The sequence below is a fragment of the Pseudoliparis swirei genome, chromosome 1 (genome assembly GCF_029220125.1).
Source record: "Pseudoliparis swirei isolate HS2019 ecotype Mariana Trench chromosome 1, NWPU_hadal_v1, whole genome shotgun sequence".
NCBI classification, from domain to species: domain Eukaryota; kingdom Metazoa; phylum Chordata; class Actinopteri; order Perciformes; family Liparidae; genus Pseudoliparis; species Pseudoliparis swirei.
The window spans coordinates 21,539,242-21,678,371 of record NC_079388.1 but is presented as its reverse complement, the minus strand read 5'-3'; the positions used below and the strand labels follow the sequence as shown (position 1 = coordinate 21,678,371).

General features: G+C 46.0%; 9 protein-coding genes, 1 long non-coding RNA gene and 1 pseudogene across 18 annotated transcripts; 3 read left to right on the top strand and 8 right to left on the bottom strand.

Annotated features, from left to right (window-relative positions):
• Positions 1-1,676: 1,676 nt before the first annotated feature.
• On the bottom strand, positions 1,677-10,567 carry LOC130198507 (semaphorin-6C-like). Its single transcript, XM_056421679.1, has 4 exons — positions 10,251-10,567; positions 7,545-7,743; positions 4,076-4,190; positions 1,677-1,755 (listed from the first exon to the last, which is right to left on the bottom strand). The coding sequence occupies exons 2-4, from the start codon at positions 7,684-7,686 to the stop codon at positions 1,677-1,679; spliced, it is 336 nt and encodes a 111-aa protein (XP_056277654.1). The 5' UTR covers positions 7,687-7,743; positions 10,251-10,567.
• A 7,595-nt stretch (positions 10,568-18,162) lies between these two features.
• Positions 18,163-32,619, bottom strand: LOC130189189 (zinc finger protein with KRAB and SCAN domains 8-like). 2 transcript variants are annotated; one of them, XM_056408030.1, is made up of 4 exons: positions 32,347-32,619; positions 21,108-22,308; positions 20,520-20,694; positions 18,163-20,424 (listed from the first exon to the last, which is right to left on the bottom strand). In XM_056408030.1, exons 1-2 carry the CDS (start codon positions 32,537-32,539, stop codon positions 21,245-21,247), a joined length of 1,257 nt encoding a protein of 418 aa, XP_056264005.1. In that variant the 5' UTR covers positions 32,540-32,619; the 3' UTR covers positions 18,163-20,424; positions 20,520-20,694; positions 21,108-21,244. The 2 variants fall into 2 exon arrangements, with proteins under 2 accessions (XP_056264005.1, XP_056263921.1); XM_056407946.1 differs by lacking the exon at positions 32,347-32,619 and adding an exon at positions 23,692-24,191.
• A 1,052-nt stretch (positions 32,620-33,671) lies between these two features.
• LOC130188655 (zinc finger protein 501-like) lies at positions 33,672-43,389 on the bottom strand. Its single transcript, XM_056407112.1, has 2 exons — positions 42,920-43,389; positions 33,672-36,050 (listed from the first exon to the last, which is right to left on the bottom strand). Exons 1-2 carry the CDS (start codon positions 43,110-43,112, stop codon positions 34,741-34,743), a joined length of 1,503 nt encoding a protein of 500 aa, XP_056263087.1. The 5' UTR covers positions 43,113-43,389; the 3' UTR covers positions 33,672-34,740.
• LOC130190086 (zinc finger protein 599-like) lies at positions 41,491-73,616 on the bottom strand. 3 transcript variants are annotated; one of them, XR_008830921.1, is made up of 3 exons: positions 73,100-73,616; positions 68,783-70,634; positions 41,491-41,504 (listed from the first exon to the last, which is right to left on the bottom strand). XR_008830921.1 is itself a non-coding variant. In XM_056409314.1 (2 exons), the coding sequence occupies exons 1-2, from the start codon at positions 73,290-73,292 to the stop codon at positions 69,757-69,759; spliced, it is 1,071 nt and encodes a 356-aa protein (XP_056265289.1). In that variant the 5' UTR covers positions 73,293-73,616; the 3' UTR covers positions 68,620-69,756. The 3 variants fall into 3 exon arrangements, 1 of the variants encoding a protein (XP_056265289.1); XR_008830918.1 differs by lacking the exon at positions 41,491-41,504 and adding an exon at positions 44,944-45,454 and having other exon boundaries at positions 68,738-70,634; XM_056409314.1 differs by lacking the exon at positions 41,491-41,504 and having other exon boundaries at positions 68,620-70,634.
• LOC130191854 (uncharacterized) lies at positions 59,124-59,734 on the top strand. Its single transcript, XR_008831269.1, has 2 exons — positions 59,124-59,566; positions 59,699-59,734. It is a non-coding gene; the product is annotated as an uncharacterized LOC130191854 (long non-coding RNA).
• Positions 73,617-76,780: 3,164 nt separating the features above from the next.
• On the bottom strand, positions 76,781-82,079 carry LOC130189487 (gastrula zinc finger protein XlCGF17.1-like). 3 transcript variants are annotated; one of them, XM_056408490.1, is made up of 3 exons: positions 81,615-81,703; positions 78,983-79,333; positions 76,781-78,595 (listed from the first exon to the last, which is right to left on the bottom strand). In XM_056408490.1, exons 2-3 carry the CDS (start codon positions 79,044-79,046, stop codon positions 77,553-77,555), a joined length of 1,107 nt encoding a protein of 368 aa, XP_056264465.1. In that variant the 5' UTR covers positions 79,047-79,333; positions 81,615-81,703; the 3' UTR covers positions 76,781-77,552. The 3 variants fall into 3 exon arrangements, with proteins under 3 accessions (XP_056264465.1, XP_056264318.1, XP_056264397.1); XM_056408343.1 differs by lacking the exon at positions 78,983-79,333 and having other exon boundaries at positions 81,615-82,079; XM_056408422.1 differs by lacking the exon at positions 81,615-81,703 and having other exon boundaries at positions 78,983-79,796.
• A 9,887-nt stretch (positions 82,080-91,966) lies between these two features.
• LOC130189314 (zinc finger protein 32-like) lies at positions 91,967-98,563 on the bottom strand. The gene is made up of 2 exons (XM_056408131.1): positions 98,034-98,563; positions 91,967-93,353 (listed from the first exon to the last, which is right to left on the bottom strand). Exons 1-2 carry the CDS (start codon positions 98,224-98,226, stop codon positions 92,293-92,295), a joined length of 1,254 nt encoding a protein of 417 aa, XP_056264106.1. The 5' UTR covers positions 98,227-98,563; the 3' UTR covers positions 91,967-92,292.
• A 4,377-nt stretch (positions 98,564-102,940) lies between these two features.
• On the bottom strand, positions 102,941-106,891 carry LOC130190467 (zinc finger and SCAN domain-containing protein 12-like). The gene is made up of 2 exons (XM_056409930.1): positions 106,434-106,891; positions 102,941-103,713 (listed from the first exon to the last, which is right to left on the bottom strand). The coding sequence occupies exons 1-2, from the start codon at positions 106,624-106,626 to the stop codon at positions 103,013-103,015; spliced, it is 894 nt and encodes a 297-aa protein (XP_056265905.1). The 5' UTR covers positions 106,627-106,891; the 3' UTR covers positions 102,941-103,012.
• Positions 106,892-108,939: 2,048 nt separating this feature from the next.
• Positions 108,940-139,130, bottom strand: part of LOC130198499 (zinc finger protein 260-like) — a 36,319-nt pseudogene continuing 6,128 nt past the window's right edge.
• Positions 114,085-123,300, top strand: LOC130188805 (H-2 class I histocompatibility antigen, L-D alpha chain-like). The gene is made up of 7 exons (XM_056407349.1): positions 114,085-114,220; positions 116,367-116,648; positions 116,788-117,078; positions 119,442-119,726; positions 121,097-121,204; positions 121,894-121,926; positions 122,116-123,300. Exons 1-7 carry the CDS (start codon positions 114,169-114,171, stop codon positions 122,379-122,381), a joined length of 1,317 nt encoding a protein of 438 aa, XP_056263324.1. The 5' UTR covers positions 114,085-114,168; the 3' UTR covers positions 122,382-123,300.
• On the top strand, positions 123,481-138,687 carry LOC130191441 (glutamic acid-rich protein-like). Of its 4 annotated transcripts, none has more exons than XM_056411179.1 (3): positions 123,481-124,062; positions 124,497-124,724; positions 137,069-138,687. In XM_056411179.1, exons 1-3 carry the CDS (start codon positions 123,870-123,872, stop codon positions 137,146-137,148), a joined length of 501 nt encoding a protein of 166 aa, XP_056267154.1. In that variant the 5' UTR covers positions 123,481-123,869; the 3' UTR covers positions 137,149-138,687. The 4 variants fall into 4 exon arrangements, 3 of the variants coding, with proteins under 3 accessions (XP_056267154.1, XP_056267232.1, XP_056267080.1); XM_056411257.1 differs by lacking the exon at positions 137,069-138,687 and adding an exon at positions 125,323-125,423; XM_056411105.1 differs by lacking the exon at positions 137,069-138,687 and adding an exon at positions 125,305-125,423.

Below are 139,130 nucleotides of genomic sequence, written 5' to 3'. Positions count from 1 at the left end.
AGTGAGACACGTGAGAGTGAGACACGTGAGAGTGAGACATGTGAGAGTGAGACACGTGAGAGTGAGACACGTGAGAGTGAGACATGTGAGAGTGGAGCTGCAGTGAGGAGTGAGACATGTGAGAGTGAGACATGTGAGAGTGAGACACGTGAGAGTGAGACACGTGAGGAGTGAGACATGTGAGAGTGAGACACGTGAGAGTGAGACACGTGAGAGTCAAACACGTGAGAGTGAGACACGTGAGAGTGAGACACGTGAGAGTGAGACAGGGTAAGGACCGTGAAGTGAGACCATGCGTGAAATTGCAGACACCGCATTGTGAGAGTCAAACACGTGAGAGTGAGACCAGCGGGGAGTGAGTTTGCTGATGAGGTGGGACAAACGATTGAGGTGAGACACGTGAGGTGAGACACACGTGAGTGAGACTGCGTGAGGTGAGATTTCCGCGTGAGGGTCAGGCATTGTGAGGTGAGACACGTGAGGTGGTTCGTGAGACACGTGAGGTCAAGCTGCATTGAGGTGGGAACCGTGAGGTGAGACCACGTGGGCTGCATTGAGTGGGTGAGAGTGAGGACATGGCGAGGACACGTTGAGGAGTGAGACCGTGGGGTGAGACTGCGTGAGGTGGAGACTGCATCAAGTGAGGACATGTGAGACACGTGAGAGTGAGACACGTGAGAGTGAGACATGTGAGACACGTGAGAGTGAGACACGTGAGAGTGAGACACGTGAGAGTGAGACATGTGAGACACGTGAGAGTGAGACGAGTGAGACACGAGAGTGAGTGGTTTTGTTTTTTTCTGTGAACAGTGAACTTTATTTTGAAAGGTTCACGCAACAGCGCGTGTTGCTGGACGCAGGAAAGCGTTGAGTTAGCGCGACGCACTGCTTAGCTAACGGTTAGCTCTGGAGACTCCGCCACCGCGGCTAACCGTCGCCATGTTGAGAGCCGTGTGGAGGCAATCCCTTAAGGTTCCCTGTGTCCGCACGAGGAGGGAAAACGTGTGGAAACATCTGGACACTTGCAGCGCTTTTATTTTGAAGGCACAGCCCCGGGTACCTTGTAGTTCCTGCAGGTGGGGTTGAAGGCGTTGGTCCATGGTGGCGAGACAAGCGTCTACAAATCGTTCGCAACACCAGAACCTTGACGTAGTTGTAGCACTCGTCCTGAAACGACAGACAAGCTCCTCCTTTATCGCTGACTCCTCCCCCTCCCTTTATCGCTGACTCCTCCCCCTCCGCGCTCACAGACAGGTTTCATGCGACTCACGCTGTTCTTCCCTCGGACCGTACACTTGCTGACGTCTTCGGATCGCCACGTCAGCTTCTGGAACAGGAAGTGGAAACAAATGTCATTCAGTCTAGTCCATAGAACACGGGACGCTCTTCAGGAGGAGCGACGGATCGCTGGTCACGAGAGTAACGTCCCACAATGCACCTGGAGGCCAGCAGGAAGCTGCTGTGTGTTCGGCCTTCAGGTCTCTGAGGGGACACGCCGCGGGGCGCTACCGGCGTAGCATGTAGCATGGTGGAATTAATTAAATATATATATATATATATAAATATATATATAAATATAGAAAATAAATAAATATATATATAAATAAATATATATAAATATATACATATATACATATATATGTATATATATATTTATATATAAATATATAAATAAATCATTTTGACTCATGGCGAGAGACTGAAGTCCTCTGGCCTTGATGGTGAGGTTCTAGCTGAAGCGGGCTCACGTGATCCCTGAGGATCAGAATGTCTCAGCGTGTTATTGATCACGCCTGTAACACACGTGACTTCTCTTAAAACAACTAATCAGATCTAATCAGATATATAATCAAGTTACTTGAAAGGACGTCAATGGTCAATGTTCATTTAATTTGCACGATTCATTATAGTAATAATTGTGTGGTGTGTGTGTGTGTAGTGTGTGTGACTTTGTGTATGGTGTGTGTGTCTGCGTGTATGGTGTGTGTGTAGTGTGTGTGTGTGTGAGACTGTGTATGGTGTGTGAGACTGTGTGTATGGTGTGTGTGTGTATAGTGTGTACATGAGACTATTATAATTATTATAGTGTATGTGTATAGTGTGTGTGTGTGTGTGTGTGTATGTGGGAGCTGTGACTGTGCTATGTGTGTGTGTGTGTGTGTATATGTGGTGTGTATGTGTGTATATAAGTATGTGTAAGACTAATATATGTATAAGTATATATATAGTGTGTATGTGTATATGAGACCTGTGTGTGTATATGAGACCTGTGTATAGTATATTATATAGTATATGAGAATATATTATATAGATATATATGATATGTGTATGTGTGTAGAGACTATGTGTATAAGGTATATATATAGTATATATATAGTATATATATATATAGAGACTATATATAATTATATTATATAAATATATATATATATATATATATATGAAGACTATATATATAGTGTATGTATGTATGGGGCTATATATATATTAATATATAGTATGTATATATATATGTATATATATGAGACTATGTGTATAGTATATGTGTATAGTATGTGTAGAGACTATATATATAATTATATTATATATAGTATGTATGTGTAGAGACTATTAATAATATAGTATATTAATATATGTATATATGTAAGACTATATATATAATATATATATATAATGTATGAAATAATATATATAGATATAATATATAGTATATATGTGTATGTATATATGTATGAGACTGTAATATAATATATATATAGTATATATATATATAGGAACTATATGTATATATAGTATATATAAATATATATGATAATATATATATATTATATATATAAATATATATATATATGTAGAACTATTAATATATAGTATATATATATATGATAATATATATATATAGTATATATATAAATATATATATAGTATATATATATATGTATATATATGTAAGACTATATATATATAAATTATATATAAATATGTATATATATATGAACTATATATATAAATTATATATATATATATATATATGTAGAGACTATATATAGTATAAGTATATAGTATATATATATTATAGGAACTATAATATATAATATATATATAGTATATGTATATGTGTAGAGACTATATATATAGTATATATATATAGTATATGTGTAATATAATGTGTGTGTGTAAAACTGTATTATTATTAGTTATTATTAGTATGGTGTATGTATTATTGTGAAATGTGGACTATTATTATTGTGGTTATTATTGTGTGTGGTATTAGGGACTATTATTATTATTAATTATATATTATTATTAGTTATATATTATATATATGGGAAACTATATTATATAATATATATATATATAAATGTATATAAGTATATATATATATATAATATATATATATATATATATATATATATAGATATATATATATATGAACTATATATATAAGTATATATATAAATATGTATATATATATGAACTATATATATAAATATATATATATATATATATATATGTAAGACTATATATAAATATATATATAATATATATATATGTATATATATATATATATATAGAACTATATATATAGTATATATATAATATATATATATATATATGTAAAACTATATATATAAATATATATAATATATGTATATATATATATGAACTATATGTATAAATATATATATATAATATATATATATATATATATATGAACTATATATATAGTATATATATATATATATATAGGAACTATATATATATAGTATATATATATTAATATATATATATATATATATATATAGGAACTATAATATATAATATTAGTTATATGTTATTAATGATTATTATTATTATTGTGTGTGTGTATATGTGTGGGACTATATATATATAGGAACTATATGTATAGTATATATATAGTATATAATAATATATAAAGAACCTTGAGGCACTACGATAATGTACAACATATAGTTGATGCGTAACAATCTCTGGAAGTCAGGCAGACACAATGTCCTAATCCTGGAGCAGACAGCAAATATTATGGTGTATTATTATTATTATTGGGACTGACCGGGCTGCGATGTACAACATGTGGTTGATGCGTAACAATCTCTGGAAGTCCAGACCCAGACGCACAGTGTCCTTGTCCTGGAGCAGACCTTGAAAAACTGGAAATTGGTAGGACTCTGGAGGGAGGAGGAGGGAGGAGGGAGGGTGAGGAGGGTGAGGTGGGAGGAAGAGAGGGAGGAAGAGAGAGGGAGGAAGAGAGGGAGGGAGGGAGAGAGAGAGTGAGGGTGAGAGGGAGGGAGAGAGAGGGAGGGTGAGAGGGAGGAAGAGAGAGGGAGGAAGAGAGGGAGGGAGGGAGAGAGAGAGGAGAGAGGAGAGAGGGAGGGAGAGAGGGAGGAGGAGAGAGGGAGGAGGAGGGAGGAGGAGAGAGGGAGGGAGGAGAGAGAGAGGGAGGAAGAGAGGGAGGGAGGGTGAGAGGGAGGAAGAGAGGAGAGAGAGGGGAGGAGAGAGGAGGTGAGAGGGAGGGAAGAGAGAGGAGGAGGGTGAGAGGGAGGGAGAGAGGAGAGAGAGTGAGGAAGAGGGAGGAGAGAGAGTGAGGTGAGAGGGAGGGAGAGGAGAGAGAGAGGAGAGGAGAGAGGGAGGGAGGAGGAGAGAGGGAGAGAGGAAGAGAGGGGGAGGGAGAGAGGAGGAGCAGGAGGAGGGAGGGAGAGAGGGAGAGAGAGAGAGAGGACTGAGAGGAGGGAGAGAGAGGAGAGGAGGGAGAGAGAGGAGGTGAGAGAGGGAGGAGGAGGGAGAGGGGAGGGTGAGAGGAGGAGAGGAGAGGGAGGGGAGAGGAGAGGAGGAGGAGAGAGAGAGAGGGAGAGACGAGGAGGAGAGACGAGGAGGAGAGACGAGGAGGAGAGACGAGGAGGGAGGAAGGGAGGGAGGGGAGGAGGAGAGAGGAGGAAGAGAGAGGGAGAGGTGAGGGTGAGGAGGAAGGAGAGAGAGGGAGGTGAGAGGAGGAAGAGAGAGGAGGAAGAGGGGAGGAAGAGGAAGAGAGGGGGAGGGAGAGAGGGAGGAGGAGGAGGGAGAGTGAGAGAGAGGGAGAAGAGAAGGAGGGGAGGAAGAGAGGGAGGTGAGAGGAGGAAGAGAGGAGAGAGAGAGGGTGAGGGTGAGGAGGGAGGCAGAGAGGAGGGTGGGGGAGGAAGAGAGGGAGGGAAGAGAGGAGGGAGGGAGAGAGGAGGGAGAGGGAGGAGTGGAGGAGAGAGGAGGGGGGAGGGAGGAGGAGAGAGGGAGGAGAGGAGAGAGGAGGGGGGAGAGAGGAGGAAGAGAGGGAGGGAGGGAGAGAGAGAGTAAGTAAGTAAGTAAGTAATTTATTTTCCATAAGTACATACATAACATGTACATACTGGCAGACATTAACAGCAAAAAAAATGTACGAATGGAGGACCGTCCAAAGACCGAGGTCTGTAGGCTCCTCTGAGATGAGGAGTTGGACGGCCCCTCCTAATCCCTAACCCTTTCACCCCCTCCCAACTATCACAGGCACACAGACAGTACACACACATATGGATGAAAACATAAAATGTCGTACAAGCAACAAACAAAAAAACAAAAAAACCAGAACAGGAAAAAGAAAAAGTCATAGTAAAAATAATAATAGAAGACAAATGTGAACTAATGATAACTTAGAAGAAATAAAGAAAAATAATATCACGAACATCAAATTCTGGATATACATTTTATTTTAAATATTTTTCCTCTATTGTACTGTGCCGCCAGGCTGTAAATCAATATTAAAAACTTTCAAGATGAAGTGAGATGGCGTTTAAGTCGAGAAGCAAATGCCTTGATGCTGGATGCCGATTTGACCTCGTCCGGAATTTGTCTCCAGAGCTTTGGACCTCTACAGATGAAGCTTTTAAATACAATGTCGACTGTATGTTTATTTATATGAATGCCACCACGCAGCCGCGTGTTGTGGTCGTAGACATTTGTGTTCCTTGTGAACATACGTAACAGATTATGTGGCAGATTATTATTCATAAATCTGTACATAAAAATTCCTGTCTGACACAAATGTAGATCTGTAAATCTCAGAATGCCCAATCTCTTAAAAAGCGGCTCAGTGTGTTCATTATTCTTCACGTTGCAGATGATCCGCACAGCCCTTTTTTGTAAAATCTCGAGACATTTGACCTGAGTTTTAGCTGCGGATCCCCAGAGCAGATTGCAGTACAAGAGGTGCGGATGGACAAGGCTGTGGTACAACAGACGCACATTTTCTGTTGAGAGTATATTTTCTGCGGAGCGCAGGGCAAATGTGCCGCTTCGTATACGCTTCCGACAACTGTCAATATGTTGATGCCAGCGCAGATTGTCGTCAATATAGACACCAAGGAACTTGGTGCACTGGACTTTTGAGACATTAGCCCCGTCAATCTCAAGCCTAAAATCTTGATCTAGGAGATTATTTGATTTATTTATGAGCATATAATTAGTTTTCTGTGCATTTAGAGATAACTTGTTCGCTTTGAACCAATCAGATACAATTTTTAGCTCTTCATTTGCAGTTTGATATAAGTGAGAGGGTGAGAGGGAGGGAGAGAGAGAGGGAGGGAGAGAGAGAGGGAGGGAGAGAGAGAGGGAGGGAGAGAGAGAGATGGTCGTATGTAGTAGTGGGTGTAGTAGTGGGTGTAGTAGCGGGTGTAGTAGTGGGTGTAGCAGCGGGTGTAGCAGCGGGTGTAGTAGTGGGTGGAGCAGTGGGTGTAGTAGTGGGTGTAGTAGCGGGTGTAGTAGTGGGTGTAGCAGCGGGTGTAGTAGCGGGTGTAGTAGTGGGTGTAGTAGTGGGTGTAGTAGTGGGTGGAGCAGTGGGTGGAGCAGTGGGTGTAGTAGCGGGTGTAGTAGTGGGTGGAGCAGTGGGTGGAGCAGTGGGTGTAGCAGTGGGTGTAGTAGTGGGTGGAATAGTGGGTGTAGCAGCGGGTGTAGTAGTGGGTGGAGCAGTGGGTGTAGTAGTGGGTGGAGCAGTGGGTGGAATAGTGGGTGTAGTAGCGGGTGTAGCAGCGGGTGTAGTAGTGGGTGGAGCAGCGGGTGTAGCAGCGGGTGTAGCAGTGGGTGGAGCAATGGGTGTAGTAGTGGGTGGAGCAGTGGGTGTAGTAGCGGGTGTAGCAGCGGGTGTAGTAGTGGGTGTAGTAGTGGGTGGAGCAGTGGGTGTAGTAGCGGGTGTAGCAGCGGGTGTAGTAGTGGGTGTAGTAGTGGGTGGAGCAGTGGGTGTAGTAGTGGGTGGAGCAGTGGGTGTAGTAGCGGGTGTAGCAGCGGGTGTAGTAGTGGGTGTAGTAGTGGGTGGAGCAGTGGGTGTAGTAGTGGGTGGAGCAGTGGGTGTAGTAGCGGGTGTAGCAGCGGGTGTAGTAGTGGGTGGAGCAGTGGGTGGAGCAGTGGGTGTAGCAGTGGGTGGAATAGTGGGTGGAGCAGTGGGTGGAGCAGTGGGTGAAGCAGTGGGTGTAGTAGTGGGTGGAGCAGTGGGTGGAGCAGTGGGTGAAGCAGCGGATCCTTACGCTCTGAGGCGACCACGCTGATTGGCTCCAGGTCTTTGGGGAATGGCGTGATCGACTCGGACAGGAAACAGGAAGTGAGGACGAGCAGCGGCACTGACCACGGGGGCGGTCGCCACGGCGACGACCAATAGGTCGAGACCATTGTGAAGAGGGGGGGGGGGGGCTTGATGATGTCAGTAGGTCATGGTGGGCGTCGGCTCTGAGAAGACAGAGAGGCGGAGTTAGAGACACAAAGGTGTGAGGGAACAAGGGAAGGACTAGGGAACAAGGGAGTGAGGGAGGGACTCGGGAACAAGGGACTGAGGGAAGGACTAGGGAACAAGGGAGTGAGGGAGGGACTAGGGAACAAGGGAGGGAAGGACGAGGGAACAAGGGAAGGACTAGGGAACAAGGGAGTGAGGGAGGGACTAGGGAACAAGGGAGGGAAGGACGAGGGAACAAGGGAAGGACTAGGGAACAAGGGAGTGAGGGAGGGACTCGGGTACAAGGGACTGAGGGAAGGACTAGGGAACAAGGCAGGGAGGGAGGGACTAGGGAACAAGGGACTGAGGGAAGGACTAGGGAACAAGGCAGGGAGGGAGGGACTAGGGAACAAGGGAGGGAAGGATGAGGGAACAAGGGAAGGACTAGGGAACAAGGGAGTGAGGGAGGGACTAGGGAACAAGGCAGGGAGGGAGGGACTAGGGAACAACGGAGGGAAGGACTAGGGAACAAGGAAGTGAGGGAGGGACTCTGGAACAAGGGAGTGAGGGAAGGACTAGGGAACGAGGGATTGATGGAGGGACTAGGGAACAAGGTAGTGATGGAGGGACTAGGGAACAAGGGAGTGAGGGAGGGACTAGGGAACGAGAGGGACGAGGGAGTGAGGGACTAGGGAACGAGGGAGTGAGGGAGGGACTAGGGAACGAGGGAGTGATGGAGGGACTAGGGAACGAGGGAGGGACGAGGGAGTGAGGGACTAGGGAACGTAGTCTGATGGGGGTCTGATGGAGGTCTGATGGAGGTCTGATGGAGGTCTGATGGAGGTCTGATGGGGGTCTGATGGGGGTCTGATGGAGGTCTGATGGAGGTCTGATGGAGGTCTGATGGGGGTCTGATGGAGGTCTGATGGAGGTCTGATGGGGGTCTGATGGAGGTCTGATGGAGGTCTGATGGGGGTCTGATGGGGGTCTGATGGGGGTCTGATGGAGGTCTGATGGAGGTCTGATGGGGGTCTGATGGAGGTCTGATGGAGGTCTGATGGGGGTCTGATCCTGGTCTGATGCTGATCCTGGTCTGATGGAGGTCTGATGGGGGTCTGATGGAGGTCTGATGGAGGTCTGATGGGGGTCTGATGGAGGTCTGATGGAGGTCTGATGGAGGTCTGATGGGGGTCTGATGGAGGTCTGATCCTGGTCTGATGGGGGTCTGATGGAGGTCTGATGGGGTCTGATGGGGGTCTGATGGAGGTCTGATGGGGGTCTGATGGAGGTCTGATGGAGGTCTGATGGGGGTCTGATGGAGGTCTGATGGAGGTCTGATGGAGGTCTGATGGAGGTCTGATGGAGGTCTGATGGGGGTCTGATGGAGGTCTGATGGAGGTCTGATGGGGGTCTGATGGAGGTCTGATGGGGTCAGATGGAGGTCTGATGGAGGTCTGATGGAGGTCTGATGGAGGTCTGATGGGGGTCTGATGGAGGTCTGATGGAGGTCTGATGGAGGTCTGATGGGGTCTGATCCTGGTCTGATGGAGGTCTGATGGGGGTCTGATGGGGTCTGATGGAGGTCTGATGGAGGTCTGATGGGGTCTGATGGAGGTCTGATGGAGGTCTGATGGGGTCTGATGGGGGTCTGATGGAGGTCTGATGGAGGTCTGATGGAGGTCTGATGGGGGTCTGATGGAGGTCTGATGGAGGTCTGATGGAGGTCTGATGGGGTCTGATGGGGTCTGATGGAGGTCTGATGGAGGTCTGATGGAGGTCTGATGGAGGTCTGATGGAGGCCTGATGGAGGCCTGATGGGGTCTGATGGGTTCTGTTGGGGTCTGATGTGGCCTGATGGGGTCTGATGGGGTCTGATGGGGTCTGATGGGGTCTGATGGGGTCTGATGGGGTCTGATGTGGTCTGATGGGGTCTGATGGGGTCTGATGGGGTCTGATGGAGGTCTGATGGAGGTCTGATGGAGGTCTGATGGGGGTCTGATGGAGGTCTGATGGGGGTCTGATGGAGGTCTGATGGAGGTCTGATGGGGGTCTGATGGGGGTCTGATGGAGGTCTGATGGAGGTCTGATGGAGGTCTGATGGGGGTCTGATGGAGGTCTGATGGGGGTCTGATGGAGGTCTGATGGAGGTCTGATGGAGGTCTGAACCATAACTATCATCGTTCTGCACGAAGAAGAAAAGACTTGTGAACCGATGGGGGGCGAGAACAAGTCCTGCACTCCGATGAGTCCAGCAGCCCCCAGTGAATCTCACAGACCCCCATCAGTCCTCAGACCCCCCAGACCCCCCAGAGTCCTCAGACTCCATCAGTCCTCAGACCCCCCAGAGTCCTCAGACCCCCAGTAGAGCTTCCGGCTGCAGAGAGGATGAGGAGGAGGAAGGTGACTGGAGTTAATAAGGCTTCTCTCGCATGCACGCGCACGGGCGCGCTCCTGCCTCTTCGGCTGATTGGCAGCCATCAATCAATGGTGCACGCGCTCATACCCCCCCCACACACACACACACATTTCATCCCGTGATGCGCGCGTCCCGCTCCCCGCGCAGCAATACACACTTCAGAGACACGCACGCGCACCAAACCTGCGGAGCACCCGGCACGCATGCATGCACGCGCACACACACAGTCGGTCACCGGGCTTTCCTGCAGGAAAACGAAGAAGAAGAAATTCACATCCGTGTCCGCTGATGCGCGGGAAAACAGAGTCCGCGCGGTGCACGCGCGGGGTAATCCACACCGGCTCCGGTTAGTCCACCAAGAAGACCTGATCCGGTACGAGCCGCTTCCGGTAGAATCCACCGACCGGTCCGGGTCCACACAATGAGGCGGCGGCGCAGCGTCTCCGCTGCAGGCCACGCCCTCCTCATTAACATAACACCCCCCCCACAGCCAATCAGAGGGCGGCACCGGCGCCGCGTGACTCCGCCCCTCTGCGATGGAATAATAATAAACACGAACATTCATATTATATCGAGATTATATTCACTAAGAAATGAAATAATTATGAAACCTTTTCTTGTAAATGATTAGTCACAATAAAAAATAAAAAATATATAATATATATAATATATGGGTCTACAGGTCTCAAAGGGGTCTACAGGTCTCAAAGGGGTCTACAGGTCACTAAGGGGTCTACAGGTCACTAAGGGGCCTACAGGTCACTAAGGGGTCTACAGGTCACTAAGGGGTCTACAGGTCACTAAGGGGTCTACAGGTCTCAAAGGGGTCTACAGGTCACTAAGGGGTCTACAGGTCACTAAGGGGTCTACAGGTCACTAAGGGGTCTACAGGTCTCAAAGGGGTCTACAGGTCTCAAAGGGGTCTACAGGTCACTAAGGGGTCTACAGGTCTCAAAGGGGTCTACAGGTCACTAAGGGGTCTACAGGTCACTAAGGGGTCTACAGGTCACTAAGGGGTCTACAGGTCACTAAGGGGTCTACAGGTCTCAAAGGGGTCTACAGGTCACTAAGGGGTCTACAGGTCACTAAGGGGTCTACAGGTCACTAAGGGGTCTACAGGTCTCAAAGGGGTCTACAGGTCACTAAGGGGTCTACAGGTCTCAAAGGGGTCTACAGGTCACTAAGGGGTCTACAGGTCACTAAGGGGTCTACAGGTCTCAAAGGGGCCTACAGGTCTCAAAGGGGTCTACAGGTCACTAAGGGGTCTACAGGTCTCAAAGGGGTCTACAGGTCACTAAGGGGTCTACAGGTCTCAAAGGGGTCTACAGGTCACTAAGGGGTCTACAGGTCACTGAGGGGTCTACAGGTCACTAAGAGGTCTACAGGTCTCAAAGGGGTCTACAGGTCACTAAGGGGTCTACAGGTCACTAAGGGGTCTACAGGTCTCAAAGGGGTCTACAGGTCACTAAGGGGTCTACAGGTCTCAAAGGGGTCTACAGGTCACTAAGATGTCTACAGGTCACAAAGGGGTCTACAGGTCACAAAGGGGCCTACAGGTCACTAAGGGTCTACAGGTCTCTAAGGGGTCTACAGGTCTCAAAGGAGTCTACAGGTCTCTAAGGGGCCTACAGGTCACTAAGGGTCTACAGGTCTCTAAGGGGTCTACAGGTCACTAAGGGGTCTACAGGTCACTAAGGGGCCTACAGGTCACTAAGATGTCTACAGGTCACAAAGGGGTCTACAGGTCACAAAGGGGCCTACAGGTCTCTAAGGGGTCTACAGGTCTCAAAGGAGTCTACAGGTCTCTAAGGGGCCTACAGGTCACTAAGGGTCTACAGGTCACTAAGATGTCTACAGGTCACAAAGGGGTCTACAGGTCACAAAGGGGCCTACAGGTCTCTAAGGGGTCTACAGGTCTCAAAGGAGTCTACAGGTCTCTAAGGGGCCTACAGGTCACTAAGGGGTCTACAGGTCACTAAGATGTCTACAGGTCACAAAGGGGTCTACAGGTCACAAAGGGGCCTACAGGTCTCTAAGGGGTCTACAGGTCTCAAAGGAGTCTACAGGTCTCTAAGGGGCCTACAGGTCACTAAGGGTCTACAGGTCTCTAAGGGGTCTACAGGTCACTAAGGGGTCTACAGGTCACTAAGGGGCCTACAGGTCACTAAGGGTCTACAGGTCACTAAGGGGTCTACAGGTCACTAAGGGGTCTACAGGTCACTAAGGGGTCTACAGGTCACTAAGGGGCCTACAGGTCACTAAGGGGTCTACAGGTCACTAAGGGGTCTACAGGTCTCTAAGGGGTCTACAGGTCACTAAGGGGTCTACAGGTCACTAAGGGGTCTACAGGTCACTAAGAGGCCTACAGGTCACTAAGGGGTCTACAGGTCACTAAGGGGTCTACAGGTCTCTAAGGGGCCTACAGGTCACTAAGGGGCCTACAGGTCACTAAGGGGTCTACAGGTCTCTAAGGGGCCTACAGGTCACTAAGGGTCTACAGGTCACTAAGGGGTCTACAGGTCACTAAGGGGTCTACAGGTCTCAAAGGGGTCTACAGGTCACTAAGGGGTCTACAGGTCACTAAGAGGTCTACAGGTCACTAAGGGGTCTAAAGGTCACTAAGGGGTCTACAGGTCTCTAAGGGGTCTACAGGTCTCAAAGGGGTCTACAGGTCACTAAGAGGTCTACAGGTCACTAAGGGGTCTACAGGTCTCTAAGGGGTCTACAGGTCACTAAGAGGTCTACAGGTCACTAAGGGGTCTACAGGTCACTAAGAGGTCTACAGGTCACTAAGGGGTCTAAAGGTCACTAAGGGGTCTACAGGTCTCAAAGGGGTCTACAGGTCACTAAGGGGTCTACAGGTCTCAAAGGGGTCTACAGGTCACTAAGGGGTCTACAGGTCTCAAAGGGGTCTAAAGGTCACTAAGGGGTCTACAGGTCACTAAGGGGTCTAAAGGTCACTAAGGGGTCTACAGGTCTCTAAGGGGCCTACAGGTCACTAAGGGTCTACAGGTCACTAAGGGGTCTACAGGTCACTAAGGGGTCTACAGGTCACTAAGAGGTCTACAGGTCACTAAGGGGTCTACAGGTCACTAAGGGGTCTACAGGTCACTAAGGGGTCTACAGGTCACTAAGGGGTCTACAGGTCTCAAAGGGGCCTACAGGTCACTAAGGGGTCTACAGGTCACTAAGGGTCTACAGGTCACTAAGGGGTCTACAGGTCTCAAAGGGGCCTACAGGTCTCAAAGGGGTCTACAGGTCACTAAGGGTCTACAGGTCACTAAGGGTCTACAGGTCACTAAGGGGTCTACAGGTCACTAAGGGGTCTACAGGTCTCAAAGGGGCCTACAGGTCTCAAAGGGGTCTACAGGTCACTAAGGGGTCTACAGGTCAATAAGGGGTCTACAGGTCACTAAGGGGTCTACAGGTCACTAAGGGGTCTACAGGTCACTAAGGGGTCTACAGGTCTCTAAGGGGTCTACAGGTCTCAAAGGGGTCTACAGGTCACTAAGGGGTCTACAGGTCTCTAAGGGGCCTACAGGTCACTAAGGGTCTACAGGTCACTAAGGGGTCTACAGGTCTCTAAGGGGCCTACAGGTCACTAAGGGTCTACAGGTCACTAAGGGGTCTACAGGTCACTAAGAGGTCTACAGGTCACTAAGGGGCCTACAGGTCACTAAGGGGTCTACAGGTCACTAAGGGGTCTACAGGTCTCCAAGGGGTCTACAGGTCACTAAGGGGTCTACAGGTCTCAAAGGGGTCTACAGGTCACTAAGGGGTCTACAGGTCTCTAAGGGGTCTACAGGTCTCTAAGGGGCCTACAGGTCACTAAGGGTCTACAGGTCTCTAAGGGGTCTACAGGTCACTAAGGGGTCTACAGGTCACTAAGGGGTCTACAGGTCTCTAAGGGGTCTACAGGTCACTAAGGGTCTACAGGTCACTAAGGGGTCTACAGGTCTCTAAGGGGCCTACAGGTCACTAAGGGTCTACAGGTCACTAAGGGGTCTACAGGTCACTAAGGGGTCTACAGGTCACTAAGGGGCCTACAGGTCACTAAGGGGTCTACAGGTCTCTAAGGGGTCTACAGGTCTCAAAGGGGTCTAAAGGTCACTAAGGGGTCTACAGGTCTCTAAGGGGCCTACAGGTCACTAAGGGGTCTACAGGTCACTAAGGGTCTACAGGTCACTAAGGGGTCTACAGGTCTCAAAGGGGCCTACAGGTCTCAAAGGGGTCTACAGGTCACTAAGGGGTCTACAGGTCACTAAGGGTCTACAGGTCACTAAGGGGTCTACAGGTCACTAAGGGGTCTACAGGTCTCAAAGGGGCCTACAGGTCTCAAAGGGGTCTACAGGTCACTAAGGGGTCTACAGGTCTCTAAGGGGTCTACAGGTCTCAAAGGGGTCTACAGGTCACTAAGGGGTCTACAGGTCACTAAGGGGTCTACAGGTCACTAAGGGGTCTACAGGTCTCAAAGGGGTCTACAGGTCACTAAGGGGTCTACAGGTCTCTAAGGGGCCTACAGGTCACTAAGGGTCTACAGGTCACTAAGGGGTCTACAGGTCTCTAAGGGGCCTACAGGTCACTAAGGGTCTACAGGTCACTAAGGGGTCTACAGGTCACTAAGAGGTCTACAGGTCACTAAGGGGCCTACAGGTCACTAAGGGGTCTACAGGTCACTAAGGGGTCTACAGGTCTCCAAGGGGCCTACAGGTCACTAAGGGTCTACAGGTCACTAAGGGGTCTACAGGTCTCAAAGGGGCCTACAGGTCTCAAAGGGGTCTACAGGTCACTAAGGGGTCTACAGGTCACTAAGGGGCCTACAGGTCACTAAGGGTCTACAGGTCACTAAGGGGTCTACAGGTCTCAAAGGGGCCTACAGGTCACTAAGGGGTCTACAGGTCACTAAGGGGTCTACAGGTCTCTAAGGGGCCTACAGGTCACTAAGGGTCTACAGGTCACTAAGGGGTCTACAGGTCACTAAGGGGTCTACAGGTCACTAAGGGGTCTACAGGTCTCAAAGGGGTCTACAGGTCACTAAGGGGTCTACAGGTCTCTAAGGGGTCTACAGGTCTCTAAGGGGCCTACAGGTCACTAAGGGTCTACAGGTCTCTAAGGGGCCTACAGGTCACTAAGGGTCTACAGGTCACTAAGGGGTCTACAGGTCACTAAGGGGTCTACAGGTCACTAAGGGTCTACAGGTCACTAAGGGGTCTACAGGTCACTAAGGGGTCTACAGGTCACTAAGGGGTCTACAGGTCACTAAGGGGCCTACAGGTCACTAAGGGTCTACAGGTCACTAAGGGGTCTACAGGTCACTAAGGGGTCTACAGGTCACTAAGGGGTCTACAGGTCACTAAGGGGTCTACAGGTCTCAAAGGGGCCTACAGGTCACTAAGGGGTCTACAGGTCACTAAGGGTCTACAGGTCACTAAGGGGTCTACAGGTCACTAAGGGGTCTACAGGTCACTAAGGGGTCTACAGGTCTCAAAGGGGTCTACAGGTCACTAAGGGGTCTACAGGTCACTAAGGGGTCTACAGGTCACTAAGGGTCTACAGGTCACTAAGGGGTCTACAGGTCTCAAAGGGGTCTACAGGTCACTAAGGGGTCTACAGGTCACTAAGGGGTCTACAGGTCACTAAGGGTCTACAGGTCACTAAGGGGTCTACAGGTCACTAAGGGGTCTACAGGTCACTAAGGGGTCTACAGGTCTCAAAGGGGTCTAAAGGTCACTAAGGGTCTACAGGTCACTAAGGGGTCTACAGGTCACTAAGGGGTCTACAGGTCTCAAAGGGGTCTACAGGTCACTAAGGGGTCTACAGGTCTCAAAGGGGTCTACAGGTCACTAAGGGGTCTACAGGTCTCTAAGGGGTCTAAAGGTCACTAAGGGGTCTACAGGTCTCTAAGGGGTCTACAGGTCTCTAAGGGGTCTACAGGTCACTAAGGGGTCTACAGGTCTCAAAGGGGTCTACAGGTCACTAAGGGGTCTACAGGTCTCAAAGGGGTCTACAGGTCACTAAGGGTCTACAGGTCTCAAAGGGGTCTACAGGTCACTAAGGGGTCTACAGGTCTCAAAGGGGTCTACAGGTCACTAAGGGGTCTACAGGTCACTAAGGGGTCTACAGGTCTCAAAGGGGTCTACAGGTCACTAAGGGTCTACAGGTCTCAAAGGGGTCTACAGGTCACTAAGGGGTCTACAGGTCACTAAGGGGTCTACAGGTCACTAAGGGGTCTACAGGTCTCAAAGGGGTCTACAGGTCTCTAAGGGGTCTACAGGTCACTAAGGGGTCTACAGGTCACTAAGGGGTCTACAGGTCTCTAAGGGGTCTACAGGTCACTAAGGGGTCTACAGGTCACTAAGGGGTCTACAGGTCTCTAAGGGGTCTACAGGTCACTAAGGGGTCTACAGGTCTCAAAGGGGTCTACAGGTCACTAAGGGGTCTACAGGTCACTAAGGGGTCTACAGGTCACTAAGGGGCCTACAGGTCTCAAAGGGGTCTACAGGTCACTAAGGGGTCTACAGGTCACTAAGGGGTCTACAGGTCTCAAAGGGGTCTACAGGTCACTAAGGGGTCTACAGGTCTCAAAGGGGTCTACAGGTCTCAAAGGGGTCTACAGGTCTCAAAGGGGTCTACAGGTCACTAAGGGGCCTACAGGTCTCAAAGGGGTCTACAGGTCACTAAGGGGCCTACAGGTCACTAAGGGGTCTACAGGTCACTAAGGGGTCTACAGGTCACTAAGGGGTCTACAGGTCTCAAAGGGGTCTACAGGTCACTAAGGGGTCTACAGGTCTCAAAGGGGTCACATAGGCCACCGTGACCTTCACAGAGGTTACCGTGACCTTCACAGAGGCCACCGTGACCTTCACAGAGGTTACCGTGACCTTCACAGAGGCCACCGTGACCTTCACAGAGGTTACCGTGACCTTCACAGAGGCCACCGTGACCTTCACAGAGGCCACCGTGACCTTCACAGAGGTTACCGTGACCTTCACAGAGGCCACCGTGACCTTCACAGAGGTTACCGTGACCTTCACAGAGGCCACCGTGACCTTCACAGAGGTTACCGTGACCTTCACAGAGGCCACCGTGACCTTCACAGAGGCCACCGTGACCTTCACAGAGGCCACCGTGACCTTCACAGAGGTTACCGTGACCTTCACAGAGGCCACCGTGACCTTCACAGAGGCCACCGTGACCTTCACAGAGGTTACCGTGACCTTCAGAGGCCACCGTGACCTTCACAGAGGCCACCGTGACCTTCACAGAGGCCACCGTGACCTTCACAGAGGTTACCGTGACCTTCACAGAGGCCACCGTGACCTTCACAGAGGTTACCGTGACCTTCAGAGGCCACCGTGACCTTCACAGAGGCCACCGTGACCTTCACAGAGGCCACCGTGACCTTCACAGAGGCCACCGTGACCTTCACAGAGGTTACCGTGACCTTCACAGAGGCCACCGTGACCTTCACAGAGGTTACCGTGACCCCACTACGTGTTATAGATGAGAATATGTGTGTCCCATTAGAAGCTCCTCCTCTTGTTGACATATTAACTTCCGATCCCGTCTCTAGCGTGACGTAGTCACCGTGGCGACGGAGACTCGACGAGCGTCTTCAAGGGAACGTTTCTCACGGTCTGGGGTTTTGGGGGAAGCTCTGACCTCTGAGAGAAGAACTCGACTCATCAGGACGTTAGCGGTGTCACACACACACACCATTGATTACTCTCCTAAAGGGTTCTCCGTCATGTTCTCCTCCTCTAAAGGGTTCTCCTTTTGTTCCATTAATTATTTTGTTCCTATTTTAGTATTTCTCTGGAGTTGTTCCTGGTCCGATGTGAGGTCAGAGGTCAGAGGTCAGGTATGTCTGTGTACAGACTGTAAAGGGGAGTTGGTGATTTTGGGCTCTACAAAATAAACTGCGCTGTGGAATCAGTGACGTAAAGCTCTCCTGGAGGCTCCTCCCCCATTCACAGGGTAAGGGCTCCACCTACTGGTCACAGAGAGGTACTGCACCCAGCTCATCAGAATCAGTTTTATTGGCCAAGTAGTTTGCACAACAAGGAATTTGTCTTGGTAAAGTGTCTCTGTGCTTACACAAAATGTACATTACAACACAGAACAAACAAAACAAGTAGTGCAGAACAGAACAAACAGAACAAACAGTGCAACGGTCTAAGAAGTAAAGTGACTTCAGTATATACAAGAAGAAGTGGAGAGTGCGAGAAGAGAAGGGATAAATATATATGCTCCAGTGGGTTATTGTTTAGTAGTGAGACGGCGAGGGGGAAGAAACTGTTTTTGTGTCTGGAGGTTTTGGCGAGCAGTGATCTGTAGCGTCTACCAGAGGGGAGGAGTTTGAATAGTTAGTGTCCGTGTGGGAGGAGTCTGCCGTGATTTTTCCTGCCCGTTTCCTGACTGGAGGTGTACAGGTCTTGGATGGTGGGCAGGTTGGCACCGATGATCTTCTCTGCAGACCTGACTGTCCGTTGGAGTCGGTTCTGATCCAGTTTGGTGGCCGATCCAAACCAGACAGTGATTGAAGTGCTCAGAACAGACTCTATAACAGCGGTGTAGAACATGGTCAGCAGCTGCTGAGGCAGGTTGTACTTCCTAAGCTGGAGCAGGAAGTAGATCCTCTGCTGGGCCTTCTTGATGATTGTGTTGACGTTAGGTTCCCACTTCAGGTTCCGGGAGATTGTGGATCCCAGAAACCTGAAGGATTCCACAGCCAACACAGTGTTATTGAGTACGGTGAGGGGGGGCTGGGGATGATGGTGTTGAACGCTGAGCTGAAGTCCACAGCATCCTCATCGGTCCCTGGGGAGTGGAGGTGTTGCAGGATGGAGTGCAGCCCCATGTTGACTGCATCATCCACTGACCTGTTTGCCCGGGAGGCAAACTGCAGAGGGTCCAGCAGGGGGCCTGTGATGCCCTTCAGATGGGTCAAGACCAGTCTCTCCAAGGACTTCATGACCACAGACGTCAGGGCGACGGGCCTGTAGTCATTCAGCCCAGGGATGGAGGATGTTTTGGGAACCGGGATGATGGTGGAGCGTTTGAAGCAGGAGGGACTTCACAGCTCCAGAGACCTGTTGAAGATCCGTGTGAAGATGATCAGACAGGAGGGTGACACACCGTCTGGGCCTGCTGCCTTCCTCGTCTTCTGTCTCACATCCTCTTCACAGACCGTCAGTGGGGGGTCAGGGGGAGGTGATAACAGGGGATGCAGATGACTGTGTGAGGTCTGATTGGAGCGGGTGAGGGGTGTGAATGTGGGGTGATCAAACCTGCAGTAAAACACATTCAGATCGTCTCTCCATGGAGTGGGGGGAGGGTTTCCTATAGTTGGTGATGTCCCGCAGGCCTCTCCACACTGACGCTGGGTCGTTTCAGAGTAGCTTCTCTTTGCTCCTCTGATCTCCTGAGTCAATGTGTTTCTGGCCTGGTTGTACACCTGTCCCCACTCATGAAGGCCTCCTCTTTGTCTTGACGAAGCCGCCTGAGCCCTGCTGTGAACCACGGTTTATTGTTATTAAAGATGCAGTACGTTTTGGTGGGTACACACATGTCTTCACAAAAACTGATATATGACGTCACAGTTTCAGTGAGTTCGTCAAGTGATGTGGATGCAGCCTCAAAGGCACTCCAGTCAGTGCAGTCACAGCAGGCCTGTAGCTCCAGCTTCGACTCGTTGGTCCATTTCTTCGCGGTTTTCACCACAGGCTTTGCAGATTTAAGTTTCTGCCTGTAGCTTGGGAGGAGATGAACCAGGCAGTGATCAGAGAGTCCCAAAGCTGCACGGGAAACAGAGCGGTATCCGTTCTTCAGGATCGTGTAGCAGTGGTCGAGTGTGTTTTTGTCCCTGGTGGGACACTTAATGTGCTGCCTGTATTTCGGAAGTTCGCGGCTGAGTTTTGCTTGGTTGAAATCCCCAAGGATAATCAGAAGAGAGTCTGGGTGTTTCCGCTCCGTGCTGGTTATCTGGTCAGCGAGGTGCCGGAGTGCCTCGCTGACGCAGGCTTGAGGTGGTATGGAGACACCGACAAGAATAAAGGAGGAAAACTCCCGCGGTGAATAAAATGGCTTGCAGTTTATGGATATGGATTCTAGATGAGTGCATATTTTCCATAGCGCTGTGGCATCTGTACACCAACTTTCGTTGATATAAAAGCAGACTCCTCCTCCCCTTGTTTTCCCCGCTAATTCCTTAACGCGGTCCGCGCGGTGGAGTTGGAAGCCCGGCAGGTGGAGGATGCTGTCTGGGATGTACTCACAGAGACTTGAAAATAAGATGGATGATTTAAACAGATCCACGGATGTGTGTGCTTGGATCCTGACCTCAGGCAGCTGAGGAAATTTAAAGCACACACACACCTTGTTTCAGTGAAACACAGGGCAGAAGATCCTGATAAATCCCTGTTTATTTTGTTGAGGAGCAGCAGTTCGTCCATTTTGTTGGGCAGAGAGCGGACATTTGCCAGGTGTAACGAGGGGAGCGGAGTTCGGAACCCCCGCTCTCGCATCGGCTCATCGGCTCCCTCCCAGCCGGCTGCCAACAACAAAACACAATAATAATACAAACAATATTACTCACAGTAATAATGTGGAAGTCTAGACTTGCTTCACTTTGTAATGTTTTTCATTACATATTTTATTTATTGTATGTAATTAAATAGTATAATACTCTGTACCACCGCATTCAATTTAGAAAAAAACCATTTAGCAGAAAAAAGGTAAAAGCTCATGTGATATTAAAGTATGCTAGAAAAATATAAATTTATATTATACATATATATTTGATAGTTTTATATAATATACATATATATATTTTTTTAAATATATAAATGTATATTATTTATATATATACATATTTTAAATATATATCAAAAAATATATATATGTATATTTTAAAAGAAGAAAAAACATATATATATAATATATATTTATACATTGTATAATTACCTCCATAATGATGAAACTGAAGGAACATTTTCAATGCAGGACTTTTACCGGCTAAACGCTAACGGACTCGAGTGTTTCTCCCTTGATGAATGTTCCGGAACATTTCTAGTGAAGTGAAAACAGAGTGAACGGCGACGTCACCAGAACTGTCCAATGAATGAGCTTGATAGCAGTGCATGTGACTCCAGACTCTCTGGCTCAGAGTTCCTGGTCGGTCCTCCACAGTCCTCTCTGTGTCTCAGATGAAGCCGTGAGGACTGAGGAACCTCTTCATCATCTTCGCTCTTCGGAGGCTCGGTGGTGCGAGAACACCCCGGGCCCTGAAGCCCCTCCCCTCCCTGTCCGGTCCACAGTTCACGACACTTGTGGCTTTTCAGCTGACCGAGCCACGTGAACCTTTTGTCACAGATGGTGCAGCCGAACGGTTTCTCCCCCGTGTGCGTCCTCATGTGCAGCTGCAAGTGTTCACTGCGTGAAAAACATTTACTGCAGCAGGAGCAGCCGTAGGGTTTCTCCCCCGTGTGACACTTCAGGTGATTCTGCAGGTGAGCCTTCTGGCCGAAGCGCTTGCCACACGTGGCGCAGCTGAAGGGTTTCTCCCCCGTGTGAGTCCTCATGTGCGTCTTAAGGTTTGAGTTTTGGTTGAATCGCTTCCCGCATGTAGAGCAGCGATACGGTTTCACGTAATTATTCTCATTATTTTTCATTAAGTTTAAATCTGGCGGAGGTTCACTGCCCTGAGTCCAGCCAACACTCACCTCAGTTACCTGCTCGTAACGTTGAGAGGCCATGTCCCAACTGTAGAGCTGGAGAGGCGACATCCTTCTACCTGGAGCCGACTTCCTGTCTGGTCCTGACTTCCTGTCAGGTTCTGGTCCTCCACAGTCCTCTCCATCCTCTAATGTTTCCATGTGTTCAGTTAGTCTTTGATGAAGATGAGAGGACTGAGCTTCCTCTTCATCATCTTCACTCTTCAGGGCCTCCAGACCTTGAAGCTGCTCTCCCTCCCGATTGGTCCAGAGGTCCTCCTGGTCCTCTTTAATGAGTGGGGGCTCTGGGTCCTGCTGGTCCTCCTTAAGATGTGGAGGCTCTGGGTCCTGCTGGTCCTCCTTAATGTGTGGGGGCTCTGGGTCCTGCTGGTCCAGACTGGAGCTCCAGTCCTGCTCAGGGGGAACCTCATCTTTCACCACCTGCTGGACGTCTGAGGACAGAAATACGTTGAGACATCAAACGATCAGAAGAAGAAATTAAGATAAAATAAGATAATCCTTTATTAGTCCCACAGTCGGGAAATTTCAGGATCACAGCAGCGGTGCACGTTAGAGCATTAATAAAAATAAAACACAATAACAATACTAAATACGAAACTAAAATACTCAATATACAGAGGAAACTAAATATACAGGGGGAAAAGTAAAGTGCTGAGTAAAGTGTTGAGTTTGCCAGGATCTACTGCAGTTTGTTGTGCAGCCTGACAGCAGCAGGAAGGACTTGAGGCTCCTCCCCTCAGACACGGGGAGGAGCCAGCCGGTGGCTGAAGGAGCTGCCAGAGCGTCCTGCATGGGGGGGAGGTTCATCAGGGACGAGAGCTTTGCCTTCACCCTCCCGTCCCCCACCACCTCCACGGCATCCACAGGACACCCAGCACGCTGCTGGCCTTCTTCATCAGCTGGTTCAGCTGCTGCTGCTCCAGAAGACCACTGGAGATCACTGACACCGTGCGGTAAACGCGGAGCAGGAGGCGGCCCATCGCAGAGGGGTAACGGCATTCTGTCAGCGCAGCCATCCCGACGCGGCGCTGCGGGGCTCCGCCCCCTCCCGCCTCCTCCAAGCTGGACGAGTTCCTCCAGTAAAGCAGTGAGGTGCAGAGCTCGGCACTATAGTGGCCGTCTCCCGACTGGTTGGTTTTGCTGCCTCCGCCTCCAGCTGTCCTTCCTCGGGCAGCAGCACCGCCGCGTCTCGAAAAGCCACCAGTTGGTCCTTGAGTAAACAAACACGGTCTCCATGGCTACGTGCCGGGTCCCCAGACACAGTGGTGAAAATAGATAAAAAACAGCATAAAGACCATGACAACTTGACGTGTCCAGCTGTCATAGTGCGCTGATTACTCCGATAGTCAGGGGAGGGGAAAAAATAGCAACAGAGTAACATAAAATACAAATAATATCAGAAAAGCTCTAAGTGCATGGGAGCTGCTGTGAAAGGCAGCCACTCGTGCGGCGCCTAGCAACCAGCTAAATCATATTAATCATGTGATCGTGTTCCTGGAAGCTCAGCTGACGTCAAACAAACTACACCCAGAACACCAGAAGAAGAAGAATGAGGAGACAGTTACTACAGATCAGAAGCGTTGAAGATGATGAAAACAGGAAATGGAGGTGTGAGCCATTTTCAACCATGAAGTGCAGATTTTAATAGTTTAGTAATAAATGTTTCAAAGTGCAAAAATATTATTAAGATAACAGATTAAAACACATTGAAGTTTCAGATACTCTTTGAGGTAATATACTCATAATCCCTGTAACCAGAAAATAAGAATAACAGTTTCATCTGAGGAGTTCTACAGAACCAGCTGTTAACCAACCTGCTCGGTGTATCCGGACTTCCGGGTTGAACACGGCGTCCAGCAGTTTCTTTTGTCGCTCGTTCTCCTCTTGAGAACTACAAAGTTCCTCCTCGTACTCTGCTATCGTTCTTTCAAACAGCCCACATATCTCCTGCGCAGCCGCAGTGAGTCGCTGGTTGACGAAACATCTCAGCATTTGGACTTTAGACATTTCCCCCCAACGACAGAAACGTTTTCTCCACACAAAGTCCGTCACAAAGCCCGTTCCTCTCCTTTAAACTGGGACTAGCGCTGTTAGCATGCTAAGCTAACTTCAATGTCTTTGTAGCGGGAGATGAGTCCGAGGAACAACATCCAGAACCAAAGGAGAACCTCTAGAAGTCCATTCAGAGGTTTATCCAGACATACAGAGACTCTGCTGGGTCAGGACTGAAGGAGCTAACTGACACTTTACCACCGCAGTGACGAAGAGACGCTGCTGCTGCCGACGGGAGGCGCCATCTTGTGAGTGGAGAACAGAACTTCCGGGCAGATGAGCTTCAGAATAAAGGTCCGGGAAGATAAATGACAAAAGAAATACACAAGTTAAAGAATGACATTCATTGAAGATGCGCGTATAAAGAGTTCATATCAAAGTATAATAATAATAATAATAATAATAATAATAATAATACTTATTAATAATAATAAAAAGTATGTTGCCTCTTCCCGTTGTGGTAATTTAATCCACTAACTGTTGAACTGTATCGGAACATTTTCACGAGTTGTTTTATTCTATATTCACAATCCCCTCGAGCTCAGAATAAATATGTCCTTTGGTTTTATTGTGTGGGCTGCACGGTGGTGTAGTGGCTAGCACTGTCGCCTCACAGCAAGAGGGCCGTGGGTTCAATTCCCGGTCGAGGCGGTCCTTCTGTGTGGAGTTTGCATGTTCTCCCCGTGGCAGCGTGGGTTTCTTCCGGGTTCTCCGGCTTCCTCCCACAGTCCAAAGACATGCCGTCAGGTTAATTGATCTGTAAATGTCCCATAGGTGTGAATGTGAGAGTGAATGGTTGTATGTCTCTATATGTGCCCTCGATGGACTGGCGGCCTGTCCAGGGTGTGCCCTGCCTTCGCCCTGTCAGCTGGGATCGGCTCCAGCGCCCCCGCGACCCTAATGAGGATAAGCGGTATTGATAATGGATGGATGGATGGTTTTATTGTTTTTAGTTTTTAATGTCATGAACATTTAAATACATGTATTTATTTTATTTAGATTTATTTATATATGTATATATACACACATATATATATATATATATGAGCAGGAGTCTTCTTGTATGTCAATAAAATAAATAAAATAAATAAAATAAATAAAGTAAATAAAATGAATGAAATAAATAAATAAAATAAATAAAATAAATAAAATAAATAAAATAAATAAAATAAATAAAATAAAATCTAAATTGGACCTCTACCGGATCAATGATTATAACTCTACCGGACATCACCAGTTTAACTCTACCAGAACTCTACCGGACCTCTACCAGAACTCTACCGGACCTCTACCAGAACTCTACCAAAACTCTACCGGACCTCTACCAGAACTCTGGGACATCTGCAGAACTCTACCAAAGCGCCACGGACCTCTACCAAAACTCTACCAGAACTCTACCGGACCTTTATCAGACCTCTTCCGGACCTCTACCAGAACTCTACCAAAACTCTACCGGACCTCTACCAGAACTCTACCGGACCTCTACCAGAACTCTACCAAAACTCTACCGGACCTCTACCAGAACTCTACCAAAACTCTACCGGACCTCTACCAGAACTCTACCAAAACTCTACCGGACCTCTACCAGAACTCTACCAAAACTCTACCGGACCTCTACCAGAACTCTACCAAAACTCTACCGGACCTCTACCAGAACTCTACCGGACCTCTACCAGAACTCTACCAAAACTCTACCGGACCTCTACCAGAACTCTACCGGACATCTACCAGAACTCTACTGGACCTCAACCAAAACTCTACCAGAACTCTACCGGACCTTTATCAGACCTCTACCGGACCTCTACTAGAACTCTACCGGACCTCTACCAGAACTCTACCAAAACTCTACCGGACCTCTACCATAACTCTACCGGACCTCTACCAGAACTCTACCAAAACTCTACCGGACCTCTACCGGACATCTACCAGAACTCTACCAAAACTCTACCGGACCTCTACCAGAACTCTACCGGACCTCTACCAGAACTCTACCAAAACTCTACCGGACCTCTACCAGAACTCTACCGGACCTCTACCAGAACTCTACCAAAACTCTACCGGACCTCTACCAGAACTCTACCAAAACGCTACCGGACCTCTACCAAAACTCTACCAGACCTCTACCGGACCTCTACCAGAACTCTACCGGACCTCTACCGGAACTCTACCGGACCTCTACCAGAACTCTACCAAAACTCTACCGGACCTGAACCGGAACTCTACCAGAACTCTACCGGACCTCTACTAAAACTCTACCGGACCTCGACCGGACCTCTACCAAAACTCTGCAAAACTCTACCAAACCTCTACCAGAACTCTACGGACCTCTACCAGAACTCTACTAAAACTCTACCGGACCACTCTACCAGAACTCTACGGACCTCTACCAAAAACTCTACCGACCTCTACCAGAACTCTACAAAACTCTACCGGACCTCTACCAGAACTCTACCAAAACTCTCGGACCTACCAGAACTCTACCAAACTCTACCGGAACTCACCGGACCTCTACCAGAACTCCCACCGGACCTCTACCAGACCTCTCAACTCTACGGACCTCTACCAGAACTCTACCAAACTCTACCGGACCTCTACCAGAACTCTACCAAAACTCTACCGGACCTCTACCAGAACTCTACAACTCTACCGGACCTCACCAGAACTCTACGAACTCTACCAAAACTCTACCGACCTCACCAGACTCTCTCTACCAGAACTCTACCGGACCTCTACCAGAACTCTACCAAAACTCTACAGGACCTCTACCAGAACTCTACCAAAACTCTACCGGACCTCTACCGGACCTCTCCCATAACTCTACCGGAACTCTACCAAAACTCTACCGGACCTCTACCATAACTCTACCGGACCTCTACCAGAACTCTACCAAAACTCTACCGGACCTCGACCAGAACTCTACCGGACATCTACCAGAACTCTACCGGACTTCTACCAGACCTTTACCAGAACTCTACCGGACCTCTACCAGAACTCTACCAAAACTCTACCGGACCTCTACCGGACCTCTACCAGAACTCTACCGGACCTCTACCAGAACTCTACCGGACCTCTACCAGAACTCTACCGGACCTCTACCAGAACTCTACGGACCTCTACCAGAACTCTCTACCAGAACTCTACGAACCTAACTCTACCAAACTCTACGGACCTCTACCAGAACTCTACGGACCTCTACAAACTCTACAGACCTCCAAACTCAACCGGACCTCTACCAGAACTCTACCAAAACTCTACTGGACCTCAACCGGACCTCTACCAGAACTCTACCGGACCTCTACTAAAACTCTACCGGACCTCGACCGGAACTCTACCGGACCTCTACCGGACCTCTACCAAAACTCTACAGGACCTCTACCAGAACTCTACCAAAACTCTACCGGACCTCTACCAGAACTCTACCAAAACTCTACCGGACCTCTCCCAGAACTCTACCGGACCTCTACCAGAACTCTACCAAAACTCTACCGGACCTCTACCAAAACTCTACCGGACCTCTACCAGAACTCTACTGGACCTCAACCAAAACTCTACCGGACCTTTATCAGACCTCTACCGGACCTACCGGACCTCTACCAGAACTCTACCAAAACTCTACCGGACCTCTACCAGAACTCTACCAAAACTCTACCGGACCTCGACCAGAACTCTACCGGACATCTACCAGAACTCTACCGGACTTCTACCAGACCTTTACCAGAACTCTACCGGACCTCTACCAGAACTCTACCAAAACTCTACCGGACCTCTACCAGAACTCTACCGGACCTCTACCCGGACCTCTACTAGAACTCTACCGGACCTCTACCAGAACTCTACCAAAACTCTACCGGACCTGAACCGGAACTCTACCAGAACTCTACCGGACCTCTACTAAAACTCTACCGAAACCTCTACCAGACTCTACGACCTCTACCAAAACTCTACGGACCTCTACCAGAACTCTACAAAACTCTACCGGACCTCTACCAAACTCTACCGGACCTCTACCAGAACTCTACCAAAACTCTACGGACCTCACCAGAACTCTGCCAAAACTCTACCGGACCTCGACCAGAACTCTACAAAACTCTACGGACTCTACCGACCTCTACCAGAACTCTACCGGACCTCTACCAGAACTCTACCAAAACTCTACCGGACCTCTGCACCGGACCTCTACCAAACTCTACCAAAAGAACTCTACGGACCTCTACCGACCTCTACCAGAACTCTACGGACCTCTACTCTACAGAACTCTACCAAAACTCTACGGACCTCCGGACTCTACCATAACTCTACCGGACCTCTACCAGAACTCTACAAAACTCTACCGGACCTCTACCAAAACTCTACAGGACCTCTACCAGAACTCTACCAAAACTCTACCGGACCTCTACCGGACCTCTCCCATAACTCTACCGGACCTCTACCAGAACTCTACCAAAACTCTACCGGACCTCTACCAGAACTCTACCGGACCTCTACCAGAACTCTACCAAAACTCTACCGGACCTCTACCAGAACTCTACCGGACCTCAACCAAAACTCTACCAGAACTCTACCGGACCTTTATCAGACCTCTACCGGACCTCTACCAGAACTCTACCGGACCTCTACCAGAACTCTACCGGACCATTATCAGACCTCTTCCGGACCTCTACCGGACCTCAACCAAAACTCTACCGGACCTTTATCAGAACTCTACCGGACCTCAACCAAAACTCTACCGGACCTCTACCGGAACTCTACCGGACCTCTACCGGACCTCTACCAAAACTCTACCAGAACTCTACCGGACCTCTACCGGACCTCTACCAAAACTCTACCAGAACTCTACCGGACCTCTACCAGACCTTTACCAGAACTCTACCGGACCTCTACCAAAACTCTACAGGACCTCTACCAGAACTCTACCAAAACTCTACCGGACCTCTACCAGAACTCTACCGGACCTCTACCAGAACTCTACCAGACCTCAACCAAAACTCAACCGGACCTTTATCAGACCTCTACCGGACCTCTACCAGAACTCTACCGGACCTCTACCAGAACTCTACCGGACCTCTACCAGAACTCTACCAAAACGCTACCGGACCTCTACCAGAACTCTACCCAAACTCTACCGGACCTCTACTGGAACTCTACCGGACCTCTACCAGAACTCTACCGGACCTCTACCAAAACGCTACCAGACCTCAACCAAAACTCAACCGGACCTCTACCAGAACTCTACTGGACGGACCTCTACCAGAACTCTACGGACCTCTACCGGACCGAACTCTACGGACCACCGACCTCTACCAAAACTCTACGGACCTCTACCAGAACTCTACCGGACCTCCCAAACTCTACGGACCTCTACCAGAACTCTACCAAAACTCTACCGGACCTCTACCAAAACTCTACCGGACCTCTACCAGAACTCTATCAAAACTCTACCGGACCTCTACCAGAACTCTACCAAAATGCTACCGGACCTCTACCAGAACTCTACCAAAACTCTACCGGACCTCTACCAGAACTCTACCGGACCTCAACCAAAACTCTACCGGACCTTTATCAGACCTCTACCAAAACTCTACCGGACCTGAACCGGAACTCTACCAGAACTCTACCGGACCTCTACTAAAACTCTACCGGAACTCTACCGGACCTCTACCGGACCTCTACCAAAACTCTACCAGAACTCTACCGGACCTCTACCAGACCTTTACCAGAACTCTACCGGACCTCTACCAGAACTCTACCAAAACTCTACAGGACCTCTACCAGAACTCTACCAAAACTCTACCGGACCTCTACCAGAACTCTACCGGACCTCTACTAAAACTCTACCGGACCTCGACCGGAACTCTACCGGACCTCTACCGGACCTCTACCAAAACTCTACCAGAACTCTACCGGACCTTTATCAGACCTCTACCGGACCTCTACCAAAACTCTACCGGACCTCTACCAGAACTCTACCAAAACTCTACCGGACCTCTACCAGAACTCTACCAAAACTCTACCGGACCTCTACCAGAACTCTACCAAAACTCTACCGGACCTCTACCAGAACTCTACCGGACCTCAACCAAAACTCTACCGGAACTCTACCAGACCTCTACCGGACCTCTACCAAAACTCGACCAGAACTCTACCGGACATCTACCAGAACTCTACCGGACCTCTACCAGACCTTTACCAAAACTCTACCGGACCTCTACCGGACCTCTACCAGAACTCTACCAAAACTCTACCGGACCTCTACCAGAACTCTACCAAAACTCTACAAGACCTCTACCAGAACTCTACCAAAACTCTACCGGACCTCTACCGGACCTCTCCCATAACTCTACCGGACCTCTACCAGAACTCTACCAAAACTCTACCGGACCTCTACCATAACTCTACCGGACCTCTACCAGAACTCTACCAAAACTCTACCGGACCTCTACCAGAACTCTACCGGACATCTACCAGAACTCTACCAAAACGCTACCGGACCTCAACCAAAACTCTACCAGAACTCTACCGGACCTTTATCAGACCTCTACCGGACCTCTACCAGAACTCTACCAAAACTCTACCGGACCTCTACCAGAACTCTACCGGACCTCTACCAGAACTCTACCAAAACTCTACCGGACCTCAACCAAAACTCTACCGGACCTTTATCAGACCTCTACCGGACCTCTACCAGAACTCTACCGGACCTCTACTGGAACTCTACCAAAACTCTACCGGACCTCTACCAGAACTCTACCGGACCTCAACCAGAACTCTACCAAACTCTACCGGACCTTATCAGACCTCTACCGACCTCTACCGGACCTCTACCGGACCTCTACCGGAACTCTACCAAAACACTACCGGACCTCAACCAAAACTCTACCGGACCTCTACCAGAACTCTACCAAAACTCTACCGGACCTCTACCGGACCTCTACCAGAACTCTACCGGACCTCTACCAAAACACTACTGGACCTCTACTAAAACTCTCCCGGACCTCGACCGGAACTCTACCGGACCTCTACCAAAACTCTACCGGACCTTGACCAGAACTCTACCGGACATCTACCAGAACTCTACCGGACCACACGGCTGAACTCTCTCCGTATCGGGGTCTAAACTCTGGAGGTTGTGAGTTGAAGTCTGTGTCATCTTGAGATGTAACCGGAGGCGTCGGAACCAGCTGAGCTTGATCCTCCATCGGTCCTGTTGTGGCTGATTTCTTCCTTCGTGGTCCATTCTGAATAATGTCTTAACCTGATCATATAAACTCGTATCTCTCTCCTATCTGACTGCTGGTGAGACGCCACAGGACCTCTACCAGAACTCTACCAAAACTCTACCGGACCTCAACCGGAACTCTACCAGAACTCTACCGGACCTCTACCAGAACTCTACCGGACCTCTACTAAAACTCTACCGGACCTCGACCGGAACTCTACCGGACCTCTACCAAAACTCTACCAGAACTCTACCGGACCTTTATCAGACCTCTTCCGGACCTCTACCGGACCTCTACCAAAACTCTACCGGACCTCGACCAGAACTCTACCGGACATCTACCAGAACTCTACCGGACCTCTACCAGACCTCTACCAGAACTTCATCCTGAAACCAGCGTGGCTATGGAGCTAGATGATGAGAGTCTGGACCCGGTCACACCCGGTCCAGCCAGAGGAACCGCCTCTGGCAGAGACCTCTGCACAGCCTTCAGAGACTCTCCACACGGTGCTGGTACCTGATGCATGAGCGGTTCCTGCTGTACGCAAAGTACACGAACCGGAGGATTAAACGTAGAGACAACAGGTTCTGTTTGGTGGGAGACTTCAGACAGATGTGGAGGAGGTTCTGGTCTTCACTACCGGACCCAGCTCAGGTTTCTTGGTGAAACTTGGTTACAAATAAATCTACATGAATTGAACTCTGATCCAAACTCTCTGTGTCCTGTGGGTGATTACTGAGGCCAGTGTGTGAGTCTCCTGTGGCGTCTCACCAGCAGTCAGATAGGAGAGAGATACAAGTTTATATGATCAGGTTAAGACATTATTCAGAATGGACCACGAAGGAAGAAATCAGCCACAACAGGACCGATGGAGAATCAAGCTCAGCTGGTTCTGACGCCTCCGGTTACATCTCAAGATGACACAGACTTCAACTCACAACCTCCAGAGTTTAGACCCCGATACGGAGAGAGTTCAGCCGTTCTGCCTCCGGTCCTCCATGATGTGGAGGAAAGGTTCTGTTTGATTGACGGAGCGGAGTGATGTCAGAGGGGGCGTGGCCAGGCCGCAGTCCCTGTGTTATGCTAATGTTGAGCTAATACAGTTAGCCAAAGAAACAACGGCCTCCGAAACTTATTCCATACCTTACACCACTGTTATCATCTACTTTATACCACAAAGATGCTGTTCCATGAACCAACCTGCTCGTTGTATCCGGACTTCCGGGTTGAACACAGCGTGCAGTAGCTTCCGGTGTCGCTCGTTCTCCTCTCTAGAAGCACAAAGTTCCTCCTCGTACTCTGCTATCGTTCTTTCAAACAGCCCACATATCTCCTGCGCAGCCGCAGTGAGTCGCTGGTTGACGAAACATCTCAGCATTTGGACTTTAGACATTTCCCCCCAACGACAGAAACGTTTTCTCCACACAAAGTCCGTCACAAAGCCCGTTTCCTCTCCTTTAAACTGGGACTAGCGCTGTTAGCATGCATATATATACTTTGTAATATATATTTTTTATAGATATATTTGCATTTATATATTTATGTATATATTTAAAGTAGTGCTGTGAAAAATAACGCGTTATGTTTAAATTACAGGATTAATTAGTTAGTTTTTTTAACGCATGTAATGCATGCGCAGAATGAGCTTCCTCCACCACTTCAATCTGAACTCTGTCCGCTCTCATGCAGACGGTCTGTTCATCGGTAATGATCCTTCCACAGGTTCACCTCCGGAAACCTGGTTACGACTTTTACTTCCTCTAGATCAGGATGCTCAACACGTCGATCGCGACCTGCCAGTCGATCGCGGCGTAGTATGGTAGATCGTTAAGGTAGTATTTGTAGATCGTTAAGGTAGTATTGGTAGATCGCATGACATTAAAAACAATTGGCCCGCCCCCCTGTAATTTTCTCTAGAGCACGTCTTTGTTCTTGTATTAAACTAAACGTCTGTTGTTGGTCGTCTCTCCAGCAGCGTGTCATTCTGTCTCCACGTGTCGCGTTGACACTTCTCGGCTCTCCGTCTCGCCGCAGAGCTGTGTGTGTGTGTGGCGCATCGGGACGGAGCAAAAGAAAGGTCACTCCCCCCAGAACCCAAAGACTTTGGTTCCCGGACGCTGCCCGGCGGCTCATGGAAATAACGCCGCCGGATCGCTAGTCGGCATCGTTTATGGTCGGAACTATGACCATCTGATCGTCTTCCAACCTCCGACTTTCGTTCTTGATTAATGAAACATTCTTGACCAACGCTTTCGATTCGTCCGTCTGGCGCCGGTCCAAGAGTTTCACCTCCAGTGGCTCAATCCGAATGTCCCCGCCCCTTTCATCACGGCCCAGTTCATGAAGAAACCACACAGTCAGTCTGCCTCAGCAGCTGCTAGAGGAAGACTCGAGGCCTTCAGGCTGCATCATGGTGGAGTTCATGGTAGACAAAGAGAAACATGTTCTGTTTCAACATTCTGTTGAGGATGAAGATATATTAATGTTCCATATGGAAGACAACTGATAAATAACTGCTGAGTTGCAGCACCATTGTTTTTCTTTTGTCATAAATCTTTATGTTCTCACAAAAATATACAGAGAATATCGGTAATATGTGATTAATCATGATTAATCCACAGAAACCTGTGATTAATTTGATTACAATTTGTAATCGTTTCACAGCCCTAATTTAAAGATATTGATATAAATATATATACACACATTTCTGCACCTCCTCTCCCGAAACAATGCCAAACCACACTGTGTATTATTTTTTCCTTAAAATACATACAGATACATTAATTTGACATAACTGTACGTATTCAGCTCAGGGTTATTAGTCTATTATTAGTTATTAAAATTATCCGCAACGTAGATCATAAAGTCTGAAAACCATGAACACGATACACAGGAGCACAACATAATAAAATGTGCGTTTACATTTTCTACATACATTATATTTCTGTATTCTACCAAACCTTGCGGTTAGAAATTTATTATTGATAATAAATTGTTACCAAAATATGGAAGAGAGACGATATGAAGTGAGATTACATTTATCATTACCACCCCAGATGGAATATTCAAAACCTGACTCAAGATAACGATCAGCTTTCAAAATAAAAAGCCAGTTGTGCATTTTTCATGATTCCCTCACTTGTTGGGACATTCTAGAAGCTCTTTACTACTTCAGCACAAAGGTTTAATAAACACTAGAACACCAGAACTGAAGAACTGAGACTGTAAGAAGTTGTAATCAGGACGACGCTCTGCAAGAGACTCGTCCTCGCCCACACAACGGGAAGACGTAGCATAAACATTGAAACAGTCTGTTGCCTGGAGACCGGCTGCATCGTGGAAGTCCAGTTCCACAATTTAACCTGTTTTGCGGTGACCTTGAAAGTGAAGACCGCCCACATTTCCCATCATGCAGTGCAGTGAGTTTGCTGTTTTCATGTTCCAGAATACACATGTTATTTATCATTGCTGCTAGCTTGTAGCGTGTCTGTTAATGGTGAGATATATTGGTACAATGAGGGATTGGAGCTCAACTCCTGGTTGTATTAGCGTGTTCCTCCCGTGTGGACGGTGGCGTCAGATCTAGAAAACTTTCTAGAAGGAGTTCTCCCCCATGTGAGTTATCATGTGTGCCTTCAGGCTCGACTTGCGTACAAATCTCTTCTCGCACACGGCGCACTTGAAGGGTTTCTCTCCCGTGTGGATCCTCATGTGCGCCTGTAGACATCCTTTCTGGGCAAATGCGTTGTTGCAGACGGAGCAGCTGAAGGGTTTCTCCCCCGTGTGAATCCTCATGTGTCTCTGCAGGTCTCCACTCTCAATGAAACCTTTGCTGCACACGGAGCAGCTGAACGGTTTCTCCCCCGTGTGGATTCTCATGTGCTTCTGTACACTTCTGCTATGTGTGAAAGACTTCTTACAAACGAAGCAGCTGTACGGTTTCTCTCCCCCGTGAGTTATCATGTGTCTCTTCAGATGGCCACTTTCAGTGAAGTCTTTCCCACACACGACGCAGCTGAAGGGTTTCTCTCCTGTGTGAGTCGTCATGTGTTTCTGTAAACTTCCATTCTGTGTGAATGATTTATCGCAGAGTGAGCAGCTGAAGGGTTTCTCCCCCGTGTGGATCCTCATGTGCCTCTTCAGATCTCCACTTTCAATGAAACCTTTCTCACACACCAGGCAGCTGAAGGGTCTCTCTCCCGTGTGGATCCTCATGTGTTTCTGAACACTTCTACTGTGAGTGAACGACTTCTTACAGACGGAGCAGCTGTACGGTTTCTCTCCCGTGTGACTTCTCATGTGTATCTTCAGATTTCCCCTGAAGCCAAACAATTTCCCACACTCAGAGCATCTGAATAGTTTCTCACCAGAACTACGTCTCACTTGACTGTCGGGAGCTACCTCATTATTCAGAGAGCTTGAACCCGAGGGAGGTCCTCTGGCCTCCTTCCAGTCGTCACTGAGTTCAGTCTCAGGTTCTGAAGAGTCTCCGGTCTTGTCGACAGTATGAGGGCGGAAATGCGGATCTGGATCTGACTCCCGGTCTGGTTCTGGTCCTCTGTAGTCCTCTCCATCAGCTTCTGTTTCCATGTGTTCAGTTAGTCTTTGATGAAGCCGAGAGGACTGAGCTTCCTCTTCATCATCATCTTCATCTTCACTCTTTACAGTGAATGAAGTGAATGAGAACCTGATACCAGCCTCCTCCAGACCTTGAAGCTGCTCTCCCTCCTGATTGGTCCAGAGTTCCTCTTGTTCCTCTTTAATGTGGGGGGGCTCTGGGTCCTCTGGGTCTTCCTGGTCCTCTTTAATGTGGGGGGGCTCTGGGTCCTCCTGGTCCAGACTGGAGCTCAACTCCTGCTGCTCAAAGGGAACCTCTTGTTTAACCTCCAGCAGCTGCTGGACGTCTGAGGGGGAAACAGGTAACAGAAAACAGAGGTTACACATGAACACAGATGTGACGAGTGGACTCGGTTCCATCCAGAGCCGGGAGTCGAACCACAGACCCTCTGATTGAAGGTCCTGCTCACCAACGACCAGGAACGAGCTCCTCGAGAAGGTCGAGTTTGAGCTTCGTCATTAGAATTAGTTCAGAAGATGAAGGTTCTGCTCCGCAGCCGCGAGACAGAAGCTCCTCGAAGGACTCAGCGATGTTTATGTTATGAATCTTTACGTATTACAGCAAATATACCGAGGCCTGAAACTCAGCCACAATAAAGTGTTCCTCAGCTTTTTGCTAACCACAAACATTAGCCTAGCTGTGATGCTAACAACCACCGTTAGCCTAGCTGTGATGCTAACCACCACCGTTAGCTTAGCTGTGATGCTAGACAAACATTAACCTAGCTGTGATGCAAACCAGCACCGTTCAATTCAATTCAATTCAGTTTATTTGAATAGCCCAATTTCACAAATTTGTCTCAGAGTGCTTTACAATCTGTACACATAGACATCCCTGCCCCAAAACCTCACATCGGACCAGGAAAAACTCCCAAATAACCCTTCAGGGGAAAAAAAAGGGAAGAAACCTGCAGGAGAGAACAGAGGAGGATCCCTCTCCAGGATGGACAGAACAATAGATGTCATGTGACCAGAAGGACAGATTTAGAGTTAAAATACATTCAATGAATATGACAGAGTGTATGAATAGTTCATAGTAGGCTTATTCCACGATGGAGACCTCCACGATCCATCAGGCAGATGGCGGTGGGCGGAGTCTCAACAGTGGGTGGAGTCTCAACAGGACAGTGGCGTAGTCAGGAGCAGGAATTCCACGACCCAGACCTCGATGATCCATCAGCAGATAGGATCTATGCCGTCTCATAGGGTCCGATGACCCCATGAGACGTGAAGTCAAGGACTCCGGGAGAAAGCAGAGTTAGTAACATGTGATTGAGAGATGAAAATTCATCCTTAAGAGAAAAAAGGAGATAGGTGCTCAGTGCATCCTAAAACGTCCACCGGCAGCTCTAAGCCTATAGCAGCATCTCAAGGGGCTGGACCAGGTGAACCTGATTCAGCCCTAACTATAAGCTCTGTCAAAGAGGAAGGTCTTAAGTCTACTCTTAAACGAGGTGACTGTGTCTGCCTCCCGGACTGAAATTGGAAGCTGGTTCCATAAAAGAGGAGCTTGATAACTAAAGGCTCTGGCTCCCATTCTACTTTTTAAGACTCTAGGAACTACAAGTAGTCCCGCATTTAGTGAGTGTAGCTCTCTAGTGGGGCAATATGGTACTACAAGCTCCTTAAGATATGATGGAGCATCACCAATCAGGGCTTTGTAGGTTAAGAGAAGAATTTTAAAAGTGATTCTTGATTTTATGGGTAGCCGTTAGTCTAGCTGTGATGCTAGACACAAACATTACCCTGGATGTGATGCTAACAACCACCGTTAGCCTAGCTGTGATGCTAACCCCCACCGTTAGCCTAGCTGTGTTGTTAACAACCAAAGTCGGATTAAATGAGATGCTAATTGAACGTAGACCACACTCAACGCAGACTACAGAAAGCTATGAAGACTCTCAGGAGACTAGAAACAACATCAGAGACACACATGTTACAGACTGCAAGACTTCTCCAAGCAGACCGACGACATTACATTACATGTCATTTACAGACTCCAGGTGCGCAGCTCGTGGAAGTCCAGGTCCAGGGGACCGGAGCCGACCTCAAGGCCTCAGAGGACCATCGATCACAACCTGAAGAGACGGGTCATACGGATGGGACCCAGAGCCCAGAGGTTAGAGGTGACTCCAAGGTCACGGCGCATCAGCGTCAGACCTCACCACCCGTTGACAAACCTCAGCTCCATGTTCACAGACCCTGTGAGGCCTGGAGGAGGCCGCCGAGGTTCTGAGTCTGTGCAACATGTTGAAAAACTTTCTGCTAGACGGCGGTCGGGAACCTCTGGCTCGCGAGCCGGATCCGGCTCCTCCGGTGACGGCATATGGCTCCCAGACAATTTTGAGTTGGGAAAAAAAAATCTCCGCCCGCCTGTAATGTTCTCTATCGCGCCAGATGACAGCAGCAGTAACTTAAGGTCCTTTTCTTAAAGACGTCTTTGTTCTTTTATTAAACTAAACGTCTGATATTGATAGTCTCTAACCAGCATGTCACGCTGTCTCGAGTGTCGCGGTAACACTTCTCGGCTCGCCGTCTCGCGCACCGCAGAGATCCGATGCCGGTGTTACGGTTCAACCTGAGTCCATGTTAACTGGCGACCTTCAGTCGAATGCGTCTGTTGTTGTCGTAGTTACGGCAGATGTTGATAATAGCAGAAGAACACGCAGCTGTCCTCGCGAATGCCGGATTGTTAAATTCTACAATGCAATGAGAAACCTTCTCGTGTCGTGTCTGGTCTGAACATACCGGAGGAGACGATGTAGAAAGCGTCCAGCGACTTGAAGCGTCGCGTGTTGTTTATGGTTGAAACAGGAAGTTAGCAAACTGTCCTTCCTTTGAAATACATTTGGTCAAATAAATAAACACTTAATCAACATACAATTGGGAGTCTGTTTTGTGCAAACATGCATCACGTAGCATAACTCTGTAGTACAAAAACAACACCAACAAAATAAATAAAAGGATGTTACGGGATTCGAACTCATGTCTTTGGGAGGAAAAAAGGTCGATTGTCGGGGATCTTACCGCTACGCCAAGATCGACACGGGCAATTCTGTCCGCACAATTAAATAACCTGCACTGCGGTCACTGGTCACCACGAAAGGCAGAGAACCACCAGATCAACTTGTGACCAAGCACACTGCCGACCACCATGGAGCATGTTGACCTGAACGAAGGAGCACTCTGTTTCAAATCAAAACGTCTTTAAAGGGCTGCAAATTAATGAGGAAAATGTTTGTGTTGTTGTCATGAGGTAAACATACACAATGTGGACAATAAGGCCAAAACATGTACCAACAGTCAATTTACGGGATTCGAACTCATATCTACGGGTGGAAAATAATCAGCAGTCAGCGACACTACCGCTACGCCACGATTGGCATATCAAGTATCCACTTGTACTTTTATAAACAAATAAATAAAAAACAGTCAACAGTCGCCCCTCAAGGCAGACGGCAACCAGATCAACTTGTGACCATAATGCTGCCGACTACCATGGAGTGTGTTGACATGAACCCCGGAGCACTTAACCATATTCTCAAACCAATAAGTGGCTGTTCCAACCAGCCAAGAACACACAGAAGGCAAACAGGTGAGTTCACTGGAGTTTGATATGGGAAATAAAGAGTCACATTCAGTACATGCCAAATTAATTTATTTTGTATCGCCCAGTGAAAAACTATCTGTCAGCTATACATCAGATCAGGAAAAACTCCCCCAAAAAACCCTTTTAAGAGGGAGAAAAAAGGGAAGAAACCTTCGTAACAGAGGATCCATCTCGGTGGAAACCTGTGAGAGAAAGCACAAAGACGCCAGATGAGAACACTCAAGGGGAAACCAAGCCAATGTCTGTGTTAAAATTATACAATGTACAGTTTCAAGGGTGATCATTTAACCTGGTCAGCAAACTGGACACAAATAATCTTCCTCCATTTTCGGCCGTGCTACGCACACCCAGTGGAGTCGGCAGTGTGCCAGGTTTCTCTTCAGCACTGTAGCCAGGCTGACAGAGAGTCACAGCTCTGTGGAGCCGAGCATTCCTATAAACCTTAGTGGTAATGACTTTATGAACTTCTTTAATGAAAAGATTTTAACTATTAGGGACAAGATTAATAATCTCTTGCCCATAACCAGTGCCAATCTGTTCTCAAGTGGAATGGCCTTGGAAACCGCTGTATGCCCTGGTGTATATTTGGAGGGATTTTCTCCTATCAACCGTGACCAATTATTTTCAACGGTTTCTACCTACCTGTCTCTTGGACCCCATCAGGCTGCTTAAAGACGTTTTGCCTTTAATATTAGATATTATCAATGTGTCTCTGCTAACAGGCCACGTACCACACTCCTTCAAAGTGGCTGTTATTAAACCTCTCCTGAAGAAGCCCACTCTGGATCCAGAGGTGTTGGCTAACTACAGACCGATCTCTAACCTCCCCTTCCTCTCCAAGATCCTTGAGAAAGTGGTCGCAAATCAGTTGTGCGACTTTCTACATCATAATAGTTTATTTGAGAAATTTCAATCAGGATTTAGAAAACACCACAGCACCGAGACGGCACTGGTGAAAATTACAAATGACCTCTTAATGGCAGCAGATAAAGGACTCCTCTCTGTCCTGGTCTTGTTGACCTTAGTGCTGCATTCGACACCACTGACCATGACATCCTGTTACAGAGACTGGAGCAGTCGATTGGCATTTCAGGCACGGCACTAATTTGGTTTAAAATTTATCAGATCGATCTCAGTTTGTATTTGTAAACGATGACGCCTCGATAACCACCAACGTTAATCACGGAGTTCCACAAGGTTCTGTGCTTGGACCAATTTTATTTACCTTATACATGCTTCCTTTGGGCAATATTATCAGGAAACACTCCATAAACTTTCATTGTTATGCAGATGACACTCAACTATATTTATCGATAAAACCAGAGGAGAGCAACCAACTCTGTAAAATTCAAGCATGTCTTAAAGACATAAAACATGGATGACCTGCAACTTCTTGATGTTAAACTCAGACAAAAGTAATTTTAATCGCCCTGAGCACCTCAGAGATCAATTATCTGGTGATGTGGATTCTGTAGACGGCATTGCCCTAGCATCCAACACCATTGTAAAGAATCTTGGCGTTATCTTTGATCGGACTTGTCCTTTAACTCCCACGTAAAGCAAATCTCAAGGACTGCATTCTTTCATCTACGTAATATTTCAAAACTCAGGCACATCTTGTCGCAAAAAGATGCAGAAAACTGGTTCACCCGTTTGTTACTTTTAGACTGGATTACTGCAACTCCTTATTAGCAGGCTGCTCTAATAAATCTCTTAGGTCCCTCCAGTTGATCCAGAATGCTGCAGCTCGTGTTCTCACTAAAACTAAGAAAAGAGATCACATCACTCCTGCACTAGCTGCTCTGCACTGGCTCCCAGTAAAATCAAGAATCACTTTTAAAATTCTTCTCTTAACCTACAAAGCCTTGATTGGTGATGCTCCATCATATCTTAAGGAGCTTGTCGTACCATATTGCCCCACTAGAGAGCTACGCTCACTAAATGCGGACTACTTGTAGTTCCTAGAGTCTTAAAAGTAGAATGGGAGGCAGAGCCTTTAGTTATCAAGCTCCTCTTTATGGAACCAGCTTCCAATTTCAGTCCGGAGGCAGACACAGTCACCTCGTTTAAGAGTAGACTTAAGACCTTCCTCTTTGACAGAGCTTATAGTTAGGCCTGAATCAGGTTTGCCCTGGTCCAGCCCCTTGATATGCTGCTATAGGCTTATAGCTGGATGCACTGAGTACCTATCTCCTCTTTTTTCTCTCCTTAAGGATGAATTTTCATCTCTCAATCACACGTTACTAACTCTGCTTTCTCCCGGAAGTCCTTGACTTTACGTCTCATGGGGTCATTGGACCCTATGAGACGGCATAGATCCCATCTGCCTGATGGATCGCCTGGGTCGGAATTCCTGCTCATGACTACGCCACTGTCCTGTTGAGACTCCGCCCGTTCCTACACCTCTGCGCCATCTGCCTGATGGATCGTGGAGGTCTCCATCGTGGAATATGCCTACTATGAACTATTCATACACTGTCATATTCATTGAATGTATTTTAACTCTAAATCTGTCCTTCTGTACACATTACATCTATTGCATCTGTCCATCCTAGGAGAGGGATCCTCCTCTGTTGCTCTCCTGCAGGTTTCTTCCTTTTTTCCCCTGAAGGGTTATTTGGGAGTTTTTCCTGGTCCGATGTGAGGTTTTGGGGCAGGGATGTCTATGTGTACAGATTGTAAAGCACTCCGAGACAAATTTGTAATTTGTGAAATTGGGCTATACAAATAAACTGAATTGAATTGAAGTTGATCTGGTGGTTCTCTCCCTTTCGTGGTGACCAGTGACCGCAGTGCAGGTTATTTAATTGTGTGGACAGAATTGCCCGTGTCAATCTTGGCGTAGCGGTAAGATCCCCGACAATCGACCTTTTTTCCTCCCAAAGACATGAGTTCGAATCCCGTAACATCCTTTTATTTATTTTTTTGGTGTTGTTTTTGTACTACAGAGTTATGCTACGTGATACATGTTTGCACAAAACAGACTCCCAATTGTATGTTGATTAAGTGTTTATTTATTTGACCAAATGTATTTCAAAGGAAGGGCAGTTTGCTAACTTCCTGTTTCAACCATAAACAACACGCGACGCTTCAAGTCGCTGGACGCTTTCTCTTCTACATCGTCTCCTCCGGTATGTTCAGACCAGACACGACACGAGAAGGTTTCTCATTGCATTGTAGAATTTAACAATCCGGCATTCGCGAGGACAGCTGCGTGTTCTTCTGCTATTATCAACATCTGCCGTAACTACGACAACAACAGACGCATTCGACCGAAGGTCGCCAGTTAACAGGGACTCAGGTTGAACCGTAACACCGGCGTGTGCGCGCATCGGTGCGGAGCAAAGAAAAAGCCCCCCCCCCCCCGTAGGATCATGCAGCAGCAGAAGTCGCATTAAAAGTAAGACAGATTTTATTTATTATACGTTAAAAATACTATATGGCTCTCAATGAAATATATTTAGAAATATTCGGCTTTTATGGCTCTCCCAGTCAAAAAGGTTCCTGACCCCTGAGCTAGAGGAACAAATCTCAAACAGAACCAACCTGCTCGTTGTTTCTGGACTTCCGGTTTTAGAAAGGCGTCCAGCAGTTTCCGTTGTCGCTCGTTATCCTCTTGAGAACTACAAAGTTCCTCCTCGTACTCTGCTATCGTTCTTTCAAACAGCCCACATATCTCCTGCGCAGCCGCAGTGAGTCGCTGGTTGACGAAACATCTCAGCATTTGGACTTTAGACATTTCCCCCCAACGACAGAAACGTTTTCTCCACACAAAGTCCGTCACAAAGCCCGTTCCTCTCCTTTAAACTGGGACTAGCGCTGTTAGCATGCTAAGCTAACTTCAATGTCTTTGTAGCGGGAGATGAGTCCGAGGAACAACATCCAGAACCAAAGGAGAACCTCTAGAAGTCCATTCAGAGGTTTATCCAGACATACAGAGACTCTGCTGGGTCAGGACTGAAGGAGCTAACTGACACTTTACCACCGCAGTGACGAAGAGACGCTGCTGCTGCCGACGGGAGGCGCCATCTTGTGAGTGGAGACCGGAACAGCGGCCGCTTGCGGAGGCACCTTCAAAATAAGAGCCTGAGAAGCTTCTATATTGAAGGGGTGACTTTCAAGATAAAAGCCCTTGAGTTAATAAAAAGAATACGTCATTATTTCAATCTTCCCTATTTTCCATATGTAAGGTAAAAATGTTGGAAAGGACATGGAAATATAAAAATAGTTTTTTAAACATTTATTTGACTGTAGAAGAACAAATATCACCAATTAATTGATACCTGATCATATTCTGCACTTCTTCTTCCTCGGAGATGCAAAACGCAGCTGTGCAAATATTTTTTATTCTGACTTCACATTAAATAATACTTTGAGGACATAAATAAACAGGTGGATATTGTTTCTTTGTAATGATCTTTTAAAAAAAAGTCTTTCTTTGATTTTATATTTTAGAAACCTTTTTGAATTGTTCACCAATTTTTTTATCATTGTGTTATTTTTAAACACACGTTTTTTAAATGTACGTTTCAGATGTAAACGTGACGGAAAGAAACGACTCAATAGATTTTTCCAATGAATTGCCTCCTGATCATTTTCTGCACCTCTGCTTCCAGAGCTGTGTGATTTCATTCATTTACAAATACAAACAAAAACAACAATTAAAATATGTTCACCCCCAAGATTCAACAGAAAAATTGTGAAAAATAATCTAAACAAACCATTTTATCTTTCTTTTTATTCAGGAGAAAATCTTCGAGCACCCTAGAACACTCTCTAATTCTTTGATTACATCTTTCTCATCACTTCCTCATCATTGGGAGGCGTGGATCGGTCATTTCTACCCGTTTGTGAGAGAAGACTTTCGGTACATCAAAGTTTAAAAGCGCTTAAATACAGCAGTAACAGACACGATGCCACGAGATTCAACCAGCAGAGACGTTTATGGCTCGCTCCAGAAGGAAGTTCATCGTTTCCTCCAGATGTCTGAATTATAGACCTCCCTTCATGTCCCTTTTCCACCAATCAGATTCTAGCAAGCCGACCATGTCTTTGACCTCTGGCCGGTGTAACGTAATTCAGAATTGAACAGCCTGGAAGAGCTTATACAATAATACGAGTCTGCTATAGTTCTCTCCTTTAGGGAGACGTTTATTCACTGATCAAAAGCAAAGTACAAACCACGGGGAGCTCTCCTCAACATGCAAGTTGAAGCCCGGAAACCACACACCCTTTAGCACATCAAGATTCCATCTTTTATACCCAGATCTCGTCACAGGTGCATATCCCACCCCCCTTACCCCCGGGTGGGGGCTGTCTGTTGGCCGTGCCTCTTGGTATGTGTAAATACTGATAACAATTCAATTCAATTCAATTCAGTTTATTTGTATAGCCCAATTTCACAAATTACAAATTTGTCTCGGAGTGCTTTACAATCTGTACACATAGACATCCCTGCCCCAAAACCTCACATCGGACCAGGAAAAACTCCCAAATAACCCTTCAGGGGGAAAAAGGAAGAAACCTGGAGAGAGCAACAGAGGAGGATCCTCTCCTAGGATGGACAGATGCAATAGATGTAATGTGTACAGAAGGACAGATTTAGAGTTAAAATACATTCAATGAATATGACAGAGTGTATGAATAGTTCATAGTAGGCATATTCCACGATGGAGACCTCCACGATCCATCAGGCAGATGGCGGTGGGGAGGAGGAGGGCGGAGTCTCAACAGGACAGTGGCGTAGTCATGAGCAGGAATTCCACGACCCAGACGATCCATCAGGCAGATAGGATCTATGCCGTCTCATAGGGTCCGATGACCCCATGAGACGTAAAGTCAAATGGACTTCCGGGGAGAAAGCAGAGTTAGTAACGTGTGATTGAGAGATGAAAATTCATCCCTAAGGAGAAAAAAGAGGAGATAGGTACTCAGTGCATCCTAAAACGTCCCCCGGCAGCTATAAGCCTATAGCAGCATATCAAGGGGCTGGACCAGGGCAAACCTGATTCAGCCCTAACTATAAGCTCTGTCAAAGAGGAAGGTCTTAAGTCTACTCTTAAACGAGGTGACTGTGTCTGCCTCCCGGACTGAAATTGGAAGCTGGTTCCATAAAGAGGAGCTTGATAACTAAAGGCTCTGGCTCCCATTCTACTTTTTAAGACTCTAGGAACTACAAGTAGTCCCGCATTTAGCGTAGCTCTCTAGTGGGGCAATATGGTACGACAAGCTCCTTAAGATATGATGGAGCATCACCAATCAAGGCTTTGTAGGTTAAGAAGAATTTTAAAAGTGATTCTTGATTTTACTGGGAGCCAGTGCAGAGCAGCTAGTGCAGGAGTGATGTGATCTCTTTTCTTAGTTTTAGTGAGAACACGAGCTGCAGCATTCTGGATCAACTGGAGGGACCTAAGAGATTTATTAGAGCAGCCTGCTAATAAGGAGTTGCAGTAATCCAGTCTCAAGTGAACCAATTTTTCTGCATCTTTTGAGACAAGATGTGCCTGATTTTTGAAATATTACGTAGATGAAAGAATGCAGTCCTTGAGATTTGCTTTACGTGGGAGTTAAAGGACAAGTCCCGATCAAAGATAACGCCAAGATTCTTTACAGTGGTGTTGGATGCCAGGGCAATGCCGTCTACAGAATCCACATCACCAGATAATTGATCTCTGAGGTGCTCAGGGCGATTAAAATTACTTGGTTTTGTCTGAGTTTAACATCAAGAAGTTGCAGGTCATCCATGTTTTATGTCTTTAAGACATGCTTGAATTTTACAGAGTTGGTTGCTCTCCTCTGGTTTTATCGATAAATATAGTTGAGTGTCATCTGCATAACAATGAAAGTTTATGGAGTGTTTCCTGATAATATTGCCCAAAGGAAGCATGTATAAGGTAAATAAAATTGGTCCAAGCACAGAACCTTGTGGAACTCCGTGATTAACGTTGGTGGTTATCGTGGCGTCATCGTTTACAAATACAAACTGAGATCGATCTGATAAATAGGATTTAAACCAAATTAGTGCCGTGCCTGAAATGCCAATCGACTGCTCCAGTCTCTGTAACAGGATGTCATGGTCAGTGGTGTCGAATGCAGCACTAAGGTCCAACAAGACCAGGACAGAGAGGAGTCCTTTATCTGCTGCCATTAAGAGGTCATTTGTAATTTTCACCAGTGCCGTCTCGGTGCTGTGGTGTTTTCTAAATCCTGATTGAAATTTCTCAAATAAACTATTATGATGTAGAAAGTCGCACAACTGATTTGCGACCACTTTCTCAAGGATCTTGGAGAGGAAGGGAGGTTAGAGATCGGTCTGTAGTTAGCCAATACCTCTGGATCCAGAGTGGGCTTCTTCAGGAGAGGTTTAATAACAGCCACCTTGAAGGAGTGTGGTACGTGGCCTGTTAGCAGAGACACATTGATAATATCTAATAGAGAGCCGCCAATTAAAGGCAAAACGTCTTTAAGCAGCCCGGCGGGGATGGGGTCCAAGAGACAGGTAGGCGTGTTCAAGTAGAAACCGTTGAAAATAATTGGTCACGGTTGATAGGAGAAAATCCTCAAATATACACCAGGGCATACAGCGGTTTCCAAGGCCATTCCACTTGAGAACAGATTGGCACTGGTTATGGGCAAGATTATTAATCTTGTCCCTAATAGTTAAAATCTTTTCATTAAAGAAGTTCATAAAGTCATTACCACTAAGGTTTATAGGAATGCTCGGCTCCACAGAGCTGTGACTCTCTGTCAGCCTGGCTACAGTGCTGAAGAGAAACCTGGGGTTGTTTTATTTTTTCTATTATTGATGAGTAATAGGCTGCTCTGGCATTACGGAGGGCCTTCTTATATGTTTTAAGACTATCTCGCCAAACTAAGCGGGATTCTTGAGATTAGTTGAACGCCATATGCGTTCAAGCTTTGACGCTTGCTTCAGTTTGCGGGTCTGAGGGTTAAACCAGGCAGCAAACCTCCTCTTCCTCACTGTCTTCTTCTTCAGAGGGGCTATCGAGTCCAGTGTCATTCTCAGAGAGCCTATGGCACTGTCAACAAGATGCTCAATCTGGGACGGACTAAAGTTAGACCAGGAGTCCTCTGTTATATTGAGACGTGGTATCGAATCAAATACAGAAGGAATCGCTTCTTTAAATTTAGCTACAGCACTGTCAGTTAGACATCTAGTGTAGAAACTTTTGACTAACGAGTACACTCCGGTAGTATAAATTCAAAAGTTATGAGGTTGTGGTCTGACAGAAGAGGATTCTGTGGGAAGACGTTCAAATGCTCAATGTCAACGCCATAAGTAAGAACAAGATCAAGCGTGTGGCCAAAGCTGTGAGTGGGTTTCTGTACTCTCTGACAGAAGCCAATCGAGTCCAACAAGGAGATGAATGCAGCACTAAGGCAATCATTATCAACATCCACATGGATATTAAAATCTCCAACAATAATAACTTTATCGGTTTTAAGAACCAAACTTGATATAAATTCTGAGAATTCAGATATAAACTCTGAATATGGACCTGGTGGCGGTACAGAATCACAAATCGAATTGGCTGTAGTGTTTTCCAGGTTGGATGTGAAAGACTAAGAACAAGGCTTTCAAATGAGGTGTAGTGTAATTTTGGTTGAGGATTAATTAATAGGCTCGATTCAAAGATGGATGCTACTCCACCTCCTCGACCGGTGCCTCGAGGAATGTGAGTATTAATATGACTTGGAGGAGTCGATTCATTCAGGCAGACATATTCTTCATGGCTCAGCCAGGTTTCAGTTAGGCAACATAAATCAATGTGATTATCTGATATTAAATCATTCAGTAACACAGCTTTAGATGACAGAGATCGAATATTTAGGAGACCACATTTAATAGACCTATTTTGTTGCACTGCTGAAATAATTGTGTTAACTTGTATAAGGTTATTGTGTACGACTCCTCTTCTGCTTACTTTTGATTTATTTAATTGAAGTACACAGTCTCTACTCTAAAGTCAAGGGTGGGTAACTGCTCGAATGGAAGAGCAGAGAAGGGTGTTAAACTACAACTCTGCTCCCGGTTCCTGATCTGAACCCTGGGTTGTCATAGATTAAGTCCGGTGATCAGCTTGGTCATATTCGCAGAAATGAGAACGTGGGATGAATGCCTCTCCTCATCAGATCAGGTTTTCCCAGAAAGTCTTCCAGTTGTCTACGTAGCCCACATTATTCGCTGGGCACCACCTCGACAGCCAGCGGTTGAAAGACGACATTCGGCCATACAATTCGTCTGTCTGCAAATTTGGGAGAGGCCAGAGAAAATTACGGTGTCCGACAACGCCTTGGCATAAGCACACACCGATTCCACATTAATTTTAGTGAGTTCAGCGGCGGCTCCATTACCACGTATTACAATCTGACTGTATCTCCGCTTATCCAGCCAGCAGCTTCAAACAAGACTCCACGCCGCCCGCTCTGGCCCCCGACTCTGGTCCGTGGCCGCTATTTTCACGTTCCTGACTATAGAGCTCCCGATAACCAGGGTGTGTTCCTCAGCGGGTCGCTGAGCAGGGAAAACTGGTTCGAAACGTGAAGTGGTTGGTGCACAGCGGGCTTCTGTGTAGACTTACGACTCCTGCGAACAGTTACCCAACCATCCGGCTGCACGGTTACCGCCGGGGCACAGCTAACAGCTGACTGTAGCTCCGACCACGGGAGAGGGCGGGCTAACTAGCATAGCTGTCTGAGCTTCGATAGCGCGGAGCCGTGCATCTAACCCACTTAGACCTGCCTCCAACCTAGCAAATAAACTACACTTGTGAATGTTGAATACGGTCCGGCGTGTAGCTGCCCTTGAGCTGCAGACACAATATCTCTCTCTCCTCACAGGCAAAGTGCCGTCTCTTCTGATGCTTTGCCGGAACCTAGACATTACGGTCCCTTCAATAAATCAGATTAATATTAACAATCCCCATTTTTACATAATTCATTATGTAACTCAATTTAATATAAATCTAGAAGAACTGGCTCGATCAGTGACAGGGTGGAGATCTGAACATTATAAGTAGAAATAAGTGTAGTGTGATATCCAAAAACTTGAACGATGTCATAAGAAGCTAAGCTGAACCCTCTTATATCCAGGATCTTTATATTCCTCGTACTAGAGAACCATTGTCTCCAGGTATTTGTGACCCTCTCCTTTCTACTGGATATTCCTCTGAGCACATAGTATGCTAATACAAACACAGTATGGAAAAAAACTCCCTATCATAACAGTCTCCCGCCTCTTTAAGTGTGTGCTTGTGTGCACTATATGGGATATGATCAAACCTTAGCAAGTTATGTGCACAGGAAGGGAGCGTCCAATTCGGTTTCTTCCTCGGATCCGTCGCCGTTGATACTTATCTGCTCACCATCGTCCCCATCCTCTCCATTAGTTCTCGTCACTCAGTGTGACCTCGGTCCTAGTCCACGCCGGTTACTTTAAGGAATGTGAGGTTTCTTGCTGACGTCTCCCCCCTCGTCTCTCTTATCGTTATTGTGTCTGAGCCTCCTGGTCCTCTCAGTCTCCTCTCTACCGGTTCAGACTGGAGCAGTACAAGGCCGCTGTGTGTATCTATGTCTGGCGTTGTTGACCCTTGTCTGAGGGAGAGAGCTGTGTGTGCCCTCTCAATCATCTTTGTAGATGTAATTTAAGCCTAATATAACACAATGTAAAAGTTTAATACACCCTATTGTTGTGGAAGCGCACAATTTGAACCATTTTAACCAGCACATTCCCCCCTTGGGAGACAGAGGTCTCTCACCAGATCGAAAATGTTGTTGCTCCTGTGACTCTTCTGGTTCATGTACTTTGCGTACAGCAGGAACCGCTCATGCATCAGGTTACTAGCACCTGGTGGATGAATGCATGAGCTGCTGCAGGTCTTCTTTGGGGTCGGGTCCTTTGGGGTGTTATTGCTTATATCTTGTTATCGATTATTATCACAACACATAAGAAAACAGAAATGCCCTTTTATAAGGGTTACACTCTACTAATGTCACTTAAGGCAACTCGACTAGTCAATGGCAGAATATGCTGTTTTTCTCAGGTGGTTAGACCTGATAAGAAATGCAAGCCACAACAATATTAGGTTATAAAACACATTTATCAGAATCGCAGGGTTCTCTAGAGACACCCTGATGAACCGACATCATCGCAGGTCAATTTGACCTTTGGCCGGATAATGGCTGTTACCTCCTATTGCTAGGGACCACGTCTTCTTCTTGGGGGTTCCATGAGACGGGCATTGTTCTTTCAGCTGGGCTCTCCATATTGTTTTCCTCCTTTCTGTGAGTGTGAAGGTCATCCCCCTCTCCAGCTCCCTCAGCCGTCTGCTGGTGTTCTGGTGTGGATTGACCACGCCTTGCTTCTCCTCTCCTCTGTGGCCGGCAGGGCTTTGCCGTGATGGTCTCCTGCCCTCTCCTGCCCTCTGGCCTTCCTTCAGGTGCTTCTGCCTTGGTGCAGTGTGTGATGTGGTTCCAGTGTGGTTTCTCTCCCTTGCGGTGGGTGTGGTCAGTCCCATCAGGTGGGGTCCAGTCTGACATGGCTCGTCATCCTTCCTCGGATGGACCTCCTCCTCCTGTGGGTCTGGGCCCACGTGCTTCTCCTCCGTGGCTCCTTCCACCTGTGGAAACAGTGCTTCCTGCCTACCTGCCGCTCCCTGGACATAGCTTCGTTTTTCTTGGGCTAACCTACTCAACGGGGGACCTTTATCAGGTCTCCCTGGTACGGTACGGGCCGAGGCCGTCCGGTCAGCCTCTCATGGGGAGTTAACTGTGTACTACGGCTAGTGTGTATTCTCATGCTCATTAATGCCCACGGCAGAGCCGTCAGCCAGTCCATTCTAGTCTCCCTGCAGATTCTGGATAGCTTTGCTTTCAGTGTACCACTAGCTCTCTCTCTACCAGTCCCTGGGACTGGGCATGATACCCCCAACCTAACCTCTGTTTGACCCTCAATGACAGACATATTTATTCATTATCGTGTTGTCAAAAGACACAACAAATTACTCACCTGACAAAATCAAGACTGTTTGCTGTTCCGGCTTCTCAGTGGTGGCCTGAGCTCCTCACTGACATCAGGAACGCAGGAAGTCTCTATATCCTCCGCTGGAACCTAAAAGACACACTTTTCCAACAATACCTTGGATAAAAACAGATTAGCACTTCAGTGGCATTTACTTATGGTATTACTTTCTTAAAGAATTGTTACCCACTTGATTCTTGTAGTTCTGAGTTTGTACTCATGGTTGAATGCACTTATTATAAGTCGCCTTAGAGAACCGCATCAGCTAAATGACTTGAAATGTAAAAACTGGGTCCCCTTATCAGAATTGATTATTGGACTTACTTCCCTGGTTAGAAACTAAGCTCCAGTTATAGCCTCAGCTCTGGCTGCTGGGCGGCTTCCCCCCCTCTGCTGAATCTGTCAATCACCACCAACACTTACCGGTCTGATTATATCAATGAAATCAAATAACACTCTGGCTGTCTTGGAGCTGGAATATGGCCTATCGGAGCGATGTGCGACTTCCTCATGTCGCGCTCCGCAACTTACGCCTGATCGCACAGGATTGTTGACTGTGGGTAACCTGTATCGAGACCACCAGGGAGCCTGCAAAGCCTTCACCACCTCCCCCCTAAGGGTTCGTCAAGGCAGGTGCCCTGATGAGATCAATCTTTTAATGTAGCCACGCCTCCATCTTTTGCTAACAACATATCGAGTGCCATCTTGTTCTAATAAGTCATTAGCTGTCCTTGCATTCCTGTCGGTCATGTCAAGTTGTTGAAATGCACATAGTTGAGACAGTCCACATTCTGATTCTAAACCTACTGCGATCTGATCTATTGGTCTGTACTCGTCTGGCCCTCCTCTGCGTACTCTGGCGTCAACATAGATTGTCGAGCCAGCTTCTATGTAAAAAACAACCTTTTCTTTCTGTCCTTTTATCTTCCTCTCTCTCTCTCACTGTCTAAAACACATGTTAAGTCGCTCCCTTCCCCCTTTTGAAATAGGATGGAATTCCTAAATCCATCCTTTTCAATAATAATAATACTAATAAGCAGTCAACCTCTAGAAGAAAACAGAGAAATAAAATAAAAAATGCATGCGTCTGTCAAATGAATGCAGGAGAACCATGTCTTATCTGAACTCACAGCATCATCATTGTGCTTGGGTTAGGAATGTCATAATAAGTCGGCATAATTAGTAAAGAACAGGTTACAAATGTATTTATTGGCCCCAAATCAAGGCCCATTTTCAAGGGTTAGGAAATTAATTAATTAATGTATTCCAGGGAGCTCTCGTCCTCTCCAGTACACCTGCCTATAACAGCCATTCTATGGTTTAAAAAAATATAAATCCACAGTCTGTTCCATCCTTAAGGGATGCTGGTGACGATTAAATTGGAATCGTACGCGGTTTTAACTCTATCTCTACGGGAGCCATCGGAGTCAGTCACACATCAGTTCACCCTTCAGTCCTAACAGTGTCTGGAGATAAGTTAAGCATGTTGTCAGTGTCCCCATGATCAGTGTTCTCTCTACTATGTGTGTGGCTAAGCATGTGTCTAAGCATGTGTCTCTAATATTAACTGGACCTCCGATGTGTGTGCAGTTCTATATATGTTCTCAGATGTGGAGTAATGCAAGTGTTTATTGTGTGTGTACCCAGTCCGTAGCCTCAACCTCTGCTTCCACCCTTGTTCTTCTCTGTGCCTCCACTCTGGACCAACACTGTGATGTGGAGCTGCGGTGTCAACGACTGCATACAATCTGCAACTCTGGTGTTCATTCAACGGCCGCCGCTACTCCTTGCTGCTCTGCATAGATCTCCAAGCCTCCACAGTTGGGTTTTCACGAACCTCTCGTGTTGCAGGCAGTCCCCAGGATCTCAGATCTCATCTTGTATCAAGGTGTAGTTAAGGGCACAATGTCTTTGGTCCCCTGGTGGTGAGTAGGGATGCAGGACTCTGAACCAAAGTCTCCACTGCTAGCTGTTGTCACGCAGAGGTGTGATGTCATCATCATCCACTCTGTCTCACCAGACCCTTTGCTTCCTGTTCAGTGTCTCTTTAGTCTCCAGTTGAATCATTGGGTGACTAGTGGGCGTGGCACATTTTCTGTTCAGTGGATACAGTTCGCTGTCAGCTGTTGGATCTGGGCACGCCTATGGCATTTGTGTCTGGCCCGGGGCCTGGTGCCACGGACCACTATTGCCTTGTGGCTGTGGCTGTGTGTTGGGTGCTTGTGTGGGCGGGGGATATACATTATAGGGGTACTGTTGTGGTTCTGACTGAGATTGCTGACTCTGTGGTGGTAAACTACAAGCATCTACCCAATGTCCTGGCTGACCGCAGTTGAAACAGTTATTATATCTACCTCCTTTGAAGCCCCCGTTGTTACCCCTCCTAGGCCTCATTTCTTTTCCTCTTTTAGTGTTGTTCTCCCAACAATGTGAGGCCCCATATGTGGGCTGTTGACCCGTCTGTTGCGGATAATAAGGTTGTGGGAACTGGGCTTGAGGTGGTGCTAATGCTGCTTGCTGTGGCTGTTGATAGACCAGTGCATATGGATCCGGCGGAGGGGCTGGACACGGATTATGTGGGACGTAAGGTCCAGGTGACTGTGCTGGTGCCTGCTGCAACGTGTTTTGTGGCATCTGCTTAGCTTCTGTTTTCGCTATGTTCACCCTTTCTCTGCTCTCTTTTAGCTGTGTTTTCGCTAACTGCAACTGTAGGTTATTTAGCTCTGTTCTCTCCTTATCCCAAATCTCTTTGTTGCAATCCACGTGGTGCCCCACATGAGCTGCCCAACTGTTAAAGTTCTTACTTGCTAGCCCTACTGTCCCTTTCAGCTGTGTTTTTATGTTGTCAGGCACCGATGCCTCTATGGACCCTCTAAACAACAGTTCAGTGTTTGTATCGACCATGGGGTCCTCACCCAGTTTGGTGTTCCACAACTCTCTAATTCTCCCTAAATATGCTGCTCCTCCTTCACCATCCAATGGTGGCACAACTGTAAGGTCCATGGTCTCCACCTTCACAGGGTACTTAAACCTGAGCTGAGGCCACAAATCACTCACCCAGTCTGCTAATGGCGCTCCATCATGCACATTTGTTGTATCCGCCATCCGTTCCACTTGCTGCAGGTCCGCTAAAGAGGCGCAGGCTACAAAAATTCTCCTAAAGTCCCCTACCCCTGGGACACTTCCTGCACATTGCCCCAAAACCCTCGGATCCACGCTGCCCCCTTCTCAATTTTCGGTAGTTTATCTTTTAGCATGGTCACATCTGACAGGGCAAGGCGAGTATGTTGTCTTCTCATGGCCATTAGCTCCCACTGCAGTCAGAAGTGGAAACTGTTGTTGTGGTCGTCTGGGTGTGGAGCCAGTCCTTCTTTTAGTCGTAGGTGGTCTCATGTCGTTACATTTGTGCACATTTGCTCCAACTTTGTCCAGTCTTTGGTAATATCTGTGTCCGTAGTTCCCTAAACCTTCTGACCGTGGTGGTGGCATCACCATCCTACACCTCTCTTCTCTCCTTAATCTAACCTGCTCTGCATCTTCTTCTGATAAGTCCTCTCCACTTCCCTCAGCACTCTCATCATCGACTGCCTCATTTAGCACAGTAGTGACCCTTGGCTGATTTGATATTGCAATTAGTTCCTCCTGTTGTCCCTATCCTGTCTGAGGTGGTCTGCCTGGATCCTCCACTGGTTCTTTGACTCACTACATCTCTTTGCCTCGAGTTGTTAACCCCCCTTAAAGTCTGGTTTGTTGCCCTTGTGGACAAGTCAGTTGATTCTGTTGTAAAGTCAGTGTTATCCCTCTCCAGATGGCTCAATGTTTCTGTCAGTTAGTCTTTGATCGCTGTCTCATTATTTGGTGGTTGGGCTGTGACTTGTACCAACCCCTTCTGAATGAACAACACTTGTGTCTCTCCCGGTTCTGTTGCTTTCCCTGGCTGTAATGGCATCTGATGTGTCTGTGTTGCTGCCAGCATTTGCTTTAGCTCCTCATACGGGCCTGGGGAGAATGTCGGCAGAGGTGTGGGGTTGACCTTACTGATCTCTAGGTTATTGTCTTTTGGACAAGCATGGTTGTCTGGTTTCACGTACTGCGGCATCTGATTTGCTGTCTTCCCCTGCATCACTGCATTCATTTCCCCCAGGAAAGTTCTACAGTCTGACAAAAAGTTGTTTGCCTGTTTCATACTTTTCTTTTCCTTTGTACAGAATCTTCCTGCCCCTGACTGAACTACCTTAGCTCGGTCTCTCCCTCTCTTGGCCATACTAAGATGGCTCATTAATGTTTCGCTTGTTGGTGCTGGAGTTTTTCCCCCCCCAAACATGCCTCTCTCTCTCATGAGATCTGTCCATTCTGTGTACCTTTTTGATGCATCTTTCTTCTCTGCCTCTGGGGTTTTATTCATAAACCTCTGATAACCTTTCAGCAATGAATGCCCCATTGTGCCTTCCGGACATTCTTTCCACTCCTCCAATAATCTCTTAGTCTTCCCCATATTCAAATTGCTTTGAGAGGTGTGTTTGCTGCTTAGAAATGTTGTTCCGTTTGGCGCCCAACGTTGTTTTTAGTTATTTAAAAAAAAAGTTTATTATTTATTTATGAAAAAATGTTTATTATTTATCTATTTATAAAAAAATATTATTTATTTGTTTTAAAAAAATTCTCAATCAATTAAATGTATCAATAATCAACCATACCAATTAATGAATGTTCGAAGTTGTCTTTATTTTTTTTCAAGTTTCAACTCAAGTTTCAAGTTTTTATTGTCACATCCCCTTTTATACAAGTATAATCGGTTTGTGAAATTCTTATGTGCAAAACACCCGACAGCAGTAGCAGACTAAAAAAAGAATAAGAATGGGAATAAACTATACAATATCCACACAAAAAAGAAGAAAGTATTAACAATATATATATATAAAACAATGTAATAGAATATACATCCTGACAATATATATATATAAAACAATGTAATAAAATATACACTTTTTTGAGACAATATATATATATATATATGTATATACATACAATATATATATACAATATATATATATATAAACAATGTAATAAAATATACACCATGGCCATAGATATTCACAGAATATGTTCTGGTGTATAGTGTTAATGAGGGTCTCAGTCCTTGTTCAGCAGCCTGATGGCCTGACTGAAGAAGCTGTCCCTCAGTCTGTTTGTGCGGCACTTGATACTGCGGTATCGCCTGCCTGACGGTAGAAGGGTGAACAGTTTGTGGCCGGGGTGGTTATTGTCTTTCATCATCCGTTTGGCCCTGGCCACGCACCGCTTGGTGTATATGTCCAGGATGGAGGTAAGCTCACCTCCAACGATGTACTGTGCCGACCGCACCACCCTCTGTAGTGCCCTACGCTCCAGGGCGGTGCAGTTCCCATACCAGACGGTGATGCAACCTGTCAGAACACTCTCGATGGTACTGGTGTAGAATGTTCTGAGGATGCGGGGGCCATGTTGAATTTCCTCAGTCGCCAAAGGAAATACAGGCGTTGTGGGCCCCTTTCCACCGCGTGGGTGGTGCGTGGTCCATGTGAGGTCCTCGGAGATATGCACGAGGAACTTGTAGCTGCTGAACCTCTCTACTGCAACTCCGTCTATGGAGATGGGGGTGTGCTCTCCTCTCCGCTTCCTGTAGTCCACGATCAGCTCCTTGGTCTTCTTGACGTTGAGGACGAGGCTGTTCTCCTGGCACCACTGTACCAGTGATCCAACCTCCTCCCTGTAGGCTGTCTCGTCGTCGGTGATCAGCCCCAACACTGTTGTGTCGTCAGCAAACTTGATGATGACGTTGGAGCTGTGCATGGCCGTGCAGTCGTGGGTGTACAGGGAGTAGAGGAGAGGAGTTTAGTCACTGTTCTGGTGCTGTATGTCGATCTCAGTTTGATAAATGACGCCTGTGTGTGCACATTAATATTTTTGTTATTCTCCCTAACTTTGGCCACACGATGGTGTCCAAGGGTTAATTCCCTGTTGTACCCTATCTGCCCACTGGGGTATGAGTCTCCCTACCTCTAGAGGCCCTATCTCGTATTATGGGTGCAGTACCACCCCTGACCACTGTGTCTCCCTTCTATCCTGTACCTTGAGGCACTCTAGTCCGATCTTTCCCTATGTCCTGCCTCGTCCTTCCTGTCCACGAGGGTTAGCTGAAGGCTGACTTAATGCTCTCTCTCCCTTCGCTCCTGTCTTATCAGCTAAGAAGTGCGTGTGTATTATGTTTATCGTGTAGCGCATCAACAGACCATTCACAAAATGTTTATTGGTTTATATATAATGATCTTGAATAGTTCTCCAGCGGAACTTTTATTCCTTTTAATTCCATCTCTTCAGCTTCAGATTCACATCGTTTTAATGTATTAATAATGTAGGTAGCGTTCCCAGTTTTATCAATCTCCCCCTTGTTAAACTTCGCTTTCCCTTTTTCTCGAAACAGTCAAAGCAACACATCCAAGTTCACAACAAATGACACACGCTCCAAGAGGCCTTGCACACACTCACACAAACACTCACACACTCACACACTCTCTTGGCTTCCCCAAGGTTCCTGTCTGCAGCTTGTGACACAGTTCTGTCTTTTATATGATACAATTCTAATCAATCGGTCCCCGTTTTTTATAAGCTATTTCTAAACAATGGGTAGAGGCTTATTTAACTGTTGACAACAACATTTAGTTTCTCCAATCACAGACAGTCTTAAGACAAAAGGTCGTCTGCACACCTGTTGTTTATGAGGCCTCTTGTTGTCAACCGCCAAACCGCCGCAGACCCTCGTCAGGGGTCTGTGAAACGTCTTTAGTCTTTATCTTAAACCAGGTCACTACTCTGAGTTTGGGGTCCCCTAAAGTCATATATTCAGTTATTTATCTATCAAGCTATAACACGTTAAAGCAACATACACAGGTCAGGGTGAACGTGAGTTAATGGCCGTAACTCACGACAGCTTCATTTCAATAAGCACGCAGTTCATCAAGCACAGCTGGGATTTAAAGAAAAACACACATTTCACAGCTTCAACATAACAGGAGCTTTTTTCACACACTCTCTAATCTTTATCATGCGTTACTTATATTGCAGAATATCTTTTTATGTACCTACTACTTGAGCTCAAGATTTTAAACTATATCCTTTATCAATTATGTTGGTTTTACCGTCTTATATGTATCAATATGTTTTGTTAACAAAATCGTTTTTCCCTTTTTCTCGAGAGAAGGAGTGTGAGCACCCCAAGGTCACAGCAAGTCACACACACACATACACCCACACACACACACACACAGAATGATCCGCTCTCCAGTTGTCTTCCAAACAAGCAGAAATGTGATTTTTACACGTATCCTTTGAAGCCAGGAGAAAAGTTGCAATAACCAATACTATGAACTCAGGCGAGAAGCTTCTACTGTATCATAAGGATACAGCGCTCGTCCGCTATAGGATTTGATAACACCAGTTCACAAATATTGTTTTATTTCTCCTTCACTTCATCGTACCCTCGTCAATGAATTTCCCGTTTTACACCTCTTCAATGCCCCACAGAGACGTAGTCTGGCCGAGAACCTTTTTCCGAGGAATTCTCAGGGCACTTACGTGTCCCGATACACTCGGTGTTCAGGTCTCGTTAAAATCGCCACGAGCTACGGGAAACCCCCCACACAGTTTATAAAAAAAAAAAAATCTCTCCCTGTGTCCATCGCATCTCGCAGAATACACACTAGATGAACTGTATTCTCTAATTTCCCCTATCACTAGGTGACTACATCCAGCGGCATACGCATTAAACGGAATTACTCTGTTTTAACACGGACTCACCCTAATTCATCACCACACTGCCTATTTTAACACAGACGACAGGACCATGTACTGAGTGGACTCCTCAACACTCGGTGTACAGTGGTTTTCGCTACTACACTGACTCACTCAGCAGTCAAGACCAGCGGTTCTGTTTATTTCAGTGGACTCCTCAACACTTTAAATACAGAATGTAGAGTGTACCGCCGGCCACTAGAGGGCAGCGTCTAATTACCTGACCGGATATGTCACGCTGCCTTCCGTTAATGTCAGCGTCCATTTGAGTCTCGTCATTCATTCATTCCACCTCGAGGCGAGATGTTCATCCACTCATTCATGTGAGAACTGTTTACGTTATTAGTTAATGTGCATATACCGTATATCGTTATTTGTAGATGTGTATTACGTTATTTATGACATGCATAATTGTAATACGTTGTCAGCTCATCTTGCTGCACTGTCTGTTTCAGGGTGTCTTCATCTCTGTCATTAAACCCTTAAACTGACATTGAGGAGTGTTTCTTCATGAAGACACCATGGTCGTTGTTGGATGCCCTGCCCCCGGCTGCGAGTTTAAATCCGGAGACTTGTCTGAAGCACTTGTCGCTGCTCTATTGACAATTCATGGATTTAGCCACCAGCACGCAGCGCCTGTCATGGCGCGCCGCCCAGGGCCCAACCCCTCCAGGCCCGAGACTCGACCGGCGCAAGGTTGATGTGGGCGTGACAATAGAGGAATGGAGCGTGTTCATCCGCCGTTGGAGCGTATTCCGCGCGGTTCAGGCATAGGGGATGCCCAGGCCCCTTCCAGCTGTTTCAGTGCGCTGGGCCTTTACTTGAGACAGCCTGTTGAAAGCCGTCCCGATGCCGCCTCCGGACCCCTGCCAGACCTAATCACCGTCATGCGAGCCCTAGCTGTCATCCCTGTCGCTACATGTGTCCTGCGCGCGAGCTACTTCAGCTCGCCAGGAAGCGACGAGACATTCCGCATTCGCTGCCAGAGTGCGGGTAAAGCAGAGACATGCGCATATAATGCGGTATGCGAGTGTGGTAGGACGTGGACTATACCGACCACATTATCCGTGATGTTCTGCTAAGTGGCATCTATGACCCGGACATACGCGGGCGCTTGGGACACCTGACATCCTGGTCAAACCAGTTAACGACGTTATTGCACTCGTCGAGAACAAAGAGATGGCCCGTAACGCTCTCCCGTCGTCCTCTCTGTCAGCCATGTCGTCATTCCAGCGCCTGAAGACGACTCCACAGACGAGCCCCGCCCCGGGCCCTGCGGATAGGGCTAAACGAGCCTCGTGCCCAGAATGTAAGAGCGTCTTTAACGTCTTCACGGAGGGGCCTCGGTGGAATCCTAAGCCTCACCAGGTGTGCATCGGCTGCTACAGGGCCGCCCGACAGAGGCGCCAGCAGCCGTCACCCGACGGTCAACAGGCCGCCATGGGTCGGAGCTGATCTCCCAGGTCTCATCGGTGCAAGCTGGAGCCCGCCCTGGCCTCGTCGCGGGAGCCATCGCCCGCGCCGCCCCTCGTCGCATGGATGTGTCAACAGGCCTGCACTTATCAGACTCGAGCACCACATCTTCTCCAAGGGCGAATGGAGACGAGCCAGGCTGAGAGACCACCCCCGAGCATTAATTACCATCTCGGTGGACATGCCAGCGGGCTGAGGGATGGCACCGGCAACCGGGCTCGGCCGATGGAGCTCGGATATCCGCCGTCGCAGACACTGGCGCGCAGTCGGACCTCTGGTCTCTGGAGGAGTTCCTGGCCTGCGGTTTCGGCGGGACGACCTGCGACCCGTCAGCCTCAGCCTGTCGGCCGCCAACCGCTCCCCATAGCCATCGAGGAGGCGTTCTTCGCTAGGCTCTCGGCGACCTGCAGCGGGGCGTGTTATATCCTGCCGTTCCATGGTATATGTGAGCAGCTCAGTCCAGGCCATGTACCTCTCCCACGAGTCGTTGCTCAACCTCGGCCTCTTGCCCGTGAACTTCCCATCGGACGGCGTCGCAGGGGGGGCCCAAGGACAGGCGTAGCCCTGACACGGCAGACCAGCCTTTGTCCGTCAACGCGGCGAGGACAACCAACGGCGGCTGCGTAGGGCCAGGTGGCCCCAGGACGCCCAGTGCTCATGTCCTCAGCGCGGCCCCCGGCGCCCCGCACTGCCCGCCTTATGCGCCGGAGAACAACAACGGATGAAAGGTTGGCTACTCGGGAGATATGCCTCGTCGACGTTCAACACGTGCCCCATCGGGCACTACCAAGCATGGAGGGACCGCCCATCGAGATGCACGTGGACCCGCAGCCACGCCTAAGGCATGCCACACCGGCCACCGTGCCTCTACACTGGCAGCGGAGGGTCCACGATGACCTCCTGCGGGGAAGCCCTTGGAGTCATTGAGCGCGTGCCATATGGCGAGCCAGTTACGTGGTGCCATCGTATGGTAGTCACTCGGAAGCAGCGGTTCCCCCGCAGGACCGTGGACCTCTCCCCTCAACAAGTTCTGCCTCGTGAGACCTTCGCCACTGAGTCCCGTTCCACCTGCACGCCCGTGTCCCGAAGGGCACCTGGAAGACCGTCACGGACGCCTGGAACGGCTACCACAGTGTTCCCCTGCGGAGTCGGATCGCCACCTCACCACCTTCATCACACCTTGCCCGGTGGCGCTACACCATGGCACCACAAGGTATCATGTCATCAGGGGATGGCTACAACCGTCGGTTTGACGCCATCCTCTCGGACTTTGAACGCAAGGAACGTTGTGTGGATGACACCATCCACTATGACACCGACCTGGAGCAACACTGGTGGAGGACCATCGACTTCCTGACGCGTATCGGCCGGTCGGGCATCGTGTTGAACCCGGACAAGCTTCAGTTCGCAGAAAGGTGCGTCGATTTCGCTGGATTCAGGGTGTCGGAATCTACCATCGAACCGCTCCCAAAATACTTGGGCGCTATCCGGGACTTCCCACCCCAGGCTCCACAACGGACATCAGGGCTGGTTCGGCCTTGTCAACCAGGTGGCTAACTCGCCCAGTTGCGTGACACGATGGCTCCATTCAAGCCGTTCCTCAGCCCACGCTGTGCGTTCCTATGGTCCCCCGTTCTGGAGGAGGCTTTCCAGACGTCCAAGCAAGCCATAATGGAGGCCATCCGTGAGGGCGTGGAGATCTACGACATGCAGAAGCGTACCTGCCTCTGCCCTGACTGGTCCACGCGTGGCATTGGCTACTTCCTGCTCCAGCAACATTGCCACTGTGCCTCGGGCATTCCGGACTGCTGTCCAGGAGGATGGAGGATCACCCTCGCTGGGTCGCGTTTCCTATCCCCTGCGAACGCGCTGTCTTGACCGTGGAAGGAGAGGCCCTAGCCGTGGCCTGGGGTCTGGAACAGGCGGTACTTTACCCAGGGGTCCGACAACTTCGTCGTGGTCACCGACCATAAGCCGTTAGTGAAAATCTTTGGCGACCGTACCCTGGATGAAATATCGAACTCGCGTCTGTTTAGACTCAAGCAGCGCACCCTCCCATGGCGCTTCGACATCGTGCACCTGCCTGGCAAGAGCAACTATGCCGCTGATGCTACGTCAAGGCATCCTTCCCCCTCGGGCTCGGCGAACAGCCTCTCACTGGGGCTGCAGAGCTGGCCTGACGCCATGGAGTCAGCCCTCATGGCCTCCATCCGCGGACGCACAGGAGCTCGGGCCGTCTCTTGGCCCCTCCTCGCGGGAGACAGCGGCTGACGAATGCCTCAGCCACCTCCTCCAACTCATCGAGCAGGAGGGTGGGATTGACGTTAACGACCCTGCTCTGGCGAGTCTGTCATCGGTCTGTGAGTCCGTCTACGCGCAGGACGGCGTCCTGCTCTACGGGACCGTCGTGGTTCCCCCATCCCTCCGTGAGAGTCCTCGGCATCTCCATGCAGCTCATCAGGGACCTCTGCGATGGGGCAGCATGCCCGAGCTATAGTTTACTGGCCGGGATGTCCGGGGACATTCAAGCCACCAGGGACGGGTGTGCAGACTGCAACCGCAATGCTCCGTCGCGGCGGCTACACCCCTGCCCTCCTCACCCCGTCCACGCCATTCGAGGCGGTGTTTGCTGACTTCTTCGACTATGGGGCCGCCACTACCTGGTTGTCGGGGATCGGCTCTCGGGCTGGGTAGAGGTCCTGAGCTCTGGCGGGTACTGCCCTGGCGGGCTCAGCTGGCCTGGTCCAACACCTCCGTTCGTTCTTCGCCACCTTGGCGTCGGAGGAGCTCTCGGCGACGGTGGTCCGGAATTCAAGGCGGCGACACTGAGGACTTCCTCCGCTTATAGCACGTCAGACACCGTGTGTCTTCTGTTAGCTTTCCGCAGTCTAACGGGAGGCAGAAGTGGCGGTTAAGACTGCTAAGCGCCTCCTGATGTCCAACACCGGCCCGTCGGGCAGCCTTGATCAGGACCGCTTCCTGCGTTATGCTGCAGCTGCGAACACGCCTGACCCCGACTGCAACCTCTCGCCAGCGCAGATCATCTTGGCCGCCCCCGTGGCTCGCTCTCCTTCGTGAACCGCCTCGAAGTTCTCGAACCCGCATATCCGCCTGCTATGGCGCGATGCATGGGCGGCTAAGGAGGGCGCCCGCCGGACCCGTATGTCCCGCACCACCGAGTCTCTGGGGACTCACTCAAGACCGCTCCGGCCATTGGCACTCGGCGAAGAGTATTCCTCCAGAACCAGCAAGGCCCGAGCCCCACAAATGGGACAGGTCAGGGATTGTGGTGGAGTCACTGAGCCACGACCAGTATCGGGTCAGGGTTGACGGTTCGGGACGTTTGACACTGCGCAACCGCCCGTTCCTCCGTGCCTACACGCCCGGCCACCCCGCCCATCAGCAGTCGGCCGCCGCCGCCGCCGCCGCCCACTGCCCAGGAACATCGGCCCCACCCATCCACCGGGCTGGGCTGCGCCCCAGGGGTTGCTCAGCCGCCCACGGGCCCCGCGACTGGGCTGTGGGCGCTTCCCACCGGGCGCCTGTTGATGAGGCGACCGCTGACCTCACCGTTCCTGCGGGTGCCGTCCTGGGCGCACCGCTCCCGGTGCCGCAGTCGCCACCGGCGCTGCCCCAGCCTACTCGGCCGGGCCGGCGAGGCCGCCTTCACGTTACGAGCCCGAGTCCGGCAGCTGGATACGGGATTTAGACCGTTAATCTATTCCGGCCTATAGCTTTCCGGTCTGGGGGGGATGTAGAGTGTACCGCCGGCCACTAGAGGCAGCGTCTAATTACCTGACCGGATATGTCACGCTGCCTTCCGTTAATGTCAGTGTCCATTTGAGTCTCGTCATTCATTCATTCCACCTCGAGGCGAGATGTTCATCCACTCATTCATGTGAGAACTGTTTACGTTATTAGTTAATGTGCATATACCGTATATCGTTATTTGTAGATGTGTATTACGTTATTTATGACATGCATAATTGTAATACGTTGTCAGCTCATCTTGCTGCACTGTCTGTTTCAGGGTGTCTTCATCTCTGTCATTAAACCCTTAAACTGACATTGAGGAGTGTGTTTCTTCACAGAACATGGATTTCTAAGCTACACTGACTCACCCAGCAGTCAGGACCAGCGGTTCTCTTTATTTTAGTGGACTCCTCAACACTTTAAATATGGAACATGGATTTCTCAGCTACACTGACTCACCCAGCAGTCAGGACCAGCGGTTCTCTTTATTTTAGTGGACTCCTCAACACTTTAAATATGGAACATGGATTTCTCAGCTACACTGACTCACCCAGCAGTCAGGACCAGCGGTTCTCTTTATTTTAGTGGACTCCTCAACACTTTAAATATGGAACATGGAATTCTCAGCTACACTAACTCACCCAGCAGTCAGGACCAGCGGTTCTCTTTATTTTAGTGGACTCCTCAACACTTTAAATATGGAACATGGAATTCTCCAGACTCAGAGCCGACTTTAGTATCTCCGAAGAGCGTCCCTTAGTCTTCCGAAACTCTATTCATTTACCTAAAGGCCCTAGTCTCCAAATTCCCTACTGCTAACACAACTACAGCTCTAGATTCCCGAACTATATCCTATCAATGGACACTCCCTTTATCCCTAACAGTGCGATTATGTGTTTATACTTTACATGTGATCAGTTACAATTTCTAACCGTCTATTTTTAATTTATGGGTAGAGGCTCATCCGCCGTTGACAACCTAATTTAGTGTACTCAATACAGACATTTTATTAAAAAGGTTGTCTTTACCTGTTGTTTATGAGGATCCTCTGGTTGTCAACCGCCGAACAGCCGCCGACCCTTGGTCGGGAGTCCGGGAAACGGACGTCACCGCTCTGGTCAAAAGCTCTCTGTTACCGTCCAGGTCAGCCAACCAACGTTCGGGGTCACCAAATTGTAACGTAATTCAGAATTGAACAGCCTGGAAGAGCTTATACAATAATACGAGTCTGCTATAGTTCTCTCCTTTAGGGAGACGTTTATTCACTGATCAAAAGCAAAGTACAAACCACGGGGAGCTCTCCTCTACATGCAAGTTGAAGCCCGGAAACCACACACCCTTTAGCACATCAAGATTCCATCTTTTATACCCAGATCTCGTCACAGGTGCATATCCCATCCCTCGTACCCCCGGGTGGGGGCTGTCTGTTGGCCGTGCGCCCCTCTTGGTATGTGTAAATACTGATAACAAGTGTGAATGTTGAATACGGTCCGGCGTGTAGCTGCCCTTGAGCTGCAGACACAATATCTCTCTCTCCTCACAGGCAAAGTGCCGTCTCTTCTGATGCTTTGCCGGAACCTAGACATTACGGTCCCTTCAATAAATCAGATTAATATTAACACCGGTCATTCAAAGTCGTTGCTTAGTCACGTGACGCCACATTAAAGCTCATGAACCTCACCTGGACTCCCGATGCAAAGCCAGCTGCCCTGTATCTCAGCAGCCGATTGGGCGATTTCAGTTTGTGAGTCCTTCTTTGAATTGTTAGAGCCTATAGAATTCACCTATATCCACCAAAAAAAGGTTGGCAGCACCGCTCGCCATTCAGAATCAACAAAGTGCCGTTCTGTTAAATGCCAGCTTCGATTCTCTGAAGTGTCTTTGAACGCCGCTCTGCGCTCTGAGGGAAGTAAGCTAACGTGAAGAGGAGATCAGCTTTCATCTACAGTGTGAGTCGCGTTCCTCTACAATCGCTGAGCTTTTATCGTCACGCACGGCTGTGTTGGGGGACACATCCGATGTTTCACGCAGGTTCATGCTGAATGTCTCAGACATCGTTTTGTCTGAAGCCCTTTTGGCGAGTTTATGTGGAACCTCGTCTCCTCCAACCGGAGATGTCAATTGAGAAGTGAAGAGTCAATGCAGTGAGGCTCCGGCTTTCAAATCCGACAACACACCTCTTTACATTTGGTCTCAACATTTATTTTTCATAAAACCATAAACCAAGATATTTAAATACTTTGTGGTTTAGAGGTAACTCCTGTCTGCTGCCTCTGAGACCGTCTCCCGACAGCGATGACCGCCCTCTGGTGTCTGGGCGGTCTCACGGGTCGGGGGTTACTGTAAAACACAAACTATGAAGTTCAACGTCAGATTCTTGCTATAAACAGAAAAATACAAACGGAACTAAATCGATGGCGCTTCTTCTCAGAATTCATTTATTTTGAAAACTGGACCAGACGGATTGTTTATTTCTGATGCTCTTTACAAGAAACTTGTGATTTTAGGAAAAACTGAAGTTATTGACTGAACACCTCAGAGATCAAAGATCTGGTGAAGAGGTTTCTGTAGACCACATCGCCCTGGCATCAACACCCTGGAGAGGACCTCTGTTCTCCTGGATCAGGACTTGACCTTTAAGTCCACGTGAAGAACATCTCAAGGACGGCTTTGATTCATCTAACATTTAAACTATCAGGCTGATCACGTCAGAGGGTCCATTGGACCTGGCTGGGTCTGATGCCCCCCCCCTCTACCTCCATCTGTCTCATGGATTGTAGTCCATGCCTACTATGAATTATTAATAATTTCTGTCATTCAATGTGTGTAACTCTGTTCACATGACATCTATTGATCATCTGGTCACATGACATCTATTGTTCATCTGGTCTCATGACATCTATTGATCATCTGGTCACATGACATCTATTGTTCATCTAGTCACATGACATCTATTGTTCACCTGGTCACATGACACATCTATTGTTCATCTAGTCACATGACATCTATTGTTCATCGGGTCACATGACATCTATTGTTCATCTAGTCACATGACATCTATTGTTCATCTAGTCACATGACAGTGCTGTGGATTTAGAAAACACCACAGCACCGAGACGGCACTGGTGAAAATTACAAATGACCTCTTAATGGCAGCAGATAAAGGACTCCTCTCTGTACTGGTCTAGTTAGACCTTAGTGCTGCATTCGACACCATTGACCATGACATCCTGTTACAGAGACTGGAACAGTCGATTGGCATTTCAGGCACGGCACTAATTTGGTTTAAATCCTATTTATCAGATCGATCTCAGTTTGTATTTGTAAACGATGACGCCTCGATAACCACCAACGTTAATCACGGAGTTCCACAAGGTTCTGTGCTTGGACCAATTTTATTTACCTTATACATGCTTCCTTTGGGCAATATTATCAGGAAACACTCCATAAACTTTCATTGTTATGCAGATGACACTCAACTATATTTATCGATAAAACCAGAGAAGAGCAACCAACTCTGTAAAATTCAAGCATGTCTTAAAGACATAAAAACATGGATGACCTGCAACTTCTTGATGTTAAACTCAGACAAAACCAAGTAATTTTAATCGGCCCTGAGCACCTCAGAGATCAATTATCTGGTGATGTGGATTCTGTACACGGCATTGCCCTGGCATCCAACACCACTGTAAAGAATCTTGGCGTTATCTTTGATCGGGACTTGTCCTTTAACTCCCACGTAAAGCAAATCTCAAGGACTGCATTCTTTCATCTACGTAATATTTCAAAAATCAGGCACATCTTGTCTCAAAAGATGCAGAAAAATTGGTTCAGCGTTCGTTACTTGAGACTGGATTACTGCAACTCCTTATTATCAGGCTGCTCTAATAAATCTCTTAGGTCCCTCAGTTGATCCAGAATGCTGCAGCTCGTGTTCTCACTAAAACTAAGAAAAGAGATCACATCACTCCTGCACTAGCTGCTCTGCACTGGCTCCCAGTAAAATCAAGAATCACTTTTAAAATTCTTCTCTTAACCTACAAAGCCTTGATTGGTGATGCTCCATCATATCTTAAGGAGCTTGTCGCACCATATTGCCCCACTAGAGCTACGCTCACTAAATGCAGGACTACTTGTAGTTCCTAGAGTCTTAAAAAGTAGAATGGGAGCCAGAGCCTTTAGTTATCAAGCTCCTCTTTTATGAGACCAGCTTCCAATTTCAGTCCGGGAGGCAGTCACAGTCACCTCGTTTAGAGTAGACTTAAGACCTTCCTCTTTGACAGAGCTTATAGTTAGGGCTGAATCAGGTTCACCTGGTCCAGCCCCTTGATATGCTGCTATAGGCTTATAACTGCCGGGGGACGTTTTAGGATGCACTGAGTACCTATCTCCTCTTTTTTCTCTCCTTAAGGATGAATTTTCATCTTTCAATCACACGTTACTAACTCTGCTTTCTCCCCGGAAGTCCTTTTGACTTTACGTCTCATGGGGTCATCGGACCCTATGAGACGGCATAGATCCTATCTGCCTGATGGATCGTCTGGGTCGTGGAATTCCTGCTCATGACTACGCCACTGTCCTGTTGAGACTCCGCCCACTCCTCCATCTGCCTGATGGATCGTGGAGGTCTCCATCGTGGAATATGCCTACTATGGACTATTCATACACTCTGTCATATTCATTGAATGTATTTTAACTCTAAATCTGTCCTTCTGTACACATTACATCTATTGCATCTGTCCATCCTAGGAGAGGGATCCTCCTCTGTTGCTCTCCTGCAGGTTTCTTCCATTTTTTTCCCCCCTGAAGGGTTATTTGGGAGTTTTTCCTGGTCCGATGTGAGGTTTTGGGGCAGGGATGTCTATGTGTACAGATTGTAAAGCACTCCGAGACAAATTTGTAATTTGTGAAATTGGGCTATACAAATAAACTGAATTGAATTGAATCTATTGTTCATCGGGTCACATGACATCTATTGTTCATCGGGTTACATGACATCTATTGTTCATCTAGTCACATGACATTTATTGTTCATCGGGTCACATGACATCTATTGTTCATCGGGTCACATGACATCTATTGTTCATCGGGTCACATGATGTCTATTGTTCATCTGTCCATCCTGGAGATATCCTCCTCAGTTGTTCCTGATCCGATGTGAGGTCAGAGGTCAAAGGTTAGGGATGTCTATGTGTACAGATTGTTAAACCCTGAGGCATATTCAAAATGTGTGATATTGGGCAATACAAAATGAATTGAATTAGATGATTGAATCTAAATTTACATTTTATTTGCAACCAAGTAGCTCCTGCCTTGCGTGGAGCTTCATGTGCTTCGTCAGGTTTCCTTTCCGTGAAAATGTTTGGCCACAAATGGAACAACAGAAAGGTTTCAGCCTCGTGTGGACGGTGAGGTGTCGGGTCAGATCCCCCTTCTGGGCAAACGTTTTACTACACATGAGACAGCTGAACGGTTTCTCCCCCGTGTGGACAGTTAAGTGGCGTTTCAGATGTTGCTCTCGCGAGAATGTTTTGCTACAAATTGAACAGCCGAAGGGTTTCTCTCCCGTGTGGACAATGACGTGTTTTTTAAGCGCGCTGTGGAATACAAACCGTTTGCCACAAACCGAGCAGTGGAACGGTTTCACTCTCGTTTGGATCCGAGATCGTTTCTTCAGAAGTCTCTTGTGGTCAAAGCTTCCCGCACATGAAGCCGAGCCGATACACATCACGTCGCCTTCAGCTCCGTCTCTGGTTCGCAGACGATTTAAAGCCGACTGAGGATCCTGAGTCTCCTCCCAATCTCTACTGTCATCAGTCTCTGGTTCTGATCTCCCCAAGTCCTCTCCGTCACCTCCTGTTTTCAAATGCTCCGCCTCTCTGTTCTCCTCAGTTTGTCTTCCATAAAGCTGAGAGAATGTAGCTTCCTCTTCATCATCATCTTCACTCTTCACAGAGACAGTCGTGAATGAGAACATGATGCCAGCCTCCTCCAGACCTTGGAGCTGCTCTCCCGCCTGACTGGTCCACAGTTCCTCCTCTTCCTCTTTAATGTGGGGGGGCTCTGGGTCCTCCTGGTCCTCAATGTGGGGGGGCTCTGGGTCCTCCTGGTCCAGACTGGAGTCCCAGTCCTGTTGCTCGTCTTTCACCACCAACAGCTGCTCGTCTGGAGAATAATGAAACGCATCCACATCTTAGAAAACTGTAATTACATCCAGTGACCACTACTTTCCAGTAATGGGGGAGACATGATGCACATGTTGAGGACATATTGGACCTATCAAAGCTTCTGTGTCTGTGAGACTTAGACATTGTGTATAAATATTAAATGTCCATAACTACGGCATGAACACTTTCCATATGAACACTGGCTGCACAATTCACACAAATTGATAAAATCAAGAAAAAGGTTGTTTCAAGTTTTTAACGACTGGTTCTCCAGAGAAGTCCTGGCCGACTCAACATTCTTCGAACTTCAGAGAACATATTCGTTTGGTCCAGATTCTTTTTATTTATGATTCTTCCCTCTAATATTGAATCTGTTTGTGTGTTATTTTAAGAAATATTTGGGCTGCCATGCTCACAGAGCCACGTTCAGAAGTGGGACTGTAGCTCAGTGGGTCAGGGGGTCGTCCTGCAACCCCAAGGTCGTCGGTTCGATCCCCACTCTCTCCATTAGTTGCAAGTGGAAGTGTCCATGAGCAAGGCACTGAACCCCCAGTTGCTCCACGGGCGCATCACTGCAGCCCACTGCTCCTTCATCACTAAGGAGGGGTTCAATGCAGAGAATACATTTGGTTGCCTGTGTACCTGGACTCTGTACCTGTACTCTGTGTACCTGGACTCTGTGTACCTGGACTCTGTGTACCTGGACTCTGTGTACCTGTCCTCTGTGTACCTGTACCCTGTGTACTCTGTGTACCTGTACACTGTGTACCTGTACCCTGTGTACCTGTACCCTGTGTCCCTGTCCTCTGTGTCCTCTGTGTACCTGTACTCTGTGTACCTGTCCTCTGTGTACCTGTACCCTGTGTACCTGTCCTCTGTGTACCTGTCCTCTGTGTACCTGTCCTCTGTGTACCTGTCCTCTGTGTACCTGTCCTCTGTGTCCTCTGTGTACCTGTACCCTGTGTACCTGTCCTCTGTGTACCTGTCCTCTGTGTCCTCTGTGTACCTGTACCCTGTGTACCTGGACTCTGTGTCCTCTGTGTACCTGTCCTCTGTGTACCTGTCCTCTGTGTCCTCTGTGTACCTGTACCCTGTGTCCCTGTCCTCTGTGTCCTCTGTGTACCTGTCCTCTGTGTCCTCTGTGTACCTGTACCCTGTGTACCTGTCCTCTGTGTCCTCTGTGTACCTGTACCCTGTGTACCTGTCCTCTGTGTACCTGTACCCTGTGTACCTGTCCTCTGTGTACCTGTACCCTGTGTACCTGTCCTCTGTGTACCTGTCCTCTGTGTACCTGTACCCTGTGTACCTGTCCTCTGTGTACCTGTCCTCTGTGTACCTGTACCCTGTGTACCTGTCCTCTGTGTCCTCTGTGTACCTGTACCCTGTGTACCTGTCCTCTGTGTACCTGTCCTCTGTGTACCTGTACCCTGTGTACCTGTCCTCTGTGTCCTCTGTGTACCTGTACACTGTGTACCTGTCCTCTGTGTACCTGTCCTCTGTGTCCTCTGTGTACCTGTACCCTGTGTCCCTGTCCTCTGTGTCCCTGTCCTCTGTGCAATGACAGCAGATTGAATCCAATCCATTTAGTGTAGTTCTGTATTCCCGCGGTGGGAAACCAGCTGAGTGGAGTTGGAGGAGGAGGCCAACGAGAGTCCCGTGTTCTCCTGTTGGCAACTTGAATCTCAACCTGTTGCTCACTGGCGTCCACAGGAAGCCGTCTCTTAACTCTGTACTTCTTTTGATTGGATTCAATCTGTTGCACAGAGTCCAGGTACAAAGGCAACGACATGTATTCTCTGCATTTGACCCATCCTTAGAAGGAGCAGTGGGCTGCAGTGATGCGGGGAGCAGCTGGGGGTTCAGTGCCTTGCTCATGGACACTTCGAGTCGCAACTAATGGGGAGAGCGGGGATCGAACCGACGACCTTGGGGTTGCAGGACGACCCCCTGAGCTGCAGCCGCCCGTCAGCCACAAGTACATCGCCAAGCATTGAACCGGAGTGTGTTCACTCCTTGGTGATGTTGGGGGAAAGTCTAATGACAGGAGTGTGCCACACACTCGTCTCCTACACTAGAGGCCTCGTCTCCTACACTTGACGCCTCGTCTCCTACACTAGAGGCCTCGTCTCCTACACTAGACGCCTCGTCTCCTACACTAGAGGCCTCGTCTCCTACACAAGAGGCCTCGTCTCCTACACTAGACGCCTCGTCTCCTACATTAGACGCCTCGTCTCCTACATTAGACGCCTCGTCTCCTACACTAGAGGCCTCGTCTCCTACACTAGACGCCTCGTCTCCTACACTAGAGGCCTCGTCTCCTACACTAGAGGCCTCGTCTCCTACACTAGACGCCTCGTCTCCGACACTAGACACCACGTTCGTTTTGAGCCCTTTATGAACACTTTTCATAAGTCATAGTTTAAGTGATCAGTTAAAGTGGAAAAAGAAAAAAACAGAACCAACCTGCTCGTTGTTTCCGGACTTCCGGTTTTAGAAAGGCGTGCAGTCGTTTCCGGTGTCGCTCGTTCTCCTCTTGAGAACTACAAAGTTCCTCCTCGTACTCTGCTATCGTTCTTTCAAACAGCCCACATATCTCCTGCGCAGCCGCAGTGAGTCGCTGGTTGACGAAACATCTCAGCATTTGGACTTTAGACATTTCCCCCCAACGACAGAAACGTTTTCTCCACACAAAGTCCGTCACAAAGCCCGTTCCTCTCCTTTAAACTGGGACTAGCGCTGTTAGCATGCTAAGCTAACTTCAATGTCTTTGTAGCGGGAGATGAGTCCGAGGAACAACATCCAGAACCAAAGGAGAACCTCTAGAAGTCCATTCAGAGGTTTATCCAGACATACAGAGACTCTGCTGGGTCAGGACTGAAGGAGCTAACTGACACTTTACCACCGCAGTGACGAAGAGACGCTGCTGCTGCCGACGGGAGCTTGGAATGGAGGCACATCCGGGCAGCTGGCGGAGGCACCTTCAAAATAAAAGCCTGGTCAGAATTAGAAACATTTATCTGCTGCCTGTGTTAGACGCACGAATACTTTGACTTGTTGGTTGGTGTGTACATTAGACAAACAAACCAACTGACAACAATCAACATAGTGCAAGAATTTAAACATAAGAAGCTCTTATATTGATTTCACTGCAGATTTGGTGGGTAACCTTCAACGTAAAATATATCATTATAGGCAGTGTTGGGAGTAACGCGTTACTTTGTAACGCGTTACTGTAATTCCACTACTTTTAGTGGTAACGAGCGTGTAACGAAGTATTTTTTTTAATCAACTAACGCAGTTACAGAAATTTAAATGAGTTCGTTACTCGCGTTACTCTCTTTTGTGAAAAATGAACACTTGCAGACAAGAAGACAAGCTAGGCTACTTTAGCTGCTTCTGATCCGACATCGCAGGACCTTGGTGGCGCAATGATATTGTAACGTCTCGGACGTTATGGACTGATGACACGGAGACGGGGCGACGTTATTATTCCTCCCTTTATTGGGCATTCACCAACACAGACAGCTGCTCCTCTCGGCTCAGCAGCTCCAACGTCAACAACAACGGTTCCCGTCAACCACCCTTAACTTCCGTTTTCCGGGAGGTTAACCCCGCCTCCCCTCTACTCCGCCAATCACAGGCACGCCCCCTCGACCAGCATCACGGTGCCACACTGTGATTGACAGCCACTTCCAGTGTTGCCAGGTCCGCGGTTTTCCCGCGGAATTGGGCTAATTTTGAAGTGTTGCCGCTGGATGAATTTTTTGTCCGCTGGTTCGGATAGACCTATTTTGCATGCAAATTACATGAATATCTTTAAATAAAAATCCATATTTTAAATGAAATAATTTATTTATACCCAAATCCTACCAAACTGACTCCAGATCAGCACGTACACGCCGACACATCCGCGCACACAGGTGAGCACCCCCCCCCCTCAATTATATGCAGCACCTCAAGGCACCTTTGTTTTCTCTTTTAATTAGTGTTAATACTGTAGGCCAATCACTTTTATTTCATTGGGCCTAATGTGGTAAAAAAAAAACTGTTAAATGACAGACAGTTATTTTGTATTAAGTTAAGTATTAAAAGGGACTTTTGTACGACTGCTTGATTTGAAGGCCTGTTGCCCTGTTGATTGCAATAAATAGGTCTACAACATGTTTATTGTGTTTGACTGTTCAGAACTGTTCATTACATTAAAAAAGCAGACATAAAAATAACTTAAAAGTTACTTTCCCGAGTAACTAATTACTTTTGATATACAGTAACTAGTAAAGTAATTAAATTACTTTTAAAAGAAGTAACTAGTAACTATAACTAATTACTAATTTTCAGTAACTTGCCCAACACTGATTATAGGTTATCAACATTTTAGTTAAATGACATTTTATTTTAAAATATGTAATGCTCATCATTTATTCTTATAGTCATTGTTATTATGTATACATATATATATATATATATTATTGTAAAAAATCTAAATAATTACATCAAAGTAAAATATAATATAAGTTACTGTAACGTTCCTGTAGGTCCATGCTGCATAACATCAGGAGAATACATCTTCTTACTCTTCCTAAAATACTCATCCAGGTAAAGGACCGATTTACCTCTTATATGCCTTTGGGGAGAGGGTCAAAGGTGGTTGGCTGGGTGGTGGCTGATTTAGGAAGAATAGATTTAGGCGGGGTGGACAACAGGAGGCAGGCTGCAGTAAAAAATGTTGGTTTATTCCTAGAAGCTGATTGACAGAATCGCAAGTCGATTGGCAAGTCGATAGCCTGGACCAGAGCCTGGATTAGAGCCTGTGCCGCCTTCTGAGTAAGAAGAGGACGTATTCTCCTGATGTTGTGCAGCATGTACCTACAGGAAAGTGTTTTCGCAGTGATGTTGGCCGTCAGGGAGAGTTGACTGTCGAGTGTCACCCCGAGGTTCCTGGCAGTCGGGGGCGGGGCCAACACAGAGCTGTTGAAGGTGGTAGTCAGGTCATGGGTGGGGGAGCCTTTCCCTGGAAGGAAAAGTAGCTCAGTTTTTTCAGGGTTGATCTTCAGGTGGTGCGCAGACATCCACTGAGAGATGTCGGTCAGACAGGCAGAGATTCGTGCCGCTACCTGTGTTTCAGATCAGGGAAACGAGAAGATCAGTTGGGTGTCATCAGCATAGCTATCGTAGGAGAAGCCATGCGAACGAATGACAGAGCCGAGAGAAGAGGAGGGGACCCAGGACGGAGCCTTGAGGGACCCCACTAGTGAGAAGATAAGGTTCAGATACAGATCCTCTCCAAGTTACCCGGTAAGTGCGGTCATTGAGGTCGGATGAGAAGAGGGATAGTAGAGACTGAGATACCAGGTGCTGAAGGGAGGAAATGAAGATCTGGTGGTTCACTGTGTCAAATGCTAAAGAAAGGTCGAGAAGGATAAGGACAGAGGAGAGAGGATGCTGTGGGAAGTTGCTCAGAGACAGCAAGGAGGTCAGTCTGTTGAGTGTGAGACGGGACGGAGTCAAGGGGGCAGGAGGTCGGGGGGGCCGAGGTTACCAAGGTAAGAACTTGATTAGGAGACAGGGGGGTGAACGAGGAAAGAGAGGGGGACGAAGAAGAAGTTGATGGAAGTAGAGTGATAGAAGATGGATTAGTAAAGGAGGAGCGAATGTCAACCATCTTGTTTATAAAGTAGAAGTAGCTTTTGGCTACGGCAGAGAAGGAGGAGAAAAGGAGGAGAGCAGAGATTGATAGGCGAGCAGGTCGTCTGCTTGATTAGATTTTCTTCATTACCTTTCCGACGTTCGCAAGGTGGCTCAAGAGCGCCGAGTCAGACCACCACGGAGAGGAGAGGACTCGAGGACCGTCGTGTCTTAAGAGGACAAAGAGAATCAAGAGATGAAGACAGGGAAGAGGAGAGCGTCTGTGGCAGAGTTAGGATGCATGAGTGAGGAGTCAGTTGAAGGGCAGATAGAACAGAGGATGGGAAAGACTGCAGAGGAGGGATTTCGGTATATGTGCGAATGAGTCCAAGGCCTACAGTATCTACTAGTTGATATACACACACACACACACACAGGTATGGCAAGTAAACACATACTTACACAGAAGTTTCACACAGAAAGGACAGAAAAGAAAAACACGCAGGTTTCCTCACCACACTGTTTCAATTCAGTTTATTTGTAGAGCCCATTTTCACAAATTTGTCTCGGAGTGCTTTACAATCTGTACACAGACATCCCTGACCTTTGACCTCACATCAGGAACAACTCCCAAATAACCCTTCAGGGGGAAAAAAAGGGAAGTGGGTGTTTCTCCAAATAACTAGTTTCATGGAGGAATCTTAATATATGTATGAATCACATGATCACAATACTTGTGCAGAAAATAATGACAAACTGCTGTTTAAAACTATATCATAGTTTATGTATCTTAACAATACGACCCAAATTAAGTAGTATAGATCAACAAGAACTGTTTTATAGAATTACAAGCAGACGCCCTCATGCTGCGTTCACACCAAAAGCATTTGTGTGTGTGAAAAGCACAAGTTATGTGACAGAACTGAACAGGACTCGGAGGTCCGTAGAACACCCAATGACAAGTTCACAGTGCAGGTAAAGGTAAACAAGACGAACACGGTTACAAACACACCACCACCTCTCGGCCCAGATCAGAGCCTCTTCCTGGAGATCTCTTCGTAGTGGTTACTGGGTTTCTAGGACTTGTTCAGCAGAGTTTCTCCTGCTTAGGATCGGAGACCGTGACCACGCTCAAGATGAGTCGGGAGCTCTGAGGCCATGGTTCTCTGGCGGGGATCGGTGGATAGAGTCCTCCCGGTTGGACGTGAGTCACTGCCCCAGGACAGGGAGGTCGGAACCTCAAGGTCTTGTGAAGGAGGGAGTGGAACTAATGTCAACTTGATCAACACCACTAAAGGGAGTTCTCTGCTGTGTGACTTGCCATGTGCAGCTTCCGTTGCCCATTGCACAGAAATATTTCATCACAAACTGAGCAGCGTAGCGGTTTCTCTCTTATGCGAGTTAAAGAGTGTCGTTGTAAAGTTACCCTAAGTGCAAAAGATGCTTTACAGATGGAGCAGCTGAACGGTTTCTCTCCTGTGTGGGTCACCATGTGTCTCTGGACACTTCCACTGTGTTTAAAAGATTTATTACAGACTAAACAGCTAAACGGTTTAATGACAGTGTGGCTTCTCATGTGGCTCTTCAGACTCGACTTGGCCTTGAAGCTTTCACCACACTCTGAGCAGCTGAAAGGTTTTTCTCCCGTGTGAGTCATCATGTGTACCTTCAGACTTGACTTGCGCTTAAAGCGTGTATCGCACTCTGAGCAGCTAAAAGGTTTTTCTCCCGTGTGAACCATCATGTGCAACTTCAGACTTGACTTGCGCTTAAAGATTTTATCACAAAATGAGCAACTGAATGTTTTCTCTTCTGTGTGGATTCTCATGTGTTCCTTCAAATGTCTCTCGAGATAAAATCTTTTCCCACATTCAGAGCAGCTTAGTAGTTTCTCACTAGAACTCCATTTTGGATCACTGACATGAACTTCTTCATAACTCAGAGAGTTTAAACCTGACTGAGGTTCTCTGGTCTCCTTCCAGTCATCAGGTTCAGTCGAGTCTCCAAGCTTCTTATCTGTATCTGACTTCCTGTCTGGTTCTGGTCCTCCACACTCCTCTTCATCAGCTTCTGTTTCCATGTGTTCAGTTAGTCTTTGATGACGATGAGAGGACTGAGATTCCTCTTCATCATCTTCACTCTTCACAGGAGAGAATGAGAACCTGATACCAGCCTCTGCCAGACCTTGAAGCTGCGCTCCCTCCTGATTGGTCCAGAGTTCTTCCTGTTCCTCTTTAATGTGGGGGGGATCTGGTTCATCCTGTTCCAGGCTGGTGCTCCAGTCCTGCTGCTCAAGGGGAACCTCTTCTTGAACCTCCAACAGCTGCTGGACGTCTGGAGAATAATGAAACACATCCACATCTTAGAAAACTGACATTACAGGTAAAAACTAATCCAGTGATCTCACTACTTTGCTGTCATGTGGGGAAACATTATGCACATGTTGAGGACATATTTGGACCTCATTCAAAGTAAAACAAACTAAAAACTGTTTTACCAGCTGAGACAAAGTTTCCCTTTGGAAGTTGTTCTTGTTGCAATGTCCATGTTGTAGGAGCGCAGTAGACACGGTTGATCCGTCGTACAAAAGAAACAACACTCAAAGTCTCGGGGACCGAATCAATCGACCAGCCCAGCTCAGGACCGGGAGGCAGCGCGGCCGTCGAAGGCGTGTTTGAAGTGTAGGAGGCTGCCGCGCCGAGGGGGTTCGGCCAACTTTACCAGTTGGTCCAGGTCCAGATATGCAGCCACCATCCTTGAGGCTGGACCGGAGAGCAGCCGTCATTGAGCGATGGAACCTCTCACACAATCTATGAGCCTGTGGGTGATCAGCAGGAGTACGGTGGAGCTTCACCCCCCGACGTGAACTGTGACCTTCTGTCGGAGGAACCAAACCTGGCGACTGGCTGCCGTGCCCCTTTCACCCACTGCTCATACACCGCGTCGGCTGAAGCGTCAGTGGTGATGGGAGCCTTGGGTGCGGGATGCGCCAGCATCGTTTCCTTTGCCAGAGCCGTCTTGGTATCCACATATCAGGGCTCCAGACTGCGACCAAATGGTCGCATTTTGCGCCTAAAATTAGACACAGTGCGAGTAAATTTTTCATCAACTCGCGCATGCGCGACCAGTAAATTAGCAGATTTCTTTTTTTTGTTATTAAATATTTGTGTTGCTTACAAACTTGTTCTACACTTCAGCCCACTATAGTTATAGGGGGGGGGGGGGTGCTAGTGAGTTTTTCGAGTGAGAGTGTGCGCGGATGTGTCGGCGCGTATCACGGCAGAGCGATGCGCGTTATGGGAGCGGCGGCGCTGGGCTTAGCCCAGAGGAGTGAAGCAGCGAAATGTGTAGACATAGAAACACTCTCAGACAGCAGCTTGCTGTTACGTGCGCCTGCTGCCAGTCTGACTCCGCTGCTTTGGGTGAATGACGTCACGTGCGACCTGGAGGTGTTAACCACTTGTGTACCAAATCTTTTTTTTTTTTGGTTGAAAACATTCGGGGCTAATGAAAAAACATTCGGGGCTTTTTTAGCCTAGGGACGCCACTGGTTAGCGGTAATGCCTGAATGACTGGTTTGCTAACCGACATTAACTCCAGAAGAAGAAGAAAGGAGACGAAAACCGAAGAAGGCTGGCCTGTGTGTGAGAGCGGGGGGGGGGCTAATGTGTGAAGAGAGGCGCACCACAACGGAGACACAACGAGGGCGAGGGCCGCAGAGTGAGAGGTCAGAGGGGATCCTCACCACCGAGCGGCGTCCCCGTCCCCCGAGTTCAATCTCTGGGTCAACTCAGCCGACACTCACATGTCTGCCCCTATAGACTGATGCTCACGGTAAACGCATTCGATCGGGAGCGCGCGAGGGTTTTGATAAAGTTAGCGGAAGGATTTAAGTGACAACATCCGGTTTTGCAAAGTTAGCGGAAAGAACCACGTGACACAACATCCGTTTATCAAAATAAGATGTCGACAAATCATACACGAACATATAAAAGTAAACAATGAATTGATTTTGTATCTTTATAGATCATTTCTGAGATTTAGCTTAAATTATGCTAACATTAAAACATTTTTACTGGACCAAGGAAGAGTTTATAAAAATTAGTCAGTCTTTTGTATGTTAAGAAAAGTCCTGTATATAGATTTCCCCAAGAGTTCCAGGAAATGAATGATGCAGATGTGTTCCATACATATCTGAAATCCCCTACAACAGCAATCAAACAATTTTAATGTATCAATTAGGACATTTTTCAAAGTAAAAGTCCTAAATGTTTAAAGAAATCGGTAATTTCTTTAATGTTTGAGTTGCTTTATATATGTATTTCCTCATAGTCCTCATAGCAATAATGCTACACAATAAATAGAATGCTTCAATCGACTCGGTGATCGGTATTATCGGTGATCGGCAGATACTGATTTCAGTGATCGGCACCAAAAACCTGATCGGTGCATCTCTAATCATAACATCATCAAACCCTAGATGGTTTTGAAAAGAGAACATGCTGCATAGTAATATTTAGTTTTGATTCCGTTTCCTAAAAGAAACTGCTTTCTATGAATGCATTCAATCAATGGGTGGGGGTGAGAGTGTGCTCACCCGTGTGCGCGCATCACGGCAGAACTTCGATGTCGGCGCGCGCATCGCTCTGTCACGCGAGCCGAGAATTGTTGACGGGGGGGGGGGGGGGGGGTAGACGAAAATTACAGAGTGGCGGGTGGAGATTCCCACTGTTATAAGAGGAGGGGAAACACTGGAGTTGATAAGCGTGTCTTCTTGTCTGATCAATACGCAACTGTGAGGTGCGTGAATGGACAGATCGGCCAGCTGCTGATCACTCACTCAACAGCTCGACCTGCACGACAGGCGGTGCGACAGCTGGCCAAACATTTTTTTTGGGGAGCACCGAAGACCCATTTTGACCCAGGAAAAACCCTGTACAGTGCGCCCCTAAATTTTCTGCTTGCGCCCCTAAAATTTTAAGTTAGGGGCCACTGTGCTCCTAGTAAAAAAAGTTAGTCTGGAGCCCTGCATATGCCTGGTCCCTCTCCTCTGTCCAGCCAACAGCCTGTTGGACATCTTTGCCTTTCAGGGCTTCGGAAAGGGGTCGCATCAACCGCGCTGCCCGGGGCATAAACTATGATACAAGTTCACCAGGCCTAAAGACTCCTGCCGGGCCCTCACTGTGACCTCTCCAGGATGGACAGGTGTAATAGATGTCATGTGACCAGAATGAATCATTACACACTCATTAAAACACTAATAACACAATGAAGATGACAGAGCGGATGAAGAGTTGGTAGTCGGCATATTCCACCATCCAGACCTCCATAAAATGATAAACAGAGAACCAACCTGCTCGTTGTAACCGGACTTCCGGGTTGAACACAGCCTGCAGTCGTTTCCGGTGTCGCTCGTTCTCCTCTTGAGAACTACAAAGTTCCTCCTCGTACTCTGCTATCGTTCTTTCAAACAGCCCACATATCTCCTGCGCAGCCGCAGTGAGTCGCTGGTTGACGAAACATCTCAGCATTTGGACTTTAGACATTTCCCCCCAACGACAGAAACGTTTTCTCCACACAAAGTCCGTCACAAAGTCCTTTAAACTGGGACTAGCGCTGTTAGCATGCTAAGCTAACTTCAATGTCTTTGTAGCGGGAGATGAGTCCGAGGAACAACATCCAGAACCAAAGGAGAACCTCTAGAAGTCCATTCAGAGGTTTATCCAGACATACAGAGACTCTGCTGGGTCAGGACTGAAGGAGCTAACTGACACTTTACCACCGCAGTGACGAAGAGACGCTGCTGCTGCCGACGGGAGGCGCCATCTTGTGAGTGGAGACCGGAACAGCGGCCGCTTGCGGAGGCACCTTCAAAATAAGAGCCTGGGAAGCTTCTACGTGGATTTCATTGCAGACATGGTGGGTCATCTTCAAAATAAAAGCTTGAGAAGCTTATTTTTGACTTCACTGCTTGGTGGGTAACCTTAAAAATAAAAGCCCTTAAATTAATATAAATTGTATATCATTCGAGTATATAAACATAGAGATTTTAATTCATATATTTGTATTCATGTATTATTCATCATTTGTTATGTTCTGTATGAAACTAAATACATTTAAGTTAAGTAAAATTCCATTTACTATGACATTAAATACTGAGTTACTTTGAGGAGGTAAAATATTACCAATTTATTGATTCCTGATCATTTTCTGATCTTTAACTGATTTTATATATATTGATTCATATTATTTATTTTTAATTAATTGTTCATAATTTATTATAATAATAATGTGTATTATTATTTGACCTAACTTTAATTAATTTAGTTTGAGTGTTTTTTTATTTTTATAACTTTTTATTTTGCATTTTCCACAAACAGATTATTCCTTGACATCTAGAAAAGAAAAAAAAGAAAATAAATAAATAAAGTAAAGTAATATATCTACAACAAAATAAAATCAGCACATCCAATCCATCCATATCCACATAAACACCCGCCAAAGATTCCCACCCATCCCCTCCCACATGTTTCTACCCTCCAAGAGTAGGACCCAATGAGGAGGGAGGGAAGGACCAAACAATCAAACTACATAACACCAAATGGTAAGCATGGAGTACAAAGTAAAATAACTAAAGAAAGGTAAAAGGCATTAATGTGAAAAGTAAAAAATAAATAAATAAATAAATAACAAATCAACAGACATTCATTTCATACCCAGATTTTTCATAGACCTCTTTGTTTTGCAGTTGCCCTGTATGTGTACAACCTCAACCCCTCAGTTATAACATCTACATCCAATATCGACTCTAGATATAACGTCACGCACGCCCATCTTCTTGTGAAGATATCTAATGTCATTTGTAATTTTGCAGTCATTTTTTCCATTGTATGGACCTGGTTTAATCTCTGTCTCCACTGAGTTATGGTTGGTGGTTTTGCATCTTTCCAGTTCAGAGTTATTGTTTTTCTGGCAATCATTAAAAGTATGCGGAGAATATACCTCAGATTGGTGTCCCCTAAATCTCTTGGAATAGACCCCAGCACATATATTAATGGGTCTGAGGGTACCTCCACTTCAATGATTCTCTTGATTTCTTTTTTTATATTTTTCCAAAAACCTTTGATTACTGGGCAGTCCCAAAAGATATGCGTGTGATCTCCTATTCTTCCACATTTTCTCCAGCATAATGGAGCTGAAGGATCCTTCACATATGAAGAGATTACAAGAGGTGTATTAAAATATCTGACTTTTAGTTTCCAATCAAATTCTTTCCATAATTGGCTATTGATTCCTTTATGACATTTGTTGCACAAATCTTCCCATGTTGCATCTTCAATTATAACATTTAATTCCAATTCCCACTTTTCCTTGATGTTCAATGTATTTTGTCAGCTGTAAGCCTTCTATATATGTGGGAGACGTGGTTTTTAGTTGGAAAGCCGTTTTCTGCTATACTAATAAAATAGTCTTCCGTTACATTAGTTGTTTTTTTAACTAACTGTCTGTCTTTATGGTTTGTAATGTAGTGTCTCATTTGAAGGTATCTATACAGGTCCTTTGATGGAAGTGTATACTGTTCTTGCAGCTGAGAAAATGATTTGAGTTCTGTTCCATCAAATAATTGGTTGATGGTTTTAAGACCTTTTACAGCCCACTGTCTAAATCCACCATCCCACATCGAGGGAGGGAATTCTATGTTGCCTACAAGTGGCATAGCCCTTGAGAGTGAGCTGGGTCCTTCAAGCTTCTTTTTAAGTATTGTCCAAATCTTCATTGTGTGCTTTATCCATTCGTTTTTTATTTTTATTTTGTTAAATGATTTGATATCAATAAAAGGCAATGTTGATATAGATATACCCTTAGCTGTGCTCTGTTCTATCTGGGTCCATCCTGTCTCCTGGTCATTTCCAATCCATGCCACTATAGCCGTTAGTTGTGCTGCCCAATAATATAGTTTCAGGTTTGGTAGGCCGAGACCTCCTTTTTCTGGGTTTCTTATTCTGCCAGATGAATTTTGAGATTAGTTTATTTAACATATTAAAGATGGAAACTGGTACTGCCACTGGTAGAGACTGAAGCAAAAAGAGGAGTCTGGGTAACACATTCATTTTCACCGTCTCCGCTCGACCAAACAATGAAAGAGGGAGAATTTGCCAACGTGTCAGGTCATTTTTTATTTGTTTGATTAACTTATTGTAATTGGCATCAAACAGCTGTGTGAAGCTAGGCGTAATATTAATTCCCAAATATCAAAATCCTTGTTTAGACCAGTGAAAGGAAACATCCTCATTCCACTGTGGGCCAGATTCCAGATATCATCATCGCCTCTGATTTGTTTTCATTAATTTTATACCCTGATACTGAGCCGTATTTGTGCAGACACTGCATAAGTGCAGGAATGGAGAGAAGAGGGTTTTTTATAAAAAGCAAAATGTCATCTGCAAACAGAGCTATTTTATGGTCTGTTCCGCTTTCGTCCACTATTCCTTGAATTTGTATATTTTGGCGTATAGCTTCTGCAAGAGGTTCAATACTAAGTACAAAGAGGATGGGTGACAGTGAATCCCCCCGTCTCACGCCCCTCTCCACCTTAAAACATTCTGAGCAGTGACCATTCACTCTGACTCTTGATCTTGGGTCTTTATACAACATCCAGCTCACAAATTCTTCACCGAATCCCATCTCTATCAATGTTTGTTCCAGGGATAACCAGTCAACTCTATCGAATGCCTTTTCGGCATCTAAGCCGAGAAGCATTGCATGTTGTCCGTCTCTTGATGCTATTGATTGTAAATTTAGGGCTTTTCTTATGTTGTTTGTTCCTTGACGGCCTAGGATGAATCCAGTTTGGTCTGGTTTTATTAATTTTGTGATATATTTTTGTGTTCTGGCCGCCAGGATGGATGTCAGGATTTTATAGTCTACACATAAGAGGCTTATTGGGCAGTAACTGGTGCACTGCAAGGGATCTTTTCCTTCTTTATGTAGGACCGTAATGATGGCTTCAGACCATGATTTCGGTGGATCTCTCATTTTTAGTACATAATTATATATTTTGCATAATATAGGAGTGAGATCGTTCACAAAGGCTTTGTAATATTCTCCAGTGAATCCATCTGTTCCCGGTGATTTGTTGTTTTTTAGTTTAGCAATGGTTTCTTTAATTTAATCTTGTGTGATAGGATCTACTAATTTAGTTGCTTCCTCATTTGACATTTTGGTCATTTTGAGGGGGTTCAAAAACTCTTTTATTTTTTCTTTCTTTGATTCTTGTTCTTGACTCTTATATAATTGTTTGTAATATTTTGCAAAGGCATCTGATATTTCCTTAGGGTCAGTTTCCAGACAGTTAGATTCAGGGTTTTTAACTTTAGGAATTGCACGGTTAGATTGTGTTTTTTGGAGTTGGAAAGCCAGCAACCTGCTAGCTTTATTTCCCATTTCGTAGTAGTTTCTGTTGATATACCTGAGAGCTCCTTCTGCCTTATATGATAGTGCCTCGTCCAATTGTAACCTAACTTCCTTGAGCATTTTTAAAGACATAAAAACATGGATGACCTGCAATTTCTTGATGTTAAACTCAGACAAAACCGAAGTAATTTTAATCGGCCCTGAGCACCTCAGAGATCAATTATCTGGTGATGTGGATTCTGTAGACGGCATTGCCCTGGCATCCAACACCACTGTAAAGAATCTTGGCGTTATCTTTGATCGGGACTTGTCCTTTAACTCCCACGTAAAGCAAATCTCAAGGACTGCATTCTTTCATCTACGTAATATTTCAAAAATCAGGCACATCTTGTCTCAAAGATGCAGAAAAATTGGTTCACGCGTTCGTTACTTGAGACTGGATTACTGCAACTCCTTATTATCAGGCTGCTCTAATAAATCTCTTAGGTCCCTCCAGTTGATCCAGAATGCTGCAGCTCGTGTTCTCACTAAAACTAAGAAAAGAGATCACATCACTCCTGCACTAGCTGCTCTGCACTGGCTCCCAGTAAAATCAAGAATCACTTTTAAAATTCTTCTCTTAACCTACAAAGCCTTGATTGGTGATGCACCATCATATCTTAAGGAGCTTGTAGTACCATATTGCCCCACTAGAGAGCTACGCTCACTAAATGCGGACTACTTGTAGTTCCTAGAGTCTTAAAAAGTAGAATGGGAGCCAGAGCCTTTAGTTATCAAGCTCCTCTTTTATGGAACCAGCTTCCAATTTCAGTCCGGGAGGCAGACACAGTCACCTCGTTTAAGAGTAGACTTAAGACCTTCCTCTTTGACAGAGCTTATAGTTAGGGCTGAATCAGGTTTGCCCTGGTCCAGCCCCTTGATATGCTGCTATAGGCTTATAGCTGCCGGGGGACGTTTTAGGATGCACTGAGTACCTATCTCCTCTTTTTTCTCTCCTTAAGGATGAATTTTCATCTCTCAATCACACGTTACTAACTCTGCTTTCTCCCCGGAGTCCTTTTGACTTCACGTCTCATGGGGTCATCGGACCCTATGAGACGACATAGATCCTATCTGCCTGATGGATCATTGAGGTCTGGGTCGTGGAATTCCTGCTCCTGACTACGCCACTGTCCTGTTGAGACTCCGCCCACTGTTGAGACTCCGCCCACTCCTCCTCCCCACCGCCATCTGCCTGATGGATCGTGGAGGTCTCCATCGTGGAATATGCCTACTATGAACTATTCATACACTCTGTCATATTCATTGAATGTATTTTAACTCTAAATCTGTCCTTCTGTACACATTACATCTATTGCATCTGTCCATCCTGGAGAGGGATCCTCCTCTGTTGCTCTCCTCCAGGTTTCTTCCCTTTTTTTCCCCCTGAAGGGTTATTTGGGAGTTTTTCCTGGTCCGATGTGAGGTTTTGGGGCAGGGATGTCTATGTGTACAGATTGTAAAGCACTCCGAGACAAATTTGTAATTTGTGAAATTGGGCTATACAAATAAACTGAATTGAATTGAATTAATGTATCCTCTTCTATGCATCTTGTGTTCTCTCTCTAATCTTTTTAATTCACGCTCCAGATCTTGTTGTTTCGCTAGTCTTTGTTTCTTGATCCTGGATCCTATAGCAATAATGTTACCTCTTATTGTGGCCTTTCCTGCATCCCATAATATTGAGGGAGAAACATTACCATCATCATTTATGGAGAAGTACTCAGATAGACCGGATTGTATTTCTAGTTTGGTTTGAGTGTGTGCCAACAATGAGACGTTGATCCTCCAGTATCTAAAGTGATTCTCTAGACCTACATTTATTTTCAGAATGACTGGGCCGTGGTCGGAAATTGTAATTGGTTCAATTGTGCATTCTTTTACTCGATGTATATCTCTCTTTGACATGCAGAAATAGTCAATCCTGGAATAGCTCCCATGTACATGGGACATGAATGTGAAGTCTTTCTCCCCAGGGTGAAGATTTCGCCAGACGTCCACTAGGCCTAGCTCCTTCAATATATCTGATAAGTCCTTAGACATTCTAGACTGGGGTCTTATTATTGCTGGTAATCTATCTAATTTGGCATTGAGTGTACAATTAAAATCTCCTCCTATAATTGTAATCCCTTCATCTTTGTCTGCCACTAGGGCCGCAATTTTTTTAAAGAAAAGTGGACAGTCTTCATTTGGGGCATATATGTTTAGTATAGTTATCTTTATTCCTCCAACAGTTCCAATCACCATTACATAACGGCCTTCCCCATCTTGGAAGGTTTTCTCGTTACTGTAGTACACCGATTTACTAAACAGGATAGCTACCCCTCTTTTCTTACCCTTACATGATGCACTGTAAACCTGGTCAACCCATTCTCTTTTTAGTTTTAGGTGTTCCAATTCAGATAAATGTGTTTCCTGAATCAGAGCTACCGAACACTTCATTTGTTTTAGTTGCCCTAGAATTGTTTTCCTTTTAATTGGGTTGTTAATTCCTTTTATATTGTAACTGATGAAATTCAGGTTAGCCATGTGATCGACCTATTGTTATATCATGGTCTCTTTTCTGTCTGGGAATGAGTGTCACTAAAAGAAAAACAAAAGAAGAAGAAAATATAATGAAAATAATAATAATAAATAAAGTAACCTTGATAACATACAAGGGAAACTATGCGAATAACATAAATCATATAGAACTGAACTTCCACATTTCCAATCAGACAGTGTTTTCTACCTGTGCCCGTTCCCCCTTGGCAGAGAGGTGTGACCGACCCTCTCTGTGGGGAAAAATGCACTGAGTGCGAATATGACCGATATTACAATAATTTGTAAAAAAGGTCTAAGTGAGTGTGAACCACTCATAGAACGTCAAAACAAAGCTTCCGTCTGGACTTTATATCGTACATGTTGTAAACTTGTGACAGTGTGTGTGATTTGATCACATATCATTAAATGTTTTTTCAATTTCTTCGGCACATTGTTAAGCTACCTTGATACTTGTAATTGGTTAGTGTTCTCCTTGTAGCAGGTCTTTGAGGTCTGGTGACGGCAGCACTGTGTCTCGGTTTCTTCTTGCTCCTCGATGCGCTCCCTTTCTCCGCAGCTCACCTGGACCCCGAGCTCCGCTAGCAGCGTCGCGGCGTTAGCTAGTGTTGTGAACGTCTTCTCTCCGGTACTCAGCTTGAGTTTCAGTTGTGCCGGGTACAGGCATTTCGCTTGTATGTCCTTCTTTTTAAGCTGTTTGACGACTTCGTAGACTTTCACCCGTCTCTTTTGTAGATCTGGTGAGTAGTCTTGGTCAAAGAAGATCCGTGTGTCTTGGAAAAACACCTGTCGCTGGCTCCATGCTTGCCGTATGATGGTTTCTTTCACCGCTGCGTCGACAAATCTTACGATTATTGATCTTGGGGGAGCAGTTTCCTCCTTTGGTTTGGAGACAGGTGAGCGATGCGCTCTTTCAATCTTAATGTCCATTTCTGGTGGTAGTTTGAGTACCTTTTGCAGCAGCTCCTTCACGAATCCCGCGGTGTCTTTTCCTTCACTTCCTTCTTTAATTTGAAAGATTCTTACGTTGTTCCGCCTCAGTTTATTCTGGAGGTCGTCACATTTGGCTGTGAGGTCCACGTCGCGGTGGAGCAGGTACCGGAGCGCTCTGCGGTGTTGCATCACTGTATCTTCGGCCGTACTGATTCTCTCTTCGTGCTCTTTCACTTTGTCTTTAATGTCATTAACAGCTTGTTCTAGTCGTTCAAGAGACAACTTAGTGTTATTATGTCCATCTTGATTTTCTTTACGAAGTTTCTTCTTCCAGTACGTCCATTTCGGGCTCGGCTCCTTTAGCTGCGCTCAAGCTGGCGTTAGCCTGTTTTGGAGGCTTTTCCTTCACGGTGTCTTGCCTGTTGTAGTTCTTTTGTCTCGTATTCAAACTCATTATATAGAGGCACTCTGTTCTTTACCATTTAACGTATCACTTAGATTTAGTTGTCACATTTCTTGTTTTTGTCCGACGGAGCTCAGTTTCTATGCTACGACTCGTATCATGACGTCACCGGAAGTCCCCTGTTTGAGTGTTTTTAATAACAATAAAAACCTAAAACTAAATAAGTTAAAGTTTAGTCAAATCTAAATTAATATTATGTCACATATTATAATACTGAGTTTAAGTAAAAACAAATTAAATAATTTAAATATATGAGTTTTAATTGTATTTGTTTTAATTAATGTTCCTAATTTATTATTAGAATAATTTTATTATTATTATATTATTTAAAAAAAACTTATATTATTGACTGACATCACATATTATAATACTGAGTTACTTTTAGGACATAAATAGTGTATTAGAATGTGTCCCATTCCCACTCCTCGGGATAATACCCCTCCCAGTCCACAAGGTACTGCAGTGAAGGCCAATGGCAGTCATATGGGGGATGAGTCGTCATACGGGGGATGAGTCGTCATTCGGGGGATGAGTCGTCATACGGGCGATGAGTCGTCATACGGGCGATGAGTCGTCATTCGGGGGATGAGTCGTCATACGGGCGATGAGTCGTCATACGGGCGATGAGTCGTCATTCGGGGGATGAGTCGTCATACGGGCGATGAGTCGTCATTCGGGGGATGAGTCGTCATTCGGGGGATGAGTCGTCATACGGGCGATGAGTCGTCATACGGGCGATGAGTCGTCATTCGGGGGATGAGTCGTCATACGGGGGATGAGTCGTCATTCGGGCGATGAGTCGGCAACAACGTTGCCCGGGTCTTGTTAAAGACCTTCTTCATATCAAGATATTCCTTGGGAACGCAGGTGATATCTGGAAAGTCAGAGATCTTGGGCATACAGCATGGCAATGAGCACTCCATTGTAATACAGTTCCAGAAGTCCAGTCAATGTGCGGGTTACGTCACCTAAGCCCCGAATAGCCCAAACAAACCGGTTGCTGTTGTGAATGGATGAGGTGGGAACTGATTGTCTCGTTGTCATCGGCAGAGGAGGAGACCGATAAGTAAACCGGCAGAGAAGGCGACCGTCTAAAGCGGGGGCGTGGATGGGTTCCCAAGGACCACCTGCTCCATCCCCAGCTGAGGACAGAGCAATGTCCATGAGATTGGCATCTTCACCGGAGTCTGAGAAGTGAAACTGTGTGGTTTGTCACGGAGCAAGAAGGCTGAGCATGGATCTGAGGCCGAGATGATCTTTTCAAGTTCACATTGCGACAACACCTGCACCCTCTGGATTCCAGGTGAGCCTCCTCTTTTACTGGGCAAGAGGTTACCAAATGAGAATGCGTCCATGAGAGAGGGAGGTCCGTTCCAGCTGCTGTCAGCTGCTTTGTTGTGGAAGTCGATGGAATAATAAGACAAAGATCTCCCTCCCTCTCTTCCCGGTGTGACGTGATCAAAAACCTTCCGCAGTTCCCTGGAAAACAAGATATGAAGAGTAGATTGGCGACTGTCACTGCCACTCAGCGGTTCCCCAGTCCTGGGCTCTGCCCTTGAGAGACGGCGTGTGCAGCCTTTATAGGGTTAATCCTGTCACTGTTTGTCTTTATTCCTCCATCATTATATTCCCGGTAAAACCGGGTATATAGCCGGGACCGCTGGACACCAACACACCTGCTGGCAGACTGTCACGCTCGTAGCTAGCGCTAGCTACGAGCTAATTTATTATTTCTTGGCCTACTTTTATGAATGCAAGACTTGCAATCAACGATACGGTACTAATCTGAGTTCCGGCTGCTCGTCATCACCGGTCTCCCCGTGTTCAGGGGACCGGTGACGTCTCCCCATCGCGTCCAGCCTGACGCTGCTGTGCTCGGCCTCACGCCGTCACACACGGCCACGCCTCCGCTGTCAGAGTTAAATGGATGATCAGGTGTGACGGGCAGGATCTGAAATGACATGAGTTAATTAACCAGGTAACACGGAGGAAACAACTAATAAGATGGGGAATTCGTGACAGGATCCGATCGTGTATGAGAGGTGTCTACTACTATGACCCCACGACCGGACTACTATGATACTTAGGATCGGGGACCGTGACCCCGCTCTGTCAGGCCAGTGGGCAACGGTCGGTATGAGTCAGAGGCCATGGTTCTCTGACGGAGATCGGTGGATAGTGTCCTCCCAGATGGAAGTGAGTCACTGCCCCAAGAGAAGGAGGTCCGGTATCTCACGGTCTTGTTTACTGTAATGGAAATGAACCTTTCCAATCGTCTTTAGAAGAACAAAAATTGTGAGATTGAAACACTTAAATGTCTTTAAGCATTTATTTAACACAAACGAGGAATGATTTAATTGATTGACCAAAGCTCCAGCCCACATATGGTTAGGTCTGACCCAGAAAGAGAGTGCAACATAGATTTATACAGTCATATTATTGATGAAATGTTTGCTCCTCATCCCCCTCCTGCTCCTTCATTCCTGCAACAAATTACATTTGTTGTTTGGCTGCGTCCCTGAGAGGTGAACGAGAAAGACTAAATACGAGACAACTTTACACTAATACGATCTGTTATAGCTGGCACCATTGAGGCGAGGTCAAGTTGAGGTCAGTGACACGGTTACCTTTAGAAGAAGCACTAGAGTGAGTCTCCTGTGTGAGTTAACATGTGTCTCTTTAAATCTACCCTCCGTGTATACGGTTTACCACACTGTGAGCAGCTGAAAGGTTTCTCTCCCGTGTGCCTCAACATGTGGATCTTCAGATGGTGTCTGTAAGCGAAACCTCTGTCACACTCGGAGCAGCTGAAAGGTTTCTCTCCTGTGTGAACCTTCATGTGTTTCTTTAAATCTCCGCTCAGCGTAAAAGATTTACCACACTGTGAGCAGCTGAAAGGTTTCTCTCCCGTGTGCCTCAACATGTGGATCTTCAGATGGTGTCTGTAAGCGAAACCTCGATCACACTCGGAGCAGCTGAACGGTTTCTCTCCTGTGTGAATCAACATGTGTCTCTTCACACTTGACTTGCGCTTAAAGCTTTTATCACAGAATAAGCAATTGAACGGTTTTTCTCCTGTGTGAGTCAACATGTGTCTCTTCAGACGTGACTTGCGCTTAAAGATTTTATCACAAACTGAGCACTTGAACGTTTTCTCTCCTGTGTGGATTCTCATGTGTTTCTTTAAATCTCCCATGAGGTGAAATCTTTTTCCACATTCAGAGCAGATTAGTGGTTTCTCACCAGAACTACATTTTGAATCACTGACATGAACGTCTTCATTATTCAGAGAGTTTAAACCTGACTGAGGTTCTCTGGTCTCCTTCCAATCAACACTGTCATCAGTATCAGGTTCAGTAGAGTCTCCAGTTTTTTCATCAGTATCTGGTCCTGACTTCCTGTCTGGTTCTGGTCCTCCATAGTCCTCTCCATCAGCTTCTGTTTCCATGTGTTCAGTTAGTCTTTGATGAAGATGAGAGGACTGAGCTTCCTCTTCATCATCTTCACTCTTCACAGGAGAGAATGAGAACCTGATACCAGCCTCTGCCAGACCTTGAAGCTGCTCTCCCTCCTGATTGGTCCAGAGTTCCTCCTGTTCCTCTTTAATGTGGGGGGGATCTGGTTCATCCTGTTCCAGGCTGGTGCTCCAGTCCTGCTGCTCAAGGGGAACCTCTTCTTGAACCTCCAACAGCTGCTGGACGTCTGAGGAGAATAATGAAGCACATCCACATCTTAGAAAACTGACATTACAGGTAAAAACTAATCCAGTGATCTCACTACTTTGCTGTCATGTGGGGAAACATTATGCACATGTTGAGGACATATTTGGACCTCATTCATGAGACAGTTTCCCTTTAAGGGAGTTCCATCCATCTATTCTCATCCGATTAATCGGGGGTCGGGTCGCGGGGCAGCAGACCCAGCAGGCTGACACAGACTTTTCTCTCATCCGTAACATTTTCCAGCTAATTCTGGGGGATCCTGAGGCATTCAGGGCAGCTAGGAGATATAATCCCTCCAGCATGTCCTGGTCTTCTCGTAGACGTAGACCGACCAGTAAATTGAGAGATTTGCCTTTAGGCTCAGCTCCTCCTCCTCACCAAGACGGTCCGGTGCAGCGCCTGTTTGACTGCTGCAGCCACACCGCCTGTCGATCTCCCTCCATCTTACCCTCACTCGTGAAAATAGCCAGTCCACTGCTCGTCTGTAATCTGAGGTTCGCCCAACGGTCGGAGCCTCCTTTCCAGCACCCAGGCATAAGCTTTCCCTAGGAGGCTGAGTAGTGTGGCACCATGATAGTTCAAGCACTCTGTGGTCCTTCTTTTTGAAAATGGGAATCACCCCACTGGTCTGCCAGTCCAAGGGCACTGTTCCTGACCCCAATGCGACATTGAAGAAGCGTGTCAGCCAAGACAGCCCAACAATGTCCAGCGCCTTCAGCATCGCAGGGTGGATCCCATTGTCACTTCCTCCACCCAGGTCTGCAACCTCGGCATCATCCTCGACCCCACCCTCTCTTTCCTCCCCAACATCACCAAAACAGCCTTTTCTCATCTCAGGAACATTGCACACCTCCGGCCCTCCCTGTCCTCTAACACCACCGAAATCCTCATCCACACCCTCATAACATCCAGACTCGACGACCTCAACAGCATCCTCAATGGCTCACACAACATAATCCTCAATAAACTTCAGTATGTCCAGAACTCTGCTGCCCGACTGCTCACCTCCACCCTACTAACACATCACCCGGGTCCTACACAACCTCCACTAGCTCCCGGTCAATTACAGGATAGACTTCAAACTTCTACTCATCACCTACAAAGTCCTAAATAACCTGGCCCCTCTCTATCTTTCAGACTCCTCCCCCTCAACACCCCAACCCGTTGCCTCAGGTCCACCGTTACAAACACTCTGAAGATCTTTAGGATCAAGTAACTGCACTAAGTTGGTTTAAATCCTATTCGATGACCACCAACGTTAGTCACGGAGTTCCACAAGGTTCTGTGCTTGGACCACTTTTATTTACCTGATACATGCTTCCTTTGGGCAATATTATCAGGAAACACTCCATAAACTTCATTGTTATGCAGATGATACTCAACTATATCTATCGATAAAACCAGAGGAAACCAACCAACTCAGTAGACTTCAAGCATGTCTCAAAGACATAAAAACATGTATGACCTGGAACTTCCTTTTAAACTGACAAAACTGAAGTAATTCTAATCGGCCCTGAGCACCTCAGATCAATTATCTGGTGATGTGGTTTCTGTAGACGGCATTGCCCTGGCATCCAACACCACTGTAAAGAATCTTGGCTATATCTTTGATCGGGACTTGTCCTTTAACTCCAAGTAAAGCAAATCTCAAGGACTGCATTCTTTCATCTACGTAATATTTCAAAAATCAGGCACATCTTGTCTCAATAAGATGCAGAAAAATTGGTTCACGCGTTTGTTACTTCGAGACTGGATTACTGCAACTCCTTATTATCAGGCTGCTCTAATAAGTCTCTTAGGTCAACTCCTTATTATCAGGCTGCTCTATAAGTCTCTTAGGTCAACTCCTTATTATCAGGCTGCTCTAATAAGTCTCTTAAGTCAACTCCTTATTATCAGGCTGCTCTATAAGTCTCTTAAAGCTACACTATGTAACTTTCACTTTTGGCGCCCCCTTCAGGTTTTTAGGTATCGATTTCAGTGTCGTAAATACCCAGTGACGATAGATGCAGCCTCGCATACACTTGTATTGAGTTGGGATCATGTGTTGTCCTGTATTATAACAGGGCTCTCAAGTCTCACGCATTGAGCGTGAGACTCACGCATTTCGGTCTTATCTCACGCACTCCCGCCACACATCGAATTCCTCACGCTGAAAAAAACTCTCGGCTATTTAATGCTTGAATGCAGGGGTGCTCAATACGCTGATCGATTGTTCCGCTGCAGAGCTCCGACGCCGATCTGCGCGCATTGGGATGGAGCAAAAAAATAGTCACTAGCACCCCCCCCGTCAACAACTCTTTTCGGCTCGATGCCGGCGCCCGCAACGGTCAGCTGTATCGGGTGCTGATGGAAATCTCACGCTTGCCTGTCTTCAAAACTTGAGAGCCCTGTTATAATATTATTATTATTATTTGTACGTGTCACGGGTTATAAAAGGTGACGAGGGGGGAGGTGACGCAAGTTTTTTTTTGTTTGGAGCACGCTGACAGACGGCGGACTCAGAATGGCAACAATCCGGCGACTTTCTATTTTGGATTCATACCAACGGGCGGGATCACAAATAGAAGACTGCGCAGGAACACTGAACTGGCCCAGCACCTACCGGACTAGGGTGAAGTAGCGCGGGGATTGAACGCGGCGCCTCACCACGTCTCTGCCTGGTCGATCAGCTGTTTGCCGGCTTTTGGGTGAGTGCAGTCATTTCCTTTTGTTTTGGGGGACTGCAAATGTGGAGTACGTGTGATCGAATACAATATTGTTGACAACACCAAAAAGCTACATAAAAATGCTCCCCTTATACTGTAGCTGTGAGCGTGGAGTGGCACTATATGACATTGCGTAATCACTGCCAGAAAGCAGGTCGAGTACATCCGCCCCGGAGCGGGCGGCTCCAGAATCCTACATAGCGGAGTTATTTCCCCACAGACCCCTGATGGCAATAGCGGAGACGCAAATCGTCATATTAAAAGTCATTGTAGCGGCACAATTTTTTTCAAGCTGTTATTTTAAGGTACAAAAGTTACATAGTGTTGCTTTAAGTCAACTCCTTATTATCAGGCTGCTCTATAAGTCTCTTAGGTCAACTCCTTATTATCAGGCTGCTCTATAAGTCTCTTAGGTCAACTCCTTATTATCAGGCTGCTCTAATAAGTCTCTTAAGTCAACTACTTATTATCAGGCTGCTCTATAAGTCTCTTAGGTCAACTCCTTATTATCAGGCTGCTCTATACATCTCTTAAGTCAACTCCTTATTATCAGGCTGCTCTATAAGTCTCTTAGGTCAACTCCTTATTATCAGGCTGCTCTATAAGTCTCTTAAGTCAACTCCTTATTATCAGGCTGCTCCATAAGTCTCTTAAGTCAACTCCTTATTATCAGGCTGCTCTATAAGTCTCTTAGGTCAACTCCTTATTATCAGGCTGCTCTATAAGTCTCTTAAGTCAACTCCTTATTATCAGGCTGCTCTATAAGTCTCTTAGGTCAACTACTTATTATCAGGCTGCTCTATAAGTCTCTTAGGTCAACTCCTTATCAGGCTGCTCTATAAGTCTCTTAGGTCCCTCCAGTTGATCCAGAATGCTGCAGCTCGTATTCTCACTAAAACTAAGAAAAGAGATCACATCACTCCTGCACTAGCTGCTCTGCACTGGCCCCCTTGTAAAATCAAGAATCACATTTAAAATTCTTCTCTTAACCTACAAAGCCTTGATTGGTGATGCTCCATCAGATCTTACGATGCTTGTAGTACCATATTGCCCCACTAGAGAGCTGCGCTCACTAAATGCGGGACTACTTGTGTTTCCTAGTGTCTTAAAAAGTAGGACAGTCCCCAATGATTGGTCCAGCCACTAGATATGCTGCACTTGGCTTATATCGGAGGCAGGGGTTAAGTTACAAATTTGCCTCAGAGTGCTTTACAGTCTGTACACATACAACATCCCTGTCCCAGGACCTCCCATCGGATCAGAAAAAACTCCCAAGAAATAGAAAAAAAGGGAAGAAACCTTCAGGAGAGGTGAGGTGAGCCTAAATACAGTATATCTAGCTGGTACCGCTCCACCTCCTGCACCAGCTCCGGCTCCTTCCCTGCTAGCGAGGTGACGTTCCACGTCCCTAGAGCTCGTCTATGCTGCCGGCTATCGGCTCGCCCGGCCCCCTGCCCGGCCTAGATAGCCCCGACCCCGATGCCTGTTCTCCTTGGGAGAACATAGCTCCCAGGATCACTGAGTCTCTCAAACTCCTGCACGACGTTAAGGTGGAGATTTGTGGGAGTTGTTCATGTGCTTGTTGCTGCTGAAACACAATGAAGCATAACCGGAGGTAGACTGACAATAATGATGATCATGAAAGTTTAAAGACAAGACCGCATGAACACGGTCACCAAATGAAGACTGGGCTGCACAGAAACACAAATATTCAATTGTATGGTTGTTGCTAGAAGAATTTTGAATTAATACCCATTTATGTGACATTATTCAATTTATTTGATATTGTATAGCCGCAAATCACAAACTCCACTCAGGGGGCTTTACAATCTGACATCCCTGTCCCACATAGGATCAGGAAAAAAAACCAAAAAATGTCATGATTCATAAACATTATTTGTATCGACGTTTTAAGGCACTCGGATTATATACATATTGCAAAGAGAACCAACCTGCTCGTTGTAACCGGATGTGGGAGTTTATGTCCGCGTCAAGTCGTTTCCGGTGTCGCTCGTTCTCCTCTTGAGAACTACAAAGTTCCTCCTCGTACTCTGCTATCGTTCTTTCAAACAGCCCACATATCTCCTGCGCAGCCGCAGTGAGTCGCTGGTTGACGAAACATCTCAGCATTTGGACTTTAGACATTTCGCCCCAACGACAGAAACGTTTTCTCCACACAAAGTCCGTCACAAAGCCCGTTTCCTCTCCTTTAAACTGGGACTAGCGCTGTTAGCATGCTAAGCTAACTTCAATGTCTTTGTAGCGGGAGATGAGTCCGAGGAACAACATCCAGAACCAAAGGAGAACCTCTAGAAGTCCATTCAGAGGTTTATCCAGACATACAGAGACTCTGCTGGGTCAGGACTGAAGGAGCTAACTGACACTTTACCACCGCAGTGACGAAGAGACGCTGCTGCTGCCGACGGGAGCTTGGAATGGAGGCACATCCGGGCAGCTGGCGGAGGCACCTTCAAAATAAGAGCCTGAGAAGCTTCGATGTTGACTTCGCTGCTTGGTGGGTTACTTTCAAGATAAAAGCCCTTAAAATAATTAAAATTCTAAAGTAGACTATATCAACATTTATATTGAATTGAATCTATATATTGTCAGTGATTTATTAGTCATTAATTATTATTATAATCATTTGTATTATTATTTTGTGTATTCTTTTATTTGTAATCAAACTAAATAAATTAAAGTTAACTCAAATATAATTTACAATGACGTCACATTGTAATACTTTGAGTTACTTTGAGGACTAAGGGGGTAACCTTTAAAATAAAAGCTGTTAAACAAATCTTCGATCCACTTCCATATTATGTTGTTGGAAAGGAGATGGAGAAAAAACAGACAAAACATCACAAATGAATTGATTCCTCATGTTCTGCTAATATGCAGATTTTTTTATATATATTTATATATTTCATTAATGTTCTAATTATCGTTTATTATTGTAATTATTATTATTGTTTTACTTAACTTTAATTTTTTTAATTTGAGGATTTGTTTATAATAAAAAACCTAAAACTAAATAAATTAGTTAAGTAACATACATTACAATAAGTTATAAGTTAAAAAAATGTTAATTTATAATGCATAATTGTTTTTATTTTATTTATTGTTTGAATATTTAAAAAAAATTGTAATTTGTATTTGTGTTCGTGTTTATTTATCCATGATTTTATTAATATTTTTATATTTTTCTTCATATATATAAAAACAAGTTTTGGGACTTTTTATTTATTCATCAGTTAATATTATACACATTTTTCTAATTATTTTATTGAATTTGGAGTAGGGCCCCCTTAACTAAGAGAGCACGTGGACAGAGAGGAGCAACACCTGAATCTGCCGGCCCAGCCGTTCATCGCGTTGGGGCAGATGCTGGCTGTAATCGCAGCGATGCAGCAGGACCAGGCAGAGGCAAACCGGGAGTTCCTGGAGGCGCTCCAGGTCCAGACGGAGAGGCAGACCTACGCCCTCGAACAGCGGCAACCCCGTCGGCACAGAACCCCTCCACCTGGGAGGGCGTGGCTCTGCATAAGATGACGGCTGAGGCATGCGGCTGGCTGGCGGCGGGGTCGGCGGACCGTCTCCTGCCTCTTCTCAACGGGGAGACGCAGACAGCGACCCTGTCACCGCTCTACGTCACTGGAGGCCGGCACCCGTCCTAACCCACAGGGGGTCCCTCAAACATCAGGGCAGGAGTGTTGGAGGTGAGGGCAGCCTGGACAAGTCTGGAGGGAATGTCACTGATGGAAGTGGGCCAGGTGATCCGGGTTGCCAGCTCTCCAACAGCCTTCCCTGGTCCAGGGTCGACATACCATTCCATTCCAATAGAATTCCAGGCGCATCAACAACGCCTCGACAACAGAGGAGCCAGGCTGAGACAGTTTACACCAGGAGAGAAGGAACTTGTATTGCTTCCTTCTTCCAGCTCTAAACTCCCCGGCAAATGGCAAGGGCCCTTCGTGGTCACACGGCGAGTGGGGGATGTCGACTATGAGGTGGTGCAGTCTGACAGAGGCGGAGCTACATAGATTTACCACCTTGACCACGGGCCTGTCTGGCCTCAAGGAGACTATCGATCACGTAGCCGGCATCAGGATGCAGGGTTGTCGCCGCCTCCCAGGCGGCCTGGAGGCAGGAGTCCCAGTCATGGGTGGCGGGCCTGGAAGGAGGAGGAGCCAGGGAGGCGTGGAGTGGACAACTGAAAAATAACTATATCGATGTGCAGTTCCGACTTTCCGCTTCTAGTCCTACTAGGTCTGGAATCCCTGGCCAAGAACCATGCACTGCTGGACCGGGTGACGGGGTGTGCTGCAGTTATGGGACGCTACTGTGCCACTGTTGTGGGTTAAGAATGAATCCCTCAATGCTGTAACATGTCCCTAGCTGGAGTTATGACCATTCTCCCACTAAGCGAGGAATCTGGTGCCAGTGAATGTTCTCTCGCCGATCACTGCTGGCTTACATGCAAAAGAGTTTGAGGGCAACCTGGACCCCTGAAACTCAATCACAGAAAAGGCCGCGTGGCCCGGGACCATGTGGTGCACTAAGGCCACGTGGTCAGGGGCTCACGTTGATCAAGAGTTTGATCAAACGGGAGGATGGAATGAGAATTCTTTATGTCTTAGTTCTATGTTATCCTTCTACATGAAGTGGCTTGCACATCTCGGTAGGCAAATCATCTTTGTGTCTTGCAAAGGAACAAAGCAAAGAGCAAACCATCCCCTTTACCTGTTGTCAAATGATCACTCACTAGTGGGGACGGGTCATAAATGATGCGCAGGGCAAAGGCCTTTTGATGTTTGATTCACACATTCTCTTGTTCTAATCACAACCTGTAGTCATGTTCCTTTGTAAGGCCCACCTATCCCTCTCGGGATGAATGCAGATGTGAGTTATCACTCTTCAGCTCATCCTTGGGCAGCTTCAGAGGGACATCTCTTCTTTGCGCAATGAATAAATGATTTCAGAGACACAGTTCTGGTTCGATTTGTCATTTTATTTAAAGAGATTTTAAACTCAACAAGGCAACATTTTTACACAGAACTGAACAGGACTCGGAGGTCCGTAGAACACCCAATGACAAGTTCACAGTGCAGGTAAAGGTAAACAAGACGAACACGGTTACAAACACACCGCCACCTCTCGGCCCAGATCAAAGCCTCTTACTGGAGATCTCTTCGTAGTGGTTACTGGTAGGGATGCACCGATCTAATCGGCGCCGATCCATATCAGACGATATTCCCATTATCGGTTTTGATCGGCGTTCTCAAAACGGCCGATCAGATGACGTAACATCTGCGAGAAAAACTATCAGATGTTTCCATTGCCGCGCACCGCAACGGAGACGATGCGCCCGGCGAGGACCGCAGAGTGAGAGGTCAGAGGGCGTCCCCCGAGTTGAATCTCTGGGTCGACTCAGCCGACTCTCACATGTCTGCCCCTAGAGACTGATGCTCACGCTAAACACATTCGATCAGGAGCGCGCGTGGGTTTTGATAAAGTTAGCGGAAGGATTTATGTGACAACATCCGGTTTTGCAAAGTAAGCGGAAAGAACCACGTGAAACAACATCCGTTTTTCAATAAGATGTCAACAAATCATACACGAACATATAAAAGTAAACAATGAACTGATTTTGTATCTTTAGAGATCGTTTCTTAGATTTAGCTTAAATTATGCTAACATTAAAACATGTTTACTGTACCAAGGAAGAGTTTATAAAAATAAGTCAGGCTTTTGTATGTTAAGAAAAGTCCTGTAAATAGATTTCCCCAAGAGTTCCAGGAAATGAATGATGCAGATGTGTTCCATACATATCTGAATTCCCCTACAATAGCAATCAAACAATTTTAATGTATAAATTAGGACATTTTTCAAAGTAAAAGTCCTAAATGTTTAAAGAAATCTGTAATTTATTTCATGTTTGAGTTGCTTTATATCTGTATTTCCTCATAGTCCTCGGCAATAATGCTACACAATAAATAGAATGCTTCAATCGACACCGTGATCGGTGATCAGTATTATCGGATGGGCAGGTACTGATTTCAGTGATCGGTATTATCGGTGATCGGCAGATACTGATTTCAGTGATCGGCACAAAAAACCTGATCGGTGCATCTCTAGTTACTGGGATTCTAGGACTTGTTCAGCAGAGTTTCTCCTGCTTAGGATCGGAGACCGTGACCACGCTCAAGATGAGTCGGGAGCTCTGAGGCCATGGTTCTCTGGCGGGGATCGGTGGATAGAGTCCTCCCGGTTGGACGTGAGTCACTGCCCCAGGACAGGGAGGTCAGGAACCTCAAGGTCTTGTGAAGGAGGGAGTGGAACTAATGTCAACTTGATCAACACCACTAAAGGGAGTTCTCTGCTGTGTGAATTTCCCTGTGCACATTCCGTTGGCTTTTGTACAGAAATGTTTCGTCACAGACGGAGCAGCTGAACGGTTTCTCTCCTGTGTGAATCAACATATGTCTCGTTAAATTCCCTCTCAGTGTAAAGGATTTTTTACAGACTGAGCAGTGCAGTTTTTCTCCCGTGTGGATTCTCATGTGTCTCTTCAGGTCTACAATTTGAGCGAAACCTTTACCACACTCAGAGCATCTGAAAGGTCTATCTTCTGTGTGTATTCTCATGTGTTTCTTCATAACTCCACAATCAGTGAAACCTTTACCACACTCAAAGCATCTGAAAGACGTGTCTCCTTTGTGCAAGAACATGTCTCTTTAAAGATCCGCTTTTTGAAAAACATTTGTTACAAATTGAGCATCTGAACGGTTTCTGTCCCGTGTGCATGAACACGTGTCTCTTTAAATCTCCATTTTGTGAAAAATATTTGTTACAGATGGAGCATCTGAACGGTTTCTCTCCTGTGTGAGTTAACATGTGTCTCTTTAAAGCTCCCCTTTGCGTAAAATATTTGTTACAGATGGAGCAGCTGAACGGTCTCTCCTGTGTGAATTAACATGTGTCTCTTTAAAGCTCCCCTTTGTGTAAAATATTTGTGACAGACTGAGCAGCTGAAACGTTTCTCTCCTGTGTGACGTCTCGTGTGTTTCTTTAAATCTTCCTTGAGGTGAAATCTTTCCCCACATTCGGAGCAGCCGAGTGGTTTCTCACCAGAACTACATTTTGAATCACTGACATGAACTTCTTCTTTATGAGTCAGAGAGTTCAGACCTGACTGAGGTTCTCTGGTCTCCTTCCAGTCATCACTGACATCAGTCTCACTGGAGTCTCCAGTAACTGGTTCTGGAGGTCTATCTGGATCCGACTTCCTGTCTGGTTCTGGTCCTCCATAGTCCTCTACAGCAGCTTCTGTTTCCATGTGTTCAGTTAGTCTTTGATGAAGATGAGAGGACTGAGCTTCCTCTTCATCATCTTTACTCTTCACTGAAGTGAATGAGAACCTGGTACCAGCCTCCTCCAGACCTTGAAGCTGCTCTCCCTCCCGATTGGTCCAGAGGTCCTCCTGTTCCTCTTTAATGTGTGACGTTTCTGGGTCCTCCTGGTCTTCCTGGTCCTCTTTAATGTGAGGGGGGTCTGGGTCCTCCTGGTCCAGACTGAAGCTCCAGTCCTGCTGCTCAGGGAGAACCTCGTCTTTCACCACCAACAGCTGCTCGTCTGGAGAATAATGAAACACATCCACATCTTAGAAAACTGTAATTACATCCAGTGACCACTACTTTCCAGTAATGTGGGAGACATGATGCACATGTTGAGGACATATTGGACCTATCAAAGCTTCTGTGTCTGTGAGAGTTAGACATTGTGTATAAATATAAAATATCAACTGCATGAAAACTGCCACCAAAGGTAGACGGGGCTGCACGATTCATAAAATGTTTTATTATATGCTATAGTTGTGCCTGGAAATGGATTTAAATAAACAATAAATACCAAATCTTGTTACGATAATGAACAATTTCATTATGAACCCAGATGATGCCATAAAACAGAACATAAGCTATGTTTTAGTACAGAGCGTGTAGTGCAGGTTCCATTGTTTGATTTGATATGCAGCATTAATATGTGGCAAAACTTTGATTATATCTGGAGGGAAATAATTATTTCTGAAAGTGCATCAAAATTGTGTCTTAAATTAATGTCTTAAATTACTGTAGTTCTGTAGAGATTCTCTGTACTCCCCATCATCTTCTACAGATTTAAAATAATATACCTATTTGGAACAACCCCCCCCCCCAAAAATCACAGATTTGTTCAATTAAAGTAATTCTGTCAAATGTATAATTTGGTGTGGCTACAGCAAAGCCACTCCGACTGTAATCCTGCGGGCTTTATCAACAATATTCTAATTATTATTTTGGAATTTTGGCGTACAGGCCGCAGCTCGAATATACATCAAACGCGGCCTGATCCAGATCACGGGCATTTAAGTTTCAAAAGATTTACAGAAGTCTATGGGGGAAATACTTTGGACCACGAAGGGTCCCACAGCGTCAGAACACATCAACACGTGCGGCCTCGTCAGGAATCGTGTGGAATGACTTTTCTAAGAGATCAGACCGGCACTCAGCCCCAAAACACCAAAAAACCACAAGAAAATGGCCCATTCATTTGAATGGGGTTTCAGAAGAGAAAACGCTAACCAACGCTAATCTTTGTTGCCACGCTGACTCGCCATACATTACAGTAGAGACATGATTTAAAGTTTAAAACATTAACAAAAGGATGCAGTCGATTTGATCAATTAGACATTTTCTCATAGCTAGCTCAGTTTCCATGGAATATTTGTTTGAGTTCCAGAAGATCTCCGGGCTGTTTCAGAGTTCATAATGGGTGTGTATGGCGCTAGTCTTCAGATCTAGAGGCGGAGCTGCAGAGAGAGAGAGAGAGGAAGTCAGAGCAGAGAGAGAGAGAGAGAGGAAATCAGAGCAGACTGAGAGAGCAACAGGAAGTCAGAGCAGAGAGAGCAACAGGAAGTCAGAGCAGACAGAGAGAGAGCAACATGAAGTCAGAGCAGAGAGAGAGAGCAACAGGAAGTCAGAGCAGAGTGAGAGAGAGCAACAGGAAGTCAGAGCAGAGTGAGAGAGAGCAACAGGAAGTCAGAGCAGAGTGAGAGAGAGAGCAACAGGAAGTCAGAGCAGAGTGAGAGAGAGCAACAGGAAGTCCAACAAATTAAACTTATTTTGCCACAAGTCTCACAATCTTCACTGTTTTTACACCATTTATGATCAAAGCGTAGGAAACGTTGAGCTCGTCCTCACATGTGAGGCTGGAATCCACCATGTGTCCACATGTGTCTGGAGGAGCCTTAACGAGGGGGGAGGAGCCGTAACCAGGAGGAGGAGCCTTACGGAGGGGGGAGGAGCCTCTCTGCCCCATACGACTCCATGTTATTTTTGTGTCTTGAAAGAAACGAGAGCGCTTTGTGAGCTGAGATGAAGCGTCACGTCTGAACCCAAACGTATGTCAAGGACACGTAGACGATCACAGAGGCCTCGGCCCTCGTGATGCCGACTAGAGTTATGGTTTCATGTGAAGATTCCACTTTTATACATGTTTTTTTTCCTGCCCCCCTCCTGGAGACACTGTTGCTTCAACTTGGCTAATCAGGGCAGCTCTAGTAACACCTGTCACCACGGCAACCATTCACACGCATGCAGGCTGTCTGTGTGTGTGTGTGTGTAGTTTGACAGAACCACACACACAGATTCACATATATAATACAGAGCGGGGTCATCAGTGCGGAGGAGAGGGAGATGTGTGTGTGTGTGTCTCAGTGTCCACTGATACACACAGAGGAAGGAAGGGAGATAGGAAGGGAGGAAGGAAAAGAGGCATGGAAGGAAAGGAAGAAAGCCATGCAATGAGTCATGGAAGAAAGGAAAGGAAGGAAGCAAGGCAAGGAAAGGAAGCCAGGCAAGGAAGGAAAGGAAGGAAGCAAAGGAGGCACAGAAAGAAAGAAAGGAAGCCAGGCGAGGAGGCATGGACGGATGGAAAGGAGGCAAGGAAGGAAAAGAGGCCTGGAAGGTAGGAAAGGAGGCATATAAGTCGATGCTGCTTCTGTTACAGCTGCATTCTCTCTCCTGACCACCAGGGGGCGACTCCTCTGGTTGTATAGAAGTCTCTATAGATGACTGCTGCTCTCTTGATGTCTTCCCTCAGTAAACATGAGTTAATGTCTCAGTTACTGACGGCCACCACAGGAAGTGGAGCGCGTTGGGTCGTCACCAGATGTTTTAATGAGCTGACAATTTAATACATCGTCAAGAAAGAGGAAGCAGTTAGTGCTGCGACATTAAAGCTGCACAGCGGTTATGGAAAGTAAATGCAGCAGATGTGTCGGGAGAGGAGTTCTACAGAACCAGCTGTTAACCAACCTGCTCGGTGTAACCGGACTTCCGGGTTGAACACGGCGTCCAGCAGTCTCCGGTGTCGCTCGTTCTCCTCTTGAGAACTACAAAGTTCCTCCTCGTACTCTGCTATCGTTCTTTCAAACAGCCCACATATCTCCTGCGCAGCCGCAGTGAGTCGCTGGTTGACGAAACATCTCAGCATTTGGACTTTAGACATTTCCCCCCAACGACAGAAACGTTTTCTCCACACAAAGTCCGTCACAAAGCCCGTTTCCTCTCCTTTAAACTGGGACTAGCGCTGTTAGCATGCTAAACTAACTTCAATGTCTTTGTAGCGGGAGATGAGTCCGGGGAACAACATCCAGAACCAAAGGAGAACCTCTAGAAGTCCATTCAGAGGTTTATCCAGACATACAGAGACTCTGCTGGGTCAGGACTGAAGGAGCTAACTGACACTTTACCACCGCAGTGACGAAGAGACGCTGCTGCTGACGGAGCTTGGAATGGAGGCACATCCGGGCAGCTGGCGGAGGCACCTTCAAAATAAGAGCCTGACAAGCTTCTATGTGGATTTCCTTGCAGCCTATAAAATAAAAGCTCTTAAATTAATAAAAGTAGTATCTCCTCATTATAATCTTACAAACATCAACATATGTAACAGTGGTGGAAAGGACATGGAGAGAGACCACTCAAGAGATTGTTTATTTTTAATTTTGTATTCTTCTTGTTCATCATTAATTATCATATTTTTTTAAATAAAAATAAAATAAATAAAAGTTAAAGTTTTTATTTTGTATGTTGTATTTTTATTTATTGTTCATCATTTATAATTCTAATACATTTTTATAATTATTGTTATTTATTATAATAGAAATATAATTCAGTTTTGTCACATTACAATACTGAGTCCCGTTGAGGACACAAACGTGTCTCATGCTTTCCAAGATTAAACCAGATATGCGATTACAAAGAGTGGATATTGCTTTATTTTTATTTGTATATATTAAACTTTATATTTAATTGTTATTTATTTGTACATTTTGTTTTTTCCGGTCAGTACGCCGCCGGCCCCCAGTATGGGGAGGAAGGTGCATCCCACTCCGAGCCTTCGTGGATTCCGGGGCGGATGCCAACTAACCACCACGAATCGGTGCCTTTACGGATCATTCCCTCCCTTCATGCCTCACTGGTCTCAGGACAACCTCGGCTTGAACTGCACAATCCCCACGTCGATTGGTCTACGGGATGCGTAGCTAGTTGGAGCGCCTTCAGCCACTCTCACTGAGTCCAGTCGGCCCCAGCTCCCACTGGATCTGCCGGCACGCCCACTATCGAGGCCCCGGACCTGACGTTAGTCCCGCCCACTTACCGTGACCTAGAGGTGTTCAGCAACCAGCGGGCCTAAACACCGGCCCACATCGACCCGATCACTGGGCCATCAACCTGTAAGGCGCTATCTGGCGTGTCTTTAATCCGTCTCGCCCAGAAAGAGAAGCTATGGAGAGCTTCATCCACGACTCCCGAGCAGACGGTTTCATCCGCCCCTCCTCCTCCCCTGTTGGCGCTGGGTTCTTCTTCGTGGGTGTTGTGGCTGGATTTCTTCCTTTTTGGTCCATTCTGACTAATCTCTTAACCTGATGCTTATCAACTTGTCTCTCTCCTCTGACTGTTGTTGAGGCATACAGGAGACACACACACACACAGACTCACAAGATACTCACCCTCTGGACCTCAGTAATCACCCACAGAACACAGAGATGGTTTAACCCTTTCATGCATCCAAAACATAAACTAAATACCCAAATAAACTGTCACGGTGGAGGCGATACGCTCACTCCTTCCCCCTGCTGCAGCCATGCAGATACTAACTCATCGAAGGCCGCAATCATGAGATGATGTCTTCCAATATATTTTTCATATTCTAGTTCCTTTTGCACAATAAGCATGATTCAGAAATTAAATTATGTCTGGAAATTCCAACTGAATAGCATCCTAACAACCAACTGTGAGAAAGCCTCCCACTGACCCAGGACTGTTTGGTCCAGTCTGGAACCACATGTCTTCCTCTCTATGTACCTTGTGGATTGTCTCTTCAGGGGCATCCCCAGATATAACCACTGCTGCCTCTTCTCTGGTGGAGAATTAAAGTCTCATCCATCAGCCCGCAGCAACAAACCATGCGAAATAATCACAGAAACTGCTCATGAAAATATAACAGAGTTCATTTATCGAACAATGCGATCAAATTAAATAATAGTATGGATCAATGATAAATATATTATACAATTACAAGCAATTCTCGAATCTAGCAATAACAAGCTGTCATGTGTTAGTTTGAAAAGAAAACAAAACCAGGAAAAACACTCAAATTGGGCAGACCCTACGCCCGTGTAGAACAGTAGTTGTATCCCACTAAAAAAAAAGTGTGGGCGATGACTGATGTCGCCTGACATATTCTTGGTGGAAGTTAAACCTCGACAAAGCTCAGGCGTGGGCAACTCTTGCAAACTCAAGCCCAGATGGAGGTGAGTCACACCCCAAGAGGGAGGTAGGTACCTGAAGACATTTACAAGTGAGAAATTGATAGTGTTTATCAACAGGCATCAGAGTTTCTCTCTCCTGTGTGGGATTAACGTGTGTTTCTGCAAAAGATGAGCGATGGGAAAAGTTCTGGCCTGACGGAGCAGCTGAAGCGGTTTCTCTCCGGTGTGGTCTGTGTCCCTTCAGATGGTGTCTGTTCGTGAAACCTCTGTCACACTCTGAGCAGCTGAAATGTTTCTCTCCTGTGTGAGTCAACATGTGTACACGCAAAGATGATTGCTGTGAAAAGGATTTATTGCAGACTGAGCAGCTGAAAGGTTTCTCTCCCGTGTGAGATCTCTTGTGTCTCGTCAGACCGCTATTTTCAACGAAACCTTTACCACACTCGGAGCAGCGATATGGTCTCTCTCCTGTGTGCGTCAACTTGTGCATCTGCAAAGATCCCCTCTGTAGAAAAGATTTTTTACAGACGGAGCAGTGATGCGGTTTCTCTCCTGTGTGAGTTACCATGTGTGTCTGCAAATATCTCCTCTGTATAAAAGATGTCTGGCAGACGGAGCAGCTGTAAGGTTTCTCTCCCGTGTGACCTCTCATGTGTATCTGTAAAACGGCCCGATAGGAAAACGATATTTTACAGACTGAGCAGCGATGCGGTTTCTCCCCTGTGTGAGTTACCATGTGTCTCTGTACACTTGCATTGTGTTTAAACTGTTTTTTACAGACCAAGCAGCTGAACGGGTTCTCTCCCGTGTGGATTCTCATGTGGGTCTTTAGACCTCCACTTTCAGTGAAACCTTTACCGCACTCGGAGCAGCGATACGGTTTCTCCCTGGGGAATCAACATGTGTCTCTTCAGACGTGACTTACGCTGAAAGATTTTATCACAAACTGAGCACTTGAATGTTTTCTCTCCTGTGTGACGTCTCGTGTGTTTCTTTAAATCTTCCTTGAGGTGAAATCTTTCCCCACATTCGGAGCAGCCAAGTGGTTTCTCACCAGAACTACATTTTGAATCACTGACATGAACTTCTTCTTCATGAGTCAGAGAGTTCAGACCTGACTGAGGTTCTCTGGTCTCCTTCCAGTCGTCACTGACATCAGTCTCACTGGAGTCTCCAGTAACTGGTTCTGGAGGTCTATCTGGATCCGACTTCCTGTCTGGTTCTGGTCCTCCACAGTCCTCGACAACAGCTTCTGTTTCCATGTGTTCAGATAGTCTTTGATGAAGATGAGAGGACTGAGCTTCCTCTTCATCATCTTTACTCTTCACAGAAGTGAATGAGAACCTGGTACCAGCCTCCTCCAGACCTTGAAGCTGCTCTCCCTCCTGATTGGTCCTGAGGTCCTCCTGGTCCTCTTTGATGTGTGGGGGGTCTGGGTCCTCCTGGTCCTCTTTGATGTGTGGGGGGTCTGGGTCCTCCTGGTCCTCTTTAATGTGTGGGGGGTCTGGGTCCTCCTGGTCCAGACTGAAGCTCCACTCCTGCTGTTCTTCTTTCACCACCACCAGCTGCTGGACGTCTGTGGGAAGTAATGAAATACACACAAAGCTTAGAGAATTGTAATTTCATGTCAACAACTAATCCACTGATCTCACCAAACTTTAAAATGTAATTGATGGTCTTACTTAAAAAGCATCCTTGTTGATTCTGCAACCGCATTACAGCGCAGAACCAAACAGAATCATGACAGGCCCGCTGCACCGGATCAGAAAGGTGTATGGCAGTGCGGTGTTACCGTCCTTGTGTTGTAACACAGGACAGAGTGTGTGACCTCCTGGAGGGTGGACTCCCCATCGAGATGCCATTGTGCATTAATGAGTTCATCTCCCTCGAGTCCTGAACTGAAGCGTGAAGCTTTTTCATGACAAATTCAGACCGAACTGATCGGCCTCAGATCACCAGACCCGTCTGCCTCCAGAGGACCGCCCACGAGAACCGGGCCCTTACAAGACTCCTCCCACTCGTGATTGGTTTTAATGTCCCAGAAAATGATCAGACGAGTTCATTCCTTTGAAGGACAGCGTAGAACTGACGGTGCTCATCTTGATTTCCTTGATAAGATCTCAGAGGTTAATTTTTAACAGTATTTGAGATTCCTTATTTTCCTGTTGACGTCGAGTATAGATTACGCCACATGTCTACAACTATCGGACCAAAGTGCGAGCTGGGAGTCCAGATGTGGTCGTAAGAGGAAGGCAAGGAAAAGGCCAAGTCTCTCCGAGAAGTGTCAAAAAAAAACAAGCGCTTTGAAATCCACTTCTACTCAATTTTCCTGAGCGGGAAGATGAGCCCCGTGTGGAGTCCAAACAGAAGGACCTTGGAGAGGAGATTGAAAAACGTCGTCCAACTGCTGCTCTGAATATGGACTCAAAGTTTGCCTCGAGAAGAAAGGAGTTGGTGAACTTGGAACCTCCAGTGAAAGACACGGTTGAAAGGTGGCCAGCACTCTTCACAGAGGGTCAAGTGAATCTAAATTGTTTATTGAATACACTTATCTATTCAGCTTCGGTCAACTGGAACTCATTTGCTCATTTTGATACAGCAACTGCCGTCAACTACGTTTTCACCTGGATTGGCTTACGCTTCATGTGTTAAAGCTGCATTCTCCCTCCTGACCACCAGGGGGCGACTCCTCCGGTTGTATAGAAGTCTATATAATTGACAACTTTTGTCCTCGTTTTTTCTTTGTCATCATTGAGTACTTTATGGTCTGTAGAGTCAGACAGACCATAAAGCAGGGGGCGCTTGAGGGGCGGGGCTATTTTCACAGGAACAAGCAAACATCTGAGATGAAAACTAGAACTTAATGTTTAAACACTGTCACAAAGATGCTGCTCCATGAACCAACCTGCTCGTTGTATCCGGACTCTGCTGAACACGGCGTCAAGTCGTTTCCGGTGTCGCTCGTTCTCCTCTCTAGAAGCACAAAGTTCCTCCTCGTACTCTGCTATCGTTCTTTCAAACAGCCCACATATCTCCTGCGCAGCTGCAGTGAGTCGCTGGTTGACGAAACATCTCAGCATTTGGACTTTAGACATTTCCAACGACAGAAACGTTTTCTCCACACAAAGTCCGTCACAAAGCCTGTTTCCTCTCCTTTAAACTGGGACTAGCGCTGTTAGCATGCTAAGCTAACTTCAATGTCTTTGTAGCGGGAGATGAGTCCGAGGAACAACATCCAGAACCAAAGGAGAACCTCTAGAAGTCCATTCAGAGGTTTATCCAGACATACAGAGACTTGCTGGGTCAGGACTGAAGGAGCTAACTGACACTTTACCACCGCAGTGACGAAGAGACGCTGCTGCTGACGGGAGCTTGGAATGGAGGCACATCCGGCAGCTGAGGAGGCACCTTCATAATAAGAGCCTGATGCTTCTATGTTGATTTTATGGCAGACTCTGTACGTAACCTAAACACACAAAGCCTTGAGAAGCATATCTCGTTTTGTATTCATTGATGAAATGCGCTCTATGCACCAAGTCGACAATGAAAGCCACATAGAAGCTTCTCAAGCTCTTATTCTGAAGGTGACTCCGCCAGCTGCCCGGATGTGCCTCCATTCCAAGCTCCGGTCAGCAGCGTCTCTTCGTCGCGGTGGTGAAGTGTCAGTTAGCTCCTTCAGATGATCCTCTCAACAATCCTCTCTGACTTCCCCAGATGGCCACCAGGTGGCAGCAGCGCCAAGTGAATGTGCAGCTGTTTTTTTTTCTTCTTCACATTTCAGATTTAATAGTTTGTGACATAAAACATTTCCACATAATTAACAAAAAAACCTTTAAAAAGTGTGTATGTTACTTGTAAATGAATAAAGAGTTGTTTGTGCAATTACTTTTGATACGGTAATTTGTATTTATAAACTTCAGAGGGAAATATTGTAATTTTGAATCCACAAAAAATATTTAATGAACAACTTTAATTGTTTTGCCAATTATTACAAATTAATTCATTAATAAAACGAAATACAACATGTTGTGTGTTGTATTCTGGCTTCTTTTGACCCATCACCCACTCTAGTCCAGGTGAGATTACTTTTATTTCATTCTGCTGATTCATTTATAATAACACAACATGATTTATCAGTTGATTCATGTTTTTTTATTATTGTAACTGGCTCAAAAAAGTCACTGAAACCATTCCTGTGTGACGACCTGCTGTGACGTAATCTACCAAGCAACCTGTTCTGAATTATCCTGATTGGATTATTCTCGTTTGTAACCTGACGTTGGTGCGCAGCCGGCTCTCTGAAGACGGTTTGTTTCCCTTCTCTTCTGTTTTACGACAGTTTACGGGAATAAAACGCGTTGACGGCTCATCGATGTTCTTTGTTACTTTAGTATCCACAATATAGGGTGTAATATAATAATGTTATGTTAAAAAATAAATATAAAAAAATATAAAAGATGTGTTATTCATTATTCATAATGCGTATAACCATACTATGAAATTATTATATAACTAATTTAACAATAATTAATTATAATGTAAATGTAATCTTATTCCGATACACAGGCCTGTATCATAGTGGGTAATACACGTAGTTCAGCCACCGTTCCTCTGTACTTGAAATGTGTGTTAAACATAACTAGATAACATTGATTTTCATATTTTATTAATTTAATATTCATACATCCAAATACTTCCTGTCGTTACAGCCTTGGTTTTAACTAACTTTAAACAAAACAACAACATCACAAACAAGGAAGTTAGTTTCCTACAAAGCCACAGGCGTGCTGCGTTCAGGAGCACTCGTAGATCTCTGGCAACAGTCACATCGTATATCATGGATACATCAAGTGGTTATCTCAAGTCTATTCTCAAAAACAAAGATTAATGATTCATGATTGAGTCTATCAGACTAAGTGAAATACATTAAAATAATCTATTTCATTGATTTGTGATTGTTTGGCAGATAAAATGTAATTTAATTTAGTATTTAAAATAGTTTCTCCGCCTCTTTAACTTCATGAAATTATATATTTGTAATGTTTTTACATTCATCTACATACAAACTCTTGGATATTTTATTTATACAGCATTTTATTGTTTAACTGATTTAACTAAATGCGTCAAATATCTCGTGTACGAGCAGCCCCTGAACGCAACATCATTCAGAGAGGAGTCAGAGGAGGAAACGCGGTACGGGAACCAGAGAGAAGACACGGTGCGACCGGCCGATAACACCCGGGGAGAGGAGAGAGAAGCCCGGGTCGAGGAGCAGGATGTTCCCCGTCCTCCTGGTCGTTCTTTGGGGGGCAATGGCGGCGAACTGCGGTACGTTTGGGCTTCTGGTGGCGCGTTCACGGGACTCGGGTTAAAAGCGAAAGTAAAAACAACTCAACTAGAACACGACTTTCGAAAATTCGCGTTAGTAGTTTAATCTGTTCAAAGTTATCATTCTTTTGCTTTGGGACCAGAACATCAAAAATAAAACAATACGAGTGGATCCAGTCGTTATGAAGCGCTCCTTAAATATGACGTCACAAGTTCCGCGATCACGATCGAAAATAATTTCTAAATGTGTTATCAGATGATAGAATGTAAAGAAAATCTGAACTTTTCCTAGAAACTAATACAAATAAAATGTGTTTGTCTAAGTATTATATTTAATTTATTTAATAAAGGTAATGTATTTATTATGTTTAATCTGTTTATTGTATTTATTGTAATCAGCTATTAAGTTAACTCAAGCTAAAATCAATAATACATTTCCCCCGATTGATCGATCGATCATTTAAGACATAGTTCCTAAAACCCCCAAAATATAATTACTATATTTAATATATTTAATATATATTTAATTAAATGTATTCAATATATGTAATGTATTTAATATATGTTAATACATTTAATTCATGTAATGTATTTAATATATTAAATAATTAATTAATTAATTGTATTTCATATCAAATGTATTTAACATGTTTTAAATATATTTATTACGTTTAATACATTTCATTTATGTAATGTATTTAATATACTTAATTCATCTCATGTATTTATTATATTTATCTATGTAATATATTTATTTAATTAATTGTATTTAATATCTTTAATGTATTTAATACTTTATTAATGCGTTTCATATATAAACATATTACATTTATTTAATATATTTAATTTGTGATGTATTTAATATATTTAATGTGTTTAATACATTTAATGTATTGAATGTTTAATTTATGTGATGTATTTAATATATTTAATGTATTTAATGTATGAGATGTATTTAATATATTTCTCATAATCCGAGTCTGTTGGTGCTTGAAGAACGATCATATTGTTTACTCGTGATTATTTGGCCTCTTTCAGACGAGACGACATCAATACACAAATAAACTGAGAACATGTCAGACGCGGTTAAAACAACATTATCGTGACTTTTCTTCAATTATGTAAAATCTGTTTCATGAAAAGGTGAATATGTTGTTTGAATAAAGCCACTCGACCGGTTTTCATCAAAGTGAACAGACGACATTGTTCAGAAGGCGACAACTCGTCTCGCTCTGTTGTCGCGCCATAGCTCTACTGAAATATATTTGTTTCCCTATTTTTTCTGGTAATTCAATTAAAAAACTCATATATATATAATTATAAATATATATCTATAGATATATATTTTTATTTTATGTATAAATATATATATATTTTTGATTTTATATATATATATATTATTGTATATTTGTTATTCATATTTCTATTATTATATATATTTTATTTTGTATGTTTTATTTTATTATATATGTATATATTAAATTATAAATATATATATATTTATTATATATATATATTTTATTATATATACACTACCGTTCAAAAGTTTGGGATCACCCAGACAATTTCGTGTCTTCCATGAAAAATCACACTTTTATTTATCAAATGAATATAAAATATAGTCAAGACATTGACAAGGTTAGAAATAATGATTAATATTTGAAGTATTAATTTGTTCTACAAACTTCAAGCTCAAAGGAAGGCCAGTTGTATCGCTTATATCACCAGCATAACTGTTTTCAGCTGTGCTAACATAATTGCACGGGTTTTCTAATCAGACATTAGTCTTCTAAGGCGATTAGCAAACACAATGTACCATTAGAACACTGGAGTGATAGTTGCTGTAAATGGGCCTCTATACACCTATGGAGATATTTCATTAGAAACCAGACGTTTCCACCTAGAATAGTCATTTACCACATTAAAAATGCAGAGTGTGTATTTCTGATTAATTTAATGTTATCTTTATTGAAAAACAGTGCTTTTCTTTGAAAAATAAAGTCATTTCTAAGTGATCCCAAACTTTTGAACAGTAGTGTATATATTTTATTACATATATATATTTTATTATATCTGTATATATTTAATATAGCTGTGGTGTTCACATGCTTCGTGAATCTCTTGTATAAATCTGAATCTCCTACAGATGAATTGGAGCGGCACTCCCTCTCTTACATCTACACGGCCTTCTCCAAACCCGTGGGGCTGCCGGGCTTCCACGAGTTCACGGCCATGGGCCTGCTGGACCACAGGATGATCGACTACTACGACAGCGACAGCAAGGTGAAGGTGCCCAAGCAGCCGTGGATGAAGGAGCGCCTCTTGGATGACTACTGGGAGAAAGGCACGCAGTCCCGCCAGAGCAAGCACCAGTGGTTCACGGTGAACATCGACATCCTGAAGACACGCATGAGGCAGAACGACTCTGGTGAGATCCAGGAGAAAACCATGAAACATACTCATGTCACTGTTGATTTGACTGCTTCCGTCTGTAGATTTCTGGTAAACCCACCAAAAGTTACCGTTAGTCACTGCCTCATTTGCATATGTAACCCCGCCCCCTCCAGACCTCCATGTCCTCCAGTGGAGGCACGGCTGCGAGGGCGTCCGGCAGCCCGACGGCACGCTGAAGTTCACCCGCGGCATTGACATGTACAGCTACGACGGCAACGACTTCCTGTCCTTCGACGACAAGCACTCTGTCTGGGTGGCGCCGGTCGCCGCGGCGCTCCAGACCAAGAGGAAGTGGGACGAAGTCCAGGTGCTGAAGGAATACACCAAAGGCTACCTGGAGAACGAGTGCATGGACTGGATGGACAAGTTCGTGAATTATCAGCAACCTTTGCTGGAACAAGCCAGTAAGTATGACGGGAAAGGCCTTCTGTGGTTTTATTTATTTGTTTAATATTTATTTATTTTATTAAGTGTCGTCTGGGCTCAGCCCAAAGCTACGCTCACACCAAAAGTGAAAAAATTCTTCGCGCCACGAATCCCATGAGAAGTCAACGACAGACGCTGTGGCTGCGATGGACGCGATATTTTCCCGGGCGGCACATTTGGGGCGACGCGATGTGGGCGACGTGTTTTCAGCGGCACAATTTTCGCCCCCAGTTGAAATATTTCAACTTTGAGGCGTCATCTCGCAACTCGGACCAATCAGCTCTTGAGTTCTCTCTCGTCGCTGGAGGCGGAAGTCTTTCAGACGTAACAGTAACTTCATCGGTGAAAGTGACCGAGCTGAGTGAGCCTACGGGTGATGTCATGTATAAATCTATATATATATATGACATTAATGTCATGAACCCAACACGAGGGCGTTAGTGTGTGGGACGTCCACAACAAGTATAAAGCAGAACTAGTGGTTAGTTATTCTGGTGGATGAAGGAGATAACGGTCTTTACGGAGACGAGACACGGAGATAAGCCCCGCCCCTCGCGGGGGGTCTCGACGCTTATGGTGAGAACACGGTGAACGGTCGAGCGAGTAAACTCACGCGTTTTGGGCGACGCGAAAAATTGCTTCGCTTTTGGTGTGAACGCACCTTTAGAGATAGAGTAAGGAGATGAGGTTCTTCCTTAGGAGCCTTAGAGATAGAGTAAGGAGATGAGGTTCCTCTGTAGGAGCCTTCGAGATAGAGTAAGGAGATGAGGTTCCTCTGTAGGAGCCTTAGAGATAGAGTAAGGAGATGAGGTTCCTCTGTAGGAGCCTTCGAGATAGAGTAAGGAGATGAGGTTCCTCTGTAGGAGCCTTAGAGATAGAGTAAGGAGATGAGGTTCCTCCTTAGGAGCCTTAGAGATAGAGTAAGGAGATGAGGTTCCTCTGTAGGAGCCTTCGAGATAGAGTAAGGAGATGAGGTTCCTCTGTAGGAGCCTTAGAGATAGAGTAAGGAGATGAGGTTCCTCTGTAGGAGCCTTCGAGATAGAGTAAGGAGATGAGGTTCCTCTGTAGGAGCCTTAGAGATAGAGTAAGGAGATGAGGTTCCTCTGTAGGAGCCTTCGAGATAGAGTAAGGAGATGAGGTTCCTCTGTAGGAGCCTTAGAGACAGAGTAAGGAGATGAGGTTCCTCTGTAGGAGCCTTAGAGATAGAGTAAGGAGATGAGGTTCCTCTGTAGGAGCCTTAGAGATAGAGTAAGGAGATGAGGTTCCTGTAGGAGCCTTAGAGACAGAGTAAGGAGATGAGGTTCCTCTGTAGGAGCCTTCGAGATAGAGTAAGGAGATGAGGTTCCTCTGTAGGAGCCTTAGAGATAGAGTAAGGAGATGAGGTTCCTCTGTAGGAGCCTTAGAGACAGAGTAAGGAGATGAGGTTCCTCTGTAGGAGCCTTAGAGACAGAGTAAGGAGATGAGGTTCCTCTGTCGGAGCCTTAGAGATGGAGTAAGGAGATGAGGTTCCTCTGTAGGAGCCTTAGAGATAGAGTAAGGAGATGAGGTTCCTCTGTAGGAGCCTTAGAGACAGAGTAAGGAGATGAGGTTCCTCTGTAGGAGCCTTAGAGATAGAGTAAGGAGATGAGGTTCCTCTGTAGGAGCCTTAGAGATAGAGTAAGGAGATGAGGTTCCTCTGTAGGAGCCTTAGAGATAGAGTAAGGAGATGAGGGTCCTCTGTAGGAGCCTTTGAGATAGAGTAAGGAGATGAGGGTCCTCTGTAGGAGCCTTCGAGATAGAGTAAGGAGATGAGGTTCCTCTCTAGGAGCCTTCGAGATAGAGTAAGGAGATGAGGTTCCTCTGTAGGAGCCTTAGAGACAGAGTAAGGAGATGAGGTTCCTCTGTAGGAGCCTTAGAGATAGAGTAAGGAGATGAGGTTCCTCTGTCGGAGCCTTAGAGATAGAGGAAGGAGATGAGGTTCCTCTGTAGGAGCCTTAGAGATAGAGGAAGGAGATGAGGTTCCTCTGTAGGAGCCTTAGAGATAGAGTAAGGAGATGAGGTTCCTCTGTAGGAGCCTTCGAGATAGAGGAAGGAGATGAGGTTCCTCTGTAGGAGCCTTGGAGATAGAGTAAGGAGATGAGGTTCCTCTGTAGGAGCCTTAGAGATAGAGCCTTAGAGCTCGGGCATCAGGAGGGAGCTTGGAGTCGAGCCGCTACTGCTTCCCGTCTAAAGGAGTCAGCGGAGGTGGTTCGGGCCTCCCGGACCCTTTAGAGGAGATTGTATTCAATGGTCGTATTCAGGTTCATCTGGTAACAGGAAGTTATCTTCACGAATGAACCTTTAATGGTGTTTCTCCTTCCAGTTGCTCCCAAGCTGTTCGTGTTCACGCGGAACACCAAGGTGGACGCCATCGTGGCGCTGTCGTGCATGGCCACGGGGTTCTACCCTAAATACATCGTGCTGAGGATCAAGAGGAACAAGCGCGTTCTGACCCCGGAGGATGGGCTGGTTTCTACGGGCACTCGACCCAACGGAGACGACACCTTCCAGAGGAGAGACACGGTGGAGATCCTGAGGACCGACGAGTCCACCTACACCTGTGAAGTGAGGCACGACGCATCCGGGCTCCACATGGAGGAGGAGTGGGGTGAGAACCATGTCGTTCACCGTTGTATTATATTATTTATATATACTGTATATACAAATAACTTTATATGTATATATATTTATATAAAGTATATTTATATATGTATATATATTTATTTATATAAAGTGTATATATATATTTATATATAAATATATTTTTATATACATATCTTATATATATACATAAATATATATTTATAAATATACATTTATGTATATAAATAAATATATTTTGATATATTTCTATATATAAATATATTTATAGAAACATTTCTAGATATAGATATTTATTTATATATACAAATATATGTATATATATATTTATATGAAGTATATTTATATATGTATTTATTTATATAAAGTGTATATATATATTTATATATAAATATATTTGTATATACATATCTTATATACAGGACTGTCTCAGAAAATTAGAATATTGTGATAAAGTTCTTTATTTTCTGTAATGCAATTAAAAAAACAAAAATGTCATGCATTCTGGATTCATTACAAATCAACTGAAATATTGCAAGCCTTTTATTCTTTTAATATTGCTGATTATGGCTTACAGCTTAAGAAAACTCTAAAATCCTATCTCATAAAATTTTAATATTTCCTCAGACCAAGTTAAAAAAAAGATTTATAACAGCTGAGTGTTTGTCAAGGCTCAGGAAACCCTTGCAGGTGTTTCGAGTTAATTAGACAATTCAAGTGATTTGTTTAATACCCTACTAGTATACTTTTTCATGATATTCTAATATTTAGAGATAGGATATTTGAGTTTTCTTAAGCTGTAAGCCATAATCAGCAATATTAAAAGAATAAAAGGCTTGCAATATTTCAGTTGATTTGTAATGAATCCAGAATGCATGACATTTTTGTTTTTTTAATTGCATTATAGAAAAAAAAGAACTTCATCACAATATTCTAATTTTCTGAGACAGTCCTGTATATAGATTAATATATATACATAAATATATATTTATAAAATTATATTTATATGTATATAAATAAATGTATTTTGATATAATATATATATATAAATATATATTCATAAATATATATTTATATGTATATAAATAAATGTATTTTGATATAATATATATATATATATATTTATAGAAAATGTTCTAGATATTTATTTATATATACAAATATATGTATATATATATATATTTAAATATAAACATGTGTTTAAATATATCAATATATATTTAAATATATTTTAAAATACATTTAAATATATACATATATTTAAATATATTTATAACGCCTGTCTCGTTGTTTTTAGACGTTTTAATGAGACACAAGAAAGACTATTAAAGCTCAGGTGTTGAAGGTGAACTGAATGAACGTTCTCTCTGATCTTAGATCGCACACTTCCTGCCAGCACTGAAGTGTTCATCATCGGGGGGGCAGTGGCCGGGCTCACTGTGCTGACTGTGCTCACTGTGGTTCTTCTCCTCTTGTATAAAAGAGGTACGTGTGATATATATAACTGTGGAGTGGAGGACATGTTTATTCTTTCATATTGAAGCTTCATTGTAGCTTCATGTATTTTACTGACGTGGACGTATAAACATCGTTAATATGTAACGGTGCTCAGGTGTGTTGATGTGGATTCACCCTCGAGTGCAAAGGTCTGTTAGTACTTTATAGACGCCGTGAGGCGTTCAGAGGTCACGGGAATAACAACAGTGTGTCATACAGGATGTGTACCGATCACCGTTTGAATGTCTTGTTTATTGTCAGGATGGATCCACGGCCTCAAACCAGCCCCAGGTGAGTCCTCTGATTCTCTTAAAGGACAGTGCTCATGTTTAAGTGTGCTTGTATTGAGGTTCTTCTACAGACGATTTTACACCTAAAATAATCGATGTGAACGCTTATAATTAGAATATTTAACTCTTCAGACTTGATTCAAAGTGGCGGTGGCCCCGCCTCCACCTGTCAATCAAAGTCGACCTTTTAAAGCACCACGCCTCTTGTTGTTGATCCTTATTCATTCAAATCGGTATTAAAAAGACGTCCCTCAGTTTAACTCATTAATATCATCAACAACGAGGCTTGTTGTTGTTGATCTATTTACGTTCTCGTTGACCTTCTTGGGATGGGACACTCCTGTAATACCTCTCTTATTCTGATGATTCCTGTGTCTCCTCCTGCAGGCTCTGATCCGTCCCTCAGCAGCAACGACTCAAGTAAGTCTCTTTGTCCGATGAGTCCAGGACTCAACCCAGCACCCGAGTCCAGAACTCACCCCAGGACCCGAGTCCAGGACCCGAGTCCAGAACTCAACCCAGGACCCGAGTCCAGGACCCGAGTCCAGAACTCACCCCAGGACCCAAGTCCTGGACCCGAATAACAAAAAAGACTCTTCTGTTCCCCAGCCGCCGCCAGCAGCTCCTCTGGGTCCGAGACCAGCGTCCACATGAAGGACTACGCCGGCTCCTCTGGGTCCGAGTCCGGCGTCCTCATGGAAGCCGACACCGGCCCCTCTGGGTCCGAGTCCAGCAGCCTCATGGAGGCCCACGCCGGCTCCTCTGGGTCCGAGTCCGGCGTCCTCATGGAGGCCGACACCGGCCCCTCTGGGTCCGAGTCCAGCAGCCTCATTGAGGCCGACACCGGCCCCTCTGGGTCCGAGTCCAGCGCCTGAAGAGCGAAACGCGTCGTGTACGTCAGACGTTCCGGAGTTCTGCTGCTCGGTGGAAGAGCAACACGTCGGAGGTTTGAAGGTTCGGGGGAAATTATCAAGAAATATACTCGGAGCCTTTTCAAAAAAGGTGAAAAAATTACATTTTAAAAAAATGCCTTTTATTTTGAAGGACGGGAGGCTTTTCCTCGGTCCTGGTCTTCAGTTGAATCCAGAATGTTACGACTCGCTGATGATAATCAAGTAAACTTCTTTCATCCTCTCGATGCTCCTCGAGCACAGACACCGGTGGTTCAATCCCCGCCCTAGTCGATGTGTCCTTGAGCAAGACGCTTAACCCCGAGTTGCTCCCTGTAGCTGCTCTACAGTGTATGAATGTCACAGGACTGTAAGCCGCTTCGGATAAAAGCATCAGCGAAATGACATGTCATAATTTAATAATTAATCTTTATGAGCATCAGGAATTCGGTTTGCTAAAGAAACATTTGTCAATTAATCAGATTATTTTAGTTATTTACTCGTCATTACATATAGGCACAATTCATGGGGATTGATCGTTTAAGATGTCTTTTATTTTCAAAAACAATATTCCTGATCTATATTAATAAGAATGTTCCACTTTTTAGAAATCAGTGAATCCTGAAATCTGGTTGTGTGCATTAAGACTTTGAGTTAGATGTATTCAAAACATTTATATTTTAGTATTTTCCTTTTCTTTATGGACTCTTTGGATAAGACGTGGGGTCTAAAGCATGTTGAACTACGAAGACATGTGTCTGTTTGGGAGATTAATATGATTGATTATTGATTGATTGGTGTTGGACAGTTCTTGTAAAAGAATAAAGTAATGTTTTTGCAGATGCTTCTGACCTTTGACCTCTGAGTGTATGTTGATTGAGAGAATAAAGAAGAATTTAACCTCGATGTGATTTACTAACTGCTGTAGACCTGTAGTGAATATTTGGTGATTTAGAACGTGTAGCATTCAACCAATATTACAGAATAAAAACAGGAGTATGTTATTCATATTTAGTCATACATATTTCATTGTGAATTTTCTATTTTGGAAAAAAAATGTCCAAAACAAATATCCAACTGACATGTTTTATTTTGTAGTTTACGAACCAAGTCTGCAAAGAAATCCACATCTCAGGCTCTTATTTTGAAGGTGCCTCCGCCAGCTGCCCGGATGTGCCTCCATTCCAAGCTCCCGTCGGCAGCAGCAGCGTCTCTTCGTCACTGCGGTGGTAAAGTGTCAGTTAGCTCCTTCAGTCCTGACCCAGCAGAGTCTCTGTATGTCTGGATAAACCTCTGAATGGACTTCTAGAGGTTCTCCTTTGGTTCTGGATGTTGTTCCTCGGACTCATCTCCCGCTACAAAGACATTGAAGTTAGCTTAGCATGCTAACAGCGCTAGTCCCAGTTTAAAGGAGAGGAAACGGGCTTTGTGACGGACTTTGTGTGGAGAAAACGTTTCTGTCGTTGGGGGGAAATGTCTAAAGTCCAAATGCTGAGATGTTTCGTCAACCAGCGACTCACTGCGGCTGCGCAGGAGATATGTGGGCTGTTTGAAAGAACGATAGCAGAGTACGAGGAGGAACTTTGTAGTTCTCAAGAGGAGAACGAGCGACAACGGAAATTGCTGGACGCCTTTCTAAAACCGGAAGTCCAGAAACAACGAGCAGGTTGGTTCTGTTTTCTCTCTTCCATCATGTCCTGAGATAATTACACGTACTTTACTTAAGTTTTTAACAATGTTCATACGTTTGTTTTACTTTATTATATTAAGTTACTGTAACATCTCTCCAGGAAGCAGTGTTCTGGATGTTTGTATGGGTCTTTTATTGTGAAGGATAAAACGGAAAAGAAGAGAATAAATGGTCAAAGCCAGACGAGTCTTTTTCAAAATAAGAGCAAACTTCCGGTGAATGTGATGAGGACATGTCGCATTCATGAAGTCAGGTTGGACCAATGCCAGGCGTATTTTTTTCATGGTGAATGATGCGTTGCCACGGCAACAGCGTTAAAGTGTGTTCCGGCTCTACTCTCCTGGTAACGCGTCACACTCCATCTCGAATGTTTACTGGACTGCTCTCGGCTTAATATCGTTACTCCTCAGAGGACCAGGAGGACCAGGAGGACCCGGACTCCCCCCCAGGCATTAAGGAGGAGCAGGAGGAGCTGTGGCTTGGTCAGGAGGCCGGTGCCAAGTTCTCCTTCAGCCCTATGACGAGTGAAGATGATGAAGAGGAGGCTCAGTCCTCTCAGCTTCATCAAAGGCTAACTGAACACATGGACACAGATGAGGATGAAGAGGATGAAGAGCACTGTGGAGGACCAGAACCAGGTACTGGACTATTTATTATACAGCAGGGCTCCAGAATGTGACCAAATGGTCGCATTTTGCGCCTAAAATTAGACACAGTGCGAGTAAATTTTTCATCAACTCGCGCATGCGCGACCAGTAAATTAACAGATTATTTATTTTTTTGTTATTAAATATTTATAGTGTGCGCCGATCACTGCTGGCTTACATGCAAAAGAGTTTGAGGGCAACCTGGACCCCTGAAACTCAATCACAGAAAAGGCCGCATGGCCCGGGACCATGTGGTGCACTAAGGCCACGTGGTCAGGGGCTCACGTTGATCAAGAGTTTGATCAAACGGGAGGATGGAATGAGAATTCTTTATGTCTTAGTTCTATGTTATCCTTCTACATGAAGTGGCTTGCACATCTCGGTAGGCAAATCATCTTTGTGTCTTGCAAAGGAACAAAGCAAAGAGCAAACCATCCCCTTTACCTGTTGTCAAATGATCACTCACTAGTGGGGACGGGTCATAAATGATGCGCAGGGCAAAGGCCTTTTGATGTTTGATTCACACATTCTCTTGTTCTAATCACAACCTGTAGTCATGTTCCTTTGTAAGGCCCACCTATCCCTCTAGGGATGAATGCAGATGTGAGTTATCACTCTTCAGCTCATCCTTGGGCAGCTTCAGAGGGACATCTCTTCTTTGCGCAATAAATAAATGATTTCAGAGACACAGTTCTGGTTCGATATTTGTCATTTTAATTTAAAGAGATTTTAAACTCAACAAGGCAACATTTTTACACAGAACTGAACAGGACTCGGAGGTCCGTAGAACACCCAATGACAAGTTCACAGTGCAGGTAAAGGTAAACAAGACGAACACGGTTACAAACACACCGCCACCTCTCGGCCCAGATCAAAGCCTCTTACTGGAGATCTCTTCGTAGTGGTTACTGGCAGGGATGCACCGATCTAATCGGGCCGATCCATATCGGACGATATTCCATTATCGGTTTTGATCGGGCGTTCTCAAACGCCGATCAGATGACGTAACATCTGCGAGAAAAACTATCAGATGTTTCATTGCCGCAGACAAGTGCCTGCGAGGGTCATGAGAGTGAGGTCAGAGGGGATCCTCACCATCGAAGGCGCCCCCGTCTCCTCTTTAGGTTGAATCTCTGGGTCGACCCAGCCGACTCTCAGCCCCGCCCCAGATCGATGTTTGGCCGCGAAGATATCTTATCAGGAGCGCCGGGTTTTTTGATAAGTTAGCGGAAGGATTTGTCTGTCCGGTCGTTTTAAAGTAAAGGAAGAGAAAGACGAACAAACATCCGTTTTTTCAAAAATAAGATGTCAAGTGCTAAATCGCTGTATAAAAGCATAAGGTGCAAACAATGAACTGATTATTGTATCTTTTAGAGATCAAGCTTTAGATAATGCTAAAATTATGCTAACATGCAACATGTTTACTGTACCAAGGAAGAGTTTATAAAATAAGTCAGGCTTTGCATGTTAAGAAAAAGTCCTTGTAAATAGATTTCCCTGAGAGTTGATGAATGAATGATGCAGATGTATTCGAATAACACATTCCCAACAATAGCAATCAAACACCTAATGTATAAATTAGACATTTTTCAGCTAGTCCCATGTGTTTGTGCAGTTCGTTTTTATTTCATGTTTGAGTTGTTTATATCCGTTTCCTCTCACAGTCCTCGGCACAAGCGTTACACACAATGGAATGCTTCATCGGCTAATCGTGATCGGTGATCGTTATCGATGGCAGGTACGATTTCAGTGATCGGTATTATCGGTGATCGGCCGCAACGGAGACGACAGCCTGGCGAGGGCCGCAGAGTGAGGTCAGGAGGGATCTCACCAGCGCGCCTCGCCCCAGTTGAATCTCTGGGTCGACTCAACACTCTCACAGTCTGCCTTATAGACTGATGCTGCTCACAAATACATTCATCAGGAAGGTGGGTTTTGAGAAGTGATAAGAAGCGAATGACAACATCCGGTTTTGCAAAGTAAGCGGAAAGGACCACGTGAAACAACATCCGCTTTTCAAAAATAAGATGCTCTATAAATCATACACCAGTACATAAAAGTAAAATAATGAACTGATTTGTATTAGAGATCGTTGTTTAGATTTAGCTTAAATTATGCTAACATTAAACATGTTTACTACTGTAAGAAGAGTTTATAAAATAAGCCAGGCTTTTGTATGTTAAGAAAAGTCCTGTAAATAGATTTCTCAAGAGTTCCAGAGGAAATGAATGATGTGATGTGTTCCATACATCTGAATTTCCACAATAGCACAATAACAATTTTAATGTATAAATTAGGACATTTTTCAAAGTAAAGTCCTAAATAAGCCTAAAGAACTGTAATAATCTTCATGTTATTTCTAAGTTTATATCTGTATTTCCTATGTCCTCGCACACAAGTACATACAATAAATAGAATGTTTAATTTACACCGTGATCGGTGATCAGTATTATCGGATGGCAGCAGGCGATTTCAGTCAGTGATCGTTATCGGGGGTGATCGCAGATACTGATTTCAGTGATCGCACAAAACCTGATCGTGCATCTCTCTAGTTACTGGGACAGAGTTTCTCCCGCTAGGATCGGAGAGACGAGACCACGCGGGATGGATGAGTCGGGAGCTCTTCTCTGGCGGTTCTCTGGCGGATCGTGGATGAGTCCTCCCGGTTGGACGTGAGTCATCACCCCAGGACAGGGAGGTCAGGAACCCCGTCTTGTGAAGGAGAGCGGAACGTCAACTTGATCAACACCACTAAAGGGAGTTCTCTGCTGTGTGAATTTCCTGTGCACATTCCGTTGGTTTTGTACAGAAAATGTTTCACACAGACGGAGCAGCTGAACGCCTTTCTTCCGTGTGAATCAAATATATGTCTCATAAATTCCTCTCAGTGTAAAGGATTTTTAAGACTGAGCAGTGTTTCTTTTCCGTGTGGATTCATGTGTCTCTTCAGGTCTACAATTTGGCGAAACCTTTTGTTTTCTCCTACTTTCGATCGAGGAGAGGAGACACACGCTCAAGGACTCGGAGCTCTGAGGCCATAGTTCTCGGAGCGGGGATCGGTGGATTCTGCTCCCGGTTGTGACAGAGTCACTGCCCCAGGGAGTCACTGCCACAGGACTCCAGTCTTGTGAGTCAGGAGTGGAACTAGGAGAGGGAGTCAACACCACTAAAGTCAACAACTGCTGTGTGAATTTCCCACTTGTGTGTTTCCGTTGGCACATGTGTTGGTTTTTGTACCGTCACCTGGCGGAACACAGACAGCCAGTCTCTTTGTTTTCCTGTGTGAATCATATGTCCTCTCAAATTCCTCTCAGTGTAAAGGATTTTTTACAGACTGAGCGGTGCAGTTTTTCTCCTCCGTAGTTCTCATGTGTCTCTTCAGGTCTACAATTTGAAACCTTTACCACACTCAGAGCATCTGAAAGGTCTATCTTCTGTGTGTATTCTCATGTGTTTCTTCATAACTCCACAATCAGTGAAACCTTTACCACACTCAGAGCATCTGAAAGACGTGTCTTCTTTGTGCAAGAACATGTCTCTTTAAAGATCCGCTTTTTGAAAAAAATTTGTTACAAATTGAGCATCTGAACGGTTTCTGTCCCGTGTGCATGAACACGTGTCTCTTTAAATCTCCATTTTGTGAAAAATATTTGTTACAGATGGAGCATCTGAACGGTTTCTCTCCTGTGTGAGTTAACATGTGTCTCTTTAAAGCTCCCCTTTGCGTAAAATATTTGTTACAGATGGAGCAGCTGAACGGTCTCTCCTGTGTGAATTAACATGTGTCTCTTTAAAGCTCCCCTTTGTGTAAAATATTTGTGACAGACTGAGCAGCTGAAACGTTTCTCTCCTGTGACGCCCTCGTGTGTTTCTTTAAATCTTCCTTGAGGTGAAATCTTTCCCACATTCGGAGCCGAGTGGTTTCTCACCAGAACTACATTTTGAATCACTGACATGAACTTCTTCTTTATGAGTCAGAGAGTTCAGACCTGACTGAGGTTCTCTGGTCTCCTTCCAGTCATCACTGACATCAGTCTCACTGGAGTCTCCAGTAACTGGTTCTGGAGGTCTATCTGGATCCGACTTCCTGTCTGGTTCTGGTCCTCCATAGTCCTCTACAGCAGCTTCTGTTTCCATGTGTTCAGTTAGTCTTTGATGAAGATGAGAGGACTGAGCTTCCTCTTCATCATCTTTACTCTTCACTGAAGTGAATGAGAACCTGGTACCAGCCTCCTCCAGACCTTGAAGCTGCTCTCCCTCCCGATTGGTCCAGAGGTCCTCCTGTTCCTCTTTAATGTGTGACGTTTCAAAAGTCAGTCAAAGTCAGTTTTATTTGTCAATTTTCCATATGTGCAAACATACAGAAGATCGAAATTGCGTTTCTCTTCTGTCCAACATAAAGTGAATTGTGCAACATATAGACAACATAGAGTGCAAAAATAGTAAAAAACATGTGAACATATAGACAACATAAAGTGCATAGACAACATAAAGTGCAAAAATAGTAAGAAACATGTAAACATATAGACAACATAAATTGTGCTAGCAGCATTCAGACATGTGAGTCTGAGAGAGGACGGAGTGGGAGGATGGGGAGAGAGTTCAGCTTCCTGACAGCCTGGTGGATGAAGCTGTTGGACAGCCTGGTGGTGTGAGCCCGGAGGCTCCGCATCTCCTCCCAGAGGGCAGGAGGCTGAAGAGACCGTGTGAGGGTGGCAGGGTCCCTCACAATCGAGGTCGCTTGGGTGAGGCGGTGTTGTATATGTCCTGCAGGCATGGGAGGGGGGGGAGTGAGGCACCCATGATCCTTCCAGCTGCCTTCACTATGCGCTGCAGGGCGTTCCTGCTGTGATCTGTGCAGCTTCCGCCCCACACAGTGATGCAGTTGGTCAGGATGCTCTCGATGGTGCCGCGTAGAAGGTGCACATGATGGATGGGGCTCCTGCTTTCCTCAGTTTCCGGAGGAAGTAGAGGCGCCTCTGTGCTTTTGCCAGCGATGTAGTGTTTGCTGTCCACGAGAGGTCCTCACTGATTTCCACCCCAGGAATTTGGTGCTGCTGACCTGCTCAATGTCCGCACTGCTGATGGTCAGTGGTGGGTGATGGGTGTGGCTTTTCCGGAAGTCAACAACGATCTCTTTGGTCTTGCTGTTGTTGAGCAGGAGGTTGTTGGCTCTGCACCACGTGGTCAGAAGGTTGACCTCCCTCCTGTAGAGGGTCTCGTCATCCTTGGTGATGAGACCTATCAATGTTGTGTCGCCTGCAAACTTGACCATGTGATTGGTGCTGTAGCTGGTTTTGCAGTCGTGAGTCAGCAAGGTGAAGAGCAGGGGACTGAGCACACAGCCCTGAGGGGCCCCTGTGCTGAGTGTGATGCTGCTCGAGGTGTTGTTGCCAACACGCACTGCTTGTGGCCTCTCACTCAGGAAGTCCAGCAGCCAGTTACACAGCGAGGTGTTGAGCCCCAGCTGGTCAAGTTTGCAGATTAGTTGTTGTGGGATGATTGTGTTGAATGCTGAGCTAAAGTCTATGAACAGCATTCTTACATAGGAGTCTTTTTGTCCAGGTGGGTGAGGCTGGGTGGAGAGCAGAGCAGATTGCATCCTCCGTGGACCGCTTGGCCCGGTATGCAAACTGGAAAGGGTCCAGAGTGGGGAGAATGGATTTGATATGCGACATGACTAGTCGCTCAAAGCACTTCATGATTATGGGGTCAGTGCCACTGGACGATAGTCGTTGAAGCAGGACGGAGTGGATTTCTTTGGCACAGGTATGATGGTGGTTACCTTGAAGCATGATGGAACAACAGCTTGTCTCAGAGAAGTATTAAAGACATCCGTGAAGACGCCCTTAAGCTCCTCTGCGCAGTCCTACAGCACACGACCAGGGATGTTGTCTGGACCTGTTGCCTTGTGGGTGTTGATGGACGAGAGTCCTCTTCACGCTGGCAGCAGACAGGCACAGAACCTGATCATGGGGAGGGGGCGGAGTCTTGTGTGGACGAGTGCTGTTCTGTGCTTCAAACCGGGCAAAGAAGCTGTTGAGGTTGTTTAGCAGAGAGATGTTGCTGTCGCAGTTCTGTGGCGTGGGTTTATAGTCTGTGATGGTCTGAATGCCCCGCCACAGGCTGCGTGTGTCTCTGCTGTCTTTAAAGTGCCGGGTTATCTTTTTTGTGTAGGAATTTTTTGCTTTCCTGATGCCGTGGGACAGGTTGGCTCGCTGTTTTCAGGTCCGTTTGTCCCCAGCTCTGAAGACCCTATTTCTAGTCCTCAGCAGCCGATGGACTTCCCCTGTTAGCCACGGCTTCTGGTTAGCCCGAGTGGTGATGGTCTTTACATGGGTCACATCATCAATGCACTTGCTAATGTAAGAAGTAACAGTGTCTGTGTACTCCCCAATGTCTGTGTGGTCGTTGTATGTGGCTGCCTGTTTAAACATTCCCAGTCTGTTGAGTCAAAGCAGTCTTGAGAGCGAGGAGGCCCCTCTGGCCACACCTACCTGCTTCAGAACCGGTCTGGAGGCTTTCACCTGGGTCTGTATGCTGGCATTAGCATGACGGTGATGTGGTCAGAGAGACCTATGTGGGGGAGGGGGGAGGCCTTGTACGCTCCTTTGTGGGTTGTGTAGACCAGATCCAAAATGTTGTCTCCTCTTGTAGGGAAATCAACATGCTGGTGTAGTTTGGGAAGGACAGTTTTAAGGTTTGCATGGTTGAAATCTCCAGCAAAGATGGTGAAGCCGTCTGGGTGAGCCGTCTGTTGTTCGCTGATGGCCTGATACAGTTCACAAAGTGCCGCATTTCTATCACTGTTGTTGGAGGTCGGGGGGATGTAAACAGCGACTAGCAGAATCGCCGTGAATTCCCTCGGCAGATAAAAAGGACGGCACCTTATGATCATAAACTCCGCCAGTGGTGAGCAGTGTCTACATACCACGGCAGCGTCCCGGCACCATGCGTCCCGGATGTAAACACATACCCCGCCGCCGCGAGTTTTCCCTCCATCAGCGATGGAGTCCTCCTGGTCTTCCTGGTCCTCTTTAATGGTCCTCTTTAATGTCCTCTTTAATGGTCCTCTTTAATGTGAGGGGGGTCTGGGTCCTCCTGGTCCAGACTGGAGCTCCAGTCCTGCTGCTCAGGGAGAACCTCGTCTTTCACCACCAACAGCTGCTCGTCTGGAGAATAATGAAACACATCCACATCTTAGAAAACTGTAATTACATCCAGTGACCACTACTTTCCAGTAATGTGGGAGACATGATGCACATGTTGAGGACATATTGGACCTATCAAAGCTTCTGTGTCTGTGAGAGTTAGACATTGTGTATAAATATAAAATATCAACTGCATGAAAACTGCCACCAAAGGTAGACGGGGCTGCACGATTCATAAAATGTTTTATTATATGCTATAGTTGTGCCTGGAAATGGATTTAAATAAACAATAAATACCAAATCTTGTTACGATAATGAACAATTTCATTATGAACCCAGATGATGCCATAAAACAGAACATAAGCTATGTTTTAGTACAGAGCGTGTAGTGCAGGTTCCATTGTTTGATTTGATATGCAGCATTAATATGTGGCAAAACTTTGATTATATCTGGAGGGAAATAATTATTTCTGAAAGTGCATCAAAATTGTGTCTTAAATTAATGTCTTAAATTACTGTAGTTCTGTAGAGATTCTCTGTACTCCCCATCATCTTCTACAGATTTAAAATAATATACCTATTTGGAACAACCCCCCCCCCCAAAAATCACAGATTTGTTCAATTAAAGTAATTCTGTCAAATGTATAATTTGGTGTGGCTACAGCAAAGCCACTCCGACTGTAATCCTGCGGGCTTTATCAACAATATTCTAATTATTATTTTGGAATTTTGGCGAGCGTACAGGCCGCAGCGTTACTCGAATATACATCAAAACGTGCGGCCTGATCCAGATCACGGGCATTTAAGTTTCAAAAGATTTACAGAAGTCTATGGGGGAAATACTTTGGACCACGAAGGGTCCCACAGCGTCAGAACACATCAACACGTGCGGCCTCGTCAGGAATCGTGTGGAATGACTTTTCTAAGAGATCAGACCGGCACTCAGCCCCAAAACACCAAAAAACCACAAGAAAATGGCCCATTCATTTGAATGGGGTTTCAGAAGAGAAAACGCTAACCAACGCTAATCTTTGTTGCCACACTGACTCGCCATACGTTACGGTAGAGACATGATTTAAAGTTTAAAACATTAACAAAAGGATGCAGTCGATTTGATCAATTAGACATTTTCTCATAGCTAGCTCAGTTTCCATGGAATATTTGTTTGAGTTCCAGAAGATCTCCGGGCTGTTTCAGAGTTTATAATGGGTGTGTATGGCGCTGGTCTTCAGATCTAGAGGCAGAGCTGCAGAGAGAGAGAGCAACAGGAAGTCAGAGCAGAGTGAGAGAGAGAGCAACAGGAAGTCAGAGCAGAGTGAGAGAGAGCAACAGGAAGTCAGAGCAGAGAGAGCAACAGGAAGTCAGAGCAGACAGAGAGAAAGCAACATGAAGTCAGAGCAGAGAGAGAGAGCAACAGGAAGTCAGAGCAGAGTGAGAGAGCAACAGGAAGTCAGAGCAGAGTGAGAGAGAGAGCAACAGGAAGTCAGAGCAGAGTGAGAGAGAGCAACAGGAAGTCAGAGCAGAGTGAGAGAGAGAGAGCAACAGGAAGTCCAACAAATTAAACTTATTTTGCCACAAGTCTCACAATCTTCACTGTTTTCACACCATTTATGATCAAAGCGTAGGAAACGTTGAGCTCGTCCTCACATGTGAGGCTGGAATCCACCATGTATCCACATGTGTCTGGAGGAGCCGTAACCAGGAGGAGGAGCCTTAACGAAGGAGGAGGAGCCTTACGGAGGGGGGGAGGAGCCTCTCTGCCCCATACGACTCCATGTTATTTTTGTGTCTTGAAAGAAACGAGAGCGCTTTGTGAGCTGAGATGAAGCGTCACGTCTGAACCCAAACGTATGTCAAGGACACGTAGACGATCACAGAGGCCTCGGCCCTCGTGATGCCGACTAGAGTTATGGTTTCATGTGAAGATTCCACTTTTATACATGTTTTTTTTCCTGCCCCCCTCCTGGAGACACTGTTGCTTCAACTTGGCTAATCAGGGCAGCTCTAGTAACACCTGTCACCACGGCAACCATTCACACGCATGCAGGCTGTCTGTGTGTGTGTGTGTGTAGTTTGACAGAACCACACACACAGATTCACATATATAATACAGAGCGGGGTCATCAGTGCGGAGGAGAGGGAGATGTGTGTGTGTGTGTCTCAGTGTCCACTGATACACACAGAGGAAGGAAGGGAGATAGGAAGGGAGGAAGGAAAAGAGGCATGGAAGGAAAGGAAGAAAGCCATGCAATGAGTCATGGAAGAAAGGAAAGGAAGGAAGCAAGGCAAGGAAAGGAAGCCAGGCAAGGAAGGAAAGGAAGGAAGCAAAGGAGGCACAGAAAGAAAGAAAGGAAGCCAGGCGAGGAGGCATGGACGGATGGAAAGGAGGCCTGGAAGGTAGGAAAGGAGGCATATAAGTCGATGCTGCTTCTGTTACAGCTGCATTCTCTCTCCTGACCACCAGGGGGCGACTCCTCTGGTTGTATAGAAGTCTCTATAGATGACTGCTGCTCTCTTGATGTCTTCCCTCAGTAAACATGAGTTCATGTCTCAGTTACTGACGGCCACCACAGGAAGTGGAGCGCGTTGGGTCGTCACCAGATGTTTTAATGAGCTGACAATTTAATCAGGCATGAAAACGGGTCAGGGGTGAAAAAGGTGAGGAGGATAGGCGCGCGGGGGGGGGGGGGGGGGTGCTGGTGGTGACTTCCACGAACATCGATGTTGGACGTTGTATGATAATCTATAGGTCCTCCATTCTGACACCAAGTCAGTGATCGGGCCCTATAATACTATAATAATAGTAATATTGTGTATAATATGGTCATTCATGAACCAACTTCCTTTTTTTGTTGTTGGCGTGAACAAGTCTTCAAGTCTTGTGCTCTGCTGAGTCATGAGTCTGTTCCTCGAGTCTGTTCTGCCTCTACCTGGTTGTCACGATCTTCTATACCATACCTGCCATAAATATCATGATACAATACCATAAAAACAGTATACCATAAATACGATACTGGTATATTTATCTATAATAGTAATAAATAAAATATATGTATGGTTCACTTTTTACCAACTTTTTCAACACTTAACAAATAGCAGTAATATTAGTATTAATACAGCAAGATATTAATGAAACTACATGGAGCCATCATAGCATTGATCAATGACTATACACTATGAGGCCGTTAGTCTCTGACCAGAGGATACAGAGTTCATCAGGAAGAGCAGCTGTAGAGTTACAGAACTTTACAGACTGAACTTAAACATTTCACTTCTGGCATCTTTTTTTATTTTTAAAGCCGAAAATTCCGCCACTTACCTCGCCAGGCTTGAGCTCTGGCGTGCAAACAGCTTGACACGGAGCAGCGCGTGCGCTCTGATCGCTCTTTTAATGAAGTATTGAGACTAAAAATATGCTAAATCACATCGCTCTTAACCCTTGTGTTGCCTTCGGGTCATTTTGACCCGATTCAATATTTAACCCTCCTGTCGCCTTCGGGTCAATTTGACCCGATTCAATGTTTAATGTCGGTGTTCTTTCGGGAGTCAACAAACAAACATAAAGTACCTCACACTTAAACTTGGAAAACAATATTAATTCTAATAATTTTCTGGAGATTTTAATAGCTGGGGTCATATTGACCTCAAGGGTAAAATATGGTAGTAAATATAAAGGTAACAGGAGGGTTACCGTACGGGTACTTTGTTAGCATCGCTCCACCGTGCAGCGCGACAGCAGCAGAAGTAGCGGCTAACATTCAAGCTAACCTGAACCAACAAACGCTGAAGACATCTTGACGCTGATTGGCCGAGACGCGACACGTCACATCAAAGATGTTTTATTGCGAAGAGCAACACTTCACACTTTCTCCGCGTCCCACTCCAATCTCATAAACGCCGGCCGGCCAATTGACCCCCCCCCCCTACCCCAAAACAAAAACTCTTCGGATCTACTCTTCGGAGCTGCTATTTTGGTTTCAAAACGGCGAATTTCGCCGAAAGGTGAGGGATTCTCATGCCTGTTTAATACATCGTCAAGAAAGAGGAAGCAGGAAGTGCTGCGACATTAAAGCTGCACAGCGGTTATGGAAAGTAAATGCAGCAGATGTGTCGGGAGAGGAGTTCTACAGAACTAGCTGTTAACCAACCTGCTCGGTGTAACCGGACTTCCGGGTTGAACACGGCGTCCAGCAGTTTCCGTTGTCGCTCGTTCTCCTCTTGAGAACTACAAAGTTCCTCCTCGTACTCTGCTATCGTTCTTTCAAACAGCCCACATATCTCCTGCGCAGCCGCAGTGAGTCGCTGGTTGACGAAACATCTCAGCATTTGGACTTTAGACATTTCCCCCCAACGACAGAAACGTTTTCTCCACACAAAGTCCGTCACAAAGCCCGTTTCCTCTCCTTTAAACTGGGACTAGCGCTGTTAGCATGCTAAGCTAACTTCAATGTCTTTGTAGCGGGAGATGAGTCCGAGGAACAACATCCAGAACCAAAGGAGAACCTCTAGAAGTCCATTCAGAGGTTTATCCAGACATACAGAGACTCTGCTGGGTCAGGACTGAAGGAGCTAACTGACACTTTACCACCGCAGTGACGAAGAGACGCTGCTGCTGCCGACGGGAGCTTGGAATGGAGGCACATCCGGGCAGCTGGCGGAGGCACCTTCAAAATAAGAGCCTGACAAGCTTCTATGTGGATTTCCTTGCAGCCTATAAAATAAAAGCTCTTAAATTAATAAAAGTAGTATCTCCTCATTATAATCTTACAAACATCAACATATGTAACAGTGGTGGAAAGGACATGGAGAGAGACCACTCAAGAGATTGTTTATTTTTAATTTTGTATTCTTCTTGTTCATCATTAATTATCATATTTTTTAAAATAAATAAAAAATAAATAAAAGTTAAAGTTTTTATTTTGTATGTTGTATTTTTATTTATTGTTCATCATTTATAATTCTAATACATTTTTATAATTATTGTTGTTATTTATTATAATAGAAATATAATTCAGTTTTGTCACATTACAATACTAAGTCCCGTTGAGGACACAAACGTGTCTCATGCTTTCCAAGATTAAACCAGATATGCGATTACAAAGAGTGGATATTGCTTTATTTTTATATATTAAACTTTATATTTAATTGTTATTTATTTGTAAATTTTTTTCTTCTTCCGGTCAGTACGCCGCCGGCCCCCAGTATGGGGAGGAAGGTGCATCCCACTCCGAGCCTTGGTGGATTCTGGGGCGGATGCCAACTAACCACCACAAATCGGTGCCTTTACGGATCATTCCCTCCCTTCATGCCTCACTGGTCTCAGGACAACCTTGGCTTGAACTGCACAATCCCCACGTCGATTGGTCTACGGGATGCGTAGCTAGTTGGAGCGCCTTCAGCCACTCTCACTGAGTCCAGTCGGCCCCAGCTCCCACTGGATCTGCCGGCACGCCCACTATCGAGGCCCCGGACCTGACGTTAGTCCCGCCCACTTACCGTGACCTAGAGGTGTTCAGCAACCAGCGGGCCTAAACACCGGCCCACATCGACCCGATCACTGGGCCATCAACCTGCTCCAAGGCGCCCCCTCACCCTCTAGGCGTGTCTTTAATCCGTCTCGCCCAGAAAGAGAAGCTATGGAGAGCTTCATCCACGACTCCCGAGCAGACGGTTTCATCCGCCCCTCCTCCTCCCCTGTTGGCGCTGGGTTCTTCTTCGTGGGTGTTGTGGCTGGATTTCTTCCTTTTTGGTCCATTCTGACTAATCTCTTAACCTGATGCTTATCAACTTGTATCTCTCTCCTATCTGACTGTTGGTGAGACGCCACAGGAGACACACACACACACAGACTCACAAGATACTCACCCTCTGGACCTCAGTAATCACCCACAGAACACAGAGATGGTTTAACCCTTTCATGCATCAAAACATAAACTAAATACAGAAATAATAAACTGTCACACGGTGGAGGAACGATACGCTCCTCCTTCCCCCTGCTGCAGCCATGCCGTCACTAACTCATCGAGAGGCCGCAATCATGAAGATGAATGTCTTCCAATATATTTTTCATATTCTAGTTCCCTTTTGCACAATAAGCATGATTCAGAAATTAAATTATTAATATTCCTGAAATTCCAACTGAGCAAATGGCATCCTAACAACCAGCTGTGAGGGCAGCACTCCCACGCTGACCCAGGACCTTTGTTTGGTCCAGTCTGAGACCACATGTCCTTTGCTCTCTGTATGTACCTTGTGGATTGTCTCTTCAGGGCATCCTTAGACTCTGTACTGCTGCCTCTTCTCTGAGTGGAGAATTAAAGATCTCATCCATCATCGCAACAAATATGCAGGAAATAATCACAGAAACTGCTCCTTGAAAATATAACAGAGTTCATTTATCTGAACAATACCGATCAAATTAAATAATAGTATAGATCAATGATAAATATATTATACAATTACAAGCAATTCTCAGGGCATCTAGCAATAACAAGCTGTCTGTGTGTTAGTTTGAAAAGAAGAAACAAAACCAGAGGAAAACACTCAGAACCGGGCAGACCCTCGCCGTGTAGAACAGTAGTTGTATCCCACTAAAGAAGTGTGGAGCGATGACTGATGTCGCCTGACATATTCTTGGTGGAGGATTTAAACTCGACAAAGCTCAGAGGCGTGGAACGCTCTTACAGAAGCTCCAAGCCCAGATGGAAGTGAGTCACTGCCCCAAGAGAGGGAGGTAGGTACCTGAAGGGCTTGTTTACAAGTGAGGGAGTGAAATGAATGTTTATCAAAAGCAGAACGTCTAAAGGGAGTTCTCTCCTGTGTGAGTTAACGTGTGTTTCTGCAAAGATGAACGATGGGAAAAAGTTCTGTTACAGACGGAGCAGCTGAGCGGTTTCTCTCCGGTGTGAGATCTCATGTGTCCCTTCAGATGGTGTCTGTTCGTGAAACCTCTGTCACACTCTGAGCAGCTGAAATGTTTCTCTCCTGTGTGAGTCAACATGTGTACACGCAAAGATGATTGCTGTGAAAAGGATTTATTGCAGACTGAGCAGCTGAAAGGTTTCTCTCCCGTGTGAGATCTCTTGTGTCTCGTCAGACCGCTATTTTCAACGAAACCTTTACCACACTCGGAGCAGCGATATGGTCTCTCTCCTGTGTGCGTCAACTTGTGCATCTGCAAAGATCCCCTCTGTAGAAAAGATTTTTTACAGACGGAGCAGTGATGCGGTTTCTCTCCTGTGTGAGT

Excerpts from the sequence above, each read along its gene's own strand:
- LOC130198507 (XM_056421679.1), bottom strand. The coding sequence starts at position 7,686 with ATGGTCTCGACCTATTGGTCGTCGCCGTGGCGACCGCCCCCGTGGTCA. Across the intron at positions 4,191-7,544 it reads CAGCGTGGTCGCCTCAGAGC|AGTCCTACCAATTTCCAGTT; the intron begins GTAAGGATCCGC and ends TCCTCCCTCCAG. Across the intron at positions 1,756-4,075 it reads ATGTTGTACATCGCAGCCCG|GGATCACGTGAGCCCGCTTC; the intron begins GTCAGTCCCAAT and ends TCTGATCCTCAG.
- LOC130189189 (XM_056408030.1), bottom strand. The coding sequence starts at position 32,539 with ATGTCTAAAGTCCAAATGCTGAGATGTTTCGTCAACCAGCGACTCACT. Across the intron at positions 22,309-32,346 it reads AGTCCGGATACAACGAGCAG|ACGTCCAGCAGGTGGTGAAA; the intron begins GTTGGTTCATGG and ends TTCTGTCCTCAG.
- LOC130188655 (XM_056407112.1), bottom strand. The coding sequence starts at position 43,112 with ATGTCTAAAGTCCAAATGCTGAGATGTTTCGTCAACCAGCGACTCACT. Across the intron at positions 36,051-42,919 it reads AGTCCAGAAACAACGAGCAG|ACGTCCAGCAGCTGCTGGAG; the intron begins GTTGGTTCTGTT and ends TTTCCCCCTCAG.
- LOC130190086 (XM_056409314.1), bottom strand. The coding sequence starts at position 73,292 with ATGTCTAAAGTCCAAATGCTGAGATGTTTCGTCAACCAGCGACTCACT. Across the intron at positions 70,635-73,099 it reads AGTCCGGAAACAACGAGCAG|ACGAGCAGCTGTTGGTGGTG; the intron begins GTTGGTTCTGTT and ends ATTATTCTCCAG.
- LOC130189487 (XM_056408343.1), bottom strand. The coding sequence starts at position 81,807 with ATGTCTAAAGTCCAAATGCTGAGATGTTTCGTCAACCAGCGACTCACT. Across the intron at positions 78,596-81,614 it reads AGTCCGGTTACAACGAGCAG|ACGTCCAGCAGCTGTTGGAG; the intron begins GTTGGTTCTCTG and ends ATTATTCTCCAG.
- LOC130189314 (XM_056408131.1), bottom strand. The coding sequence starts at position 98,226 with ATGTCTAAAGTCCAAATGCTGAGATGTTTCGTCAACCAGCGACTCACT. Across the intron at positions 93,354-98,033 it reads CATCCGGTTACAACGAGCAG|ACGTCCAGCAGCTGTTGGAG; the intron begins GTTGGTTCTCTT and ends TATTCTCCTCAG.
- LOC130190467 (XM_056409930.1), bottom strand. The coding sequence starts at position 106,626 with ATGTCTAAAGTCCAAATGCTGAGATGTTTCGTCAACCAGCGACTCACT. Across the intron at positions 103,714-106,433 it reads AGTCCGGTTACACCGAGCAG|ACGAGCAGCTGTTGGTGGTG; the intron begins GTTGGTTAACAG and ends ATTATTCTCCAG.
- LOC130188805 (XM_056407349.1), top strand. The coding sequence starts at position 114,169 with ATGTTCCCCGTCCTCCTGGTCGTTCTTTGGGGGGCAATGGCGGCGAAC. Across the intron at positions 117,079-119,441 it reads ACCTTTGCTGGAACAAGCCA|TTGCTCCCAAGCTGTTCGTG; the intron begins GTAAGTATGACG and ends TTCTCCTTCCAG. Across the intron at positions 119,727-121,096 it reads CCACATGGAGGAGGAGTGGG|ATCGCACACTTCCTGCCAGC; the intron begins GTGAGAACCATG and ends CTCTGATCTTAG.
- LOC130191441 (XM_056411105.1), top strand. The coding sequence starts at position 123,870 with ATGTCTAAAGTCCAAATGCTGAGATGTTTCGTCAACCAGCGACTCACT. Across the intron at positions 124,063-124,496 it reads AGTCCAGAAACAACGAGCAG|AGGACCAGGAGGACCAGGAG; the intron begins GTTGGTTCTGTT and ends GTTACTCCTCAG. Across the intron at positions 124,725-125,304 it reads CTGTGGAGGACCAGAACCAG|GCCCACCTATCCCTCTAGGG; the intron begins GTACTGGACTAT and ends TTCCTTTGTAAG.